Genomic DNA, 144,179 nt, shown 5'->3' on the forward strand with positions numbered 1-144,179 from the left:
ACCCTGCTGCTATATAGCATAACCCTCAACTGACTTTCTGCCTCATTTACAAACAATAGCAGGGTCTCAATTCCTTCTCTTTCTTTGGCGACACTGCACACATTACTACTGGTCTCTATAGTCTCTTCCGATTCATACATCAGCTGCGTAACATACAAACTCACCGCGCTAGTGGAGTGCCACAGAAAAATTTGGAAGGGGTAATTTATAGGCTGTATGTTGTTTAATACAGTGTCTGTGTATATGATACGTGTGTGTACTGATAGTATTAAGGGAGAACTCAAGGTACCTATATGGGGGAGGGGGGAAGGCCCAATTGATACGTACAATAGTGAGTAAGTGTGACCCTGTCTGAAGGTTACAGTATTACCCTCTGTGTACCATTAGTAAACATAGCTACAGTACCTCAGGTATCAGATGAAAATATATGAGAACAATGATCTGGGTAAAGGATAAATGTATCAGACATATGTGAAGTGTTGGGGTTGACCCATAAAATGTACTCTTAGGAAAATATCTTATACACCTCGGTGTGAGCTTAATACACATCGTTGCCCCATGTGATGAATAACCATGAACAGTGCAAAGATTTGAGAATCTTATGAATGTGTTAAACAATTGCTAAGTGTGGGGGAATGGACCATACATACAGCATAAAGTGAAGTGGATATACCCAATCCAAGAACCAAGACCTTTGTTTGGTCTGGCGCCTAAATTGCCCGTTGCTACAAGTAACTGCAAGTCCTTCCCTCACTCCTACACATCACTGCAAGTCCTTCCCTCACTCCTACACAGCACCAAGTCCTTCCCTCACTCCTACACAACACTGCAAGTCCTTCCCTCACTCCTACACAACACTGCAATCCTTCTCTCACTCCTACACAACACCAAGTCCTTCCCTCACTCCTACACAACACCAAGTCCTTCCCTCACTCCTACACAACACCAAGTCCTTCCCTCACTCCTACACAACACCAAGTCCTTCCCTCACTCCTAAACATGACTGCAAGTCCTTCCCTCGTCTACACAACACTGATCCTTCCCTCACTCCCTACACAACTTACAACAAGGCCTTCCTTCCTCCTACACATCACTGCAAGTCCTTCCCTCCTCCTACACAACACCGGTCCTTCCCTCACTCCTACACACAGCACCAAGTCCTTCCCTCATTCCTACACAACAGTCCTTCCGTCCTCCTACACATCACAGTGAGTCCTTCCATCACTCCTACACATCACAGTGAGTCCTTCCCTCACTCCTACACACATCACAGTGGGTCCTTCTCTCCTCCTACATATCACAGTGAGTTCTCCCTCACTCCTACACATCCAAGTGAGTTCTTCCCTTACTCCTACACATCCCAGTGAGTCCTTCCCTCACTCCTACACATCACAGTGAGTCCTTCCCTCACTCCTACACATCACAGTGAGTCCTTCCCTCACTCCTACACATCACAGTGAGTCCTTCCCTTACTCCTACACATCACAGTGAGTCCTTCCCTCAATCCTACACATCACAGTGAGTCCTTCCCTTACTCCAACACATCACAGTGAGTCCTTCCCTCACACCTACACATCACAGGGAGTCCTTCCCTTACTCCTACACATCACAGTGAGTCCTTCCTTCACTCCTACACATCAAAGTGAGTCCTTCCCTCAGTCCTATACAATATTGCTTGTCCTTCTCTCACCCCTACAATGTCTCTACAGTAGTCAGTAGATAAACTTTCAATACACTGTTGTAAATTGTTATAATACACTTACTTTGACACGATACAACTTGCTGTCATGTCTGGTAGACTGACTTCAGGGCACATTCACCTGTTTCTTTACTCTTGATCATTTCTCTTGTCCATGTTGATGGTGCTTCTTCATCTGGACACCAAGTTATGGTTCTCATCCTCGCTGGAATAGTACTTATGTTTCTACCTGTAAAATTAATATTTTATTAGCCAAAATGTTTTTTTATATTGCTGAGTGGCAAGAATTAAAATAACTCTTTCTTCATACACCCTCAGTCATTATTCACACTACCTGGTGGACTAGTATCACCCACAACAAATAACTCTTTCTTCATACACCCTCAGTCATTATTCACACTACCTGGTGGACTAGTATCACCCACAACAAATAACTCTTTCTTCATACACCCTCACTCATTATTCACACTACCTGGTGGACTAGTATCACCCACAACAAATAACTCTTTCTTCATACACCCTCGTTCATTATTCACACTACCTGGTGGACTAGTATCACCCACAACAAATAACTCTTTCTTCATACACCCTCAGTCATTATTCACACTACCTGGTGGACTAGTATCACCCACAACAAATAACTCTTTCTTCATACACCCTCACTCATTATTCACACTACCTGGTGGACTAGTATCACCCACAACAAGTCATGGTTTACTTCTGTTGCCTCACTTGTCAACATCATTTACCACCAACACGTCTTTACCCAATAAATCACCGCCATGTTATCCACTCCTTCGCATACACCACTGCTTGCTGGATGTTCCTTCACTCTCACTTCTAGTCCAGTCTCCATCCCACCCTTCCTTCTACCACACACTGTCCCATTCTCCCAATTTGTCTATTCCACTGGACCATCTATCCAATACTTCACTGCCAGTTTCATCACTCACTATACTGAGACCTTTACTCCATCACCATCAAACTCCTGCCGTTTCCCATTACTTGTAGGACACTATGAGTGGATGCTGCTATCTAATGCTATTTCCTCACCAAGAAATATTAGTGAGTCAATACAGTATATTGCTTGTGATAGATACACCACATCACACTCCCTCCCTCCCATACACCACAAGACACTGGCTGCACTACACCATAAAACACTCCCAACTGCATAATTTATAAACATTATCCAACTCTAAAACTAGATGCCAATTTTACTGAACAAATATTATTATTATTATTATCATCACACGCATTACATTTAACATGCCACAAATATTGACCTTCGACAATGACCTTGACCTCTTGATAAACTCATTTCCTGTTCTATAATTTGTCTATTGACCCAACATTCACTCCATGCTAGGTCAGTGGCATCACAACAGGGGTCACAAATACAGTATTAAACACAGCTGACCTTAAACTTGTGGCCAATTTGTACTCTACATAGACAGAGATGACAAAAAGACTCCTGTATTATCTGAAGTTTTATAACAATTAATGACCAATAGAGAGACTGACCCTGTCATTTTGTGTTTCAGACAACCAGACAGAAACTAGGAGCAGTTTAATAAAGGAACCATCATGTCTAAGAGTCGGCAACTACAGCCCTGCCAGCAGGTGATGCATCTCTCTGGGGACCACAACTATAGCACCTGGTGTTCATCCATCTCAGTCTCTTGCCTTACTCTGCACACACTCATCTCCCTCACTTTACCCATTAATACCAATAATAAGCTTCCGAACTATAAATATCTTGTATCAATCTACCTTAAGGAAAAATTTTGTAATTATTTGTATCTAATCCCACCTTATGTAATCTCTCTCTCACCCGTACCAACACCCAGGTGCACCCTCTCACTCAACACCCAGGTAATCTCTCTCACCAGTACCCAACACCCAGGTAATCTCTCTCACTCCAGCCAACAACACCCAGGTGGTAATCTCTCTCACCTGTACCAACACCCAGGTAATCTCTCCTCACTCAGACCAACACCCAGGTAATCTCTCTCACCGTACCAACACCCAGGTAATCTCTCTCACTCTGTAGCCAACACCCAGGTAATTCTCTCACCTGTACCAATCCAGGTAATCACCCACACACCAGTAATCTCTCTCACTCCCCAGCCAACACCAGGTATCACCCTGTAACAATAGAGGGAATATTTAAGGTAAACATGTAAATATCACTTACGTAACCATTTAAAATACGGCCTCTGACTCGGCCCAGTTCAACACGTCAGTCGGCTTATGTGCCTCCGCTTTGATCCACAAAGGTCACCTTGCCAGTGTGAGCCATACCACACCACTGTGTTGAATAGTATACAACTAGTGTCAGTCATAAGGACATATGTCCTTAAAGTAACAATTTTTAATTTGTAAAGTCTGGAAAAGTTGTTCCTATATAGAGTTAACCAAACTCAGCATATATCTTTCTACTATATCAGTAAAAGATGCACTAATATGCAGCTCTTTAATCAATATTATATAGTGTATCAAGCAGAGTGACTGATGGGGTGTAAAAGTATCCAGCATTGCAGCCTATGGCTATTTAATGCCATAATTTTAAACTTATGATAAATGCAGTAAAATAAAACCCTATTAAGTTATAAATATCAAAATTAAAAATACAAAATCCCCATATTTATTGCTAAAAAATCATAAGGATTAAGCACAGTAAATTTATTACAACTAAAATTTAATAAGTCCACCATCAGGTGCTGAACTTTCTCAGAGCACCTTTCAGATGGTGAGCCATCCACCCAAGTGATTCAGGAGACAGAAAACAACTCCCAAAGCTACTCAGCAAGTGTCTCACAGTCAGTGGCACTATAGGGCAAATACAGAATGCTGTGGGTCCTCCGCCATAATGGTAAACTGTGGGTGAGGTGAGGGAGTTAGCGGTCAATGTATTTTGGCGCCTCTGTAACAAAGCTGCAGGTTCGGCATCCGGGCCATTCACAAGTTGAGCGGCAAAATTGGATTAGTGATTATATATATCATCAAGATCGTCTTAGTGATGTGAAAGCGTAAATCGATGATATTTAATGCCAGACGATTGTATTTGAAAAACTCACCCACTGAGTTGGAGAGATACAGCCCAGGTCAAGACGTTTCACAACCACAAAATCATTGCCATGACAAGCTTTATTTAATTTTTGACGGAGTTGCGTCACGGCTGTGATAAAGGCCAACAGGAGAGCAGTACTGTGCCATTAGTTAATTCAGTTCATAGTGTCATCAGTGACTGCAGAAGAGGTTGTAAATAGCCAAAGTGAATACAACCAAGCAAAGCTATGGAAAGGCACCAAGTCAAGTATATAGGTGCCACAGAGACTTAAATTTTATTTTGTTTGTAAGTCATGACTGAAACTGTGCCTACAATACACTTATATTCACAGGGAGCTGTAGTGCATACAGTGTGATAGCTATATCCTAAAAAGGCCCAAAGAAAGTTTTATTTATTTTTCTGTGTTTAAAGGAATGAGCGAGTATATAAAACTGTTAATCTATAGCAAAATGTGAACATATAGAGATAGCACACAACACCGACAAATGCCTGAAGTGATCCTGAAGAAAAAAAGAGAAGAAAACAAGACTCACCAAAGGCAACAGGGGAGGCAGCAGAGGGCAGCTTAGCACAGTACTGTTTTGTTTCTTTATTTTTAAATAGGTGTGAGATCTATACAAAGTTCAGAACCCCCACCACAAACAACAACAACAACAACCATGAAGAAAATGATGACAGATTACTGCGGGGATGACGGATATGGAGGATAAGCAGGCCTGACCACGCACCGTTTAGAAGATGTTAACTGCCGCAAAGCAGGAAGGCTGTTGTTGGTATTGGGTTCTGACTGCGCTGGAACAAGGTGAAAGAGGCGATTGCGCTTCATAAAAATGAGTTCCCTAGGGACGAAAATACATTAGATGAAGCCGGAGCCTTGCTGGCTGCCAAACTAGGAACAACAAATTGGGACAGAGGTCCTTATGCAGACTGAGGAAGAGCCTATGAATGGAGGTGGTTGCTAAGAGGAGTTATGCTGAGGTATATGCAGGGCTACAGAGGTGGAGGAGAGAGTACTGCAGACTAAAATGAGGTTCTACAGCAGCTTAGGGACTCTGAAGAAGTGTGTCGAAGCTGAAATGAAAATTAATGAACCTTACTGCAGGGGAGAGGAGGAACAACGGGGACGTTTCCCAGCACAGGAACAATGTAGTAGGGTTTTGGAGTCCTGAGAGCTGCTTGAGGGAACAGAGTAAGATACATGATAAGATGCAGTTTAAGAATATTTGTACAGAGATGCCATCAACCCCTCAGGATGTGAGAGGCTGGGACAAAGCAGGGGATAAGCCTTGCCCCTCAGGATCACACTATTGAGTGAGGAGAAGCAAAATGGAGGTTATTTTGGCAGGCAAAAATCTCAGCAAGGCATCTGGAGTGTATTCATTCCACCCAGATCGCACTAATGCAGGAGGGAACAGCACAGGAAGCTCCTGCAGAGGACTTGAAGCAGAGAAGGGAAGGGTCGAGGAGGAACAGGACGGGTGTATATGGGTTATGGATTCAGGGGTTAGATAGCCTGTAAAACAATGGATATTTCTACTCCACACCCTGCAAAATACAGTGTACTTTGTAAATGCTGCAGCTTGTGATCGGGGGGTGTTACTACTAAGAGCAGAGATGTTACAGAGAAATAATTCTTGGCTTGAATGTCATACCGTACACCAATACTAACACGTCCCTTTGGATAAGAGAGAGAGGAGTTTGAAACACTACGGAAGGTATTACCCAACCAGATACTGTCGAGTTGTAGAACTGTTGTACAACAACAGGAATTTAGGACCTAAGAGAACAAGTTCAGTATGCTGGATAATTGGCCATGAACCTTTCTTAAGAAACTTGCAAGAGGGATGTGGTTATTCAAGAAAAGACCTTAGACAGCTAGGCGGAGGGTACAGGGAGAGGATGTTTTGAATATCCAAGTGAAGCAAATTAAACTAAAGGGAGGGGACTTACTTATTGTCGGTCAATGTCGGGTGCATTCCACAGATCCCCAAACTGTGACCTTACTAAAATCGTGCTGAACTTAAGAGCCTTATTATATAAGTCATATGATGCTCAACCCTAGCCACCTACTTATCATGGGGGACTTTAACTATGGCGACATCAACTGGAGAAACGAGTTCACTCCCCAATGACTTGAATAACCCTGCTACTCTTTTTTGTAGAAACTGGAGATAATTTTCTGTTCAAAATGTTAAGAGACCAGACACATACAGAAGTGGAGCAAATTCCAGTCAGGGGCCAGGTAGAATCTTATGCAAAGTCGAAATTTAAAACGCGAGTGTAGAAGGCCTATCTGATGCTTGAAGATGCAGAAGCCACGCGAGATTCTGACCCACAGGATAAAGCAGGTGGCCAATGAAGCTTTTCTCTCTAGTGGCTCAAGGCAAGAGAGGATGCGATTAATCCCCTCTCCCGGTGTTTGAGACAGACGGTTCAACACAGCACTAACCCACATGATTGTGTCCATACAGAAGAGGGTATTAGAAATAAACTGTCAAAGCTAAAGGTCCATAAGAGTCCCGGTTCCGACATGGTGCATCCCAGAGTGCTAAGCAAGAGAGTTGTACAACGAGAGCTTGCCGACAGACATGGGGTCAATTATGAATTGAATTGAATTGATTGAAAAAATCCGTCAATTGGAATTCGAAAATACAAAAAATTAAAATTAGTTAATTGAATTGAATTGATATCAAAAGAATTGATATGAATTGATGAATTGGATATGAACGATGTAATGAATTGATATCAATGAATTGATGTGAATTCGACAGGAATTGATGTAATGAATTTATGTATTTTGATATGGAATTGATGTGAACTGATAAAATAATATATTATACTGTATTATGTGTTTCATTAATTTATAATAATTGAATCTTTATATTCAAATAAAAACTAAAATATACTCAGCTAAAGGTATAACACACAAAACATTATTTAAAAAATATCAAGTGATGGCATGATCTCATGAAAAGATGGCATGTAACCAAGACAGTACATTAGTTAACACTGTACAGTACTGTATCAGATAACCATGGCATGAGTCAAACCTTAAAATTCCCCAAGACTATAAAGCTTGGCCCTTTATTCATATTTCTTCGCGCTTTAGTAGATGTACCCCTCGGTTTAGTATGTTATTTCTCGGTGTTCAGCTGGCGAAGGATTCATAACTCTTAGTGATTCTTAAGAATTTTACAAGTTAGGAAATGTTAGGTCAGGTTTTCAAAGGTTTGTTTGGTATTTTAGTATTTTTACCAACATTTTCCTCGACGTGCCATTCACTTTTCATAACAAGTAAATATTGTTGTAATTTTATCTATTAAAATACCGAAAAATATAAATTTCCGATGTAAGTGCCATAGAAAAGTATTAAAATAACCTGTTCCGTCGGTGTGAAAAACGTATTTTGTTAAACTCAAACCTGACTATGTACTACATCATAAATTGACCTTCAATGTTTATCCCAAAAGGTATTTCTGTGATTATTTACTATTATCACAAGGCTTTTTATTAAGGTTGGTGGAAAAAAACCGATAGGTATAGCAGCAAATAGTAGGTTATTATTCGCAAGAAACAAAATATCTCATATACCAACTGGGAAAATTGGGATAAAAACAAATTTTACCAATAAAATGGTAATGGTGGAGTATAGAACGTGTTCTTTACGCCATTAGCTCTTTCGTCTACCCAGCAGTAATTGGAGGACTTTTGATGTTAATCGTGTTCCGAGGTAATGGTGGGTTTAGTCAGTATTGACGAGTAGTTCGGTCTTCTCTCGGACAAAATGTAACCTCGTTAACTCCCTGAGTGTGGTTGTTGTGTTGGCGACAGCATTCATTTAATAATTCTAACAATTCACGCCTAGATGGCCCTTCATCTGTATTCTCAATCACTCATTATTATTCCACTACAATAGTGGCTATGTATTCATGTTCCACATAATTATTGCATAAAATTAGGTAAACTCTTTACAAGATGAGATGGATCTCCTTTTATAATTCAACCAGGAGTAATAATTATAATAATAGTTCAAGGATCATTACAAGTGACTGCAATTAAATGAGAAAATAAAAATCAGTTTAAGTAAATTGAAAATAATGGCGACGGCTCATTGCCTGGACACAAAAGACCTCTTGGTAATAATTCCCCCATATATACCTCCAATTTGGATATGCCTCGTCTTATATTACACTATAAACTATACACACATATATTTTCAACTTCCTGCAGTTGACTTATTATCCAACTTACCTTTCACGAATTTCAAAAGCGTCCATAAAAGGCGCAGACAACTCACACAGTCAGCGCTCTTCGTTAATGCCGCCAGGCTTGTCCTCCCGGTCCCCATCCAGCCAATTTGGTAAAGTCATCCACTAAATCTTGAATAAGTTACAGAAAACAAATACATTCGTACGCAAAGAAAACGTAAATTTTTCACTCTTCCAGGTATAACACGTGTAAATTCTCTTCCATAGTGTCGCCTCTGGAAGCTCATGTGTACAACAGCATAACAAACCTAAAATTACATATATTAAACAGAGGGACATAATCAGAATCTATATCTATTATAGTTTATATTAGAGTCTGTATCTTGTCAGGTTAAGCTCGTGGTAGACCAACAGTAGGAAGTAAAAACATTAGTCAAATATGAAAGGAATTTAAGTATATTAACAACGAACTAAAAAAAAGACCAATATGCAAATAAAATACTATAGGGTTTACCATTAATATAGCTCATCAAAAATAAAATAATATTTCTTAAACTGTGTTAAATATTGACCCGCTACTTAGAGAACTGGAACGGCGCATTATCACAGAGCACCGACAAGGTCTTCTAAAATTTAAATGCGATTTGTTTATTATTATTATTATTATTATTATTATTATTATTATGAGAGAGAGAGAAAGAGGCGTCAATTAATGTCTGGTCAAATATAATAAAGAATAAGAGAACAAAAGAAAAAAAACACGTCCATTTAAATATAACCTGACCTCTGACACCGTGACCTGCCCGGATGACCTGAAATGACCCCCGGGTATTACATCAAGGTCGATGATAAAAAAATACAACTTTGAATCTTTTAAAAATCCAAGAAATACAAATACACAAGTCATCCCTTGAAGTATAGGAAAATCCACATCATAGCAAACGTATATAATTGCCATAGAAATTTGTTTATACTCACAACTGAATCATGTTATCGTAATATCGCTGTTATAAGAGATTAATTTGTATATTTAAGTCATTTTTAAAGAACGTGTGTTTATATTAGTTCATTTAAAGTAGTAAAGATTAAGGCTTGGTTTGTGGGAACGTAACGTGGTGTAATGTGATGTTAATATTTAGTTTAAGAATAGTGAGGCTTTAAGATACGGTAGATAAGGGTGGGTAGATAGATAAAAATTTCTAACATAATAACTCTACCACTAACACCATCGACTACCAAAACCTTCGTGACTCCATTCAACAACTCAGTGAGGCTTTGGCCGTGATACGTTGAGGTAGTGTATTTCATCTCTATCTAAATACATCTCTCTATCTCTCACTCCCACAAATGAGAAATATCTCTTTATCAACACTCAGGAATGATGTTTGTCCCCCAGAGAAAGAATAGTGGTGATCAAGAACAGTGTAGTGAAGATATACAATAATTCTCACTCGTCTGCTGTACCGGGGTAAGTCTCTCTCTCTCTCTTTCTCCCCCCACTCTCTCTCTCTCTCTCTCTCTCTAGTATGTTCAAAAGAAAATATAGTTTGCATCTTTCTACGTATGTTTATGTATGTATGTATCTCTATATCAATCTATATTATTATCTATTTATAAATGAGTGGATCAATCAATCAATCTATATATATATATATTTGGCAGTGTATATAATGGGACGTATCTAACAAAAAGAATTATGGGTGGAAATATATTATCAGTCAAGTCAGTAAGGAGGACAATAATCAGCTGTTTCTTTGTTTACCTTGTTGGGATGGGCGGGGCTAAGGTATCCCTCCAGTGACGTCATCAATCAATTAAACAGCTGATACCCCCCCCTCCCCCCCATAAGGCACTCCTCTCGCCAGAAGCCTATCAAGTGATCGATCCGTCCCTCCTCCTTTTCTGTTTTCCCTTCTTCTCCCTCCCTCCCCCAACCTACTCCAGGGGTCTGCATTCTCACCCATTAATTGCTCATGGTGTTAGTTTGGGTCTGTTTGTTTATTATGCATCTTTATTAACAAATTTCATACTTTTTTGTTTTATGTGTGGCGAAAGGTGTTAAATCATCGTATTTAAGGGGTTAAGTCATCGTATTTAAGGGGTTAAGTCATCGTATTTAAGGGGTTAAGTCATCGTATTTAAGGGGTTAAGTCATCGTATTTAAGGGGTTAAGTCATCGTATTTAAGGGGTTAAGTCATCGTATTTAAGGGGTTAAGTCATCGTATTTAAGGGGTTAAGTCATCATATTCAAGGGTTTAAGTCATCATACATAAGGGGTTAATCTACCGTACACAGTATATGGAGTAATTTCTACCTAACTTGCCATATTTATTCTTCCACAGTTGGGAGAGGCAGTAAGAGGTGTGTGAGAGGTAAGGAAGAGGTGAGGAGAGTAAAGGGGACAGGATGCCTAGACGGTGATAACCAAGAAATGCCTGGCTGGCGACGCCGACCAAGAACTGCACACCGACTCCTCGTCTTAGGTGAGTTACCCCTTAAAAATTTTGAAAATCGTCCCCAATGGCCGATAACTCTGGTAAAATTGAAAGGAAAACGGTATATTTTGTAGATTAATTCGCTCTCTCTCTTTCTTTCTTTATCTCTCACATCTGGACAGTATTGGCGTTGGGAGCGGTGGTAATAGTCGTGAATCTAGTAGCTGGTGATAGAAATGCCGCTGGTACTGATCACGGCCACCATGATTTCTTGGAAGGTAACGAAGATTGGCCCCCTGGGTACGTGCAATCCCAAGATCTCCTTCACCCACCCTCCAAGATGACCCGCGATTTGGTAGGTGATGGTGATAATAGTGGTGGTGATGGTGGTAGGAGTGAAGGTAGCCTCTGTCTAATCTTATGTCCCCGTTCCGTGTCCCCGTTCCGCATCCCTGTTCTACTGTATGTTCCTAATCCGTGTTCCAATGTCCACACAGGCGGGCCCTGGTGTGGTAGTGAGAGAGGTGGACGAGGAGAGTTTATTTGACCGTATCCTGCCTGGTGGGGGGTCACCGAGAACACTCATCACCCTGGACATGACCCACCCAGCTTCTCCCTCTCTCTTCTGCATTAAAACCAGGTCAATAACATTTCCAACGATAACACTAGAATCAAATCAACAATAACAACAATAACTACAATACAAAAAGTGAAATTACAACCAATAAATCACAATAAATTAACTTATACATATATATTACAGGAACGAACCGCAGTATTCCATCTGCCCGCACAATACACCTGATGACAGATACATCTCTGAACAACTGCTACGAGAAGGAACTTGGGAGACACAGATTGTCAGTCTCTTTACAACCGCTCTTACTTATTACCCGTGAGTCTGTCTGGAGTAGTTTATTTAGGTGTTGTGATAATGATAGATAAATAGTAATAAAAATAATAGCTACTACTACTAATATAACTACCCGGTACTACAACTAATATAACTACCCGGTACTACTACTACTAATATAACTACCCGGTACTACTACTACTAATATAACTACCCGGTACTACTACTACTACTAATAACCTATCATTGCAGATCCAGTACCGTTATAGACTTAGGTGCTCATGTGGGCGTGTATAGTCTATTGGGGGCGCGAATGGGCGTACGGGCGGTGGCTGTTGAACCCGTGTGGTCATCCGCGGTCAGGTTACACGCCGGGGCCGCAGCTGGGGGCGTGGCAAATAAGGTCACCATCCTGCTTCACGCTATTGCTGACTCCCGCTTCCAGGCTAAGGTCAGTTGGTTAAGATTAGTTCAGGGAGATCAGGTCAGGGAGGTGTTTTAGTAACCTAATCTAACCAAATTTAAACTACCCTTACCTTACCTAAGCAAATTTAACCTGTTTTAACTTAACCTAACCAAATTTAACCTGCCCTAACCTTACCATACCTAACCAACTTTAAACTGTTCTAACTTAACCTAACCAAATTTAACCTGTTTTAACTTAACCTAACCAAATCTAACCTGCCTTATCCTTACCATACCTAACCAATTTTAAACTGTTCTAAACCTAACCAAATTTAACCTGCCCTAACCTAACCAACTTTAACCAAACCAAACATAACCCAACCAAACCAATAGTAAACTAAAGTATATACCCAATTTTCCACACAGCTACGGTACAAAACTGGCAACCTAGGTGGAACAGTGGTAGTCAAGGCGGACTCCGAAGAGGCAGAGGTCATCCACAAGACACGTCCCCATGACCTGGTGACCTCTGTGACCCTTGATCACCTCAAGGTCTTTGTGAATACTTCCGTTGTCCTACTGAAGATTGATGTAGGTGAGTGTGTGTGTGTGTTTATAAACTGTATATTATGTATATGTATACCTGTATTGTCTTTGTATATCTGTCTATGTATACATGCTGAATAAATGTGAACTTATATGAAGATTTTACTGAATATCTATCTACACTTACCATATGTATGTATGTACTGTTGGAGTGTATGTACTGTATGAGTGTGTGTATGTACTGTATGAGTGTGTGTATGCATGTATGTACTGTATGAGTGTATGTATGCATGTATGTACTGTATGAGTGTATGTATGCATGTATGTACTGTATGAGTGTGTGTATGTACTGTATGCATGTATGTACTGTATGAGTGTATGTATGCATGTATGTACTGTATGAGTGTATGTATGCATGTATGTACTGTATGAGTGTGTGTATGCATGTATGTACTGTATGAGTGTATGTATGTACTGTATGAGTGTATGTATGAGTGTATGTATGCATGTATGTACTGTATGTATGCATGTATGTATGTACTGTATGAGTGTATGTATGTACTGTATGAGTGTATGTATGCATGTATGTACTGTATGAGTGTATGTATGTACTGTATGAGTGTATGTATGTACTGTAGGAATGTATGTATATATGTATGTACTGTATGAGTGTATGTATGTATGTATGTACAGTATGTATTGATCCATCCACATCCTTCCAACAGAGGGGTGGGAGTGTGGGGCAGTGATGGGAGGTAGGTCCTTCCTCACCTCACACTTCGCTCCCTACGTCTTCATGGAGTGGTCAGTGGTCGCCAACAACCGCCACAAGTACCACTCTCCGTGCCGCCTACACGCCCTCCAGAGTATGGTACGCTGGCTCGCCTCCCGCGGCTACCACGCCCACATCACCAAGTCCGGAGCTCCTCTCAGTCCGACCAAGGTGGATGCCTGGCACGCTGGCGACATCTACTGGAGACATAACACAGCACCCAGGCTTCATCAAGAGGTGTAATGAGGACTGCCCAGGAAGATCGGACAAATCGCCAACTGCACTGGCTAAGAGGGCAGCTATTGTGTTAATCAGCATTAAACTCCTTAACCCCCTCCCCCAAATCACTTATTTCCCAGGACTGAATACAACACCAGGAAGACACAGTTGGATCATGTGAATAATTATGCAAACCAGCTTATATGACCCTCAAACTAACCTAATGTAATCTAATCCAATATAATGACCTTAATCTAAACTAGTGCTAACCTAATCTTATATAACCTTACTTATTTAAACTAATTGCCAGATAGTATTATATATGTATTTTTAAATAAAGTGAAATAAGCTGGGGTGTCTAATCTTCACATGATCCAAACACTACAGTATTACCAATGCGAACTTCAGTATTTACAAATGTATTTTTGGGCATTCAGCGCCGCCAGTAACTACTTAATTACATTTTCATATATTAAAATATGTAAATAAAAGAGAACGCCTGAAGAATACCCACCATAGTTTCTTTCACCTGAAGATTAATCACCTTAATGGCACACCAGACAAGCCCGTTAGTCTTGCGCGGGGAATTTCAGTCGGGTTGTGTAGTTACATTCGCATAAAGGAAGGAATCAATTATTACGTTACTTTGGTGATCACGGGATTTTAAAATTATGACATAAGAGGAATATTCTATCTTTGTATCCCATAATATACTGTAAGTCTAGATAGGCTGCCATGACGTTCTGTAATACTTCATTGTACCATCTCATTATTAATGTTCAAATTACGTATATATATAATGTTTCGTTATAATTGTATATGGTTTAATATTATATACAATTTCAAATATTCAAAATGTATAATCATAATACACAAATACTTTAAGTTTACTCTATACACCTGACAAAAATATTCACAAGTATGTCCACACTCTATCAGAGATGTTGGTGCGCAGGAAAAGCATTTCGTCCGAATTATTCCAATGCCATAAGAATTCTAGAACGTTTGGCACATTTTTTCGTACAGCTGTTTGTAAATACTGTACAGGCGTGTGGTGAGCATGTCCCGCGGGTGTGTACAGGAGTGTGGTGTGCATGTCCCGCGGGTGAATTTTCTCCCTCGCACAGTTCCGCTGAACTTAGTTAATTTCTAAACCGCCCGCGTTCTCCAGCTCGAGAAAAAAAACCTCTTCACCTCTATACACCGGCAACATCTACACACAAACTGAATCGACGTAAACTATAAAATAATTATCTTGTCGTTATCTTACCTTATGATGGCCGTAAACTTAAATTAGATTGTAGACTAACAGCTAATTAGGATTTACAGGAACTCCAGGTGGGATTTTGTCCAGCAGGGTGATGTCAGGTGGGATATTTTTTCTTCTGGGAATTTGTACACTCCGCATTGTTGTCACTCACCATGCAAAACCTGAGGGAACCTTCATATAACACAGGCACAAGTCAAACTCCATGACATAACAATATTTTTATTATTACAATAATAAGGATAAATAGACTATACATTTCATGTGAACTAATTCATTATGAAAAAATATAAACAGTCAACATATGTCCCACGTTTTAAGATAGGTACTTCACAAAAATGGTTGGGCTAAATTGAGACGGCTAACAATATTATTTACACTATGGTACATGGCGGCGGCCGATTCCATCATCCGACACGCCGTATTTTCAAGAACAATGGGTCTTGAATTATCATTACTAACTTGTAAGTCATTGGCTTCCTCTAGCACGGTAATGCCAACATGATAAAAGTTGAAATTCTTACTAGCGGCCTCGTTATATCCGGGGTCCCTGATAGAGGCTGTGACGTATGACCTCTGCCAACCAATCACATGAACTTTGTTGACCTAAGTATATCACAATTCATTAACAGATACATTTTACACTCGTACTTCACAGTGGGAGTTGCGAGTCTCATTTATATTTTCATAATTTGTTTATAATCGTTGTTACTGCATCCTAGTATTACAGGGGGCATTGTTTTGTTATTTAATATATCTTTGGAACCACACGGGGAAACGGAGGGAGGGAGGAGAGGAGTTCCATAATTTCCGCAGGTACTTCGGAATCTTGGGATTGAATTGGAGAGACCCAAGAGTAATTTACTTCCCATTAGATATATTAAACTATCCACAGAAAAATATGTACCAAATTAAAGATATAAATGCACCAAATGGAGAATATAATTAATATTCAGGAGATTCGTGAGCTGAGATTCGTGAGCTAAGTGTTTTGTTCTAATAATAATGATATAGCTCTCTCAATGGCTGACATGTAAAAGCAGGAATAAACAGATTTCTATAGAATAAATCGTGTTGACCCACAGTCTACGGGCTGAGTATGAAAATATATGAAATACATAATAAATACACTCAATAAATAAAAGGGGAGAAGAATAAATAAGGATAATAATTGAGCGAGAATATAAATATGTTAGATAACGTCATGAATGGTTAAAATATAAACTGGACCAATCAGGGCAAGGCTGACGCTCTGGCTAAAGCCCCATGTCGAGGAAGGCCTAGCTAAAATTATATCATGGGCTATTTTCATGTTCACCGGGACGCCAGAGAGAAGAGTATGATCATATAACAGTGACCTTGAGTATGTATGTATGTATGTATGTATATATGAATACCAATAGATATATGTAAATTCTTCCTGTAATATAAATAAAGTCTGTAAATCATATCTAAAATTGCCATATAAAACCTTTTCTAGTGTAAATTACGTGAAAAAATACGGACAATTATTTATCTTATCCGAGTGTTGACGATCCAGCCACACAGAAACTTTGGTCTTTTCTATATACAGTACAGTGGGGTATGCTATAACGAACGGATTCTACTACGAATATTCCTATAACGAACGGTTTTACCTATAAAATTGAGAATGCTATAAGGAACGCAACTCCTACAACGAACGCGGATGAATACAGGACTATTTCGTCTGGCGCATGAATATTGTTGTACCGCGGCTCACAACAAGAGCGTCAGGCGCCATATTGGTTCATTGTGTAGTCAGTGCACCACTGAACTTGTTGAAATTTCGTCTTTTGATGTGGAAATTCGTGTTATTTTTATAACTATTATGTTATACAAGTGTACAATTGTAACAAGGAATTGTCAAAAGCGAGTGAGAAAGCTAATAACCCTTGAAACTAAGAAAGAAATTATAAATAAACAGACAAAGTGCCTGTGAGACAGTCACCAAAGAGGGCTAGGAAGGATGACTCCTCTCCTTCCACCTCTTCTCCATAATTCTCTCCTCCCCCCTCCCCCTCTGCCTCCTGTCCTGCATGCTAACAACACTAAGGTAAGATAAAGTACCGTATTTTTTACAATTTCCACAGAAATTTTTCAGTGTCAAGTGGTTGTATTTGGGGGCCTGGAACGGATTAATCCTATAACGAACGAGGTTCTAGAACCAATTAGATTCGTTATAGCATACCCCACTGTATTAAAAAACCTTACCATATTGTATTGAAATAATGACATCCTTGACAGAGACATTATCTACAGTTAATTATTATAAATATTGTGAATAAATGAGTGATATTTTAGTGTATTAATTAATTAACTAAAATAAACCAATGTATTATGCTAGTTCAGACATACAGACAGACAGATAAAGAAGATCACATCATATATAAGGTCAGTGAAATAATTGAAGGTGCTATAGTCAGTACTGTACAGTGTTACCAAACCTCACCATACACAATAATGTACATATGACGAGACATTTGGCAACAATGTTAGTGCGGGTTTTGACATCTGATCCACCAATCACAAACCTAGGTGTTGATTACCTTACAGTTCTAATTGGTAGACCAGGATCTAAGCAGTTATGTCATTCTCTCAGCATGTGACCAGACAGTATGAGGAGTGAAGTCACTTATCTGATGCTTGACTCTCCAGTGATGTCATATCACTGAATTGCAAAATTCTTAAATGGGTTTCAAATTGGTATAAGTTATCAAAATGTCTTATAATTCCAAAATGGCATCATGTTTAACCCTCTGAGTCCTTAAACCAGCAACATCAAAGGGTTAAATCAATGTCCTTAAAAGGTTAAGTATATAAACTATACTATGCGGAGACTGTGAGAATAACACAAACTACCAACAACATACCCAACATACTCCACATGACTATAACACCCACATAGAGTATATAAACATAGTATTAGTTAGTTTATCGGGGGACAGATCAGTGCAAGAAGGCAAAATTATATGTCTGGGGGTGACTGGTTTTGGGTATAGGGGGTGGGGGTCGGTCAGGAGGGCCCAAGGTCGTGGTCAGGTCATCTGGCTCGTAATATATGTCACTCGCATCCTGTGTGGGGTCAGAGAAGTAACATATTAGTCCGCCATCTCACACACACACACAGTCCTTCCCTTGGTATCAGAAATTTGTATCAACCCGAATCTGAATTTTCTTAAGTTCGAATGTAAAGTTTTTGATTACATAACATTTAGACGATTAAACGATTTTCTTACATAGACGATTTAACCAAACTCAACCTAATCGTCTATGTGGGATGATAAACTCGCATAAAACAGACGCTCATCCACGTATCAGCCTCTGAGAATCTACCTTAGTGCCACATCATCATTTGGAAAACCTCACATAATCCCTAACTGGTAAACAACTGGTGGAAAACAGATGAATGACAACAACAACAACATACAAGAATAGAAATCCAACAAAAAATACAACAATATTATACAAGAAAATGTCAAAAGCAGCAAATGTAAAGTTTCAAAAATAGCAAATGTAAAGTTTTAAAAGTTTCGCTCTGCCGTTTCATTGCGTTATATTTTGATCAGATCTTCACCATAATCACAGGTGTAGTCGACATATTGAACGAGGTCATTTGTAACTTCAATCTCTATGGATTACCTGAACAATAGCCCCTAAGATAGTTTCAGGGCGGTTAAACTTAAGGCTCGTTAAGCTGGGGGTTAATCTTCAGGTGAGCATTTAGGAGGGGGCTAATCTTCCATTGAGCATATGGGAGGGGGCTAATCTTCCAGTGAGCATATGGGAGGGGGCTAATCTTCAAGTGAGCATATTTTGGTTAATCCAGATGAGAGGGGGTTAATCTTCCATATCTTGGCTAAAGTGAGCATTAGGGGGATAATCTTCAAGTGAGCATAAGAGATAATCTTCAAGTGAGCATATGGGGGCTAATCTTCAGACAATTCATAAAGGCTAAAATTGAAGAGAGACTCATTCACAGTCTTAATTACATCACTGATTTAAATCTACATCATAAAAATCTAACACAAGAGCAAGAAAATAAAGAAACTAGTGTGAAAATTTACGTAGCAGACCAAACAAAACAAAATCTAACCATCCTAAGGTAGTTTGGGTCAGGTTTATTTAGTTCACGTAGTCTATCCAGATCCTAAATGCCTCTCAAACTAAGTTACTCTTCACTCCAACGATTGATTTATACTACCCGGTATATACTGTACATAACACACACAGGGTGCTCCTTGGCTGACGAACTCTGAGATATACAAACAAGTTATCCATATGTACTGTATTGCCTATAAAATTAGCATAAGCTGTTTATACATGAAAATAGTGTTAAAGGCTGGTAAGATGTTCTGTAATGTCCTTATTTGGTTATTTTTTACAATAGTATAGTAAAACCTCTATTTAATGGACTATATGGAGAGGAAAGTTCATTATATCGAGGGTCTATTAGATATGAAATCCCCATCTAACGAGCATTTAGAGATGAAAGTCCTTTATATCGAGGGCTCATTAGACATAAAATCCCCATCTAATTAATGATATAGAGATGAAAGTCCATTATATCAAGGGTCCTTTATATGGAGGCTTCACTGTGTATGTTCAGTACAGTATCTACAGGAGTAAAGTCGGACATACGGACAACCAATTATGACGAGACAATAACTGACCATTGACCAATCACCATCGACTGGAACTAAGTGAAATTTAATGAAACAAATGAATTACTAGAGTGTGGAGATGTAACTAGTGATATATAAATAACTGATGAGAGATATCACAGTGATAATAAACCTTGGAGAATAATGAACAAGAATAATTATATATCATTCTCTCTCTCTCTCTCTCTCTCTCTCTCCATGATTCCTCCTCCCCTCCTCTCTCTCCATGATTCATTCCTTCTCTCTCTCTCTTTGAGGTAGGCTACTAATCCCACAACAATAACAAAAAATTATATACAAAAAAGTAACAACAAAGTTTGAAAGAGTAACAAAAAGTTTAAAATATTATGAATAAAATTACCCAAATTATATAAACACAAACAAGAGGAAAAAACAGATTCTGAAAATGACTTTAAACCTAAAATTTAACCTTTAAGTAATTAAGGAAGGACTTAAAACACCTAAAATAGATTTAAAGGAGACTGAAGGAAGAACTTTAACCCAAAATGAGCCTTTTTAAGTAACCGAAGAAGAATTTTTGAAGCCTAAAGGGATAAAATAATTACCTTAAAACCTAAAATAGCTTTCGAGTTATTGAAGAGGGCCTTTAAAAGCTAAAATAAGACCTTTGGGTTATTGAGGCGAACCCATAAAACCTAAAATCTAGCCTGAGGTTATTGAAGATGTCCCTTAAACCTAAAATCAACCCCTAAATTACTGTACTGAAGATCCTGAAATCAGCCTTTGGGGATCCTTAAAATGTGGACCTTATAGACAGGGTGCAATAAGGTGTTAATTGAGTATCATTAGTCAGACTTCATGATGCAACTCTATTGACTTAAGTGTGTGTGGTGTGGTGTGAGTGTGTCTTTGAGTGCATGAGTGCAGTGCATGTAATGGATGGGGAAAAATATCATCCAGGACGAGGACTGGCCAATGAGAGGTCATTTTGAGCAACCGCATTGACCAATCACATGCCCCCGTGACTCCGAATTCATTACTGAGCCATGACCAACCAGAGGGCATTTGGTGCTTTACTTTGGCCAATCACAAGTGCTCTCTAAGCTATGACATCGTCACTGCACCATGCATGAAACTGCCACGACCAATGAGGGGACATTCAGTACATCACACTGGCCAATCATGTGCTTCCATAGCTCTAACATCATCACTGCATCATACATGGAACATACTAGACTAATCAGGGGTCGCTTAATATACTGACTTGACCAATGACATGTCTCTGTAGTTGTGACATCATCAAAGCTCCACATTAACATGCTGTAACAACCAATGAGCAGCCATATGTCAAAATCAAGAGAGACATGTGATTGGTCCTTGTAATTATCACTGTATACAAGAGGCAGTCACACAACCAATAAACAGCTGATAACAGTGATGACATCAGAACCATGGAGGCGTGTGACTGGCCAATGTCATGTGATGTTTTCCGACACTTCCAAACATTTATTCAAACATATATAATTATAGGAATGTTTATAAGGGTGAAAATATAGGGATGCAAGACTGATGTGCTTTTGGAAATGGTTAAAGATCATTACAAGAGAAATTTTGATCTGTCTGTATGTCGTGTGTGTGTGTGTGTGTGTGTGTGTGTTATACATTTCATACTCACAGACACTAAATCCAATCACCTCTTTCAACAACCACAACAACATCACACAATAGACAGGTGCATCCCAAGAGGACTCACACAAGTTGACGGAGTGATGCCAGTGAGGTAGGCAAGTGGTGAGGGTGATGGACTGAAGCAAAGTGAGGCCAGGGTTAGCATCAGAGTGAGGAGAGTGAGGAGAGTGTGAGGTGAACAAGCTTGGTTAGTGTGAGGGGAAAGTAGAGGAATATAAGCTTGGTTAAAGGAGGGAAAGAGTAAAAGAACACAAGCTTGGATACTTTTATGAGTAGAAAAAGTAAAAAAATATCAGGATTCAAAAGGGAAAGTAACATATTTGAGCTGGTAAACTTTTGTGACAGTAAGGGAGGAAAAAAAATAAGAGAAAGTGAAAGAGAAAGTAAGGGCACTGTTATAGAAAGTTGTGGTGCTTGTGTGTAAGTAAAAAAAAATACAGGAGAAAGAGCTAGAACAATAGATAAAACTGAGATACTTGTGTGTTAGAGTGAAGAGGAGTGGTAAGTAGGAAAGAGAGTAATAGAAAGTAAAAGTATGTATAGAGAATTGGGGAAATTTGTGAGAGGAAAAATAGAGACATGTGGAAAGTACTTAGTGAAAGTAAGGTTGGGACTTCCGAGCGGTAAGAGTAAAGAGAGTAGAGAGCAGAGAAAGAGCATAGTTACTCTTTAGAAAGCATAGGAGAGTAGAGGAAAGAGCATAGTTACTCTTAAGAAAGCATAGGAGAGTAGAGGAAAGAGCATAGTTACTCTTTAGAAAGCATAGGAGAGTAGAGGAAAGAGCATAGTTACTCTTAAGAAAGCATAGGAGAGCAGAGAAAGAGAATAGTTACTCTTTAGAAAGCATAGGAGAGTAGAGGAAAGAGCATAGTTACTCTTTAGAAAGCTACAGCACTACCAGGCAATACATAGAAGTACAGTAATAGGTAATTCTACTTTAAATAATGCCCATGGTTGTAGTGGTAGAATTGTGCCCATGAACTCGAGCCCACCTCCCTTCTCTTAGTGTGGGCTGGGATGCTAACCCACGCTCAGTTAGTTCCACCCAACGAATTCCTACCCATTGGTGCCCATGGCCGTACACCCACGTTGGGGGATTTAGAAAAGGGTCTCTTCCATTTCATGTCCATATTCTTGGCACTAGAATAGTTCCCCACATCTCTCTTGTACAAAAGGCACCACAACACCCACCACCCCTTTATAATGAGGACCTCTTGATGCCCAAGTTTTTCACTATAAGAGAACTCCTATATGCCCATCTACCCCCTCACTGGGTCCTCACATACCCACATCTGGTTGCAACGACTGAACCTGTGCCTTGTGGATTGTGAATAAAGCGTGCTACCGTCTTAATATCCCGGGCACTAAAACAGCAAGGAATTGTAGCTTCGAGCTATACGGGAGTTTGAGGCAGCCAGAGTACCCACCCCTAGAGAGACCCGGGACTTGGGCCGCGGTAAGTGGTACGGCCGGTCCAGTTCATCCTCGGAGCTCTCTAGGCCAGAGGGCGCCACAGTGCCCCCACCCATGGGACCAATGGTGGCTGCACCCATCATATCATGGAGAGGGACGGGCGTGCGAGCTCCCATAGTTGGCGCACGTGACACACCTCCTTGAGCTGTGAAAGAATGAAACAGGTCAGTCCCAGAGTCAATACCTTCTCTCATAAAACAGGAGACAAATGTTCATCTAATACAGCTAAGATAAATGTGTCATCTGCCCACACCAAAATACAGTACCACACAGATATAAAACATTTTCATAAGATTTTCTATAATTCTAAATAAAATGTCAATTAGCAGCTACAGTATATACATATTACAATACATTATTATACCTGTGAATATTCCACTGTGTTTAATGTTATATTATAAAGTCTCTCCTCTCTCTCTCACTCTCTCCAATATACTTCTCTCACTTTCTCTGTATCTCACTCTGTCTCTCTCCTTCCCTGTCTATCTCTCTCTCTCCTCACTCCCCTTCTCTCATAAATAAAGGTTATATCACCAAAACTCCATGACTAATACCTTATAAAGTAGAACACATTAACCCTAACTTATGTAACAGAAGAGGTAAAGCAAGAGAACTGACTTACACATAGTGAAAGACGCCGGGCCATATTGACCGTACGTCGACTGTGCCCCAAAGGCCGACTGTTTGTGAAGCTGCTGCTGCTGTTGTTGTTGTTGCTGCATGCTGGTCAGGTGGCTCATGGGGTTTAGGTGCTGTAAGCCAAACTGCTGCGGCGGGTACTGATGGTGGCCGTACTGTGGTGATGCCGTCGACCCTAGAGTACCCAGCGATGCGTAGCCCGATGACGATGCTGCCATCTGGTGGAGTGGGAAATACTCAGTGTGTATGTACCGTGACGCCTCGAGTAAATACCGTTAGATGTCTACAAGCGCGAGACATATCTACCACCGATGGGATACAAAGTGGGTGCCTTACCTGCCGTTGGTGTTGAAATAAGGGTGTGGGCGTAGCAGCGGCTGTGGGTGGGGACGAGGGACCGCCCACACCTCGTAGCTGCTCCGGTTGCTGTGGATATAAATTAAACATCAATGGGCGTCCTACCTCCGAGACCATTGAGTATTTTTAAGCCTCGGGTTGTGGTCCAAGTTTTGCTAGTTAAGGCTTCTTCTAGTAGTGATGGGTTCTAGTCACCTCTAGTATGTCTAAGTTCTATTAATTTCTAGTCATTTCTAGTAGGTCTAATTCCTAGTAAGTCTAATTTCTAGTCATTTCTAATTGGTCTATATTAATAGTCACTTCTAAATAGTTTAGTAGTCAGCAGGATAGATAAAAGCCATTCCTAGTTTGTCTAGTACCAGTTAGTTTAATAGGTAATAGCCACTGATAGGTAGTGCATTAGCCCCTATATGATAAAAATGAGCTATTTCTAGTTTCTCAGTACAGGTGCTCCTCTACTTATGAACGAGTTACAATCCTGAGGCTTGTTTGTAAGTCCAACTTGTAGATACCAAACATATTGTAAAAAATGAAAAGATTATGGATATTTAGTACAGCTATACCCTTTAATACAGCCTTAAAACCTGGCTCACTCTTCTCCTCTAGGTAATGTTTGTTCTATCTGGAATTTTCTTCAAAATAATCCCGTCTCGTCCACATTAAACTCCTGTTCTGGCAGGTAACCCCCCTCAGAGATGATGTTTGTATCTCTGAAAGTTTGTAATTTGAACGTTCTCAAGTCGAGGAGCACATGTAGTTAGAAGACACTAACGTTAACTAGTAAGAATAGTTAACTAGGAAGGATAGTTAACAAGGAAGGACAGTAAACTAGGAAGGATAGTTAACAAGGAAGGACAGTAAACTAGTAAGGATATAACTAGGAAGGATAGTTAACTTGGAAGGATAGTTAACAAGGAAGGACAGTAAACTAGTAAGGATATAACTAGGAAGGATAGTTAACTAGGAAGGATAGTTAACTAGGAAGGATAGTTAACTAGTAAGGATAGTTAACTAGGAAGGATAGTTAACTAGTAAGGATAGTTAACTAGTAAGGATAGTTAATTAGTAAGGATAGTTAACTAGTAAGGATAGTTAACTAGTAAGGATAGTTAACTAGTAAGGATAGTTAATTAGTAAGGATAGTTAACTAGTAAGGATAGTTAACTAGTAAGGACAGTTAACTAGTAAGGATAGATGACAAGTATTATGTTATTAGTATGAAAAATTAAATATTACGCAGAAAAAATAATATAAAAAATTACTTAAAGTATCATTACTTATTATAAACCAAAGTAAAGTGCAGGAAATAAAGTAATAATTCCAATTATCAATCGTCAATAAAACAAATTAATACAAATATAAATAACAGTTACGTTAGTCATTGATGAATAAAAATTACTTTACATTGGAAATAAAATAATGTTCAATAACGCAGAAAGAAGTATTGTTTAGTGATATAAAGGGAGATAAAATATATACAAGAAGAAAATATAGTAAAGACACAATAAGGATTTGAATAATTTAAAATATAGTTAAGATTAAAATATATTAGTGCTGTTATTATTACTATAGTTCCCCCATGAAGAGTAGGTGAGGGTGTGGGTGGGTGTGTGGAGGTGGGTGAGGGTGTGGGTGGGTGTGTGGAGGTGGGTGTGTGTGTGTGTGTGTGTGTGCGCGGGGGTGTTGTTAAGGAAATGTGACGGCTATGATCGTAATCTAGAGAACTAAGAAGCATCAAGATGTAACAGGCAGATATACAGACAGACATCAAGGTATTAGTTTTAAGATCAGATACAAAACTATGAAGAATGAAGGTGGAACAGACAGACAGACAGACAAGGTATTAGCGTTTAAGTCAACTAACAGATGACAGGTGGGTGTGAAGGGCCATCAACTGCTGCAGGGTCAGTGATGGCTCCTGGCTCATCATGTACGGCGGTCTCCTCTCCTTGCCCTTCCTCGCCCCTCCGCCCCTTCTGCCGCCAAACACATTGCGGATGCGGCTCAGGAGACCGCCGCCACCGTCCCGGGCAGCTGCGGCCATGGTGGAGTTTGAGATGGCCCGGGTGACGCGGTTGTAGATGGAGAAGGGCGTGGAGGGCACGGCGGAGGTGAGGTAGTCCCTACTGGAGGCCGTGTACGCCCCAACACCAGGGCCACCAACATCACCGTGGTGGTACCCCTGCTGCTGTTGCTGCTGCCATGAGGTCAAAGTTCAAGGTCTTTGTGTTGGTCAATGACATTTTAAGTAATAGCTAAAATGTGTTGAGAGCAGAGGTCATCATGCCAGTTTGATCTTCTTGTGACAACAATAATAGTTTTTTGTTTTGTTTTTTGGTAGGGATGGAACCAATGGTCAGACCAAATTAGTTGTCCTTTCTGCATCATATGATAGTCAAGAAGGATTAGTTAAAACAGGGTTGAAATGGGAGGTCAGAGATCAATATAACTGACTGTACTGCTGCACCAACTGACTGTCAAGGCTTAGTTAACTTTGGTTAGTATTATAAACCACAGGTCAAATTAGTCGACCTACATAACACAGTAGTCAGGGATTGGCATTAAAGATCAAACATCAATTTCTGGCCTTAGTAAACAAATAATAGTCAGAGATTGGCTCAAGTAAGACCAACCAACAATAGTAGTCGCTCTTCACATAACTTACACAGCATGAGAGAGTTAATACAAGACAGGAGGTAACGTCGTGCAAATTGGTCACTGTGCAATAAACTGTTCGTCTGGGATATTGAACCAATCAACCAAGATCAACCCAATTATGGCTTTCCTTAGCAACCGTCATGGTATGTAAATGCTGAACGGTTGTCAGTTGTTGAGCCAGTTGTCTAGCCATATTGGTATACTCATGTTGTCTAGCCATATTGGTATACTCATGGCCATTCTGGTATATAAATTTGTGGGTTCACCAGAATATTAGACACCCCATTTTTTTTACTCCTGATGAACAAACAAGCTAATGCAACCTGGGAAGGAGAAGGAAGGGGAGGAGGTTAAGTTGGGTTAGGTTAGGTTATATAGGTTAGGTTCAGTTAGGTTAGATTAGTATTATGAAGATCAATCATCAGGTGAAATAAACTGGGGTGGCTAATCTTCAGGTGATCTCTTATTTGCTAATATGGTTGCTAAGGAAGACAAAGGTAGACAGAACTTAGTGATAGGTTAGGATAGGATGGGATGGGATAGGATGGGATAGGATAGGGTTGTGTTGGGTTGGGTTGGGTTGGGTTAGGTTGCAACAGGGGGTTAGAGATTTGGGGGTAAATATGTAAGTCAAGAACAACATGAAGTAATTTTTCATATGTTATTGAACCAAATCCTAAACCTAACCTAACATAATGTACCTCTACCTAACCTGAGAGAACAATTTCAATTTCTATAATCTTGTGAGTCGTCTCCCACTACCTTATAAGACGGCCAGAATCAATGTGAGTCGTCTCCCACTACCTTACAAGACGGCCAGAATCAATGACAAACACAGATACTTTCTTTATTTGCTACATAAATCAACTACTGCATTGTGTATCTAACTTACTGTAACCTAACCTTATTTAAATTAATGTGAGCTTCTTGTTAATTAACTTTTAACTAACACAAGTCAAATGAGATGTTAATAAGGTAAACTTTTATCACGGGACATTATCCACTTGATTATTCTGGTGGCGGGACTTTATCCAAGGACGGGTGAAAGTCAAAACTAACCAATTACAATCAAGGACTCACCGCGTAAATATTCTGACTGGAGAGTGTGTCAGCGAGCTGTGCCCATCGCATACGGTCTTCAAGAGTTGCCCCGTACTGGTGGGCGGTGGAGGAGGAGCCCTTGTGTTGAACGTTTACGGCAAAGCCCCCAAGAGCAGCCCCACGTGCCAGCACTTCAGTCTTGCGGTCTTGGGCTTTCCATCTTCGACTGCAGGAGGGAAGATGCCAAGGTCAGTTAAGATTACGTTAGATCACATTACATTAGGGTTAAGATTACGTTAGATTACATTACATTAGGGTTGGTTAGATTACACCAGCACACACACAGTCTTCAACAGAGATATGTCAAGTTGGTGTTGCAGTTTTTCATATTTCATCTTTAACTGCAGCCAATAAGATGTCAAGGATGATGGTTAGGTTAGGGTTAGAGTCCCAGAAGAGAGTGACTCACCTCCACATACAGAGGAAGATGAGGGTGAGGACGATGATGACCACAGCAGCTACGGACGCCCCAACAGCCACACCCAACACCTCGCCGTCGATCTCACACCTCGTCCCGTAGTACGACCCTCGACACCTGCAGCAACAACACACGTTTACTGACCCAATTCCTCATTAGGATTTAAATAACAGCTAAGGATTCCCTACTCCAGCTCCATAAGCATAAAAATGGAACTCAAGGAACATGAAACGTCTACTGGTAATGGCCGCCATCCCTACAGGTAATGTCCACAGATGATGACTGCCATTTAAGGGCATATATAATTTTTTTTTAAATACGCTGACATTCATGACTGGCACTGAAGGTTGGCACTTACTGGCACACTTTATGGCCGTCCTGGATGTGGCAGTCGCCCCTCTTGTTGCAGTAATCAGAGGAGCACGACTCGCACTTCCTTCCTACCTGCTCTGGGTCATCTGAGAACCTGTGAATAATTGTGGGTTTTAGATCTATGTATGTACCTCTCTTCTTTCTCTCTCTCTTTCTCTTTCCCATCTTTCAGTCTATCCAATCTTCTCTCTCTCTTTCCCCTCTTCCCTTTCTCTCTTTCTCATCTTCCCTCTCTCTTTCTTTGCCTATCCTATCTTCCCCCTCTCTCTCTTTTGCTTCTTCTCACCTTCCTTCTCTCTCTCTCTTTTACTCAACATGTAAGAGAGACTGGAGACTATACTAGAATATCTCTCTCTCTCTCTCTCCCTCTCACTGTAATATATTTTCATGGCATCATCTACATTACTCACAACTTATATACCTTAACAAAACTTAACCTAACCTTAACTTTACCAATGCTAACTTCCCAGAAAAGTTAACCTAAGCCTACACCATAATTTAACCTCCCCTAGACAAGAGGACTTACCTGTCAGTATAGCCAGGTAAACAGCGACAAGTAAAGGTGCCAAACTCGTTAATGCAGCTGGCGTGGACGTGACAGTCGTGTAGCGTCGCCTCGTTACATTCGTTCACGTCTGCCAAAGGGGTGATACAGGGTGAAGATACATAAGTAAATGGATGAGATACATAGCTCTTGTGTGTATGAAGATATATAGAGAAATACATACAGAGAGAGAGTTAGAGAGAGACAAGAAGAGAGTGAGTGAGTGGATAGGTCAGGGAGTTAATCCATACCTGAAACATCCGGGATAGGGTTGAGGGGACCATCCACCCAGATTGCCGAATCACCCACATTATTAGCGTGACTCTGGATGACCTGGATGATCTGCCGCTGGAGGGTGTGACGGATGTTGCGGCTCCGGGTGGATGGCAGGTCCTCGAGGTTGATGGTAGAGTTGACGATCACTTTACCCCCCAGGGAGTAGAACTTGTGTACGGTGTTGCCCATATACGCTGAGCTCAGGGGCGTCTTGGACATGGCATTCGAGATCTGGGCAAGACCATTGTGTTATACTAGATACTCTTCTATTCACATTTATGTTAATTCTTTGCATTTTTAAGTAATTTTAAATGTTAAGGCATCACATATATAGCATCGTCACCACTTGGGAATGGTCATACAGTATCGGTACTTTCAATTGATGTCTTTGTGCTTAAATCTTGAATCTAGTTCCTCATTAGGGTTTTTGAGTTCTTTGACCAAAGAGTTCTTTAATCTTTTCTAAATGTTCATTATAATAAAAGTGTTTGATTACATGACAAAGTATGACTGAATTCCTCATGTGTATAGGACTTAAGCACCTAGGTGGACTCATTGTACTGAGGCCTCGGACCTAACCTACCCTAACCTAACTTCAGACCCAAAAACCATAAGTGTATATTGCTGGGTAAGTCACAAAATATGGCCACTAATGCTATTGACGGCCCTGGAGGACAGAAAATGACCCTGTATGACCCTGAGGAACACCCTGAAGGAGGTACGTACAGCATGCCTGGCCTCCCACTCCAACAAGCGGTACTCCTGGGACTCTGGGTTGTAGTAGTTACCGCCCCACACTATGCGTTGGTCACCCACCCGGTCCACCTTCAGCGACATGTAGAGCGAGATTATTCCTACGGAGAGAAGGTAAGAGTTAAGGGTAAGTCTTGGGTAAGATGCAAGGAAGATTGGGAGGGGGGGGGGTAGGGAAGGATGGGGGAAGAGGTATTTGGGTAACATATGGGTAAGATTAGGCAAGACTTAAAGACTTCAGCAAGACCTTAGGGGTAAATGAACAAGTAAGGTGTTAAGACAATGTTGGATAAGACCCCACCTCCCCCCCCCACACACACTCTTTTTCTCTAAGACCCACACACACACACACTCTCTCTCTCTCTCTCACATTAAGATACACACTCTCTCTCTCTCTTACTCTTGCAAGGGGTCCTAGGTCTTCGTCGAGCAGTTCCAGGCTTACAGTAACAGCTGGACACCTCCTCCTCAGTCCGACACACCTCCCCAAGTTGCTCCTGGCAGGTCGAGTCATCACCCACAATGCAAGTGTCGATCCTGAAGAAGATGAGACACATTTAGTCAACAGATTCAGTCGTGGGTGTTTGAATATTTTAACTCCAATATGATTAAAAATGTCAGAACTGTATGTTAATAATATTCACCCAGGAATAACTTCATTAAACATTGTAACAAGTTGATAAAGACATAGTAATTATCAGGGTTCAATTCATCTCATCTAATTAACAATAAAGCACCAATTAAGTCTTAAATGGTTCACCTATACACCTCAAAAGACCTTTCAGTCCCAGAGGTTCAAATGATGACCATAATCAAAGGCTTCAAGACCTACCTGATGGAGGGCTGAGTAGGCCTTCGATTGTAGGGCTTCCTGGTGGGTCTGGACGTTGGTGTTGTGGGCTGCTGTGGGTGTGGTGTGGGCTGCTGTGGGTGTGGTGTGGGCGGCGTGGGTGGGGGTATAGCGGGCTGAGGTGCCGAGGGTTGTGGATAGTACCCCCCTTGGTTGTTTGGGGGTCCGCTGCTGTCTAAGGGAATATCCACTTCTGGGATGACGACTCCGACCCCCGTCCCTACCATGGACTGTTGTGAAGGTGGCTGTGGGGGGTGATGGTGTTAGTTAGTCTCTCTCTCTCACTGTCTCTCTTTCTATCTCTCTCTCTCTCCCTGTTTTTATTACTGATGATAGCAGTTTAATCTCTCTCTCTCTCTCTCTCTTTGCACCTCTCTCTACAAATGTCTGCAGTTATTGATGATGATAAGTACTCTCTCTCTCTCTCTCTCTCTCTCTCTCTCTCTCTCACCTGCAGATACTCCTGGTCGTGGGTGGCGGTGGTGGGGAACAGATCGAAGTAAGTCTTGCGGCCATCAATAGACACAAACCCGTTATTCCCTTCTACAGGAGTCGTCACCAGGGGCCCTTGAGCAATGCCTGTGGAGGAGGTGGTACAGTGTTACAGTGGTACATTGAAACAGGGGGTAGAGAAATACATTGGTACAGTGTTATAAAGGTGGAGATAGAGTGGTACAGTGTTACAGAGGTACAAATACAGTGTTACAGAGGTAGAAATACATTGGTACAGAGGTAGAAATACATTGGTACAGAGGTAGAAATACATTGGTACAGTGTTACAGAGGTAGAGATACATTGGTACAGTGTTACAGAGGTAGAAATACATTGATACAGTGATATAAAGTCAATATAGAATGAAGTCAATAATAAACATGACAGATGCTTTGTGACTCTATTATACAGACAGACAGACATACAGACAGACATACCAATTGAGTGAGAGAGAGAGAGAGAAAGAGAGAGAGAAAGAGAGAGAGAAAGAGAGAGAGAGTAATAATAGAATAATATAACGAGAATAATTTATGAGAATAATTTATGAGAGAGACGGAGAGAAAGTGAATTGGTATTACACTGAGGAAGTTGATTATTTACCAGGTCGTCACTCCCTAAGTCTCTCTCTCCCGCTAATTCTCTACCAGCTTTACATAATATATAGTTACGATAAAAAACTACCTTAAATAACTTAATGTAATTGTATATTATCATGAAGTACCCCCTACCTTCACTGGAGATCTGTGACGTCACTAAGAGCAATTCGGTGACGTCATAGACAGCCAGCCAATGCGTGAAGGTATCAGTCAGCCGTAAATAATGACTAGGTTACCTTTACACTTTCTCCAGGTGATAGTTATCTGGCTCCCTTCCCTTCCCTTCCCATCTCTCTCTCTCTCTCATATCTGTCTATTTTTATCTATCTCTACCATTACCCCCCCCCCCTTCCCTCCGCAGTAGCCCGAACTTACTGTTCCATCGTACCCGGAAGGAACGTTCGCGTACAATCATCATGGCTACGATACTAACAGACCGTAAAATTACTCGCTTAACTTTATCCCCACTGTCGTTTACAATAATTTATCATAATTTTATCCCCATTATGTCTATTCAACGCCTAGGTCCTTGTCCGTAATGGTAATTGAGGCGGCTGGATGATAGAAAGTCGTCGGTCACGGAACCGAACACCGTGACTTGAATTCAGTGACCGCGGGCTCACAGCGTTCTCCGTGCCTTATTTTCTTCCTGTTGATTTTGACAATTCTATTTTGATATACATATTGAACTACAATCACCAAATTATTGAACATTTCGTAGGTTAGTGCTCTTATTAGAGTAGAAATAACAATACTTATCTACTTTCAAAAATATTTTAACTTGATTTTTGTAAACAAAGAGAAAACAACCACGCATCGCACTGGCTGAGGTGGAGCTGTTCCGCGCCATATGCTGCGGGTGGAAAGTAGAGCAGTGCTGCCTCTGCCGTTGCTGTTAATGTTGGTGGTCACACACACACACTCGCTGTTACAATTACAGGGCTCAGGAATGGCTCGCTTGCGGTCACACTGGACACTTGGCAACGCTGACCATGACACGGCCTGGCACAAATCATGAATATATATTTTTTTAAATATCCAATTCTGCGTTAAGAATTCCTCGTGGGTGAAGATGTACGACCTCATCTAACTGGTTCACTTGAGTGGCGCCAAAAGTGTACCGAGACCTTAATTACCTAGATACGTGGTGTGAATTGTATGGTGCTCGGAAAAATGTCACTGGACAGTCTCTCTCTACCACACACACACACACACACACCAAGTTTGAAGTACATCGGGTGTGGTGTCAGAAATAAACATAAGCGGAGAGAAGAGCAAAACAAATCGAAAAGAAACACAAACATAAACTACTGCGTTATACCCTGGAGATATCCGGGACAAATAATTACACACACAGACACTCTCTCTTTTGCAGTGACACAAACCTGTACACAAGCCTACAAACAAATACACATACATTTTTTTACACAATGCGACAAACACACAACACTGACGAATACATACATACATACATACATACATACATACATACATACATGTTAATCAAGACACTACAGGTACAGTACTTGCCACTAACACTCACTCACCTTGACTAAGATAAGGCTGGCCCGAGTTTGGAGGACGAGGTCTGAAAGGTGGTCCTCTGATGGGTGGACCGAACCCCTGGTGAGCTGAGACCGTGACGTCAAAGATGTCACCGGGTCCTCCCACGTCATAAGGTACCACTGTCCCTGTTATGATCTGTCCTGGACGGTATTGTGAGTCATCCAGTACGACGCCTGGACGGGGATGTGACAGGGAGGGTGGTGGAGGGCCAGTTGGACGGTAGGAGGGCGTGGGAAGGCGTGGGATGGATAGCAATGGCGTGGGAGTGGTGATGGAGGGTGTGGCGGATGATTGACTTAGTGTGGTGGATGAGGTACTGGTGGTGATAGTGGAGGTTGGTTGAGGTTCTTGGTCTAGAACTGAGGTTGAGGTCACGGTGGAGGTTGGGTCTAGCATGGAGGGAAGGAGGTATGTCTCTGAGGTGGTCTGAGACGGCGGGGTGGTTGTGGTGGTGGTTGTTGTTGTGGCGGCGGCCGTGTCCTGGGAGATAGGGACACTTGTAGTCGACACCTCTGGAACACTTGTGGTGCTGGGTATCACATCTGTGGCAACATTTGTCTCACTATTTGTCGTCGAGGTCTCCGGTTCGATGCTGGAGACGCTCGTGGATGTCTCAAGCACATCCGACAAAATCTGGGCGACGAGTTGTGTGGTAGATGTTATTGTGGCGAATGTGGTGATGTTGTCAATTTCTTCCGTGTCAACTTGTGGCGGTGGTGGTGGTATGAGAGAGGTGGGTGCCATGTGTAGTAGTGTGGGGGTCGTCTGGGAACTTTCAGTGGTGTGTGGACTCTCTCCTGCTGTTGGTCTGCTCGCTAGGGTCTTATCGCCGTAGTCTGGGAAGCCCGGGATGACAGGATTGACCGTGATCTCCGGCTGAGTGTCGTAAACCTCGTCAGAGTTGGGGAGGAGGTCGATGGGGAGAGGGATACCTGTGGCGTAGGGTCGCTGGAGGGGCGGCAAGGGACGGCTAGCCAGGGAGGGCGGCAGGGGAACCAAAAAGGGCGGCCGAGTGTTGGCTACAAACTGTGGTCGGCCAGGTAGAGGTCGAAGATTGGGTAAGTTGGCCGGGGAAGAGACTGGTCGCCGGATTGGTGGTCGAGTTTGGACTGGGGAATTGAGGATCCCATATGGTATATGAGTGAGTCTGGGAGGACCTCTGTTGTTGATGCGGGTGCTGGTCACGTCTAAGTTACCGAAGGTCGTGAGGCGAGTTTGGGGGACTTCTGCAGCTGTCACCTTCACGTTGCCTCCCAGCAGCTGCACGATCCCCTTGATTATGTCGTCGATGTCTGGCTGAGGGTCAGACTTGCGGTTGGTTTTCCTGAGGTTTGAGTGGTCGACGATGGTGGTGTAGGTGGTGAGGGAGGAGGGCGGGTAGTGACGTGAGAGGAAGCCGCGGTATTGTTCCGTCATCTCCACGTCGTTGAGCTGTGCGGGCGTCGCTCTCAGATCAGCGGACACCGTGCGAGGAAAACGACGGCTGGTGCCAAGATGCTGTAACGAGTCGTCATCAAAATAAATCGTCGCTGTACTGATTACCGTCTCCACTATCAGGTCGTAATCGCTGCCGTTCGAATCGTCGCTTTCCATCGTTGCCGAGTCATCATCATCGTTATCATCAGGAAGATTCTTCGTCGTCTTCCCGGCCTCGTCATCTAGGGCCGCTTCCGTCAGTGGGGGATCGGACACAGGGTCTTGGTGGTCATCCTCGGGTGTCAGGTCGGTCTCCAAGGTGACAGAGACTGGGGTGATGGTCTCCTCCTCCTCCAAATCTCCTGATGGGGTGGAAGACGAAGGATCCCTCGCTACCACAGCCTCGGGGATTTCAAGGTCCTGCTCCAAGGTGTCGTGACTGACCGCCGTCGTCGAGTCTGTGGCTTCTGTTTCACCCCCGTCTATGACAGCTGCCGTCCCCTCGTCACCTGTTACTGCAGCTGTCACGTCATCCCCGTCTGTGACACCTACCGTCAACAAACCACCTGTTACTGTAGTTGTCATGACACCCTCACCCGTGACACCACCTTGCGCTGTCACTTCCTCTTCATCCGTGACAGTATTTACACCAGTGACGGCACTGTCTTGTACTGTAGACAGTATTTCATCCTCGTCCGTAACACTGTCTACAGCCGTCAATACAGTAGACTCGGCGTCATCACCGGGCACTGTCGACGTGACTGTATACTCACCGTTCGTAGCACTGTCTAAATAAAACACATCTTGCACCGTGGCTACTGTCCCACTACTGTCCATGGCACTGTCCTCACCGGGTATCGTGTAACCACCGTCCGTGACACTGATCGTCGTTACACCCACATCATCTGTCACGTCTCCGTCCATTACACTGTCTAAAACACTAACACCGTCATCGTGTACTGTCGAAATCGCATCTCTCCCGTCCGTGACAGTATCTACACCGGGCTCACTCTGTACTGTCGTAAGTACCACGACACTGTCTAAAACACTCACATCATCACCGGGTGGCAGTGTAAGTACCACATCACCGTCAGTAGTAAGTAGGTCCTGAATTTCCAGGACAGTAGCACCATCCGGCTCTTCGACAATGTCACTAACGGGCAGTGTCGTGAGGCGGGTAGTGACAGTGCCAGGAGGGTCATCTGTACTTGGCACTTCCGTCTGGCTCTCCGATGCGTCCAATCCGTCCACCGTTGTTTCCGCCCATCCTACCACCTCCGTCTCCCCTCCTCTAAGGTCATCAGGGAGGGGAGTGGAGGCCGGAGTGGAGGCCGGAGTGGTGGCCGGAGTGTGTGGGAAGGCGGTGGTGAGGTCGATGTCTTCTGTGGGCAGGTCATCTGTTAAGGAGAGAAGATGTTCCCTTAGTTACAACAGGTATACAACAGGTGATCAACAGGTAATTAAGGGGTGATCAATAGGTAATTAAGGGGTGATCAATAGGTAAATAACGGCCGATCAACAGGTAAATAACGGCCGATCAACAGGTAAATAACGGGTGATTAATACGTAATTAACGGGTGATCAACAGGTAAATAACGGGTGATAAATAGGTAATTAACAGGTGATCAACAAGTAAACAAAGGGTGATCAACAGGTAATTAACGGGTGATTAATAAGTAATTAACAGGTAGGTAACAGATGATTAAGACAAGGTGATCTGTGACCTCTAAATTATTAGGGGTGTTCAAGAGACGAGTATTGACCAAGTTCAAAAATAATCCTCTCTCTCTCTCTCTCTCCCTCTCATCTCCCCCTTCTCTCTCTCTCTCTCTCTGCCTTCCTACCCACCTCCCTCGTTCCCCCAGAGGTCAACACCCCCCCCCCGTGACCCCTGTTGACCCCTGTGTGAACCTGAGAGTCGCATCATCTCCAACCAGTGGTATTAATCCTTAAGTCCCGCTAACTCAGCCTACTGTATCCTGAGAAAGAGAGAGAGAGAGAGAGAGAGAGAGAGAAAACAAAACACTTCCAGGTCTCACGATAAGGTTATGTTGTCTCATTATTTAGCTCTAAAATATAATGGAGGTAATTAACACACACACACAAAGTATAATTCGTTCTTGTGTGTACGTATATGTAAGTCTGTATGTAAGTAAGTCTGTGTGTAAATCTGTATGTATGTATCGTCTTTGCAACATTAACACAAGAACAAAGACAACATTGCATGCAATGTTGACAGAAGCTTGCAGGAGACACCCACATTGCAATCTCCATTACCCTTTGACCTCTGTCTGTCTGTCTCTCCTCAGGTCAAGTTCGTGACCTTTTCACATCCGCCGCCCACGGGATGTTGGGAACTTGTTGGGGGGGAGAGGGGGGAGGGGTGAGGGAGAGGGGGAAGAGGGGGAGGGGAGGGAGAGGGAGGGGAGGGCAGAGGTTGCCTCTCATGGGGGTGAGGTTATTGTCTCTGTCTGTCTGTCTTGGTGTCTGTCTGTCTGTCTGTCTTGGTGTGTGTGTGTGCTGCTGCCCTGTATATCTTCTACATCACCATGGAAACGAAAAAGATAAGCAAAAAAAACTCAAAATCCGGATTCAACTCACGAACGAAAACACAACAATCAAATCAAAATCTTCACAAATTCCACAAAAATCAAACGAGTGTTTTTTTTTTACCCTTTGTCATCTAGATATATAAAAAATAGCTCTCATAACATATTAAAAAAAGACCTAAGCTGTTTTGGAGATACTGATGATATATAAAAAAAGGAACTGGATTGTGTTTTGTTTTTATTTACGTCTGTTGGATGTCGAAGCTGGTGGCGTGAGTTGGATGATACCTTGAGGGGGGAGGGTAATGGGTGCCCTTGAGTGTGTGTGTGTCTTCTCTCTCTGTCTGTCTGCATAAAAACCTACAAAACCAAAATACCAATAAATCCTAAACACTACCCAGACGGACATACAAAACCAGACAGACAGACAGACACAGACACACCCAGACAGACAGAAACAGACACACAAACGTCTCCCACCACATCCTAACAGCCCCGGGGGGAGAGGATAGGTGCTGGACAATACAAGTACAATTGGCCGAACAACCTTGGCCACGTACACACCCTGGGGGAAGGTATGTGTACAAACGCGTGTCCTTGGAGGCTGAAGCTTCCAAACACACTCGTTATATCCACACCCCCCCCCCTGTGTTGTCCTTGAGTCGTGACCAACCCCACCTTTTCTTCCCCCTTCCTCCAACCCCCTTTCTGTCCTGCCTCCAACACTCCCTTTTGTTCTCCCTCCCTCCAATACCCCTTTTCGTCACCTGCCTCAAATACCCACTTTTGTCCCCCTCCCACCAACACCCCCTTTTGAACACGATGCGCCTAATAATAATAATAATGGTTGTTCCTTGTGTAACGAGGATGGTCGGCCCAAGGGCCTCCTAGGCGTGAATTTGTTTGAGGTGTAGATGCTGTCATCAACACAACCAACACACCCTGAGTTCAGTGCCGGATTTAGACCTGTGGAGGCCCATGGGCAGCCTCTTTGTGGAGGCCCCCCTCATTATAACTACCCAAGAGGGTGGGGTGGCGAGTGAAGTGAGCCTAAACATCTGGGAGTTCTGGGGGGCGCTGTAAGCCCCCCCCCCCCCGGGAAAATTTTTAAATTTGAACACTTCTTTGGAGAATTTTGAAGCCATATGCAGTTATATTGAGGAAATTAGAACATTGAGAAATTTTTAATTAACTGTATATTCATTGATAAGTGTACAAATTTCCAACACACACACACACAAAAGTGAGACATGACTGGAGTCATTCATGTGGTTTCAAGTCGACCAGCCCTGATATGTGGAGGCCCCTGGGCAGCTGCCCGCTTTGCCCACTCCTGAATCCGGCCTTGCCTGAGTTAACGAGCTGCATGACCCAGTGTCAAGGAATAGGCCGAGAAGACTGGGCAACTCGCCAACTACACTGGCTAACCATTACCCTGGAACACGATCCGCAAATCGATTAACATCCGGGTTCCCAATTACTGCTGGGTAGAGAGGCAAATGGCGTAAAGAAACTTGCCCATAGTTTTACCCTGCTCGGGGATCGAACACGGGTCCGCTTGCTTGCGAGGCGAGCATGCTAACCACTATACACACACACACATTGTATTTGATAGTGAATCCTGTATCATGCCAGCTGGTAGATTTGGCACCGTCGCAGGGGAACTTCGCGCACAACTTGTCAACCAAGACGCATTTGTCCAGAGCAATGCTCCCGAACGTGACCACCTCACCACCGCTCTCCCTCTATACACAGTTCCTGGGCTAAATTCAACCTCATATATCCCTTAAATACACCAATAGTCATACATATCCTGCTATAGTAGATTGTAAAGCGACATAGAGATAAATAAGATAGTTTTATATGGGCGTCGGTGGTGAAGGGGCCGCGTTCATTATCGCCCACAATTAGACTTTCACTCCACTCTGAATCATATTTCACAAGCATCCGTTCATTACATATACAAGTATTCTTAATAATTAAAACGGGTATAATTATTATTCCAGGCTGTAATTGTTTCTAAAGACAATGTTTAAGAGATAAGGAACGTTTTAATAAAGAAATTCTAAATCATTATTAATTTTTGTTTTATTTTATATTTATGAATGAAACCCAGAAGAGGAAAATGGCGAAATTTTAAATACGGGAAATATTATAATTATCTTCATAAAATGTCTGATTTATGCGGTCTAAAAAATTTATTCCAAAATTCGCAAGAATATATTGATTTATATACCTAAATAAACCCAGTAAGTCATATATGTGGATAAATTTACTTACCGATTTATTCCTACCCAAAAATACTCATAATTCTCAAGTTAAAACCAAATACATTAGTGATGCGCACCCAGCACATCATTTCCGTTTACCGAGGTTGTTGATCTGACCGCTAGAGCAACACCTGAGAGCTTCTTTCCCGCGCTTTTGTGTTGCTACTTTTCGCGCGCTTTTATGTTGGTTCTTTATTTTTTATTATTTCACGCGCTTTTGTATCTTAACTCCTACGCTTTTATTTAATATTTTAACTTCCGCGTAATTTATATTCATATTTCCTTGACTTTTGTTTCCCTTAATCGGATTATTTAAGTTGACAAAAAAATGGCAGTCATAAATGGCGCGGGAACGACAAAATAGCGTCCGAAATCCACTGAGACTATACTGTAAATATACTCTTGAAGATTACAGTAAAGATGGCGTCAAAAATCCACTGAGACTGTACCGTGAGGCGAGTGTTTGGTATTCTAATATTGTTTACACACCTGCTATTGTTTACACACCTGCTGTTACTCATGACTGATTATTGATATAACTGGTGTGTTGTGGAGGGGTGGGGAGGTGGGGGGGAGGGGGGCAGTGGGAGAAGGAGGCCAGGAGGGAAGGAGGCAGGTGAGGCCGAGGAGGAAGGAGGGCAGGGTGGGAGGTTGGGAGGAGGAAGGAGGAGACAAAAAATGGATGAGATGAGAAAGAAAAGTGGAAAGGAGAAAGGAAGAGAGAAACAAGGAACTGGAGAGACATGAAGAAACGAGAAACAGCAAGATGAGATGGAAGGATGAATGAAGGGAGAAGGAAATAACGAAGGTAGAGGAAGGGAGAATGAAGAGGACAGGGAGAAATCTTCACACGGATATAAACAAATGAAAAAAAGGAAGTGAGATACGGAAATAATGAAGGGGGAGAAGGAGAGATAGAAGATGGGGGGAGGGAGACTAAAGAGGGAGGGAAGAAGAGGGAGACAAGAGAAAGGAGGAGGAGATATGACAGGTACGGCATCCCTACAAATAAACAAACCTTGAGGTGTGTTGGGGTTGGCGCCGCCGTCTGACCTAAATTCCCGCCAAACACCCCCAGTCACCTGCCGCCTCTCCCGACACCTCCATTCATGACTTCACACCACCACAATCTACCACAATCCACTAGCTATCTACCTTCTATAATTAACCACATGCTAGTATAATATTCTAAACAATATAATTATGAACTTAGAGATATTTAATTTATGATAAATACATGAAATAAAAGAAAATTTATATAAAGCCAAAGCCAAGGTCAGAATGAATCGATCGGGACGCTGTCAGAGAAAACAGGACCTAAGAGGGCGGACTCTTCTTAAAACGCGGGAAATGCCCATTGGTTTATGATTCATCTTCTAACACGGAAATGCTCCCATGAATGTTACTTTCACTAGACACACAGACACCACGACACTATAAGACCTATGGACAACCTATCTATCTATTTATATAACTACACCGCGTTACACATCATTATCTTAAAACAATTAAACAGAATATGGAAATTAACTCCCACTTATTTCACTAGTAGATTAGCCACCCCAAATTATTTCACCTGTAGAATAGTCACCCCAGCTTATTTCACCTGTGGATTAGCCACCCCAGCTTATTTCACCTGAAAATTAGTCACCCCAGCTTATTTCACATGTAGACTAGCCACCCCAGCTTATTTCACCAATAAATTAACCAACCCAGCTTATTTCCCCTGTAGATTAGCCACCCCAGCTTACTTCACCAATAGATTAACCACCCTATAGGCGAACCTAACCTTAACCTAACACACATAAATCACCTGAACTTTAACCACCCAAGCTTCCTGCACAAGACTAACCATCCTAAGAAGTAACCAAACGCTAATTTAACCTCATCTTACGTTAACTAACAATAAATAAACTGTTTCCTTTTATTAAGTTTCTTCAAAATAATGAGTTACTTGAAATATCTCTCGAGGGTCTTATTAAAATTATTGACCCTTTGGGGCCTGATGGGTTAAATTATCGTCCTCAAAGGGTTAAATTACCGTTCTCACAAGGTTAAATTATCGTCTTCAAAGGGTTAAATTACCGTCCTCAAAGAGTTAAATTAACGTCCTCATAAGGTTAAATTAGTCCTCAAAGGGTTAAATTATCGTTCTCATAAGGTGAAATTATCGTCCTCAAAGGGTTAAATTACCGTCCTCATAGGGTTAAATTATCGTCCTCAAAGGGTTAAATTACCGTCCTCAAAGGGTTAAATTACCGTCCTCATAGGGTTAAATTATCGTCCTCAAAGGGTTAAATTACCGTCCTCAAAGGGTTAAATTACCGTCCTCATAGGGTTAAATTATCGTCCTCAAAGGGTTAAATTAACGTCCTCAAAGGGTTAAATTACCGTCCTCATAGGGTTAAATTATCGTCCTCAAAGGGTTAAATTATCGTCCTCAAAGGGTTAAATTATCGTCCTCAAAGGGTTAAATGGGATGAAAGACTTAACCCCCAGATTAATTTTTCGAGATGACACACTTTAAACCCAAGAGAACACAACATATGGGTATATTTCTTCACACAGGGGATGGTAGGCCTATGGAACAGCCTATCAGTACAAACTAGGCTTAAAAATGCCCCTTAATAAGACTATACAAAATACTGGAGGGCTCCTACATAGGCCTCTTGAACTTAGTACTTTAACTACAAAATATTCATCATTGAACACTATTATTATCATCATCATCTACGACAAATAATCACTCATGTATGGGGGGGTGTGTGACTACAGTGACGTCACGGTTGCGTCACGGTGTGGTTCCCAGGCGGATGTTATAAGAGCCTCACTTTCACTCTCAGAGGTCAGGACATACCCGACCATTGGTGAAAGGAGGACGTGCTCTCATCCTCTCACCTTGCTTAATGTTCTCAGGACGGAAGTTAAACATACCTACTAGTGAGTGGAGGAAGTCTCTCTCTCTCTCTCTCTCTCTCTCTCTCTCTCTCTCTCTCTCTCTATACAGTTTTCCATTACGTCATAAATATTTTCACGTGACATCACATATCAGCTGATTAAAATAAACAAATATTTCTAAGTACAAAAATCACTATAAGTACAGCGTCGGCTCATCTATACTCTCCACTTACAAACTTAAGTACAACAATCTACTTACAACTATCCACAAGATACTTATAACGATTCACATTGAACTAGTAACTATAAAGTACTTATAACCCTATGTAGCTACAGCCTCGCTAACACAGACTGCAACATGTACTTAAATCCATTCATTAAGTACTTACAATCACTTATAAAGTAACTTACCATCACCCACAGGTATAATGAATGAACTATAAATTAACGCCCCAACAGATAAGGTCAAATGGCACTTTAGATAATTAATAAAATGTTAAACTAAATTAAAAACGACGGAAAATAAAATCGTAAATAAAAACGACCCCAAAATATCCAAAACCATAAAGAAAAACGACCCCAAAATATCCAAAATCATAAATAAAAACGACCCCAAAATATCCAAAATCATAAAGAAAAACGACCCCAAAATATCCAAAATCATAAAGAAAAACGACACCAAAATATCCAAAATCATAAAGAAAAACGACCCCAAAATATCCAAAATCATAAAGAAAAACGACCCCCAACAATCCAAGGATAAATTAAAAACGACGGAAAATAAAATCGTAAGGAAAAAACGACCCCCAAAAGCTCACACGAATATAAACCCGTATAAAGAACGTGTGTAGCACTGTAACACAACTGGTCTGTGGACTGTAAACAACTCGGGAGGTGAACGAACCGGGTAGTGTGACGTGACTGAAAATGGCGTTGATAAAACAGATCCCTACCTGCCCACCCTCCCTCCCTACCTACCTGCCTGCCCACCTAACACCCTCCCTACACGTTGATTGCCACCTAACACGTTGACTGCCACCCACCCACCCACCACCTAACCTTCGACCTACCTTACCTTTAACGTTGACTGCCACCCACCCACCTACCTAACACGTTGACTGCCCACCCACCACCTAACCTTCGACCTACCTTACCTTTAACGTTGACTGCCACCCACCTGCCTAACACACAGATTCCTAACCTAACCCAACATAAACTAACATAAACCAATATAACCTAACTTAATTTAACATAACCTAACCCCCCAGGTAGAGTTAGGGTATTTAATCAGATGCAATACCCGGGGTGCCTAATCTTCAGGTGATCCTAATTTACAAAAAAGACTCAAAATTTCTACCAATGTACAAGGTGAATGGATCACCTTCAGATTAGGCACCCAGGGGTATTTCACCTGAAGATTAGGCACCCAGGGGTATCTCACCTGAAGATTTGGCACCCAGGGGTATTTCACCTGAAGATTAGGCACCCTAACGCTAGCCTAACCCATTGATATACGGGCGAGCATCACTGGTAAATAAAATACCTGTATATTATATTAGAATTGTCAATTATATGACTAAGAATTATTGAAAGATGAATAAATAGCACTGAAACAGTTATTGGAACAGAAGAATGGTAATTACACCGAACAACACCTTTATTGTAGACGAAATTGAATGTTTAGCAAAAGTCGGTCACACATTCCGAGAGGACATTCAAGTAACTATTGTTTATTTACAGCTTAAGTACGTATCAAAGCTCCTTAATACACCACAGAACAATAACAAAGGAATCACTAAAAAATAAAAAAAATAAAAAATCGTCCTATAGTTGAGGCTGTGTGACACTTAAAGAATATAGTTCAAGTGGGTTTGGTAACTGGTCAGCCAACCAGCCCTGAACGATACATTAATCCACCCATTCCTTCTACCTTGTTACACCACTCTACGGGTTATAAATATCACCCTGTAATTTTAATTTTATATAATCTGATATTAAAGTTTATTTCTATGTTTTTATTACGGTTATGAATTGAAGTTTAAGGCAATACGAGGGTTGGTGATGTATTTAGGAAAGAGACGGTGTGTAGTGGAAGGCGTGACCCCAGCTTGGCGGCACAAACCGTTAGTCTGCCGGGCTGGCTACCTTAATATTTCTTGTTTTTGTTCTAGTCACCTCTTGTTATTATTTGTCGGTGAACGATATACGCTTCTCTTGCTGCTTCTTTTTTTATTTGCTTTCTTTATCCGTCTTCTTTGTGGTGTTGAAATTGATTTTGTTCGGAGAAAGTTAATTTTTTTTAGGCCGGCGGTCGCATAGAGTCCTTGAACACCGGTGAAAGTTTTGGAAAGTTCGGTACAATATATTATATCATCCTATGTCATCTGTAACTCACTAAAGCTAGAAAAAATACCTCAAATCAACGATAAATTACCCGTTGATTATCATTTATCGTTATTGTGTTTAATAAAAAATAATATTGACATCATTTCTATTCAAGTGTTTCGTTACTAGATTAAAATTTTCGATGAATAAAAAATATTCCACAATTATCATAAGGAAATATTGGAAGGTTAGATAAAAGTTTTAGAAGACTGAATAAAAATAATACAAGAATACCGAGCAAAAAAATATTAGACCACTAGATAAAAATAATATTGGAACACTTGAGGACGGCCTCGAAAATGTGTCAGTGGGGTCACCTAACTAGAACTTCATTAGAATGCAAGAGCCGCCTCTCTCTCTCTCCCTCACACTCACTTGACCGTTTCGTAATCCATAACGATAAACAAACATACATATTGACGCACAAAAGAACCCACTGATTCACCATTTAATAACTCCAAAATAACTTGCATAGAGTAATCACAAAAGTCACAAGTCAAAAAAAATACATAATTTCTCCATAATATTGTATACTGTAGCCCCTTATTAAGCTTGGCGCCAAAACTCACTCATCCACGAAAAGGCCTCCACCCCTCACATTCTCCTTAATTAACTATCATTTTCTCTGTCCTAGATAAATAATTACCTCCAAGTGTCTTATGTATATTGTACTACCATGTCACGAGGTTTATGGAACAGAGATAATTACTTTATGAATGACAGGTATTGTAATAAGATGGGTTTGGCCTGGCGGATGTCTCTGTAGGCCATTGGGTTAATACAATTGGTCAAGGGATGATGATGATGATGATGATAATGATAATCTCCTGAATACGATGACTTGATAAACATTCTTCTTATTATTTTCGGCATGAGAGACGTGTGGTGGGGGAGGGAGGGGGGATGGGGGATGGAGAGGGGATGAGGGTAGTGTACCAATCTAATTTTTCGTCCACGATTATATTCACTGTTGTAAGGAGATTTCAGTGATAAGAAATACACCGGAACTGTTATTATCAGAGTTAAGAATATTGTCATTTTTATTTTTCTGTAATTTAATATATTTTCCTTGTTTTAGCGTACAATTTGACTGATGACGTCACTGATCGTATACAATGTCACCAAAACGCATTAAATTAACATCCGAAATACTCACTTGGTTTAGTCCCGTTCCGTTATATAAAATAAACCCATTTTATATCTGAACACTAACTTCCTATACCTACTGCTATAATATAAAGGGCATTGGATTGCTTGAAATTGTTAACGTTATATAATTCACCCGGAAAAACGGAAATTATAGATATTAGTTACCTGTAAATACTATTCTAAACATTGTACCAGTTTTTACATGGAGTGATGTTGCAGATGTAACAGGTCGCCTCAACCAGATTATTATGGCTTAAACATGATTGGTTGAGTCCAGCAGCTCACCAATGACTGGGCACTATTATACTCTACGTCATAAAACAATAAATCCACACAGAGGCTAACAACACGTCATAAACCAAACAACCAACCAAGAAACTGGACATAGACAAATGACTATAAGTGAACTAGATATTCTTCATGACGTCACAACAACTAACCAATCACTGCAAACATTTATAAAACGTCACAAGATCAATGAGCCAATCAGCACTTGGGACGAGGAAAAACAAACCAATGGGAATGCCACCTGAGTATATGTGTGGGGGTTTGTATACCTGTATGCATATGTATGTTTATGTATGCGGGTCAGGTTTATTGAACTCTCTCCCAGGCGTGAACAACTGAACAGGCTGGGTGAAAAAGTGAACAAAAAGCGAGAATTAAATACGTGAACAAGGAATGAACCCCCAACAGCGAGTCGGAACAGCAGGGTGGATGAACGGGCAGAGTAAATAAAATGTTCACAAAGCAGGATTGAACAACGATGATTAACAGGAATGACTCAGACCAGGACGAAGTTTGAACAGAATAACAGGTGAACAAGTTTAAACGGGAAATAGCAGGTGAATATGTAAGTTTAAACGGGAAATAACAGGTGAACAAGCTTAAACAGGAAACAACAGGTGAACAAGTTTAAACAGGAAACAACAGGTGAACAAGCTTAAACAGGAAACAACAGGTGAACAAGCTTAAACAGGAAACAACAGGTGAACAAGCTTAAACAGGAAACAACAGGTGAACAAGCTTAAACAGGAAACAACAGGTGAACAAGCTTAAACAGGAAACAACAGGTGAACAAGCTTAAGCGAGAAATAACAAGCGAACGAGAGAATTGCACGTATAACAGCTTAAAAGAACACGAAAATAACAATACCAAGAATAAACAAATGAACATCAAGACAAAATAACATAGAATAACAAATGAACAACACTACAACTGCACCATAACATAAAAAAAAAGAGTGAACAAGGAAATAATAACAGCTTTGAAGACTGAGCAGCCATGACTATAAGGACAATGCTCTCTACCTCACTGGCTGACGCATAACCAACTCTTCCATTAACGCCTACAACACTGACTTCACACAATGATGGGAAATTACACCCAATTATTATTATTTTTTTATTTATAGCACCTGTAATACTTTTAATATTTTGTCATTTGGTTTTCGTTTACGCTTTGAAAAATGGTATAAAGGAAATATATTGTAACTATATAGGAAAGTGGTATACGCACATGGTCAGTGTATACCGTCTACACTGTCTAGGTATACATAATAAAACTGTATACTCATGGTCCAAGTATATTGTATATCTACACTGTCTAGGTATACATAGGAAAACTGTATACTCCCACTGCATCGTTAATAAACACACTTACCAATTGTAAACCTGTATGACAATTGTACTGATCATTATTATTATAATTATTATTAAATATAAAAACCAAAGCCTTAGGCAATTAGAAAACCTATCCACCCAAACCCTTATAATTACGTTGCAATTAATAAGTAATTCAACATACAGTTTTCTTTGTTCAAATTTCATGAGTTAAATCTAACCGCTTTTAAAATAGAATGACAAATAACTAATTCTCAAATATTATGGAGTTTATTTATGATAAGCATTATACCATACGAGATAATTAATTAGAAAGGACATACTGTAATACACTGATAAATCGTATATATATAAATGAAATATATTATAATTGATATAGGGAACATTACACAGCGCCATTATATAAATTACTTCAACCAGAAAATGTTGGATCAGTACGATAGTTTGGGCTCGGCGGCGGCGGCGTGGTGGGAGGGGGAGGGAGTACGGCGATTGGCGTCTTATATTTCCGTATTTTCCGGAATAAATCCCACTGAATAAATCTTTTGCTGTTTCCCAGTGGACAAAATCCCTCCCCAGGCAGTTTCCTATTGGACAAAATCTCACTGAATAAATCGTTTGCTATTTCCCACTGGAGAAAATCCCACAAGATAATGCCACAATCCCACAACATTTATTACAGGAGAAAATCCCCCAAAATATATAAAGCAAAGAAAATCCCAGAGAGAGAGAGAGAGAGAGAGAGAGAGTTCAACACAAACTATAAAGTGAGCCAGTGTGTGTGTGCGTATCGTAACCCTGTGTATGCACGTATATACTGTATATGTAGGTTTTTGTGTGACTGACCAATAAGGGGTATACATGACTGAACTAGCCTGTGTACAGCTAGTTGCTAGTAAGTGAACAGGGTAACAAAATAATGTAAACTAACAATACTGAACAAAGAAGTGAACACGGTCCTATAGCATGAACTAGACAATAACCCAATGAACACGTAACTTGCAAAAGTTATTAATAGCATTTAAAAACGACATTTGCATTGAGCAAGAAATGAACAAACACCAATTTGAACTAGTAAATAACCTGGTGAACAATGAATTGAACAAAGGAACTAGAAGCTAACCTGAATTATATAGCCAATTGAACTAATAACAAGTCAGGTGTAATAGAAAATAGCAACATTTTCTGGTAAACTAGGACTATTATTAGCTAGCTTCCTTATAAGTAGTAAACTAGAAATGAACTAGCAACCGCCATGATCTAGGAACCATACACTAGGAGAAGTATTAATTCTTACCTTTATCTACTAGTCTCTGGGCCGAGCCAAAACTAAAGATTATTACCAATAGCAAAACTCCCTTTCTCCTCCCCATCTTCTAGTAGCGTCACGTTAACGAAGTTCTAGAGCGCATCTTACGTCCCCAAACTGACGTACTAGGAACTACTAGCCGATCGAGATAAATACATTTCTAGTTATTTGGTAGTAGCACAATCACACACACACGCGCGAACGGATATAGTTCCAGCGTCCTCACCCACCAACGTCTCCAGAGGTACTGACGCGACTTTCTCCTCGTGACCCCCGCGTTTTCTTCACCTGAGTTGCCAAGTGATGTAATAAATTCTGATTAAATATTGAAATAAAACCCAAAAATATCAATAAAATTGATCGTATTTCATGAATTAATTCCAAATTTATTTATTTTATTCTTATGTGAGCTTTATGTGACTTGAGCGATTCTATATTAAAAAAAAATTGCTTAGGTTGCCAGGTGTGGAAATACAAGAAATAGATTGAAATATATATAATAATCTAAAGGAAATTTATTGTCAATCAAATATCAAAATAACACTAGCAATAAGTTATCAAAATGTCCTTATTTTACCCTTATTTTTCCCCCATGTATAAGCTAATGTATAATTTAACCTGTATATGTCCTCAAAATTATTCATTACAGTATTAAAATTACATCCAAATAAGTCATCAGTTTTTTCCATATTTCACCTGATTTAAAACCTTTTTAATTTTAAGCAATTATATAAAAGGTATCAAATAACCAACGACGTCCATTATAACTTCAAAGCACAAAGGAAGCAGACCGTAAAAATTACATCTACTTTCACATTTTTCTAAGGATATATTGTCTTTAATTTCACATACTAATCACACTTTCTTTAATTATGTATTCTAATTATATTTCCTTCAATTATAGACCATAAATATAATCTATATATCACTTTTATACTTGGTGAAAGGCGGATATGAGTGATTATACCATTTCACACTACATTTCTTAAGTATATAAATTTTATATATTACTTTATATATGTATTCCATGTGTAATGAAGACTGTGCATATATGTAGACTACCTTCCTTAGCTTATGTGTTTAAAGACCTTAGTAAACGAGGTATAGTCATAATTTCAAGCCTGTATTTGATATTACTGTTTGATAAGCCTCTCCTTCCCAACCTGAGCTGAATAAAAGCATCTAGCATCACGTGGCGTCCCTGTAGTGAAGGTGTTAAAGGAGATGGCTAACTTACCCTTTATGTTTGGGTTCCCTCCAAGCTGAATAAAATCGTCCAGCTTGAACAAAATTAACTTCAGCGTTTCGTTTTCTGTAAATCTCGCTCTGGTTATGGTCCAGCTAATTCAGTAGTATTTTCCCCCAAGTACCATCAGATGATTAGCTCTCTCAAGCCTATTTCACTTGATGAGAAACAACCTAGTGCTACCAGGGAGGGGTTAGGTTAGCAGTATGGTTAGGTTAGGAGTATGGTTAGGTTAATGGTGGTTAGGTTAGCAGTATGGTTAGGTTAGGAGTATGGTGGTTAGGTTAGGAGTATGGTTAGGTTAATGGTGGTTAGGTTAGCAGTATGGTTAGGTTAGGAGTATGGTGGTTAGGTTAGGAGTATGGTTAGGTTAATGGTGGTTAGGTTAGCAGTATGGTTAGGTTAGGAGTATGGTGGTTAGGTTAGGAGTATGGTTAGGTTAGGAGTATGGTGGTTAGGTTAGCAGGTTAGGCTGGTTAGGTTAGGAGTATGGTTAGGTTTATAGCAGTGGTTGGTTAGCGGTATGGTTAGGTTAGGAGTATGGTGGTTAGGTTAGCGGTATGGTTAGGTTATATGGTGGTTAGGTTAGCAGTGTGGTTAGGTTAGGGTATGGTGGTTAGGTTAGCAGTAGGGTTAGGGTATGGTTAGGTTAATGGTGGTTAGGTTAGCAGTATGGTTAGGTTAGTTAGGAGTATGGTGGTTAGGTTAGCAGTATGGTGGTTAGGGTTAGCTTATATGGTTAGGTTAGAGTATGGTGGTTAGGTTAGCAGTATGGTTAGGTTAAGAGTATGGTGGTTAGGTTAGCAGTATGGTTAGGTTAGGAGTATGGTGGTTAGGTTAGCAGTATGGTTAGGTTAATGGTGGTTAGGTTAAGAGTATGGTGGTTAGGTTAGCAGTATGGTTAGGTTAGGAGTATGGTGGTTAGGTTAGGATTATGGTCGTTATTCTTAAGGTGAAATAAACTATGGGACTAATCATCTGGTGATCTCTTATCTTCACCTGGATAAAAAAAAAGAAAAAAATACAAATTATTTTATTAGATATATGATAACTTTAATACAATAAACCAAATACTAAATCAACACAATAGAAATTAGAATATTCATCTACTGAAATAAAAGTAATAAAAGTAAAAATATAAGCAAGAAGAATGTAAAGTACTGAACTACAATATATATGTCCTATAAAAGTTTAAGTAATTTTCCTTTAATGTTTGTGACAACTACACCAAGATTACCAAGTTGAACACCCAAAATAAAATGACTTTCTATTACAAATATAAATATGCTGTTTAACTGTAATGATTCATCGTCTATATTCTTCATAACTATACTGTACTGTACCAGAAATCATGTGGACTGCCTGAAGATTTGTTACCCCGAGCTTATTTCATCTGATTGAATAGGTAGTGTTAGGGTGTTTAATTAATTATCAGGTGAAATAAGCTGGAGTGGCTAATCTTCAGGTGATCCCTCAACTATATACGTACTGTATTCTTCATAATCTAGTCTTGACACAAGGAATATATTACCCCGAATTAAACATTTCGTCGATAATTTCTTCTGGTGGGTAGATCCTACCCTTTGCAAACTGTGTTGGCATAATTACGTTCCACTCCTCAACAGGTAAGTATTCTTCCACCAGGGCATAGAGACTCACATCTGTGGTGATCAGGCCCTGACGAGACAACAGTTTCCTCATGTCTTTAGTCTTAATTTCGGCTGAGCCTTTTCTGGCCGTCTTTATGTGGTCAAGATCAGAAAACAGATTTTTCCAGTACTTTTCACACGTTTTCATGACCTCGTCCATGCCACGGGTTGAAAGTTTGCATAGTGCATAATGGGTGAAGATTTCTTTGGTCAAGCCCTTTGGTAAGGAGACTGGCAATGGTTTCTGTTTAATTTTTTTGGTCTTCTTGACTACAGTTCTTGGTGCTCTGGCAGCAGGAGGTCTAGTTTTGAGGAGGTCACGTAACTGGGGTCTTGCCTTTGCCTCAGCCACTACTCCAGGTGGTGGCTGCACTGGTTTCTGAGCCAGCTTGTCGATGAACTCCCTCATAGTCAACTGTTTCGTTCTGGCCAATGCTGCGCTGGTACTTGGCTCACCTACTGCAGACAACCTCCTTACTGACTTCTTCTGAGGCTGTGTGACGTGACCTGCCTCTTCACCGCTCGGTTCGCCATTCTCTGTTTGCTCTTCAATATCAACGTGGTAGACTGCTGCTTCTGTCTCGGCCAGAGACGTCCCAACACTGGGTGAATGATAATGTTTTCTCTCAGGAACTGCCAACAAGTTCAGCGTGTAATGATCACTTTCAGAATCACCCTGCATGGCCTCTTCCCTCTCCGACAGTTTCAAATCCTCAACCGACTCTTCAAAATCATCGAGGGAGACTGCTGCTTCTGTCTCGGCTGGGAGAGTTCTATCATCACTTGGGGCTAAGTTCAGCTGGTGATGGCCAGTGTCAGAATCCTTCTGCATTATAGCCTTTTCCTTAGGTGCACTTTCAGCTGATTTCACTTGGTTCCCATCTCTCACATTCTCAGTCAGTATCTCTGCCTGCTGGTCTAAAGTTGGCTCAGAAGCAGCGACTGACATCCCCTCTAATTCCAAGGTTCTCGAAGCTCTCTGCATCGCCTTGATGGCCTCCTCCGGGTGGACCTCAACCTGTTCCCGAGTCAACACTATACTCCTCAAGTTAGAGGTATTCTCCGTGGTCCGTGACGAGGAGGACATTTTATCCCTAGACCATGACGACAATACTGATGTGGTTGAACTCCTTCTTGATGGGGATGGTAAAGCCTTAACTCCTAGGCTCCTCCTTGGACTTTTCTTTAAGGGTGACAGGGACGTCTCCTTTCCTGAACTCTTTCTTGGACTTTTCCTCGAGGGTGATAACGAAACCTCCAAACCAACACTCTTCCTTGAACTTTTCTTCGAGGGTGAAAATGAAGCCTCTCTTACTGAAGTCTTCTTCGAGGGTGACAATAAAGCCTTCATACCAATACTCTTCCTTGGACTTTTCTTAAAAAGTGCCCTTAAAGGCTCTTTACCTGAAGACTTCCTTGGACTTTTCCTCAGGGGTAACAATGAAGCCTGCATACCCACTCTCTTCCTTGCAGGTGAAGAGGAAGCTTCATCATTAGATGACAATGACCCACCACTTCCAGTACTTTCCCCCGGGTCAACAAGTTCCTGAGAGTCTGTGTTTGGTGCAGCAGACTGTGAAGAACGTGTGCTATGACTACCTCCAGTAGTATCAAGAGAGGCCAACTGCAACTTAATCTCGGGACTCTCCTTGCTTTTCTTTTCCGAATCGGTATCGAGAGCAGAGAGGGCAGCCGATATGCTACTCTCAAGATCAACATCTGCCCCATCACTGGAATGGCTCGTCGACACATACAGTTGACTTTCATGGTCGTCTATCTCGATGTCTCTAAAGCTGATTGGGGGAAGTAAAGGAAAGTCAGTTGCCAACGCTGCCGTGTATTTTCCCAAACCGTCGTGAGTGTTTCCGGGTGGTAAAGGTGGTTCTTCCTCAATTATAGACTTTCCTTGAAGCACAAATGATACAGGTAGACTTCCTGAAGGAGATTCAGTCCTACGAATGATCTCTTCTGTCAGTGATGGGCCTTGGTCCTTCAAAACACCTTTGTCTTCAGTCCAACCTTGTCCTTTAACAGTCAGTGTTTGTGTTCCTGTGTTACTTTCTACCTGTGTTCCTGTGTCACTTTCTACCCGTGTTTTTAGTTCGGTTCCTTTCTGTGTTCCTGGGACACTTTCTTCCCAAGGTTCTGTGTCACTGTCTTCCTGTGTTTCTGGGACACTTTCTTCTTGTGTTCCTGGGTCAGTTCCTTTCTGTATTCCTGGGACACTGTCTTCCCACGCTTCTGTGTCACTGTCTTCCGGTGTTTCTGGGACACTTTCTTCCTGTGTTCCTGGGTCAGTTCCTTTCTGTATTCCTGGGTCACTTACTTCCTTTGTTCCTGGGTCACTTACTTCCTTTGTTCCTGGGTCACTTACTTCCTTTGTTCCTGACAAAGACAGGGATATATCAGTAACCATAACTGAACAAGGCTTTAGTCCTCCTATCAATTTGGATAAGTTAAAATTCATTGGTGATACCTTGCGGGCAAATCTCTGTTTGGCGATGTCTTTAATGTTCTCAAAACTCTCCTCAGTTTTGTCGAAATCATATGCTGAGTTTGATTCAGAAGCCGAGTTATTTGCTTCTACATAACTCGCAACATTGGGCAAATTATCTTCTTGTAGTGATGAAGATTTTTGTGGTGACTTTGAGGGAGACATGTCACTATCTTTATGTAGTGATGAAGATTTTCGTGGTGACTTTGAGGGAGACATGTCACTATCTTCTTGTAGTGATGAAGATTTTCGTGGTGACTTTGAGGGAGACATGTCACTATCTTTATGTAGTGATGAAGATTTTCGTGGTGACTTTGAGGGAGACATGTCACTATCTTCTTGTAGTGATGAAGATTTTCGTGGTGACTTTGAGGGAGACATGTCACTATCTTCTTGTAGTGATGAAGATTTTTGTGGTGACTTTGAGGGAGACATGTCACTATCTTTATGTAGTGATGAAGATTTTCGTGGTGACTTTGAGGGAGACATGTCACTATCTTCTTGTAGTGATGAAGATTTTCGTGGTGACTTTGAGGGAGACATGTCACTATCTTTATGTAGTGATGAAGATTTTCGTGGTGACTTTGAGGGAGACATGTCACTATCTTCTTGTAGTGATGAAGATTTTCGTGGTGACTTTGAGGGAGACATGTCACTATCTTTTTGTAGTGATGAAGATTTTCGTGGTGACTTTGAGGGAGACATGTCACTATCTTCTTGTAGTGATGAAGATTTTCGTGGTGACTTTGAGGGAGACATGTCACTATCTTCTTGTAGTGATGAAGATTTTCGTGGTGACTTTGAGGGAGACATGTCACTATCTTTTTGTAGTGATGAAGATTTTCGTGGTGACTTTGAGGGAGACATCTGTAATGACTTGTCACTCCCTCTTGTCTGCATCTGACTCGTATCCTTAGATGGTTTATGGGCAAAAGCTGCTGGATCTACATCTGGAATGGCCATGACTTGAAGCCTCGTTCTTTTACGCATATTTCTGGCTGCCCCTAAATCAATAGAACTGTCTGAGGACAACTCCAGCCAGTTAATGCTGAGATCGGCGTATGTCTTCTCCACCAACTCGCTATCACTTCCTTTTGTCGATGTCTTGGATGCCATTGAAGGTTTCACAAGTTTCTGTTGAAACTCAATGGCTTCCTTCTTGGTTCGATGGCGCAAGTTCCTCGCTTTTCCATAATCAATGCTATCTGATGACGAGTCTATCAAACTTGTGTCTATGGCTGCGTATGTCGTCTCACTCGGTAAAGTGACCTCGGTTTTAGCTCTGCTGGCCGAGTCACCGGCAGCCCGAGAAGACTTCTTTGCCTGTGGATGCTTCTTTCTCGACCTAGTACCTATGGGCGGTTTAATCACCAACTTTGACACTTCAGACTGGGCATCGTATTCCTGAGGACGTTGTTTCCTTTTGCGAAATCTGGTGGCCGCAGTCAGATCAATGCTCTCATTGATGGACGATTCGCTGCTGTTGAATGCGGTAATATTCATGTACGTCAGGTCTGTCCCTTTGATGGTGCTGGCGTTGAGAGATTCATTGCGAGAAGTGGAGAACTGCTGAGACTGTCTCGACTGTGGCTGGAGAGCAACTTTCAGGAGAGAAGCATCTTCACCGCCTGGAAAAAGCATAAAATAAATATGGCTTATGATGTACTGACAATGTTGACACAATTAAACTAAGATAACTGGAAAGTGACACTTAAACTAAAATAACTGGACAGCGACATTTAAACTAAGATAACTGGATAATGACACAAATTTGTTTATCATGTTACTAAAAACGGGCTAATACAAAAAGTGGAAGCTCATGTCATTGGAGGAGATATTCTAAAATGGCTTAGTGCGTGGTTACCGGTCAGGAAACAGTGAGTGAGAATTAATGGCACTAAATCTGATTGGGGTAAGGTGGAGTACCCCAAGGCTCAATACTTAGACCATTACTCTTTATTGTATGCATAAACGACATAGATATACTGTAGGCCTAGACAGCAACATAAGTAAATTTGCTGATGACACTAAAATAGGGTGTGTAATTAAATCTGACGAGGACTCCGTAAAACTACAGGAAGATCTAAACATATTTTTTGAATGGTCTGAAAATTGGCAGATGAAATTTAATGTGGACAAATGTAAAGTACTTAGTCTAGGAGATGTAAACAGAGAAACCAGATATCAAATGAACAAAGGATGATATAGGAGTAATGATAAGTTGAAATCTTAAACCAAGTCAACAATGTGTATTTGCTCAAAACAAGGCTAACAAAGTACTTGAGTTCATACAAAGGAGTGTTAGTTACAAGATTAGCGAAGTTATCCTAAAACTATATCTTGCACTTGTGAGACCTCACTAGGATTACGCAGTTCAGTTCTGGTCACCGTACTACAGAATGGATATAGAATCCTGAGAAAGAATTCAGAGGAGAATGACAAGACTAATCCCAGGCATTAGGAACCTTGAGTATAGAGACAGGTTAAAGCATCTTAATTTGCACTCCCTCGTGAGACGTAGAGTGAGGGGCGATATAATCGAAGTGTATAAATGGAATAGCCCACCCGGGCACAGGTCACCAACTCACATCGGGGTCTAGGGGCAAAAAAAATAAGAATAAAAATAAATTAAAAATAGAAAAGGAAAAGGTTATATTAATCTACACCACGAAGATGCCGGAAAACCAGCTTTTTAAAGTGAGACATTGTATGATTATAGAAACACAGAAGAAGGCAGAGCATTCCACAGTTAAGCTGTGTGAGGAAAGAAGGATGTATTATAATGGGTTATTCTAGTGTGACCGACATCCACAGAGAAATGGTGCGCATTGCGGGCAAGACGAGTGTTACGAGTCCACGGCCTTGCCGGCGGTACACAGGATGCCAAATCAATCGAACATTGCCCATTAAAGTACCTGTAAAAGAGAGAGAGTGAAGCAACATTGCAGCGAAGAGAAAGGGAAGAAAGATTATCAACTAAGGGAGGAGAGTTAATAAGACAAAATGCCTTTGATTCCAATGTATCTAACAGTTGGACAGAAGAAGAGCCACCCCAGATATGAGAGCAGTACTTCAAGTTAGGGCGAATGAATCCCTTATATACTTGGAGCAACTGCTAAGGAGTGAAGTAGCTACGGCATCTGTACAGTATTCCCAACTTTAGGGAGGCTAGGAACGGACTTGTAACAATGGTTTTAAATTAAACAAATTTAGATTTAGGCACGAGATAGGTAAACATTGGTTTGGAAATACAGTAGTGGATGAGTGGAACAAGTTACCAAACATCATCATTAACTCAAATACAATAGGTTGGAAGGATGGATAAATGAGCAATACGGGTTGGGTGTAAACGGGACTGCCCAGTATGGGTCAATAGGCCCGCTGCAGTTTCCTCCATTCTTATGTTAAGATAACTGGATAGTGACACAAATTTAAACATGTTGTATAAATAAGATATATATTCAGCTCCCCGATAATCGATATTTCTAAAAAATGATGACGATAAATTTAACAAACAAGATAAGTGTCAAGTATTAACACGAATGATAACTAAAGGGTAATTAACATAAGACAACACATATACAGTACAGTATTTAACATCAAGATAATTTATATGTTATTATATGGACGCAACACAGGGTTATTTTAACCTTCTGTCCAGTCTTTAACACCGGTGAAAACCTACCAAGGATCACCTGCAGATTAGCCACCCCCAAATCATCTCACCTGATGATTAAACACTGCAACAATTTAACCTAAACCAATCTAAGCTAGCATCACTTAAATCTAACCTAACTTAATCTAGCCTAACCTAATTTAATCTAAGCTAACATCACTTAAATCTAACCTAACATCACTTAATCTGGCTTAACTTAATTTAATCTAACCACTTAAATCTAACCTGAATTAATTACATCTACCCTAACTTAATTACATCTACCCTAACTTTATTACATTTCACCTCACTTAATTACATCTACCCTAACTTAATTACATCTACCCTAACTTAATTACATTTAACCTCACTTAATTACATCTACCCTAACTAGACTCCATAAGCAGCTTTAGGGTGTCTAATCTTCAGGTGCTCCATCGCCAATATAAGACTAAACACAACTGGGAATGACACCAAACGACAATCAATTTTCGAGCCGTGAGATCACCGTGTAAACAAACCTGCACGACGTAACAAGTGCGTACTGTGATTGGTTTCCCCTCCAGGGTGTACAAAAGGTATTACAATACAAGGTGTTACAGTACTAAAATTAAAACATATACTTTAAATTAATATAACTCCTTTTTTGCAATAAACCATTTCAATGCAATTTAAATCAAGTGGGTTTTTTTCTAAAGTATCCATTTATGATTACAATTACTGTATGGGATTATGTGATTTATCCATACTGAGGAAGTAATGTATGTTATCAAACTCTATGTCTGCTCTACTCACGAGACTGCTAGCACGACACACACAAACCTTTAGATCTCTTTGATGAACTCCCTCCTGCTCCTCCTCTCTTCCTTTTAGCAGAGGAGGCAGCTTGTCGACGGAGACGGTGTGGATGTAAGGCTTCTGGGGTCTCCTCTGGTCCTAAATTCGCCATCAACAGACGTAAGAGCATCCGTGGCGTCTTATCGTCCGAGAGCAGAGAATCCTCCATTTTCTGTAATTGTGTGAAATTGTTATTGTGGAACTGCAAAACAAATCTGAAAATTGGCATAAATTAATAAAATAATGCAATGTTTAGTCATCAAATCATCATGTTCCATACCAAAATGTTCTAAAATTAACGATTCTTTGTGTAAATGAAGCCGTTACAGTACTGGGCAGTGTTCCACGTGTAAATAGTGCGTCGTAATGCATCAACATAGATTACTTCAAGACGACACCAGTGGTCCATGTTAGCCGGCCACTTAACAAAGAGACTTTATAGAAGAAAACTTATTATTTTTTAATCTCATGAATAAACCAAGTCGGGTGTGTGTGGGGGGGAAGGGGGGGTGATGAACTGCACCTTTTGTACAATACAGTATCTTGTTTCTTCCCCATATTGTACATACAGGTTTTTACAATATGAACAGGAACATCACACTACCACACTCACTAAGAAACAACCTAACACAAGTTCTGTATACACGATGATTAATTCTTTCATTCAATAATAATATCCCAATAAATAACAAGGATACACAATTTGGGTAATATATTAGTTATGGGATACTGAACTCACAAACAGTTAGTAGTGTTTGTGTTAATACTTCAGTTCGTGTAGAAATGTCATAGGGTAGCGCTGGTCAGTGCGGTCCGACTAATTACCCAAATGTAGCCAAATATAGCCGGAATGAAGTCAAATAATGGTCCTACATGAATAAATCGGACTGCTAATCACTTCTCGACTAGTATTTGGTGTCAGAAAGTCACAAAAAATTGGAAAACTTACTTTAATCTGAGTTAATAGATCGCGTGCATGTACCGACGGAACGAGGAATTACCCAAATGTAGCCGCAATGAAGTCAAATGATGGTCGTACAAGCGTAATTCGGGCTGTGAATCACTTCTCGATTATTATTTGGTATCATAAAGTAAAAAAAAATTGGTAAACTTAATTTAATCTGAGTTGTGTTAGGTTAGGTTAGATTAGGTTAGGTATATGCACTTGATCTATTAACTCAGATTAAATTAAGTTTACCAATTTTTTTTTACTTTATGACACCAAATACGAGTCGAGGTTAGATTAGATTAGGTTAGGTACATGCACTTGATCTATTAACTCAGATTAAATTAAGTTTACCAATTTTTCGTGACTTTGTGACACCAAATACTAGTCGAGAAGTGATTGGCAGTCCGATTTATTCATCTAGGACCATTATTTGACTTCATTCCGGCTATATTTGGGTAATTAGTCGGACCCGGTCAGTGAGTTCAAACACAAACATGAAATCATTAGGTGGACAGGCAGTCTTTATTTACACCTACAGCAAAATCTATGAAAACCAGAGTAGACAAAGATGTAATTAGTAAAATCAAGGAAAAACCCAAAGTAGAAACACAGAAAAACCAAAGTAGAAACAAAGAAAATCCCAAAGTAGAAAAACAGAAAATCCCAAAGTAGAAACAAAGAAAATCCCAAAGTAGAAAAACAGAAAATCCCAAAGTAGAAAAACAGAAAATCCCAAAGTAGAAACACAGAAAATCCCAAAGTAGAAACAAAGAAAATCCCAAAGTAGAAACAAAGAAAATCCCAAAGTAGAAACACAGAAAAACCAAAGTAGAAACAAAGAAAATCCCAAAGTAGAAACAAAGAAAATCCCAAAGAAACACAGAAAAACCAAAGTAGAAACACAGAAAATCCCAAAGTAGAAAAACAGAAAATCCCAAAGTAGAAACACAGAAAAACCAAAGTAGAAACACAGAAAATCCCAAAGTAGAAAAACAGAAAATCCCAAAGTAGAAACAAAGAAAATCCCAAAGTAGAAACACAGAAAATCCCAAAGTAGAAACACAGAAAATCCCAAAGTAGAAACACAGAAAAACCAAAGTAGAAACAAAGAAAATCCCAAAGTAGAAACAAAGAAAATCCCAAAGTAAAAACAAAGAAAATCCCAAAGTAGAAAAACAGAAAATCCCAAAGTAGAAACAAAGAAAATCCCAAAGTAGAAAAACAGAAAAACCAAAGTAGAAAAGATAAAATTCCTCCAACTAAAGTGTTACAGAACCTACCACCATAAGTCTTCTATAGTAGAGATTTTAATTTTTTTTTTCATTTAACGGCATAAAATCACAAGCGCCTTTGTTGACATTCGGCGAGACTGTGAACTTTCCTCAGTACCGGTTATTACCACATTTATGTACATAGTTTACCTTTCATTAAATAAACTTAAAGATCCAACCTAAACTTAAGCCTCACCTGACCATTATATTATTTAGGTTAGGTTAGTTAAATTATGTTAGGTTTGGTAGCTAATGTTAGGTACAGTATCTTAATCTTGGTTAGGTTAGATTAGGTTAAGTAAGTTAAGGTTAGGTTAGGTAGCTTATGTTAGGTATCTTAGTCTAGGTTAGGTTAGATAAGGTTATGTTGGGTTAAGTTAGATAGGTTAATATGACTCTCAAAAGATCAATTATATGCAGTGGATGTTTTGCCCTGACCAGCTAAGTTCCTACTACCGCTATTTTACCGTGAGTGCGCTCTGATTGGCTAATCGTCCATTTCCGGCCAATAACACGAGAACTATATTTGACCGTGACTCTGGCGGCATTTGGCATTTATTTCACCATGAGTCAATCATTGTGTAGCTGTAAACATATTTAACCACATTGCTATTATGCATGGAAACATATCATTATAAAAGAGGAGATATTTACTAGACCCTAACCAAACCAACCAAAAAAAACCTTCCTAACCTTACCTAACCAACCAGAAAAACAGAGAGTACTTAGCCCATCAAAGCCCACTCACGGTAAAATAGCACTGGTTGGAATTAGCCAGTCAAAGCAAATTATCCACTATGTAAATTATATATAAAAAAAAATGTGGCAGTATTTGTTTCTTCGGTGAATGTTCCCTGATTGTCAACAAGGGCGCTCGTTACATTACTTCATTAAACACAATGTTAACGATACCTCTATGAAAATTATTAATCCTCATCATTTAAAAACATTTAGGGTGGTTAGGTTAGCACTAGAGTGGTTAATCTTTAGGTGAAATGAACAAGGGTGGATCCATTTCAGGTGATAAATGATTTGTTACCTAACGCTAACCTAATCAACCAAATGCTAACCTAACCAACCAAATGCTAACCTAACCAACCAAATGCTAACCTAACCAACCAAATGCTAACCTAACCAACCAAATGCTAACCTAACCAACCAAATGCTAACCTAACCTAACCAATCAAATGCTAACCTAACCAACCAAATGCTAACCTAACCAACCAAATGCTAACCTAACCAACCAAATGCTAACCTAACCAACCAAATGCTAACCTAACCAACCAAATGCTAACCTAACCAACCAAATGCTAACCTAACCAACCAAATGCTAACCTAACCACATCCTCCCAAATAGCATTAGGTTGGTTAAATATTAGAGGCGATATATAAATATAGACAAATGAATGAACGGAATGCGACAAGTAAATTGAGACAGACAGACAGATAATAATGGACGGGTGGACAAGAGAGGAAGGAGATTCACCATATTAAACATACCGTCGTCATGATTATGTATTAAATAAATTCAACATACCATTTAACGACCATTAACACTAACTACCAAAGCATTATAAAATACTAATAATAAACTATCTACCATTAATGGGACTATTAATTCCAAAATCCTCGAGAAATTAAGTAAAAAATGGTTCATAATTTGAGCTGTTGAATCACATCAGCTGATCCACCACTTGACGTTATTTAGCTATATTTTAACATGTCTTCATATGATATTTAATTCAATATAATAATTAACATATCTATTATCATTATCTATCAACTGTGGGTCTTACCTCGGCTCAGAACATCAGCTAATGGGCAAAAAAGTCAATTTAATGGAGACGATAAAGGGTAACTGTTAAACCTACGCGCGTCAAGATGGCGACTGACAACTACAACAACAACCTATAAGAGATTTAGTGTATAAATAATTACAAGTTTATGTCTTTAGTTAAGTCTAAGAAAAGTTAAATAAGTTAAAATAATAAATAGATTAAAATAATATTGAAAAGCTAGCTGACGGGATGTTAGAGGGAGAGTTTTGTCTTTAAATGCCATCTCTTTAGTTTCCATTTATTACTTTAAATAATCGTTAATAAGCTATTATCTTTTTCAATAAGTTTTAGATATTTTACTACTTTTATTACATATTTATATCACCAAATAAGTAACTTCAGATCACCTAAGGATTAGTTTATTTCACCTGATGAGAATAAAAACATTAATTAACCCATATAGTAAAATTAATTCAATTATTATATTTTTAGTATTACTATAGTATATATTATAATATTATATATTAATTGACTTTTATTAATACTTTTTAGAAAACGTTTATACAGTATATACCAGATACCTTCAATTTTGATCACAGGAAATATTTTAAACAAATAATAATCATCAGAAAATTTAATAAAAAAATAAATATATTTTTTTTCATATAAATCAGTAGAAACGAATAGATGATAATTAATATATTTTTAAACTAGCTATAAAGTTATCAGTTGTTTGTTTACCTCTGCTGGGTCAGGTGAGGTTCATGTTGTTACACTATTTTCCACTTTTCACAAATATTTATAACTTATTTCAAAATGTTAACAACCTTACCATCATTTACAGACTCAATCATATCGTTAACTATTAAAATATATCCTAAATTCCTTTGATAACTATATACGACGCCCTAAATAGGTTGTTCTGTTCTGCTTGAGGCTAACGAGGTGTTTGAAATGTTAGTAAATAGTTATGTTATTATGATATATTATTCCTTTAAATTAACAATGACTATAGCACCTAATGACATAGTTACCTTGTTCAAATTAAGAAAGTAGTTTAAATATCAGTAAATAAATATAAAAACAAAAAATAGTGCAATACTTGGCTTGTCTTGTACTGTCAGAAGGTGTTATTGTATTTAATATTGTTTAATTTACTTAGACTCTAGTAAAGAAGATTATTTATTACGTCAAGATTAAAACAAATATGACAGAGAGAAAGAGAGAGAGAGAGGGAGAGGTATTTAGTTAACAGGTGAAATAAAATAGGGTAGTTAATGTTCAGGTAATAGTTGTTCTTCACATCAAAATACACATACCTGTACTACCATTGTGTATACCTACCATACTACCATTGTGTATACCTACCATACTACCATTGTGTATACCTACCATACTACCATTGTGTATACCTACCATACTACCATTGTGTATACCTACCATACTACCATTGTGTATACCTACCTTACTACCATTGTGTATACCTACCATACTACCATTGTGTATACCTACCTTACTACCATTGTGTATACCTACCATACTACCATTGTGTACTACCATTGTGTACTACCATTGTGTACTACCTACCTTACTACCATTGTGTATACCTACCATACTACCATTGTGTATACCTTACTACCATTGTGTATACCTACCATACTACCATTGTGTATACCTACCATACTACCATTGTGTATACCTACCATACTACCATTGTGTATACCTACCATACTACCATTGTGTATACCTACCATACTACCATTGTGTATACCTACCATACTACCATTGTGTATACCTACCATACTACCATTGTTCCAGCAGGTCGCCTCACCGCCACCATGGACCACATGCTACCATCCCCAGGGTTCAGCATCCCCAGCATAGGGACGCCGCTGGCTCACACAGGGGAGGAAGAGATGATCCTGCCGTCAGCCCAACAGCAGCAGCAACAGCAGTCAGCACAGCAACAGCAGGCACAGCAGCAGGGACAACAGCAGATAACCACCCAGCAGCAGACGTACAGCAGCGGGTTCACGCCACACAGTCTAATGCAGCCTCACACACCGGTTAGTAAGATGCGTTTACGCTTCATCTACGAACTGTCTAGAATTTATCAAACTACTTAACCCTTTGAGAATGATGTTTTAAACCCTTTGAGAATGATGTTTTAAACCCTTTGAGAATGATGTTTTAAACCCTTTGAGAATGATGTTTTAACCCTTTGAGGATGATGTTTTAACCCTACGAGGACATTGATTTAACCCTTTTCAGATGATGTTTTAACCTAACCTAACCTTTGACACTTTCCATCTTAATTTATCCATCTCATGTACTTTTCAGAGCATGTTGTCGCCGGCGGTGGGTGGAGGCTCCCAGGTCGGTGCTGCCATGTTCGGCTCGGCCACGGGACCTTCCACCCCAGCAGGAGGACCCATGACCCCCATGACTCCCCACTCCAATGACCCGGGCATCGTACCTCAACTGCAGTACGTGTGGCATCTTAAGCTTCCTCGTTGATTAGTTTATCGGGTCATCTGATGGTTTAACCCCTCCTCCCTCTGCCGGCAGGATATTTAACCCAACCTAACTTATCTACCTAAGTTTATTTCACCTGGTAATTCAATGCTCTAATACCGATCTGACCTGAGCTAATCTAACAAAACTTAACCCAACCTAATCTAACCAAACTTAACTTAACCGAATCTAACCAAACTTAACCTAACCTAGCTCCCACTTTTCTGTTGCAGGAATATCGTCTCAACAGTGAACCTAAATTGCAAACTAGACCTGAAAAAAATAGCGCTCCACGCACGTAACGCAGAATATAACCCCAAGCGATTTGCCGCCGTCATCATGAGAATCCGTGAACCCCGAACTACAGCGCTCATCTTCTCCTCGGGGAAAATGGTTTGTACCGGAGCGAAGAGTGAAGACGACTCCAGATTAGCGGCAAGAAAATACGCGCGGATTGTACAGAAGTTGGGCTTCCCTGTGAGTGTAACTTCGTGTGTGAGGTTGGATTTTGTTTTTGTGTGTAATGTTAGACAAACTTCATTGAATTTACACTATGTAGGAAGTTCTATATTGAGTTGTTGTGTTTATATAATGTCTGGCAAACTTCATTGAATCATAGTAAATATAACTTGTGAATTTGTTAACTTTACCACAACTTTTGAGACACCCTGTACTGTATTAAGTGACATACCAATGAATTTTCCTCATGATGTATAACTTTTGACGTTACAGGCGAAATTCCTCGAGTTCAAGATTCAGAACATGGTCGGGAGCTGTGACGTGAAGTTCCCCATCAGATTAGAAGGCCTCGTCCTTACCCACAGTCAATTCAGCAGGTGAAATGAGTCGGGCGGAGATGTGGCGTTAATTTTACATGTTGGGAGGCTTGAGTGTTAAGCCCAGCCCACTTACCTTATTTCACCTAATGCTATCTGGTGGAGCTGGGTTAGGTCAGGTCAGGTTAAGATAGTGTTAGTTTTGGTTAAGTTAGTATTAGATCAGGTTAAGTTAAGTTAGTGTTAGGTCAGATTAAGTTAAGTTAGTGTTAGGTTAAGTTAAGTTAGTGTTAGGTTAAGTTAAGTTAGTGTTAGGTCAGATTAAGTTAGTATTAGGTCAGGTTAAGTTAAGTTAGTGTTAGGTCAGGTTAAGTTAGTGTTTAAGGTGAATTAAGTAAAGTTGCTAAATCTTCATGTGATCCAATAATTAATACATTAACTAAAAAAGAAACTAATGTATAATAAACACTCAGCAACATGAGGTAGGAAACTCGCACAAAATAATTTACGTCTCTTTCTGGTCAACAGTTACGAGCCCGAGTTGTTTCCTGGTCTCATCTATCGTATGGTGAAGCCACGTATTGTCCTCCTCATATTTGTTTCTGGCAAAGTCGTATTAACGGGTAAGTGTCACGCTGCTCTTCTCTCTATCTCTCGTGTGTAAGAACTGATCGCTTACTCTAAGGTCTCAAGTCTAGTGCTTGAAGTTGGTGTAATATTGTTTTGTGTTGTGTGGTGTGTCTGTCTGTCGTGTGTGTGTGTCTGTCTGTCGTGTGTGTGTGTGTGTGTGTCTGTCTGTCGTGTGTGTTTCAAGGTGTGTGTGTGTGTGTGTGTGTGTCATCCCTTTCTCACCTGTCACACACTAACCAAATCTACTGTTACAGGCGCGAAAGTCAGAAGTCAAATCTACGAAGCGTTCGACAACATCTACCCCATACTGAAGAGTTTCAAGAAGCAATGAGTGGTGGTAGATGAAGTGGTGAACAGACTCTTGAATAATAATCAATGACCGTGCCGTTGATTTGTGTTTATTCGCAAGGCAGTGAATGGTGGTCGATGAGCTGCCGTACTCACGACTAATCAATGACTGAGCCATTGACTGGTTTAAATAAGTTGGTACAAAGTGTGAGTTCTACACAAGTCAATCTCTACCGTAAGTGTATTATAAAACAAGTATGTCGCAAAGATTCCAATAATTTTTTCATACACTTTTGCCATTGAGCATAAGTTACGTGGTCCTCTAACCTTTAATAGGGTTCCATCACAGTGTCAGGATATCATAGTTGATGTAATATTCTCTGTGGAACCTTTGTGTGTGTCAAGACATTTATAGTGTGTCATGAGCCTGAAAAATAAGTGTTGTGCCAATTTTGAATCTCTGAATATAAATGTGTAAAAAAAACAAACATCCGCTGTGCTGGAAGATATACTGTACGTGTCTTTGGTACTCCTAAATCTTTGTACACGTTGAAGTTAGTATGGGGTGTGGCAGCTAAGTGAATACAGTACTGTGCTTTTTTTCCTGTCCTGATGGTTGTAAAAGTACCTCTAGTTCACTCAGATGTAAATTCATACCTAACTTTACAGATGGGAGAGTGAAGGTGGTATAGTACAGTGCCTGACAAACGACTCTGTGTACCTAAGCCTGAGAACTGGCTGTTTGGTATACTGTATCAACAGTTAATGGACTGTCAGGATTTTTCAGATTGGTACGACTGAGTTTTATGCCCATAGAAATACCTTACGCCTTTACACACACACATAATGGTTTTCATATTTATACCTAGAGACAAATTTTTCACTCGCTCCAAAAGAATATCAGTACGATTTTGTGTGAAGACAATATGACACAAAGGACGAAGGATTTTGACAACCTTAGAGACAACAGGAAACACGGTGTTCGTTTTGAAATTCGTCGGATCCGTTGGTGAAGAGAATTCCCGGAGCGAATATTACACCAGCGTGGACACCCCTGATAAGAACCAAATAGCAAGCTCTCTCTCTCTCACACACACACATCATCCATGGAAGAGTTAATTATTTTTATCCTAAGAGTAGATTAGTCAACCAATATGAAGAGGAAATGAGATAGTCTTTGTCCAGAGTTGATAAACGCCGTGGAACTCCAGCTGACCGTATCAGTTTGACCCCCATGCTTACTGTGGGTTAGGTTTGGGGAGGTGGTTCGCTCGAGGGTGTGGCCTGTCGTTGAGGTGTATGTAGACAGTGCGTACAGAGTGGGTGAGGAATAACTGGCTCATTTATGACATGTAAAATCCTACCATTCTCATCATACATATTACATGACCTAGATCACGCGCACCTACAGTGATTTACTTGCATAATACACATCATACGCGGGTACTTCTCGCCGACCCTGTACGTATAAGCATGATAGCTCTTCTGTCTCGTATGCCAACACGGTAAGAATCTTCCGGCAGGTATACTCCCCAGGGACGACCACACGAGATCACATTTGTGTCGGGCGAAATTAGAGGTATTCTTGGAAACACCGCTTTGGTATTTATATTTAGTATCTCACACGTTGTTTTTACAGTTACCGATTGGTTGTGTATTGGCCGAGATGAACGACGGGGATGATATTAGTGTACCGTGATGTACCAGTGTGATGTGTTTAAGATGCATTTGACTCTCTCGGGGGGGAAGAGCATGTATGTGATGAATGACGGCACCGATGTATGGATAAATGACAGCCGGATTATTACATTGTCGTTGATTCATACATCTGTGCGGTTATGCATGGTACAAATATGCATATCTCTCAAGTTTCCTCCTATGATGAGAGCTCAAGTCTTGAATGTCACAGGTTAATCCTAATTAAATTTTCTCTTAAAAGATTATGGTGAATTTCATATATGTAACATTAATTATAATCTGTTGTGGTGATGAATCTGTCTGTCACAATTGTAGATTAATTTAATGTGGGTAAGTTTATTTCCTTTTATATACCAACTACTGCAATTTTTATGTTCTCTTTTAAATAATATACTTTTATCATTGACACTATTTACAAAACAATAAAAAATCCCTAATTCTGCTTTTTGTTTATCATTTTAATCCGTGTGTGTGTGGAAAGTCTGTCTGGTTTACATTGTAGTAGATACTGTGTGAGGTTAAGAGGCCATTAAATTCACTACAACCTACTACTGAAACGTATAACTCGAGTATCTCTTCTTTTTAATACCTGCACGTAAATACGAGATCCGCCAAAATGTACCGTAGGTGAAGAGAACGTTAACCCTAGTACTGTAGTGATAGTCTGGGGGGGGGGTTCAGGCATTCCAGCGATGACTCGGGTTATGTATTACTGAAAGGTCTCCACAGGTATCTACATCTGGGACAGTAAAAATGCCAACGTAACAAATCTGAAATGGATCACAGTTTATTATTCATAGCAGAAATATACAGTCTATATCGACGTCTTTATTATCACAAAGCCCTGACACACCGTCTTAATTATAAATATAAAACAAAAGGTCTTTCACTAACACACATACTCCATTTTGGTTTTGTAAGTCTACCCCCAAAAAACTAAAAACTATTTACACGGTTCATCTACAATGTTTCTTACACGTCAAATGCCATCATACACACTTACCATTATATAGAGTTAGAGTGTGTGGCAAGTCTGTACCTAAAGAGAGAGATTTATTCTGAACCATAAGTGAAACTGTTTATTGCCAGGAGAAACTGTTTATTCCCAAGACTAATAAACTTCAGGTGGATGTTGTCATGGTGATGTTCCTCTGCATTCATTAATGATATCCACACAATGAAGTTTGACAGTCAACATTATAACTGAACTTCATATATAATTAAACAGGAATTATAAAGTAATCCACACCAGGTACAAGACTTATCACACTCTCTGTACATTAGTTACAACAAAGTACAATTTATGTCATTCCTACATTTACGGCTTTTGACTCCATGTTCAAAATTCCTGTAATGTAAAATAAAATATTCAATTATGAAAAAAATCCACAATTTCCCCTCCCTGTAAAGGTAATTTAATTCACCTTCAACGTGAAAAAAATATAACCACCAAATATGTAAATAAAACTCACAGTACAAAAATTTAATCCCCCAAAAATATAATTCCCTTCACCTTTACTACTGTACACACACACACACACACACACCCAAAAAAGAGAGGAATAAAGAACCCTGGTAAATTTGTAAATAAAAATCGAGCACGATCCAAAAAATCAAGAAAGAAACGTCAATACAGCAGCTCCCCTAAATTACCCCGCACTTACGAGGTTTATCGGACATATTCACGGCCGTAAATCAGAGGCACACATCCAGTATTCATGACCATACTCAAACATCACACCTGTATACAGTCAATAAAAATGTATGTTATTCTCGTAGTTAATAAAGCTCCTCCCCAACTTACGACCACCCGCACTTGTGACCTGCCTCAGTCGTACCAAAATTTTGTCAAATTACGTACTTTTGAGTCCCAACTTCAGTACACGGACAAAATTTTCGTTTGTAATTCACTTTAAAATGGCTGGCAAACTTAAAGGTGAGAGTTTTGTGGGGCTGAGAAGAAAATGAGACACCCATTTTAGATTTTCTATGTATTATTTTCGCATTTTCGACTTACGACCTGGATTTGGGTCCCTAACCCCGTCGTAAGTCGGGGAGGAGCTGTACTTACAGCCCATGACTGACCTTTCAATATTTCTTAGTATTAACTCATTGTACAGGAACAAATATTCTCAGTTCTAACTTTCATTGAACAGGAAAAAGGGAAGATATGTCAAAATCACCTTCATAATAATTTGAGCCATTGGAGACACAAACCCCAAATGAACATGTGGGAAATTGACCCAGTAATTAGTTTTAAAGCCTGAGGGGAAAGAGGGACATTCTACCGAAGGTGAGGGTGGGTGAGGTCTTCCTCCAGCAGGTGAGAGACACACACACACACACAAGGGCATGATTTACAAGACTGGGAATGACCATCTTTTGAATACATAAAACTGATCACCTGAAGATTAGCACCCCCAGTATATCTCAACTGATGATTCAACACCCATAATCCAACCTGAGGGGGGAGGGGGGGGGTGTTAGATTAGGTTAGATACGGTAAATCTAGGTTAGGTTAGCATTATATTAGGGTGTTTCATTATCAGGTAGAATAGCCGAGGTGCCTAATCTTCATGATAACCGACAAAAAATTAAGTGTATTTTTTTAGTGACAAGACTTTGCTAACCCTACAATCGACAGCACAGCCTCAAGAGAAAAATATTAATATAGCCATCAGTCACTTAATGATAAAACTAATCCTAATGCGGTAAAATACGTTGTACTAAACCATGACTTAAAATAGTGAAGAATTATACGAGGAACACCAAATAATTAAGAGTAATATAAGGCTTTGGTTCCATCTCTTTTTCTTATGGCTAATTATGAATGTATTCCCTAACACACTCACTCTCTTACCACAACACAAATATGTAAATAAATAGAAAAAAATCATTACACGTTAAAATTAGACACTCCTGATTATTTCACCTGATTATTAAACGCCCCAATGCTAATATAACCTAATTTAACCTTCCAATAGTATTACAGTGTTTAATCATCAGGTGAAATAAAAGTAGGAGGGGGATAATCATCATGTGACCCAAACATTCATACACACTGGACTATATTCTCATTTTACAACAGGGTACAGTAGAGTGTTCTAAGATCTTTACCCCATTACCCAACCAATAGATCCTGTACATAAGGGGTTAATACAGTCATCCCTCTTCTTACAATACAGTACCTTGATAATTTATTACAATAGGGGTCTAAGGGAAACAACCAAATTGTAAATTCAGTCTTTACCTGTATAATAAAACCATTGTGTAAACTTTTTAAGCTTTGATAAAACCGCTTAATATCAGTTGTTAGTCAAGTGGTGAGAATTAGTCACAGGGAAAAAAATTTTGAACTTAGACTTTAGCAGACAAGGACAACTGGTGGGAGTCACAGAAGTTTACATAAGAAAGTGATAAATACAGTACAAGTATAATCTCAAATTCCATCTGAGGTGTGGGAAATACCAGGGCAGATTTGTGCAAGTTATACAAGTTGACGTCTGGTGCTGTGCCCTATTTCTCGACCAATGAGCAAAGTGGTTATCAGGAAGTATGGAAGCCATATTATGCAGTTCATAGTACAGTACAATACCCCATTTCTCAACCAGCGAGTGAGAATTATATCCGAAATAACGGGAGCCACAACCTGACAGTGAGTTCCACGAGCGTTGTGTAATGAGAAACACCCCACCTCAAGATTTTCACTCAGTATCCTAACTCACTCGGTCAAAGTGTTTTCCCTCCAACAAGGTGAACACGAAGGCCTCTTTCACATGAGCATTTTCTTTGTGCGACTCAGAAATTAATGAAATTCAATGAACATCCATGTGAAGGTCCCATTGAACTCCAGTGAATCCTAAGTTGCATGACAAAAAAAAAAAAATAAATAAATAAAAAATCATGTGACAGAGACCAAACACCTGGAGTGATACCATCAGCATCATGACCACCTTAAGCTGCATTTACTACATTTCTTAGCTGCATCATTTGGCTTGATGAATACCAGTCCTGGTCGACCGTCAGAGAGAAATTTTATACTGGCCTGTCGTCAAACCAATCCACACTGACACACTTTATGAGTAACTTCAGTGTAGTCTTTGTTACATCTGGGTACATGTACAGGAAGTTCTTTTGTATTATATTACTGTACCACTTAATCTGAGGCTAAGGATTCCCTACTCTGCCCTATTATGCACAAAATTTGAACACAAGGGACATGAATCACTCACTGATAATGGCCACCGTCCATACAGATGACTTCCACTGATGATGGCCGCTGTTTATGGGTTCATTAATTACTACAATCTCTCCAAAAATTAATAAAAATATGACGGGACAAAAATATAAAAATGTCCTGTTTTTGCAAGGCTGAATGGCTCTACAAAATACAAAGATTTTTAACCTAACAGAACAACAAACAAACACCAAAGTATGTAAATAATTAAAAGGTTTTACTTCGTTACACCACAATACAGACTCAACCAAGTTTACACATACATACAAACATAAAAATATTAACCATAAAAGTCACCTGCTCACGGAAATTCTAACAGTCGGGTTCACCAAATGATGCGTCACTCCTTCAGACAACTCTTCTCTGACTGGGTGGCCACAATAGAGGAACAGACAAGTTGCTCTATCACTACACTTCTTTGTTCTCTCTCTTCCCCTTTTTATTCTCTCCCTCTGTTCTCTTCTTAATGTGTGCTTCCTCTTTCCTCTCCCATGATGTGGCTGATCTCTCTCTACCCAACACACCTGCAACACACCTGTAACATACCTGCAACACATCTACATTACCTTGGTCAAAACACATCCTCCCAACCTATTGATAAGTGTCCACAAAGTTTGACCACAACCACGCCTTTAGTTTTTGAGCTGATTGCATGACAGACAGACACACAGACAAGTAAACACACACACACGTTGAGAGTTAAAAATGCTCATGCAAAGGACTCAGAGAACAGACAGACAGGTGATTTCAACGGTGCAATTCTCATAAATGCTCATCACACCTGGAAATGTCAATAATCACAGGTATCATAACTCATACACCAATACCAAGGCTGTAAAAAAAAATGTTAGCTTATACACAATTCATAAATAACTACAGGGTGTCTCAGAAAAACACACACACTGTCATATGGAATTTTCTGGTGATTGTGTGAATGTTTGTACAGTATACAGTACTATATTTCAAAAACAAAATTGTCCTCGCTTTTTTTACTCCCGAGGTGACGACAATAATGCCGTCGTAATGTGAGTATTCCTGTAATCGACACAAAAATCCATATGGTAGTGTAAATTTTTTCTGAGACATGCTGTACAGTATATGTAAACAAGAGTGTACACAGTAGGTAGCACACCAGCTGACCCTCAACACCCATGGAAGCACAACCAAGAATTTAACTACAGCAGTGTTAATAAGGATGCTGCCCACTGCTGTTTATTGCCATAGACCAGCAGGTAAATCCTTGGATAGCTTATAAAGGAAACCCACATAAAAAGATGAAAACCTCTACTAATTCAACAACTGACCCATTAACTAAACCCTGTTAGTTTTAGCAACTCTTAAATGGCAGCTAAGGATTACCAACACTGCCACTCTCCCATAGCAACCAGCAGCCAATCACCTTCTATGACTTATGATGGTTGCTAAGGTTGACAAAAGCCAATTAAAAGTATAAAAATGAACCTCACTCTGAAATACAGATTAAGTAACCGTACTGGAAATAAGCATCTGATGGCCTTATTGCCTGCCTGTTTACCATTGTTTGTATACCTGCACTGTCTATATATTATACATGCTGAACTGTATACATGCCTTGTCTATACAGGTACTGTACTATATATGCTGAACTGTAAACCTGCAGTCTTATATACATGCTGAACTGTATGCCTGCATTATCTAGATCTATGCTCAATTGTATTCCTGCATTGTCTTACATGCTGAAATGTATTCCTGCAGTTTATATACAAACTGAACTGTAATATAATGTATCTGCATTGTCTATACATATACATGCTGAACTGTAAACCTGCATTGTCTATATACAAACTGAACCAACTGCAAGCTTGTATGATAATTTTACTGATAATCTACTTAGCTATCTCTCTTGTGATATAAATTTCCATCTTTTAATGTAAGTTTTCTTTACAAACTTGATGTTAACATAGAATTAAAATCCCTCTAAGTATCTTAAGGTCGAGTCAGTAGGTAGTATTAAACAGCTTTACTGAGAACAAATGTTACTTTTCCTCTGAGGCACATAGAGCTCACCTGAAGAGTCACCACCCCTAGCTTAACCAGCCTCAGATTTAACCATCCTGAAAGTGTCTGGAGACGAGGCAGGAGAGATAGTCCTCAGGTGACCCATAAAGATTAAAATTATTTACCTTTAACTTATTTACCCAAGGGCCACCCACTAGAGGCCGCTATGCCAAGGAAATATGGTCAGTGGCCTGTGTAGGATCCTTCCATTGTTCTTGATAGTCTCGTCTAATGTATTTTGTAGTCCAATACTGTTTTTGATTCCACAGCTTGTGTTGGCAGACTGTGTGAAGAAGTATTTCCTTATATTTGTTCTATGTGTTAACTTGGCCAGCTTGTAGTTATGTCGTGTTGGTGGTGCAGGACATCTCAATGACATGTCCCGGGTTCATGTTTTCATCACTTCCAGGATTATGAATGTTTCAGTGAGATCTGCCCCATTGTGTCTTGTCTGAAGGGTTGTTAGTCCTAAGGCCTTCAGTCTACTTGGATGATCAGTAATATAGTTCAGGAATCATCTTAGTCGCTCTGTGTTGAACCTTTACCAGGGATGTTAAGTCTTTCTGGAGGTAAGGTTTCCATGCCTGTATACAGTAATCCAGACTGATAGGCACTTGAGATTTGTGCAGTTGAAGGAGCATTTTCTTATCTCTCTATTCAAAGGTATGCTTTACAATTGCCATATTTAATTTTCTTTTCTCACTTGTTGTACCGCCTTCAGTCAATGATCTATCACTCTGTCAAGGTCTTTTTCCTTAGGGACAGGTCTTCGTCTCATTTAAATTACTGTCATCATTGCCTCGTGACTCAATTATTGTATCTCTAGATCAGGGCTCAAACCTTAAGACTGACAGAGCACCATTTACAGGGTAACCGCTCCACCACCACATACTGTACTCATAATTCATCACCAATATGTGGAATCTTATACTACAGTTCAGCCCAACAACATCTACAGTCCCACGTGGGCTAGACGGTGTGAGCCCCAATGAGGGAATACAGTACAGTACTTCATTTACATACATCAACAGAGGCAGACAATGTGTATCTGTATAGATCAGTTTGTGTTGAACAAACTTGGGTTAAACAATATTTAATTGGTCTAAAAATAAATAATTAAGATTCTTATTCACTTGGTAATAAATATAATGATCCTCTGTGGCTTTCACAATGGAAGAATTTACTTAATGTTCTTATCCAGAGAAAATATGATTCATCATTTTTCAGGGTGTCTCCCCCAAAAAATTAAAAGAACAAAATATACTGTACATACTGCCTAACACATTTTTATAACAATCACATAGATGCTTGTCCACTACACTACAGTATTATAATAGCAACATTGTCCTCACTTGTCGATGTGTGGCTCTTGCTGTAATACGAGCATTTACATGATAGCCACAAAAACCTGTTAGGTAGTGTGTAAAGTATACCTATTAGTAAAACCTTTAGTCTATTCATTGTTATTATTATATTCTTCAAGCCTAATGCATGCGAGATACTCCGGGCAAGATCAAGACAGTAGACAAACCAGCGTAAGTTGTGTTTATTATACCATTAAACATCCTCAAACTTTAACTGCATTTCGCTCACTTGTCTACTTCTCTCCCGGAGCTCCTCATATATTTACTCAATGATAATTTGCAAAGTGTCCACAGAAATGCTTTATAACAACACGTGAAAATGAAGATAAACTTCTTTAATCCTGTAGCCCCTACCTGTAACGTAGGTTCTTTCCTCTACGTCAAGTTGCACTACATCCACAAAAAGGCATCAGAGACAACGTTCCACTGCCAGGGATAACACTCAAGTAGGTTTATAAGTGTGACCCCTTTGGAATTTTATACTGTACGCACACCAGCATTCACACGTCACCCGGGACAAGCGTTACAATACGTCCGCCCACAGGGACACACACTAGACAACGTATGATCGGTGGTCTCAATCAAGTTTTATCATATAACAATGTAACCCCAAACACCTTCAACACCACAGCCAGAAACATTACTAAACACGACGCTTCATCGGACTGTAGTTTTCGTGGCCTTGGATACTGTAAGAAACCTTATGACTTATACCAATCACCACTTAACATTGTACTTGAGTCTCAGCACTTGAAAAAATAGGTCTACTGTACAGGAGACCCTCATGGTAACGTTAAGCTTCCATTCCATCTAGGTATTTCCCTAACTCAATTCCATTAAAAATAAAAAAGGCTAACAAGAATTTTCCTTCAGAATCAGTTCAACTCATGACACCTGAACTTTGGATATACTTTTGACAATAACTGCATCTGTTTGAGCACTAACAAAATAACTTTCATATTCACTTAAATATACAAGATTCTGACAAAATGTAAAGTATTTGTATAATAATTTCCATCAGTGATTAGTCAACTCAGCACCAATATAACTGGTGCTGGAGTTTGTTCTTTAACCAATATAATCAGCAACTAAGGACTTCCCCCTACTCCCTCCCTATGAGTATAAAATATAATAAAACTCCCACTGTTGATGGCTGCCGTCCCTACAGCTAACTCCCACTGTTGATGGCTGCCGTCCCTACAGCTAACTCCCACTGTTGATGGCCAAGGTTTAAGAGTTAAACGGCCAGCAAAGGAAAACACAAAAAAACAGCCTGAAGCAAAAAAACTAATGACAATTTGGTTTTGATGCCATCACCAAAAAATACCCCAAGAAAAACAAATCCTGTAACTAATGAACCTCCTTTGGCCATCATACCGCGACCACCTGGTAATTATCCTCGGCCAATAGAACAGAGTTAATTATTGTAACCGTAAAATCAACTCTCACATTTAACGGAGAAAAAGAGAGAAGTATAGCCTATTAACTATAAGACTCCCAAACAAATGTACATCAGCATTTTCATAAGAGTGATTTTTATTCCTCCTACATTAATTATGTCCTTGATTGACCCAACACCTGTTTGTGCCTCATCATTATCAACATCATCCCTCCCCACTCTATCCATCCATTCTCCTCACCGGCCCTAAAATATCCTATGAAGTCCTTACATAACGCCCCAAATATCATGAATCAACACATAACTTGCTTACATTCCTTTACAAACTCCAAGATGTGTCCATTATGTGTTGAACAAAACCATTAATGTTTCTTCCAATGTGAACTAATTGCCTGAAGTCACCGGCATAAAGCTTAACCACCAGTAACTACCACTAGAACTACCTACAACAGCAGTGACCCCGGTGGTAATAAACTTCAATTGTCTTTCAGGAGTTGTAGTTGGTTAAAATGACTTATTAATGACCATTGTTTGTGCACCTATTGGCTAAATAATTCTGGAACCAAAGCTTAAAGTTACCAGGAAGGTTAATCTTTTCACCTTATCTTACCTAACCTAAGGCATCACATGGAGAACAATGGGCTAAATTTTTTTGGAAGTGAAGCTTAAATATACCAAGAAGGTCACCCATTTCACTACTACAGTTTACTGGTCCCAACTATCCAGTATTTGTAACCTGGAACAGCTCATCCCACGTAAGGTTTAACCACCAAAGATGTGAACCTCCGACACACCCGACTACATCCGCCCCCAATGGTCACCCAGACCTGGAGGTGTAGCTTCTATTTTGTCACCGACGCTCGATTTTGGACGACCTCAATCCTACACAAGTCACACCATATCTTATGCATTAATATAACTCTGTTCTTCACTATCTTCATCATCGCGTACATCACCATCAACATATTCCTCATCGTAATCTTCCTCGTCTACTTTATCAATCACTCCTTTATGTGTCTCCCGCTGCTGGTAGTCAGTAGTTGTGCTTACAACCTCGGAATCTGCTGTTACCTGCAACACACAGCAGAAATAATAATGACAATATTTATTCAGTAAAATTGTCATACAGGTTTACTATTGGATGAGGATGTATATAAACTATGCAGGGTATTGTAAACAGTTTAGCATGAATATAGACAATGTAGGTATGTGTTGTATGTAGGCTGTGGTGTAGACAATGTAGGTATACAACAATAGTAAACAGTAAAGCAACAATTTGACCAAGGAAAGTCCACAAAATTGCCAGGAGAGAGAGAGAGAGAGAGAGAGCATCAAGTACCAATAAATCACAGTACCAGTGATGGGAGGTAATCATGGTACCAGTAATATGAATATAGTCTTTTTAACCTGATTTCTTCTAGCCTAAGGAGACAACTGTGCCACTGATCATAAAATTTTACCATAGTGATCAAATTGGTGTAACGTATTTAAATAATGATCAAATTGGTGTAACGTATTTAAATAATGATCAAATTGGTGTAACGTATTTAAATAATGATCAAATTGGTGTTATTTAACAGTGATCAAATTGATGTAACGTATTTAAATAGTGATCAAATTGGCATAACATATTTAAACAGTGATCAAATTGGTGTTATTTAATAGTGATACAATTAATGTTTTTATTACAATGATAAAATTAACATCGCTTTAAAGATCACATGACAGTTATAAATGAGTCTACATCATATAAGAATCTCAGGACTTGCCTCATCAACACCAGTCGACAGGGTAAAGAGTCCCAGCTCGTCAGCGTGTTGGAGGAGAGGACACACGATGGACGTCTCAACACCCAGCGTATACTCACATGTTTGAGGCTCCAGGAGGTATAGGGTGACGGAACTTGGACTGAAAAAAAAACAAATGTCAGCTTGTAATACGTTGATGTCAGCTGGAACTTGGAGTGAATATGTCAGCTGTTTGAGGATAATGGTTTAACCCTTTGAGGATAATGGTTTAACCCTTTGAGGATAATGGTTTAGCCCTTTGAGGATAATGGTTTAACCCTTTGAGGATAATGGCTTAACCCCTCAAGGATACTGGTTTAATCCTCTCAACCTCAGAGCATTAAGCCACACTCGATAAAAAAAGAAAAACATTCCTAACACACGATAAACAGCATCAGTCAAGTCAGGAGAGGAAGACAGTGTATCGTCTACCCCTCTAGTCTTACACACATCACACACCTGTTTGATTCCTTACACCTCAGTTTGACCTCAACTTGCCGAGGATTGCCCGTCAGGTCGCACATGCTACCTCCAGAGTACAGGTGTGACACGTGCCTCTTGCCCAGCTTGTACCCCTTATCTGGATTCTGAACGACGAGAAAAATAATACACAGATAATTAGAGATGTTTCACTTCTACTGTACTCAGCCGCCATAATAATATATACGATTATTTTAAATTACTGTCTGTCTGTCTGCTGTTAAAGTTTAAGTATTAGATATGAACAAAAAAAAGCTTGCCTGAAGATTAGACACCTCAGCTTATTTTACCTGAGGAATAAACACCCTAGTGCTAAGGTAACCTAAACTAAGCTAATCTAAACTAACCTAACCTTAACTAATCTAACCTAACTTAACCTAACCTTAACTAATCTAACCTAACCTAACCTACCCTATCCCAACCTCCCCAGATAGCATTAAGGTTTGGTTACATTAAGTGTGGTTAGGTTAGGTTAAAGTACGTGCCGTGAAAATAAATATACAGCACATATCTTCGTAGGCGGTGAAATATTATGAAAAAGAGATCTTACATAATCATCATCATCATCGTCCAACCCTTTATTAGCAGCTAAGGACTACCTACTCTGCTCTTCACACAAAATTGGAACACAGGGAACATAATACATCCACTGATAATGGCCACAATTTAAGGGTTAAGTGCTGGCCATCATCAGCTGAAAATGGTTGCAGGGACAGCAGCCATTATCTATGAAAGTTTCAAATCACCTGTGTTTCATTTTACCACATATGGGGGGAATGGGGGAGAATGGGGGGAAGGGGAGAATGGGGGGAAGGGGAGAATGGGGTAAAGTGGGAATCAGGAATCCCTAGTTACCACCCACCAATTAAGGGATAAACACACCCAAAAGAAAGAAATTATTCACAAGTCTCTCCTGACCTTTGCCAACCACTTCCTGTGTTCCTCCACATTAAACTCTCCCAGGAGGACGATGGTCTTGGATCCATCCCGGTCCTCATGGTACTGCTCCACCTTCCGGCCGTAACAGAACTCGTACTTCCACCATCCCGATCCCTAGTGGGTGATGAGACACGACAGAATATTAACTCCTGGTGTCATATTTTATCCAAATTTCTTTCCAACCTGATCATAACAAACCGGGTGTCTCAGAAGAATGTATACACAATATTATGTAAATTTTTGTAGAGATTGTGTGAATGTTTATATTACAGAAGCTAAATTGTCCTCACTTGTAGGAGACTTCACACATCAGGAAGTAAGGTTGCTGTTATAGTACATACACTGACATGATCTCAAAGAAAAAATATAAAAGCTGTGTATAAAATTGTAATAAATAAAGATTATATAGACAAAACACCACAGCAACATACTGTACCAGGGAGTGAATCACCCCACACTAAACTTACACCGTGTAAACAATATGCTCCGCTAAGGAAGTCCTCCACAAGTTTCTGGTCGATGGCCGGTTGAGGGGGAAAGAGCGACAACTTAGGCTGAGGTTCTGGGGTGAAAGAGGTTAAGGTCGGACTCTCTTCGTCCTCCACGACTGCAAGTTTGACGGAGCCACTTGATGTATCTCCGGTGAGCTGGAAAGGAAGACTACAGTTGACTCTGAGTTTTTGTTGTTCCCTCAGTCCTTCTGTGTGAACATTTCCCTCATTCTACACAAATATTCCCACCAACTTGTTCTCTATTATATTCCCACCAACTTGTTCTCCATCATATTCCCACCAACTTGTTCTCTATTATATTCCCACCAACTTGTTCTCTATTATATTCCCACCAACTTGTTCTCCATCATATTCCCACCAACTTGTTCTCTATTATATTCCCACCAACTTGTTCTCCATCATATTCCCACCAACTTGTTCTCCATCATATTCCCACCAACTTGTTCTCTATTATATTCCCACCAACTTGTTCTCCATCATATTCCCACCAACTTGTTCTCTATTATATTCCCACCAACTTGTTCTCTATTATATTCCCACCAACTTGTTCTCCATCATATTCCCACCAACTTGTTCTCTATTATATTCCCACCAACTTGTTCTCCATCATATTCCCACCAACTTGTTCTCCATCATATTCCAATCTATTTCCTTCCATTTAATCAAGATGGAAGGACAGATGAGAGTGACAAACTGGTAAAGAAAAAGACTCATACAAACTCTAGCCACACTATATCACTCTCACACACACTACCACATAACACACCACACTACCACACAACACACCACACTAACACGCCACACTAACACACCACTCTACCACACAACACACCACACTAACACGCCACACTAACACACCACTCTACCACATAACACACCACACTAACAGACTCACAGATTTGGGGGATATTTCATATTTTATCTCTTCCTCTCCCTTCTTTTCCCCATTGACAGATTAAGGTAAACAGGAACCTACAGAAAGCAAGGAAATGGCAAGGGAGAGTAAACAAGAAACGGGAAAAAACCGAAACAATTAGAAATATTACTTATACACACGTCCTTATATCGGCAACTTAACATACGAGGTAAATAGAGTTAATTTTTACCATAACCCACATAGTAATTACCATTCACTTTCTACGACACTTACCACTGCCCCATTGGACCGCAGTTTAAGGCTCTCGGCTTCGATCTGGAGAAGGCTACGAGGTCTCTTCGGGCTGCCGTTCATAGGGACACAGTGAAGGCTCGTCTGTGGCAGGTCGTGAGGTCTGGGGGTAATGAAAGGTGTAATTTTTAAATAATAACTTGGATAATATTACAATTTTATACGATTTACCAGGGAGGATCTTAAGGCAGTTATATCACAGGTTGAAAATTGGCATAGTGCTCGATTTACAACACACACACACACGCACACACACACACACAAACATACAACATACACACACATACAGACACATACGAAGATCTGAACGACAGTCTTGTGCCAACTCAAGACCTGATATGACCACTTAAAAAAACATCGTTCCATACATAAGATCATCACACTCCACCAGCCGTGACAAATTCCACCCTACTGTGCAAGACCCACCTCCTACAATAACCTCTACCTCACCCTAACCTCCTCTACCTCACCCTAGACCTTATGATAAAACAAATGCAATTATCAACACATTAATCCCTTGTGTACGGGGTTACCTCCGAGCTGAATAAAATCATCCGACGTTAACGAAATAAAATATTCAAAGCATCGTCCCTGTAGTGAAGGAGTTAGTGGAAACAACCTACTACTAATCCCTTGTGTACCAATTTGCCTCTGGGCTGAAAAAAAATCATCTGATGTCGGCCAAATAAAATATCTAAAGAGTCGTTCCCATAAACTCAATCCACCCGTCAATTGAACCAAGAGAACCACCGACCTGTACGACGGATGCTGACACAGGATCGGCGACAGGACTATTATCTCGTACTCGCAGGTGTACGTTTCCTTGATGCTGTAGATGTCGTGTCGTCCCTCCTCGTAGCACACAAACAGGATGTGGCTGACGCGAGGCCTTCCGGTGAGGTCGCACACCGTCCCCCCCGTGTAGTTCAGCTTGAAATAAGGCATGTTGACTCCTTCTATCTTAGTGGTGGGAATAATAGCATGGGGGTGTTCCTTTAACTGTTGTTCTAACTTCCTGACTGTCAAAAACAAAAATACAAATTAAATAAATAGAGCAATAGACTTTGGTATTTTATTTACCAGGTGAAAAATGAACAATGTTTCACTGCTGAGGAAAAATGAACAATGTTTTACTGCTGGGGAAAAATGAACAATTATTTATTGCTGGGGAAAAATGAACAAAGTTATATTCACCAAGTCAAAATGAACAACAAAAACAATATACCCAACCTACTCAAATCTGGCAGATAGTCTAAGGAGAACAGGCCTAAGGTGTACTCTTGTACCCGTGCTGTCTTGCCCTCCCGCTCCTCTCTGTACTGTTTGATGTGGGCGCCGTGACACAGCTCGTATGTCCAGTACGACTCAAGCTGTGAGTATGAGGAGAAACATTATTCCAACAGCTTAAGTCTATCATGTAGAGAGAGAGAGAGACTCCATTAAGCAATCACTCAACTGTTTATTTGGAGACAGAGTAAATAATTTTTTTCTACCATATCTCCTGGTCCTCCTACCCTCTACCATTATCTCCCCATCCCTAACTACACAAACTATCTCATTCTCCCTAATCAACGAGTCCTCAGTCGTACATTGAAGGTGATTTAATACAAGGGAACACCCGACTTACCCTCAAAACACATGACTCCTTCCTCAACAGCGGCAGCAGGAGTGTCAAGGCATTGGGTCCCCTGTACATTTCTCCGTCGTCCTGAAGTGGGAAAAATACTCGCGTAAGATAATTACCTCGTGATTATATCCACTGTATAACCTCCGAAGGAAACTCAGCCTAGGGTCTTGACTTTACACCGTCCACCATGCTCTAGCCTAAGAAGGAAACTCAGCCTAGGGTCTTGACTTTACACCATCCACTACGCTCTAGCCTCCGAAAAATAAACTCAGCCTAGGGTCTTGACGTGACAGTGGAGCTCAAAATTAACAACCCCAATATGAGATGCATCGGTTTGACTATTATTTATACGGTGAGAGCGATCGTATTTACCGACAACCCAGAGACAGTGTTAGTGCAGTTGTGGGCTTTCATGTGATATGGTGATTGGCCCTTAGGTCAGGTTAGGTTAGGTTAGGTTAGGTTAGGGTAGGTTAGATTAACAAATAATAGCAATACTCACATTCTTATCACCATAATTGATAGGCACAAGACACTGGTACTGTTCATTATTGGAGCTCGTCATCACCAGCTTCTCATAGTCCGGTGACTCCTGAAATGAACACAAAACATCACTGTGTAATCCTTCCCAGCCATAACACAGGATAATACGGGTCATAACAAATTAAAAATGGAACAAACGCCCTTATGGCTAATAACCTAATAAATGGCGAAATGAGAAATAAAATAAAATAATAATAAATAAAATAATGGCTAGAAAACAGTGCAGGAATTTTAAGTTCGGTTAAGTTAAGTTAGGTTAGACAAGGACCTCTGTAGGTTAGGTTAGGTTAGGTTAGACAAGGACCTCTGTAAGTTAGGTTAGGTTAGGTTAGACAAGGACCTCTGTAGGTTAGGGTAGGTTAGGTTAGACAAGGACCTCTTAAATATACTACAGTATTACATGTTAATCAAGAACTTAAGGTCATTTTTCGTATCTCTTCAAGAATCTCCACCCATGCTTATTTCACCTAAAAATTAAACACCCTAATGCTAACCTAACCTAATCTATCCTAAACTATCCTTACCTAACCTAAACTATCCTTAAACACCATAACAGCATTGGGGTGGTCAATCTTCAGGTGAAATAAGCTGGGGTGGATATTCTTCAGGTTAAGTTAAAAGGAATTGTAACTTTCAATCCTCCCATGTTTAAGGTTATTAGTTGACGTACTCACCAATGAAAAAGTAATCCTTAGTAACACCTAAACTAACCTACTCAACCTAACCTAACCAAACCTATTCAACCTAACCTAACCTAACCTACTCAACCTAACCTAACCTACTCAAACTAATCTAAACTAACATAAACTAGCCTAGGAGAGGTATGTTATGGTTGGTTTATCTTATATCTGGAAAGTGTTTGAAAGTGCTCCCGAGGATAAAATTAAATAAACCTGAATTCAAAGTTAATATATCGTCATAGAGCATTAGTGTGTGTTAGGGGTGGAAAAATAGCAAAACTAATATTAAGCAAATTGTAAATCCTCGTCACATAAAGGGATTACCACGAAGTATGACAACATTTACCTTGCCTTTTTATAATATAGTCGAGGATATATTACAAAAAAAAAACCCTAACAGCTACAATACCCTGAGAAGTTACTAATACCCAATAAAATCAGCCTCCCCCACCCCCCCTCCCCCAAGTAGTCACTCACCAATAAACCGTCACTCTCTGCTCCTGGCCAGTTCACTCGGAATAATATAGCATCATCTAGACCTTTTATCTGGTTAGCTGTTAATATTAGAGGTGAATATAGCAGGAGGAGGAAAGAATAGAGGAGTAAGAGGTGTGTGGTGGTGTCCATGGCGAGGGGCAGCAGCTGATGTTTGTTTACCTTCTCACTTGTTGACACGACAGCGTGACGTCACCAGGGGGCGGGGCTTCGTCACACCCGCCAAATTTAAACTTAAGATTAACGAGATTAATTTAGAGGATTAATTCACAAATATTAATCCAATAACAGATTTGAAGGATTAATTTAGTCGCTTAAATACTCGAACACAAAGCCTACCTAAATGATGATACAGGAGATAAAAGAGAGATGAAATAATAGACCAATCGTAGTAGGTAGTAGGCAGCTACCAAGAGAGGTACCACCACCTGGGAAGATGTTGGAGGCATAATGGTAGACTCTGCTGCCATATGACACTACAAGAATTGTGACCAAGCCCCAGGTTGCTGATCTATCTTTCTGCCTCATTTACACAAAATTGCAGGGTCTTAATTGTCTCTCTTACTATTGACAACACAACAAATATAACCGTACTCATTTATTCTCCTATGTCAGTTGATATTAATATTGAAGCGGTGCCTTCTGGGATGGGTCCCACTGGTAGGGAAGGTTGTGGACCCCAGGGCAGGTTGCAGCATCTCTGAATGGGTATATACAAACTTGGTTAAATTCAATAGTAATAAAACTCAGTATTTACCAATTACACTTTCTAAATTAGATGATCTCCCACCAATTACATTTCAGGACTCCACCATTCTGCCAAATTCTGAAATAAATATGTTAGGCCTCACCATTTTCTCCAAAATGCTCTGGAAATCACACATCCTTAATATAGCTAAAGCTGCCTCCCGAAGGTTGGGAATGCTGTACAGATCCCGTAGCTACTTCACTCCTGAGAAGTTGCTCCAAGTTTTTAAGGGATACATTCGTCTTAACTTGGATCACTGCTCTCATATCTTGGGTGGCTCTTCTGTCCAACTGTTAGAATACGAGAATAACCCGTTATAGTACCTTCTTTCCTCACACAGCCAAACTGTGGAATGCTCTGCCTTCTTCTGTGTTTCCATACTCATACAATCTGTCTCACTTTAAAAGATGGTTCTCCGGCCTCTTCGTGGTGTAGATTAACACAGTACGGTATAATCTTTTCTTCTCTATTCTTAATTTATTTCTGTTCGTATTTTTTGGCCCACTAGGCCCCGTTGTGGGTCGTTTGGCCGGTGGGCTAATTCCCGTAAAAAAAGAAAAAAAAGAATGAGAAATAAGAAGAAATAATACGATATTACACATTACACACGAGGTTGTTAACTAGTTACTAACAAAACATGCAATTTAGCTCCACCAGACAGACAGATAGATAAAAATCTCAAAACTCGAAGTTAATAGATATACAGTAGACATATAGATATAGATAGACAGACATATACTGTAGACAGATAGATAGATAACTGGATTCAGTAAAAAAAAATCTGAATTTTTTTGCTTAAAGTAATTAGTTATTAGAACGTTGGAGGGCGCAATTAACTAAAAAAAATATAATCAATAACACACATCTTAAAATAAACAGTTACGTTAGTATAGTAATTAATTTATTTTTTTCGTTTATAATAAAAAATAATATCCATTTATGTTGCGTAGATCTACAAACAAACTCCTTACTGTTTTTTACTTCAATGCGAGATACGTATCTTAACATACTTCAAATATATATAATACCCTGGATTTTTTTAACATTAAAATCAATTCATATATTAAAATAAATTATTTATTTATGTCTACAGTGGCTATTTTGAGTTAGATAATAATTAAATTTAAATAAGATGAATGTGTCAAAGGTTACTCCATCTTGGGAACTGTAGTGGTTATGGCGTCCCCTGTAAACTGGAATTCGCGGGAAAATCTCACCTAGGCACCAGTTCCCGACCAAGGTAACCCTCTCTACCACTTATATCAATGTGGTGTATTGATTTACTGGTGTGATGATAATTTGTGGTTGTTAAAAAGTGTAAGGAAAGGTAGTTAGAGTGGTATTTGTCTGATTAATAACCATTATAGAGGAGAGGGTCTTTGGCGCTTGGGAGACTCTGGTTTGCTCTACTTTCAATTTATCATTACAGTCATTAATTATCAGCTTAGTGTTCTCTTAGCCACTGTCTTGTCGGTCGATCACGTCTCTGGTACACACAGTTATCAAGTAATGGTCATTTACTGGCTTCAGAATGTGACCAAGACCTCACCCATAACTTAAGACCATAATGAGGAAACTGGACCATACTGGGCTCTTTGTTGGTAGATGAATCCAGTTGAGGGCCAATTGACACACATCACTCAAGTTAAGAAGAAAAGTGCTATTGTTACAGGTCAATCATTTTCCCTAAAACTAGCCAAGCCATCGAGGTCATTTATTTTAAGCCATCGAGGTCATTTATTTTAAGCCATAATGTCTTGATGCAAGTAATACCTTTGAGAAAGAATTACTGTACAGGTATACATGTAAATCCTGTAGTTACTTTCTGTGTATTTACCGGAGATGTGAATACAGTACAGTACAGTCAGTCCCTGCATTAAAAACGGGATCCCAATACTCTCGATTTAACGGAATCCGCTGTAACAAACTCGATTTAGCGGACGGTGTTATTTCTGTTATTTTTAGTTTGAGTTGGTGAAATAGTTCGCTATATCGAGATTAATAACGTTAATACGCTCACACCTACAGAGACGCCTCAGACACACAATATGTACGTAGAAACATTATTCATGGCTTACGTAGGTTCGGTGTTTGTTTTAAATTTGTTTCTATTATTTCCAAACTTTTTTTCCCCATTGATAGCTGCACTCTTCACTTTTTCCCCCACAGCACTTCCTTTCTGAGACTTCCGAGAGACTCTTGGCACTTCACGTGCAATTTGGTGAAGTAGTTCGCTAAATTGAGCGAAAATAACGAAAAGTTCGATTAATCGGAAAGGGTGTCTCGAATTAGTTAATTAAATCGAGAAAATATTGTAAATTCATCCCCCAAATGAGAAACAAATTCCATTTTTTACAGTACTTTATATTGTTTAACATCACTTTATTTACAGTATGTACATTATTGGTTGTATATGGTATATTATTGTACTTTACGGGCAGGGTTGTGCTCTAACCTAACCTAACCCAACCCTAACTTATGGAATTAATGCTTCTGACTTACAAACAGGGTCCAGGAAAAACCCATTCATAACTGAGGGACTGCCTGTACAGTACAGTACAGTTCCTCCCCGACTTACGACCACCTACACTTACGACCTGCCTCAGTTGTACCAAAATTTTGTCAAATTACGTGTTTTCGAGTCCCAACTTCAGTACAGACAAACTTTTCGTTTGTAATTCACTTTAAAATGGCTGGCCAACTTAAAGGTGAGAGTTTTGTGGTGCTGAGAAGAATAAGAGACACCCATAATAGATTTTTTTACGTATTATTTAAGCACTTACGACCATTTTGACTTACGACCTGGATTTGGGTCCCTAACCCTGTCGTAAGTCGGGGAGGAGCTGTACATGTAATCCTCTCCTGAGTACTGTAATACTGTATAGTGTAATTATTGGTTTTAGATTAGCCATCCCAGCTTCATGATAATTAAAGTTTTTAGTACCAGAGTTCAGTCAACTATTTACATGTTATGATCTTATGTGTTGTCTGGTGATTATAATTCAAAACAGACCAAAATAGTGATGGAATTTACCTATGAAAACTGTTCGGGAAAGAAGTGTAAAATGGTGAAATGCAAGAATTTGATTTGACTTTTTTTTTTAATTCATTTACAGAGACAAGTTAAATAAATGCAAGAAAACTATACAGTAATCCCTTAACGTTATCATTTGGTAGCATTTGTTATTTTTGCTTTATTTAGACACCAGTGTAGAAGTTGAATAAATTAAGGGTCGATAAAAATGTACCATTCGAACGTTATCATCGAGAATGTTATTTATTTTGCTTTATTTTCAGATACTTGTGAAGAAGGTAAATAAACCCAAGAGGACGACTATAATAGCTTTCGCTTCGGTGGAGAATGTGAACAAGATCAACACAGACTGGAAGAAGAATAATTACACTGAGATTAGTCAAGTTACTGAAGACTGTGTAGATATGAAAGCTAAATTATCGGCCAAGAAGGAGCAGGACTCTCCGGCGGTAAGCAGTGATGGGGAGATGACACTGCAGGAAGAGACCAAGGGTGGGAAAAGGGCGAGGAAGGGCCCGGGTAATGTACCTAAGAAGCGGGTCACTGCTAGCACAAAAGACATTGAAAATATCCTCAACAATGAACCAGACGAAGAAAATAGTGAAGAAGAGGAAGCCGGGGATGAAGCACTTATAGAGACTTCCGATTCCAAAAAGAAAAACGGTGATTGTGAAGACTTGGAAGAAAATAAGGAAGAAGAGCCCCAGGGGAAGAAAAAACGAGGTAAGCAGGAAGACGGTAGTGAGTCTGACCTCGCAACCCCAGTCAAGAAAGGAAGGATTAGAGTAACCACTGAGATGGCAACGCAGGAGCAAGACGAAGACAACGAACCGCCCACGAGAGGAAGACAACGTGGGAAAGGCAGCAAGAAGGCCATTAGTGTGGATGACTCTAAGGAGAAGAAGAGACCGAGAGATGCACACAGTCCCGACGAGTCCGACAGTAAGCCAGCAACGAAAAAGAAAACAATTCTCCGTGGAAATAAGAAGGACGACGACTCATTATCAGGAGAGGGCGACACTGAAGTCTTATCCGATGAGGAGGAAGATGATGAAGTAGTAGAGGTAATAGACATTGATAATGATGGTAATAATGATGATGAGCTGGACAAAGGGAAAGTAACGCCACAAGGAACCCCAAAGAAAGAAGAGGATGTAGACATAAAGGATAAGAACGATGAGGAAGAGGAAGAAAAATCACAAGAAAACCCAGAGACTGAAGAGATGAAGAACGATGGTGGTGAAGAGGAAGAAGAGAATAAAATATCACAAGAAAGTTCAAAGAAGGAAGAGGGAGATATTATAGTAAAAAGTGATGACGACAAAGAGGATGATAAAGAAGGGAGCGACTCGGACAGCTCGTTGAAAGCCAAACCTTCGCCGGCTGTAAAGAAACGTGGAAGGCCAAAGAACATAACAGAGGTGAAGAAAGAAGACTCTGATGATGAAGGGAATGACTCTGGCAGTTCTGGAAAAGACAAACCTGTGTCGAATATTAAAAAAAGGGGAAGACCGAAGAAAGTTGTCGAGGTTAACGAAGACAGTGATGATGAAGAGGACACAAAATCACGTAGTAGTCCAAGGAAGAAGAAAGGGGGAAAGAAAGATAGTGATGATGATGATGAAGAGGACACAAAATCACGTGGTAGTCCAAGGAAGAAGAAAGGGGGAAAGAAAGATAGTGATGATGATGATGATGAAGAGGACACAAAATCCGTAGTAGTCCAAGGAAGAAGAAAGGGGGAAAGAAAGATAGTGATGATGATGATGAAGAGGACACAAAATCACGTAGTAGTCCAAGGAAGAAGAAAGGGGAAAGAAAGATAGTGATGATGATGATGAAGAGGACACAAAATCACGTAGTAGTCCAAGGAAGAAGAAAGGGGGAAAGAAAGATAGTGATGATGATGATGAAGAGGACACAAAATCAAGAAGACAAGGGGGAAAGAAAGATAGTGATGATGATGATGAAGAGGACACAAAATCACGTAGTAGTACAAGGAAGAAGAAAGGGGGAAAGAAAGATAGTGATGATGATGAAGAGGACACAAAATCACGTAGTAGTACAAGGAAGAAGAAAGGGGGAAAGAAAGATAGTGATGATGATGAGGAGGAAGACAATGAACCGCTCACGAGAGGAAGACAACGTGGGAAAGGCAGCAAGAAGGCCATTAGTGTGGATGACTCTAAGGAGAAGAAGAGACCGAGAGATGCACACAGTCCCGACGAGTCCGACAGTAAGCCAGCAACGAAAAAGAAAACAATTCTCCGTGGAAGTAAGAAGGACGACGACTCATTATCAGGAGAGGGCGACACTGAAGTCTTATCCGATGAGGAGGAGGATGATGAAGCAGTAGAGGTAATAGACTTTGATAATGATGGTAATAATGATGATGAAGAAGGGAAAGTAAAGCCACAAGGAACCCCAAAGAAGGAAGAGGATGATAAAGAAGGGAGTGACTCGGACAGCTCGTTGAAAGCCAAACCTTCGCCGGCTGTAAAAACACGTGGAAGGCCAAAGAAGACAACAGAGGTGAAGAAAGGAGACAGTGATGAGGAAGAAGAAGAGGAAGGGAAAATAAAAAAAAGTGGAAGGCCAAAGAAGATAACAGATAACTCTGGCAGTTCTGGAGAAGACAAACCTGTGTCGAATATTAAAAAAAGGGGAAGACCGAAGAAAGTTGTAGAGGTTAAGGAAGACAGTGATGATGAAGAGGACACAAAATCACGTAGTAGTCCAAGGAAGAAGAAAGGGGGAAAGAAAGATAGTGATGATGATGATGAAGAGGACACAAAATCACGTAGTAGTCCAAGGAAGAAGAAAGGGGGAAAGAAAGATAGTGATGATGATGATGAAGAGGACACAAAATCACGTGGTAGTCCAAGGAAGAAGAAAGGGGGAAAGAAAGATAGTGATGATGATGATGAAGAGGACACAAAATCACGTAGTAGTCCAAGGAAGAAGAAAGGGGCCAAGGAAGACAATGATGATGAATCTGGGAACTCGAGTGACTCAGACGCTAAACCTCTAATGCCTAAAAAGTCACCAGGAAGTCCGAAGAAGGTGACTGACTCAAGTGACTCAGACGCTAAACCTCTAATGCCTAAAAAGTCACCAGGAAGACCGAAGAAGGTGAAGAAAGACAGCTCTGGTGACTCCAGTGACTCAGACGCTAAACCTCTAATGCCTAAAAAGTCACGAGGAAGACCGAAGAAGGTGAAGAAAGACAGCTCTGGTGACTCAAGTGACTCACACGCTAAACCTCTAATGCCTAAAAAGTCACGAGGAAGACCGAAGAAGGTGAAGAAAGACAGCTCTGGTGACTCAAGTGACTCACACGCTAAACCTCTAATGCCTAAAAAGTCACGAGGAAGACCAAAGAAGGTGAAGAAAGACAGCTCTGGTGACTTAAGTGACTCAGACGCTAAACCTCTAATGCCTAAAAAGTCACCAGGAAGACCGAAGAAGGTGAAGAAAGACAGCTCTGGTGACTTAAGTGACTCAGACGCTAAACCTCTACCTAAGAGGTCACCAGGAAGACCGAAGAAAAAGAAAGATGTTAAAGAAGACAGTGAAGAGGACACAAAATCACAAAGAAGTCAAAGGAAAAAGAAAGGAGCCAAGGAAGATAGTGATGAGGAGGAGGAGGAGGAGGAGGAGGAGGAGGAGGAGGAGGAAGATGAAGATGAAGATGAATCTGGCAACTCAAGTGATTCGAACGCTAAACCTCAGCCTAAAAAGTCACAAGGAAGACCGAAGAAAAAGGTGACCAAAGACAGTGACTCAGACAGTTCTGGCAACTCAAGTGACTCGGGTGCTAAACCTCTGCCTAAAAAGTCACGAGGAAGACCGAAGGAAGAGGTGACCAAAGACAGTGACTCAGACAGTTCTGGCAACTCAAGTGACTCGGGTGCTAAACCTCTGCCTAAAAAGTCACGAGGAAGACCGAAGGAAGAGGTGACCAAAGACAGTGACTCAGACAGTTCTGGCAACTCAAGTGACTCGGATGCTAAACCTCTGCCTAAAAAGTCAAAAGGAAGATCGAAGAAAAAGGTGAGATTTTCCTTACCAAGCACAGGGGTGGGTGGGGTGTGTCTTATGTTATTTTATATTTTGTCTTTCTGTTAACAAATTTTTTCAAATACAACTTATTCACTTTCTTTCAAGGATGAACTGGCAAGCTACAAGAAGTACATCAACCTGATAGGCGTCAGGATCAATAGCTACAATGCCTTACTGAGTGGCTGTAAGAGTGTTCGTAGTAAGAAGTTGAAATTACTCCAGTTTATGGAGGAACATGGCTTAAAAGGTGAGTGTACGAGGAGGTGGGTACAGTATGTGGTATAATAATTCTGTGTTGTAGTTTGAGTGTACATTGTGGGTGGGTGAGGGTGCCTCTGGTTTAGGTTAGGTAGCAATAAGGAGTTTTTTAAGAGGGGTGAGAGAGAGGAAAGGGGAACAGGGAGGATCAAGAAACAGGTGAAAACAACATAGAATACGATCTATTAAGTTGTAGAAAATGTGTCTATTTGTTTATATTTTTTAATACAACATCCTTGAATTTATTGTTTATATTTTAATACATCGCCATCCAAATTATTTCAGGTCGCCCAACTGTGGAGAAATGCAAGAGATTGAAGGCAAGAATTGACAGGAAGAAAGAATTGGATGAACTTGACATGGATAACATCATACAGACAACCAGTAAGTTTCACCTTCAAAACACTTGATTTGTGTGTGTGTTACCAATGAGTTACAGTATTGAATTATTGACTGATGCTTTGTATATATATATATATATATATATATATATATATATATATATATATATATATTTTCCTAATTCAGTAGGTGGGAAATATTTCATTGTTCATCGTCACCAGAAATTAAGTACCATTTATTTACACGTCATGACATAACTTTTGATTCTTTCCTTTTTAGCCCATGGGCGACGCTCTGCCTCTTCTCGCTTTCGCTTGTCTCCAGTAAAGACACAGAGATTCCAGTCCCCGATTAAGCCCTCAAAAGCAAAACCCATCTCGGAATCAGAGCTGGACTCAGATTCAGACTCCAATGAAAAATCTGATAACAGTTCCAAGTCCGATTCAGAGTGAACAGAATACAGTACCTTGGATGTTTGGCACCTGACAACTGTATTAACTAGGTGATTTAGTGCCACTGTGGACAGGTAAGAAGTGCCACTCCAGTGTGACTATGAAACTAAACTAATACTTACGTACTTTAATGTAAGGTCGGTGGTTTGTGACCTTCACAACAGAGTTCATGTGTGGAGTGCTAGCCACTGCTTGCTCTTCAAGACCTGTACAAAAATGATCAGGACATTTATTTTATTTACTTTATGAAAAAAAAATCACAAGTATTTTGTTACATATAGGTATCGTTGTTAGAGTAATTATCTTCACGTATTAACATACTGTACTTTATTTTGGTTTTACTAATTTTGATGTTTAAACATATTGGTTTATTTAGTTTTATGTCAAGTGTTCCCAGTTAATGTAAGGTCAGATACAATTATAGATGCAATACAAATTTCCTGTCATATACTGTAGTCACTCATTCATTCTTGCTACTGTGCAAGATGTGTTCTACAGTGATCTTCTCCCTCCAAGGTCCCAGAAACGGTGTACTGTACTGTTATCCCCCTTCATTTTACATCTGTCGCTCATCAGCTGCTTCATTCTCAAAATGACTTTATTCATAAAATGTATAACAGTGGCTTTTGAAACTCATCTGCTTCTAAATTGAGAAAATCACTGGCCATCTGCTAATGATGAAATCTGACAGCAACCAGCCTAGATCTGGCCGGCCACCGCAGGCCAGCCCAGACTTGGCCGGCCACCGTAAGCCATTGTAATCAACCCGGCCATCCCAAACCAGCCCAGACCTGGCCAAAGAAGTACAATTTATAACGATGTAATTGTTATGGACATGATAGAATTAATAAGGAAACACAACCTTTTTTTCACATCTTATCAATTCCCTTTTTATCAGAACCTATATATATATGTATTAAAAGGATATTGAGAATAAAGAGTAATATCAAATATATTTATTGATTACAAACCTCCTTAAGTGTAAAAAAAAAATCCTAACACACAGCTAGACGACGTACAACCCTGAAGTCACCGATTAAAGATTTGTAAAGAAAGGAAAGTGACAATTTAAAGTGGTAATGAAGAGAGAATTACTGCAATATGAAGTGATGTGAATATTATGATTGACTGAGAGAGTGGAGTGTGAGCCGAGTGTATATATACAGCTAATCCCCGACTTATGACGGGGTTAGGGACCCAAATCCAGGTCGTAAGTCGAAAATGCTTAAATAATACAAAAAAATCTAAAATGGGTGTCTCTTCTCAGCACCACAAAACTCTCACTTTTAAGCTTGCCAGCCATTTTAAAGTGAAATACAAACGAAAATTTTGTCAGTACACAGTGCAATCACTAACACTGGGACTAAAAAATACGTAATTTGACAAAATTTTGGTACGGACGTAGGTCGATTATGTCGTGGAGAAGTTGTGTGCATATATAAGTTAATGTGTGTGTGTGACAACAAGGTTAGGGTGTAAAATAAGTTCCAATAATCAGACTTGAGAATTCACAGGACACAAATGCAGTTAAAAATCACAAATCTGGGTTCTTAATCAACTTTAAAAAATTTTAGGAAAAGTTAAATGAAATTATTTACACAAGGACTTTTGGCAGCTGTGAGAGGCCGAGCGTGATTGTAAAAATACACCATGATGCTGACGAAGACTAACAGCATAGACGGGTATGAAAATAGATCTGGGTATTGAAGAAGATGTACAATAAAGCAATGCTGATATAAGGGACATCTTGAGTGTGTAAAGTAAAAAAAAAAAAAAAGCGACGGAAACTTAAGTAAAGACGAGGGAATGTAGATAATGAGAACTGATCAAAACAGCTCTACCCATATACACACTTTGTGATAAAAGGACCAATCAAAAATGTCAGCAATTCCATATTAAAAAAAAGAGTAAACTCACTTTAAAACACATAAGGTAATTCTTTCAATCCACTAAAACATCTACAGTTTCTATGGGTAGTTGTGGCCAACCTTTTGTAGCAACTGAGAAAAAACATAAGCTAAAAAAAAGTACGGTATCCATTTCCTGCTAGCAACATCCTCCGCCGATGCTCAAACCTTATTTTGAATTCCTTGCTAAAACATGAGAAAATAAATCCTGTCTAGATATAAAGCACATTTACAGTATATCCTGCTCATTGACTAGAGTGAAACCACAAATACAGGGTGTGATCCAATAGTTCCCATACTGGCTTTATAAAACCTTTCTCCTAGCAGATATCGAATTCAAATCATCAGCAGTTACTCACCTTGGGTATAAATTGTTTACTGGAATCTGTTTCACCAACCGGCCATACTGCAGCTTTGTGCGAGTGTGTGTACTGGCCCATCTGCTAATTTGAGTAAGTCGCCACCCAATCCTCAACATGGAGGGAAGTATCGAGCAATGCTGTGCCATCAGTTTTTGCTTCAGACTCAGAAGAATTGGCGCAGAAACCCATAAAATGATCAAGGAAGCCTACAAAGATGAAGCAATGTCCAGGGCTCAAGTTTTCAAGGGGCACAAGCACTTCAAAGAAGGGTTCACCTCCTTTGAAAATGAGCTTTGTTTTGGGCAGCCTTCCACTGAGAGAAGTGATGAAAATGTCCAGAAAATTACCAACTTGTCCATGAAGAGCGTAAGGGGACCACCCGTGAGATCGCCGAGCGGTTGGACCTTTCATATGGAAATGTTAACCAGATTTTGACTGACGACCGGCAATTGGCTCCTTCACCGGGACAATGCACCTGCGCACACTGTGAATGATTTTCTGGTGAAGCACGGCATCCCAGTAGTCCCCCACCCTCCATACTCTCCAGATCGGGCCCCCTGTGACTTCTGGCTGTTTCCCAAGTTCAAGTTGAACCTCAAGGACAAGAAGATCATGGACAGAATGGAGATCCAGGACACATCACAGAAGGTGTTCTCCAGCCTCACCAACAAGGACTTCCAGAAGTGGGAGGAGGGGATTCAGTGCTGCATCGAGGCCTCTGAAGAATATTTTAAGGGTGACTAAAGTTTCACTCTAATATCTTGAAAAATAAAGATTTTATGAAGCCAGTCTGGGAACTCTTGGATCACACCCAGTACAGTATAAATCCATCTGGCTGAGTTGCAATAAACCACAATGTTCCAAATTACTGTGCACAAAATCTACCTTATGTAGTATCAGTTTGGGATAATATTGTACTGAGGCAGAAAACCTTTGAGAAATTGGATCATGGACTTCAATATGTGAGACCCAAACGACGAACGCTCAGCCAGTACATTACCATCAAGGTCCCACGTCCCACCTCCTCTACAAAGTCCCATCTACAACACAAGCTGGGACATATACCTCTCTCCTCTCCCTCTTTTCCTCCACAGTCATCTACAACAAAGCTGGGATGACTACTCCTCCCTCCCTCTCTCTCCTCTACTCGTCCCACCTACAACACGAGCTGAGATGATTACACCTCTACAAAGTCCAAACCTACAATAAAAGCTGGGATGACTAACTCTCTCTCTCTCTCTCCTTTGAAGTCCCACCTCCAACCCATTCCTTCTCTCCTTCCTTCTTCTACGATCAATCAATACTCATCTTTACCCTCAAACATTTCCCTCCTTAATTTTCTGCCATTCTCTCCAAGTTGTGGTAACTGCTGCCACGGGTATTAATCGACCACTACCGTCACCCAACATCAGATAGCAGTGAATATTATGCAGTTCAGGGTCATGCCTTTAGTATTCCTGGGCTTAAGCACCTATTGGTACTGGAAGATGTTGACTACACAGACTCATATTCTGACAATGCTGGACTATTTTTATAAGTGACAATGATATGAGTGTGATAAAGAATAATATAATTTATATCTTATATATAAAAAAAAGAGATACATCGACTACGTATTCCTGTTATTACAAAAGTAAATCTTATATCTTCACTGACTTTTGTTTAAGCTTTACTTATTCCTATATTCAAATAAATACTTCACATTCCTTTGGTGTCAAGAGAACTCACCAGAAATTAAAGCCAAATTTTTGTCTCAAGAGTAAGAGAGTAAACTAAACTAAACTTATTAAACATAAGACGTATTTTAAGATAAAAAAATCATCTCTATTTCCTTTCTTGAAATGTTTATCTCCACTGATCCAGCCAACAGCAGAAAACGAGGAGAGTAAATGTATCAGAGAGAACTTTAATGAATTTTAGAAAAGCAAATTGGCACAAGAGTTGAAATAAAATCTGACCAAGAAATAAAAGGATCACCTGATGATTAGCACCTCTAGCATATTTCACCTGATGATTAAAAACCTTAATCATAAATGGGGGTTAAATTGGATTAGATTAGATTGGGTTAGGTTTAAGGTAGGATAGATTAGGTTTAGGTTTGGTTTGGTTAGGATAGCATTATGGCGGTATTTAATCACCAGGTAAAATAAACTGGGGTGCCTAAACTTCAGGTGATCTAAATAAGGTAAAGGCAGAGAGGTTAATACCTAAGTAGCACCAAATATTTAGGCTAAATGCTGCGTCAACCCTACAGTGTTATTCTCTGCCGGCGTGACTCTGTATCCCCGCTGGACTGGGCGGTGTGGGGGCGGACGTTGCTTCAGCCGGCACCACGAGCTTGTGGTTGGTGGTGATGAGGAAGTTGGCACTCAGCAGCAGGGGATATTTCACCTCTGGGTCGAGCAGCATCACACGAATCTGGCGACCAAGAGACTCATTAACCTGGGCTCATGGTAACCATTTTTTGACGACTATTCTAAAGGGAGATCTTATGAAGCTTAGATAACCTAGCTAATTACATCTGGTGATTAAACACTCTTATACTACCTGGGGGTTAGGTTAAAGAGGCCATATGAGGTTAGGTTAGCAATAGGGTGTTTAATCATGAGTGAAATAAGCTGGGTTTCCTATTCTTCATGAAATCTGGATTTACAAATAGTAAAAATATTCACCAATAAACTGAGAACATTTATAACTGAAAAGATAATGTAGTCAAAACTAAGACCATTTGTAAATTTAGTCTTTCAGGATCACTCAAAGTTGCCCCCCTCCCCCCCCTCAGCTTGACCAGCCTGAAGTTTAACCACACTTAAATTATCTGGAGGGGCTAATCTTCTGGTGGTCCACAAAGAATAGAATCATTAAAGGTCTTTGTCATCTCAGTCTCTATTACATCACTGAACATTATTAGAACTACTGTACTGTATCTTCATGACCTTATTTACCTCTTCGTTTTTCGCCAAGGACGCTGACTGTAGTCCCGTTGTTTTGGTGTAAACGATCTGTCTCTGCTTGTCGTCCAGGGAGGCCACCGTTATTCTGTAGTGAAAGACAAAGATGATCAACTGTGATTGATCTCATTTCTTATCATTATTGAATCTTTAAATTTAACTGAGCCATCAGGGGAAATTTAGATAGATAGATACTGATAATTATCCAGTGAAATTGACATATAAGTTTATGGTACACTGATTCAGCATGTATACTGACAATGCAGGTATACCGTACAGCATATACGGTATAGACACAATGCAGGTATGCAAACAATGTACCTAGACAGTGCAGGTATATAAAACAATGGTAAACAATAAGACAATTCAACCAAGACTAGGTTGGGGGAGGGTACATTAGGTCGGGTTTAAGTTAGGTTTCGTTTAGTTAGGGATTAATCTTCAGGTGATCCGACTTGATTTCCCTCACCTGTACATGATGTTGCGTGTGGCAGGTTGAGCGATGCTGGCGATGTTTTCCGATCTGTGATTACGCTTCAGCCTGAGTGACGCTCCGTCGTGGGTCATCACCAGGTCCAGGCCGAAGTTGTAGCCGGTCCACCTCCAGATATGCTGCCCGGAGTGAGACAGGACCCTTCCACATCGCGTACATGACTTGTCGAATTCTCCATCAGATATTTCGGCCGGTCTGTTGTGGATATATTAACCTTTGAACCTCTTTTATCATAGGAAATAAATGTCAATAAGCCACATACTGTACTATATGTCTCTCACACACAAACTGTCATTGGACTGGCAGACCCCAAGTGAATGAAAGCAAAGGTGGATGGCATAGAGGCCAATTAATTTTATGACTGTCCACCTGTGTGTGTTTAATAATAATAATAATAACTAACGGTTTATTGAAAGAGCATGGCAACCGGAAGGCTGAAAATATACAGTTACATAATTGGTGAATGGGTCTCTTGATTTACAAATAATATACAAGTAACATAAGTGATACAAATATGATATATAATAACTAGGTGGGGAGAAGCTCAAACTACAGGCCATTTCAACATAGTGACAGTGCAAAAAGAGAGTGTGTGTGTTTGTGTTTGTCAGTAGTATATTGAGGAATAATAGACAACATACACACACACAAATGCTCCCATATTCTAAAAACAAACACACACATGCTCCCACACCTGCACAAAACAAACACAGGACCAAGAGACTCACCCTCTGTCTTTGCTTTGATCTATCCGGAGCATATTATACCACTGGTGCATGCTGGCCGGTGTGAGCCAGGAGGGCGGCAAGATGCGGTCTGAATACAGCATTTCTACATCAAGGTGGTGGTAGATGAGGTATATGAGACGCAACGCAGAGAATACCAGGGAATATTCTCTCCCTTCCTCCTCCTCCAGGAACCACCCAGTTTCTGCAGATCAATACATATACATAGTGATATCTGATCCATTTTAATACATATCTTGAAAAATATTAGAGAATACATTGGTTTTATTATATTATGCTTGAGGAAAAATAATGTTCATGAAGTATGTGACCCATTTCAAACTTAAATCAAGATTACTGTTGAAAGAAGTACATTGTTTTTATCATTACTTGTTAAACTGAGGAATAAAATACCTTCAGGGTTGTTAGTCAAGTATAGTAAGACCAGAGAGTTCTGGCTGTAACACTATTAACAGAAGAAAGAATAAGTCTATACTAATGTGTGTGTAAGTCTGGGCTGGATAATTAGGTATAAACAAGTATCAAAAGATTCAGTCCTGTTGTGTGAATGAATAATTTTTACTTAATCCGGCCAAAAACTTACAGGAAATTCTCATTTTAGCAATGGCTACTCCTCGACTTATGACATACTCGACCTACGACCGCCTCAGTCGTACCAAAATTTTGTCAAATTACGTATTTTCGAGTCCCAACGTTAGTGATTGTGCTGTGTACTGAAAAAATCTTCGTTAGTAATTCACTTTAAAATGGGTAGCAAGCGTAAAAGTGAGAGTTTTGTGGTGCTGAGAAGAAAAAGACACACCCACTTTAGATTTTCTATGTATTATTTAAGCATTTTCGACTTACGACCTGGATTTGGGTCCCTAACCCCGTCGTAAGTCGAGGAGCAGCTGTATTGATAAAATAATGATGGCCACTGTCCCTACAGCTAACATCCACTGATAATGGCCACCGTCCCTACAGTGTTGATGAACAGCATTTAAAGGTTAACCAATTCTCACGTGTTCTGTTCCTGAAGTATTTGTGGGCTTCCAAAAACGCTGCTTCGTGTGACCCATCCCACGTTGGGTGCAGCCGGAGGAAGACCCACGCCTACGAGGAAAATCCATTAAGACAGACAAAAAGACATGATCCTATCAAGACAACACAACAGACAGTATCATGTTTATGTCTCACTTGGTCGTACCTTCAGCATGACGTAGACGCTGAACTCAGTCTGCATGACGTACAGGTGTGGCGAGGACAGCAACTCGTATAACAAGTCAGCGGGGATGTGACGCAGTGTGGATGGATGTTCTGTAACCTGTGACATCGCGTGAATAGGGTAAAAAAAAAAAATTGAGAGTTGGCGATGGTTTTGAACAGTTGAAAGCCATAGTTTTGAAAAGAATGTAATATATATGTGTATTGAGATCGTTAAGCTACATATGACTGGCAAACACAAGTAAGCATCAAGACAGTGAATATCGTCAACACAAGACACATCTTAACTCCCCACCTGTGTGAGAAGGTTGTGAAGTAGCCACTGTTTACATGCCTTGTCGACCTCTACCACCCCGTACCTTCTTGAGGCCTCGTGGTACTGCAACACCGTCTGGAAGGATAAACAAAACAACGTGATTTTTCTACTCTGGGGTCGTGAAGTGTTAGAAAGGTTCAAGAGTCATATAGTAAGAAGAATCCTATTAAAGGTTTTGAAATATGAACTGAAGATAAGCACAGTAACTCAAGTACACAACACACACAGTCATTTATGGTATGTGTACAGTACTTTAATTATATATGTATTTGTAGTTCTTTAGTGCACTATGTTGAGATATTTATATTCATGATCAATACAACACTACTACTACAACTATAACTACTACTACTACTACAACTACTACTAATACACTAATAATAATAATATGTATACTGTATATTCAGTTAAATTGTCCTACAAGTTTACAATTGGTTTGGCATGTATATAATAATCATGCTATCATACCTGTGGATTGATGAGCGTTGTTACCATACCTGTAGATTAATGAGCATTGTTACCATACCTGTAGACAAATGAGCATTGTTACCATACCTGTAGACAAATGAGCATTGTTACCATACCTGTAGACTAATGAGCGCCCTACAATACCTACAATTTGATGACGGTGGCTAACGTACGTGTAGATTGATGGTCTCCAGCATGATACAGGTGCACTGGTCGATGAGAGGATCCATCTGTAAGAGGAGAGCTGTGGCCAGGAGAGGGATCACCTGAGCCGCCTCCATTTCGATGTCATCTTTGTAGAACTGTCCCAATGCCAGGTGTAAGGCTGTAACAGAGACCAAGGTCAAGATGGGGCCCTCCCCCTAACTTAGACTAACATACATTAACTAGTCTAAAGTCAGATGTGAGGCCCCTAACGTAGATTAACTTACAATAACTAATCTAAAGTCAGATGTGAGGCCCCTAACATAGATTAACTTACAATAACTAATCCAAAGTCAGATGTGAGGCCCCTAACATAGATTAACTTACAATAACTAATCTAAAGTCAGATGTGAGGCCCCTAACATAGATTAACTTACAATAACTAATCCAAAGTCAGATGTGAGGCCCCTAACATAGATTAACTTACAATAACTAATCTAAAGTCAGATGTGAGGCCCCTAACATAGATTAACATAAACTAACTAATCCAAAGTTAGATGTGAGGCCTTTAAAGAAGCACACATATATATATATTCTTGAGTGGTAGTGAGGATCCCCCCCCCCTTCCCCAAAGAAAAAGTTTAAAATCAACCAATTTAAATTTGTGAAACTATTTTTGGGTCTACACAAACATATGACTGGTAATGATAACACCCTCTGGCTAAAACTGGTCGAGAGGTCAAAACAATAACACAAGCTCCCACAAATATTAATACTTTCTGATAACACTGGACAGAACCGTGTATCGGCTACCAAGTGGTGTAAACATAATCTCTTCGCCGTACCACTGATGTTGATGTTGTCGTCGAGAATCTCAATGGTAATCTGGGATTGGTTCGTCTCTGTCCAGTTGCCAGAAAACATGCTCCTGAAGTATGGGCTCTGTGGATGGGATAAAAATCAGAATGAATCGCTTGCTATAAGTCATATGCTATTTTTTTCTGTTGTGGGCATTTAGACTCATATACAGTGAACTATACCCATATACAGTGAACCATACCCATATACAGTGAACCATACCCATTTACAGTGAACTATACCCATATACAGTGAACTATACCCATACAGCACCCCATACCCTAAACTAACCTGACAGAGGTAAACTTTATGCAGGTGCCATTCATTACCCATAGCTACAACACTGACGTCGGACGCTCGCCCTTCCTCAAACAGCGTCTTGTATATGTACTTGGACGTGGAGTTTAATTTACGCCTACGGAACATAAACGTCACAGTGGAAGTAAACAGAGAGAGATGTGGTAAATTAATAATAAATAGTTAATATACCATGAAGTTATAGGGGATAAGGATTAGATAGTGAAGATAATTTACGATGGTATATACTTTTTGCGTGTGTGGAGAAGAGATTCCAAGTCCATTGTTTCCCCATCGTCATTCTGTACCTCCTCCACCTTTCGCTTGCTGCCTCCACTGCCTATGACGTGAGACCCCATCCAGGTGGTGATTATGTTTCCCATCACGACCTCAAACTGTGACACCAGGGAGAGGAAACAAGGTGAATATTTAGTATACAGTGAATCCTCTATGTACCAGCCTACTTGGAGAGGAAAGTCCATTATATTGAGGGTTCGTTAGATGTGAAACCTCCATCTAATGAACTAAATAGAGATGAAAGTCCATTATATCGAGGGCTCGTCAGATGTAAGACCTCCATATAACGGATTATATGAAGAGAGGAGTCCGTTATAGGGAGGTTTCACCGTACATCTGATGCCCTATTTCTTTATATATTATGATTTTTACTTCTATGTTTATCTGGATCATTGAAGATTAGTCCTTGAGATTTAAGAATTATAAACTGTACCTTCGAATACCAAGATAGGAAAATGCTTCATCAACTGTACTAATCTCAAGTACTTACCAGTCTGGATTACTGTATACAGGCATGAAAACCTTACCTCCGGAAAGATCTAATATCCCTAGATAATGTTGGGTGCTGGACAACTCGTACCCATCAGAACATGTCAAGTCGTACCCAATTACAAGATAAATCGTACCCAATTTACTGTTCTCTTTGACTACGTCGATTCAATTTGGTTGAAATCTACAGTGTGGAATATAAAGAACCAGTCTGGCTACAAATGTACAGTACGCACAAACAATGATTGCGAAGGGTGGCATCAACGTCTTAACTCTGAACAGGAGGAGTGGACGTGAAAATATTCAATTGTGTGTTCTGCTGCCACACTTATTTATAGAGGCCAAACTGGTTAATATTCAGTTACAATTACTCTCTATCCTCCACTCAACACAAATGAATTATGGAAAAAAATATGAAGAGAAATCTATAACCACAGCTCAGTTCATGTATTCCTGGAGTATCTTTGTAAATATGTTTTATTTTAGATATTATAATTTCATTGTACCAGGTTGATTTTAATATATGAAGAGCAATGTGTGTTTTAAAAGTGTTTATTTGACCTTAAGAAATTAAGAGTAAACACGTCTGCTCTCTCTCTCTCTCTCTCTAATTAGGAAGAACGTGAATATTGGGTGACACAATCAAGTGGTTACATTACTCATACTGGTCTTGTTTCCGTGTGGTCATGACTTTTTAAACAAATCTATCCAGAGTATCATTAACATATAATAACATAACTAATTGTATATGCGTTGGCCAATATTCTCACTCTTCGTTCTTTTATTTCCTTATTACTACTGTATTTCATTCTTGACGTCGACATGTCAGAAGAAGAAATTCCTGACAATGTCAACCACTCTGTAGAACAAGTTCGTTATACCGGAAGAAGTACCAGAGGAGCCCCGAATTATATACTGTACTGTATACTAACTGATTTGTTAGCAAAAAGCTGAGGCTGGAAAATCAATCTGTTTTTATGCATGTCTATATTTTGTTGACTTATGACTATTTTAAATGTTTACATCGCCCAGTTTATAAATTGAAACTGCCAAATGTATTAGCCTGAAATCAGTAAATTGCAATAAAGTTATTCTAAACCACATAGTGTGAAGTATTTAATTGTAGTGCAATGTTTGTGTGACGGAATACCATACTTATGTAATGAGATGCAACCATTTTAAAGCCTCCATTACAGTTCCCTATTTCACTGCATATTCCTACGAGATTTACATAATCTTTTTTTGTAATCACAGATGAAGCTAAAATTTTATATATATCCTCCAAATTTTCTTAAATTGAATTCTATTTTTATTTCATTCAGGGGGCCCCTTGTCTGAGGGGGCCTGGGGCCTCTCCTTAAACCAGCCCTGAATAGCTCGTAATAAGCTATAATAACGCTATGACAGCAGCTACCTATGCATGGTATATATACTAATAGTTATGGATTATCTTTTGAACTGGGTGCAAGTAATCTTGGGTACGACTTATCTCGCGAGTTGGGTACGAGTTAGCGTGGGTAAGAGTAAACATTATATTAGTATTATTTTATCTTGGGTACGAGATCACCATAACCAGATAAAGTGCAACACAAAGATGATTTCTCAACTATGTCATCTCGATTATCCAAATAGACTGAGAGCCTTACAACTAACAACCCTTCAGACATGACACAACAGGGTGAATATAATTTAAATATTCAAAATATTTAAAAATATGGAAAATATGAACCCAGGTCACCTTCCCTAACCATGACCACCTCTAGTTCAGTGGTGGTCATTAGGTATACTGTATAGGCTAAGAGTAACGATCTCTGGCCTGGACCCTCACACCTCCTCCTAGTTATTGTCTCTCTCCCATTACCTTCATTAACTTACTTAAGATGAAGACTGTGCTAAAAGACGAGGAAACTGTGAACGAGGGAGGTATTATGTGACCAGACGAGGCCAGACTACATCAACCATCACACTCTTGATCAAATCTTTTGTTTACTAACACACAAGACTGAACTGAGCTGATGGTTCTTGTTCCAAATGATATCAACCCACAATCACAAACATCTATTTATATTTTTATCACCGTATTAATTGATTTACTTATTTATATTTACACTAATGATGTATGGAATAGCTTATTTGTGTGAGTTATTATATTTCCAATTTGATGACCTTTGAGATACGACTGATCATGCGTTGGGCAGTTCCAGATGTCTTTTACCTATAGGAAACTTGTAACTTAATTTGTCTCCTGACTGGAGTTAAATGGACGATCTAGTTAACGTTGAGTCTCAGTATATCTACCTAATTCTATCCTTAGGTAAAATGCTAAACTGCATCACTGTAATTATAAATAAAATGCTAATTACTATAATTATATTGCATTAATTACTGTAATATAGATACAACTAATAAAAAACTGTATTTAATTGTAATTTATGGTGACAATAATACATCACTACTGTAATTATGAACTGAACTGTATTTACCGATTACTGTACTGTCGTATAATACACTAAACACTATATAAAATGTATTACTGTATTATACCCAACAATCCGAATACAGCCTACTGTATTTCTTGAGTAATTTCTGCATTTTTATAAAACTCCACTGTGCTAATGTATATGAATTCAGTTGTAATTAATAATCCGTACTGTATTAATCACTGTAGATGAAACTGTATTACCGTATCACGTTCCAAGACCAGAATACAACTGACTGTAATTCTCACCTCGCCCTGTGTACTCACTAAAACGACTGTATCAATGCAATTACAGTATTATTCAGCTGTATTTACTCACCCTACTGTATTAGCCCCCTGTAGAAACTGTATTACTGTATCACGTCCCAAGACCAGAATACAACTGACTGTAATTCTCACCTCGCCTGTACCCAAATACCCAGAGTGAAATAAAACACAATTACCATAAACAGATAAATTACAACAACTTCCCATATATAAAAAAATAAAAAATAAAATAATTATATTTTTTCCGTGAGGTTGTAATTTCTAGTTGTTGTATTTTTTGTAATATATGTAGTGGAATAAAAATGGAAAATGTTGTATTTGGTGTGTGGTGGTTAATGGCATGTACCGACTTTCTCAGCCGCCAGGGAAAATGGAAGCGCTTTTATTGTCTCCTATGTCTCTTTTTCACCCTTCATGTTTTCTTCAGTGTTTGTTTGTTGTATGTTTGTGTATGTGTGTTTGGAGAGGATTTCACGAGAGGAAAAAACACTACAGGTATTTAAAACTACTTCACTCCTACGGGCGAATTATTACTACTACACGTACTATTACTTCTACTATTATGACTACAACAATTGCTACTACTACTATTAATACTACAACACCTACTATCACTTATACTATTACTACTACTTCTACTAGATGACTACGAGTATTATTAGTGCCACTGTTACAAACAATAATAACAACAACAACAACAACAACAACAACAACAACAACAACAACAACAACAATAATAAATAACAATAATAATAATAATAATAAATAATAATAATAATAATAATAAATAATAACAATAATAATAATAATAATAATAATAATAATAATAATATAACCCCAAGTCACCACACTTATAAGGTTTCTCGGCTCCCAGACATACACTTATAACCCGTGTAAGTGACTGGTGCTTTTACTTAATGATTCTAATACTTATAATGGTTATTTATGTGTATGGATGAATATGATTGATGATGATAATAACGACAATAATAATAATAATATTTGATGATGTATAATTTTGGGAATAATTGGGGTGATTGTATTACCCGCGTCCAGCCTCTCCGGATAACTCCTTCACTTAGCGTTGACATCCCTGGGGTTACCTCCTGTACCTTGGCGATATTTCAGTTTACCTCCTTATCTAAACACTGATGATGGCTCTATAAACACTATAACAATATGTGAATATATAACTCAGCCGTTACTATCGTTATTTACGGTAATTTAATGCGATAAACGTAGAGAATTGTAATGTAAGGGGGATCTTGTTCACAGCTGGTATCACTGTTGACTGTATGATATGGATGGAGTTATTGTTGTAATCTTTCTTATTTTTTCTTATCTTTACATTTTAATTGCATAGAGGGATTTAATACAAACGATAAAGGTGTAAATAGGGTTTATTATTAAAGGTTTAGTTGGTGTAGTTGCCTCAAGATGGCGCGCGTGCAGGTGTGACGTCACGTGGCGATCGGAAGTCACTGACACCGCGAGTGTTGTGAGAGGTAAGTGGTGAGAGGGTAGCCAGAAAACCCTTATGTGTGCCTTATTAACCAATATTCCGCCTCCAGGAGACATGCATTAGCCCTGGGATTAATATACCACCGGCCAGGGCCCTCTAACATCAACAACACGAGAGGTGAGTTCTGATTCCCTTGGGTGGGGCTGAACGGAACGGAATGGGACGGAAAGGCGGGTCGGAGAGGAAAGGAATTGGCCTACTAGGTTGTGTGGGGGGTGGGCTAGCGAACCGCTGTCTGTCGGCTGCACCAACACCTGTCAATGGGCTAGATTAGGGGAGATTATTTTACACGCGTTCACCTGAGGTTCACAAAATCAGGACCTAAAATTATGCGCTTCAGGTAAATTAAGAATCCCCGCAAAACATCTCATATTGGTGGAAATATTAAGTCAATCTGTGTTAGTTTTTATATGCGTATACATAAATACACATATACATATCAACGTCCTTCACACATATACATACACATCCCGGTTCTACCATATATACATGAGGTCTCTGGAAAGCATATATACATATATTCTAACATAGGATTTTTACACATTCATACACGGGGTTTTTTTAATACATACACATATTGGATTCATACACACATATGGTTCTTTCATACATACACAAATATACAGGAATTTTACACAAACAGACACATACAGGGTTCTTACATACACACACAGAGTTTTTACACATACGCACATATGGTTCTTTACACATACACACATGGTTCTTTACACATACACACATATGGTTCTTTACACATACACATGGTTCTTTACACATACACATGGTTCTTTACACATACACATATGGTTCTTCACACATACACACATATGTTTCTCACACACATACACACACTCACAGCATAAGAAATGCACATACAGTATGTGTATATTAAAATTTTGGGTGTGTAGGTTTTGTATTTTGTGTGTATCTAAGTTTGCGTGTGTTTGTATCTAAGTTGTGTGTATTTGTATCTAAGTTTGTGTGTATGTGTATCTAAGTTTTGTGTATTTGTGTGTATGTATCTAAGTTTGTGTGTATTTGTATCAAGTTTGTGTGTATGTGTATCTAAGTTGTGTGTATTTGTATCTAAGTTTGTGTGTATGTGTATCTAAGTTTGTGTGTATGTGTATCTAAGTTTGTGTGTATCTAAGTTTGTGTGTATTTGTATCTAAGTTTGTGTGTATGTGTATCTAAGTTTGTGTGTGTGTATTGTATCTAAGTTTGTGTGTATTTGTCCTAAGTTTGTGTATGTGTATTTGTGTGTATGTGTATCTAAGTTTGTGTGTATGTGTATCTAAGTTTGTGTGTATGTGTATCTAAGTTTGTGTGTATTTGTGTGTATGTGTATCTAAGTTTGTGTGTATGTTATTTAGTTTGTGTGTATGTGTATCTAAGTTTGTGTGTATTTGTGTATTTGTACCTAAGTTTGTGTGTATGTGTATTTAGTTTGTGTGTATGTGTATCTAAGTTTGTGTGTATGTGTATCTATTTGTGTGTATGTGTATCTAAGTTTGTGTGTATTGTATCAAGTTTGTGTGTATTTGTATCTAAGTTTGTGTATATGTGTATTTAAGTTTGTGTTTTTTGTGTGTGTATCTAGTTGTGTATGTGTATCTAAGTTTGTGTGTATTTGTATCTAATTTGTGTGTATGTGTATCTAAGTTTGTGTGTGTGTGTATCTAAGTTTGTGTGTATATGTGTATCTAAGTTTGTGTGTATTTGTATCTAAGTTTGTGTGTATGTGTATTTAGTTTGTGTGTATTTTGTGTATGTGTATCTAAGTTTGTGTGTATTTGTATCTAAGTTTGTGTGTATGTGTATCTAAGTTTGTGTGTATTTGTATCTAAGTTTGTGTGTATGTGTATCTAAGTTTGTGTGTATGTGTATCTAAGTTTGTGTGTATCTAAGTTTGTGTGTGTGTTGTATCTAAGTTTGTGTGTATGTGTATCTAAGTTTGTGTGTATTTGTGTGTATGTGTATCTAAGTTTGTGTGTATTTGTGTGTATGTGTATCTAAGTTTGTGTGTATTGTACCTAAGTTTGTGTGTATGTGTATTTAAGTTTGTGTGTATGTGTATCTAAGTTTGTGTGTATTGTATCTAAGTTTGTGTGTATGTGTATCTAAGTTTGTGTGTATTTGTGTGTATGTGTATCTAAGTTTGTGTTATGTGTATTTAAGTTTGTGTGTATGTGTATCTAAGTTTGTGTATTTGTACCTAAGTTTGTGTGTATGTGTATTTAAGTTTGTGTATGTGTATCTAAGTTTGTGTGTATGTGTATCTAAGTTTGTGTGTATGTGTATCTAAGTTTGTGTGTATGTGTATCTAAGTTTGTGTGTATTTGTATCTAAGTTTGTGTATATGTGTATTTAAGTTTGTGTGTATTTTGTGTGTGTATCTAAGTTTGTGTATGTGTATCTAAGTTTGTGTGTATTTGTATCTAAGTTGTGTATGTGTATCTAAGTTTGTGTGTATGTGTATCTAAGTTTGTGTGTATTTGTATCTAAGTTTGTGTGTATGTGTATTTAAGTTTGTGTGTATTTGTGTGTTTGTGTATCTAAGTTTGTGTATGTGTATCTAAGTTTGTGTGTATGTATATCTAAGTTTGTGTGTATGTGTATCTAAGTTTGTGTGTATTTATGTGTATGTGTATCTAAGTTTGTGTGTATTTATGTGTATGTGTATCTAAGTTTGTGTATGTGTATCTAAGTTTGTGTGTATGTATCTAAGTTTGTGTGTATTTGTGTGTATGTGTATCTAAGTTTGTGGGTATGTGTATCTAAGTTTGTGTGTATTTGTGTGTATGTGTATCTAAGTTTGTGTGTATGTGTATCTAAGTTTGTGTGTATTTATGTATGTGTATCTAAGTTTGTGGGTATGTGTATCTAAGTTTGTGTGTATATCTAAGTTTGTGTGTATGTGTATCTAAGTTTGTGTGTATTTGTGTGTATGTGTATCTAAGTTTGTGGGTATGTGTATCTAAGTTTGTGTGTATTTATGTGTATGTGTATCTAAGTTTGTGGGTATGTATCTAAGTTTGTGGGTATGTGTATCTAAGTTTGTGTGTGTATTTGTGTATATGTATCTAAGTTTGTGGGTATGTGTATCTAAGTTTGTGTGTATTTATGTGTATGTGTATCTAAGTTTGTGGTTTGTATCTAAGTTTGTGTGTATTTATGTGTATGTGTATCTAAGTTTGTGGGTATTGTATCTAAGTTTGTGTATTTATGTGTATGTGTATCTAAGTTTGTGTGTATTTATGTGTATGTGTATCTAAGTTTGTGTATTTTGTGTGTATGTATGGTTGTGTGTGTGTATGTGCTTATGTATGTATATGTATATATATGTGTGTGTGTGTGAGTGTGAAGGGCCGTCTACAGGAAATACCTGACGGGGAGCTGAGAGTCTGCCAAAGGCCGCCCCATCTCCTGAAGAAGTAAGCAAGGAAAGCCAGCCTTATACAGCCTGGGTGGCCCGGGAAATATATTCAAAATCTGATCTATTTAATGGCCATTTTGAGGCCATAAATGGTCTGATCTACCCCTTATTTCATGGCTAGTGGACTGATCTACCCCTTATTTCATGGCTAGTGGTCTGATCTACCTCTTATTTCATGGCTAGTGGAGACCCTATGCCATCTTGTTACTGATGATTGGATAAAAATAATGCCATCAAGGGGTGCACTTCGTAACTAGCAGGACAAACTGGCATGGGTCTCAAACTCCCCCTTGAGGTCTACCTGTGTACGTGCCTGGGGGTGTGTGTGTGTGTGTTTATGTATGTATTTCTGAGTGTGTATGGTTGTGTGTGTATATGTGGTTATGTATGTTTTGTTAATGTATGTATGCCTATGAGTGTGTGTGTGTGTGTGCTTATGTATGTATATCTATGAGTGTGTGTATGTATAGTTGTGTATGTGCTATGTACGTATGTATATGTATGCATGTATATATATATACAGTATGAACGTGTATGTGTGTGTACGAAATAAACTATCATTACATTAAAATCTAAAATACTTTAACACAAATTAATAAATAACTAAAGATAAAAAACATGGCTAAGAATTAAGAAAAATTAATTAAATAAATATATTCTTTTAATTTCAACTAATGAAGGAATTTTTTTAATAATAATACAGTAATAATAACAATGTTAACAATAATAAATAAAAAATATTAATAATAAAAATAACAATTGTAATAATGAAATAATAATAATAATAATAATAATAATAATATCTAGGAGAGTTAAGGAAGATAAATAGAGCGAGAGAGAGAGAGAGAATGGAAGGAAAAGAGACAGAAAGAAAGGCAGAGAGAAAGAATGAATGGAAGATAAATACAGAGATGAGAATAGAAGGAAGAGATGAACATTATAATCACACCAATTACTTCACATAATAATATAATAATCGTTAGTTACATAAAATACTGTAACAACAATCAACAGGCCATTACAGTACACAAATACAGACCTTCCCTTGATTCTGTTACCACCATTTTAGCTTTTACTGGTGGTTAGGTTAGGTTAGTTATCTAATTTAAGTTTCGAATAATAATGATAACGATAACGACAATAATAATAATCACAATAATAACCAATAAAAATAATAATAACACTAAAATTACAATAAGAAAAATAAAAATATAGATATGTACCGGTAGTTTTAAATGGGTTGTGGTAATGGTTTAATATAGATATGTACCGGTAGTTTTAAATGGGTTGTGGTAATGGTTTAATATAGATATGTACCGGTAGTTTTAGTGGGTTGTGGTAATGGTTTAATATAGATATGTACCGGTAGTTTTAAGTGGGTTGTGGTAATGGTTTAATATAGATATGTACCGGTAGTTTTAAATGGGTTGTGGTAATGGTTTAATATAGATATGTACCGGTAGTTTTAAGTGGGTTGTGGTAATGGTTTAATATAGATATGTACCGGTAGTTTTAAGTGGGTTGTGGTAATGGTTTAATATAGATATGTACCGGTAGTTTTAAGTGGGTTGTGGTAATGGTTTAATATAGATATGTACGGTAGTTTTAAGTGGGTTGTGGTAATGGTTTAATATAGATATGTACCGGTAGTTTTAAGTGGGTTGTGGTAATGGTTTAATATAGATATGTACCGGTAGTTTTAAGTGGGTTGTGGTAATGGTTTAATATAGATATGTACCGGTAGTTTTAAGTGGGTTGTGGTAATGGTTTAATATAGATATGTACCGGTAGTTTTAAGTGGGTTGTGGTAATGGTTTAATATAGATATGTACCGGTAGTTTTAAGTGGGTTGTGGTAATGGTTTAATATAGATATGTACCGGTAGTTTTAAGTGGGTTGTGGTAATGGTTTAATATAGATATGTACCGGTAGTTTTAAATGGGTTGTGGTAATGGTTTAATATAGATATGTACCAGTAGTTTAAGTGGGTTGTGGTAATGGTTTAATATATAGATATGTACCAGTAGTTTAAGTGGGTTGTGGTAATGGTTTAATATAGATATGTACCAGTAGTTTTAAGTGGGTTGTGGTAATGGTTTTAATATAGATATGTACCAGTAGTTTTAAGTGAGTTGTGGTAATGGTTTAATATAGATATGTACCAGTAGTTTTAAGTGGGTTGTGGTAATGGTTTAATATAGATATGTACCAGTAGTTTAAGTGGAGTTGTGAAGTAATGGTTTAATATAGATATGTACCGGTAGTTTTAAATGGAGTTGTGGTAATGGTTTAATATAGATATGTACCAGTAGTTTTAAGTGGGTTATTAGTAATGGTTTAATATAGATGTACCGAGTAGTTTTAAGTGGGTTGTGGTAATGGTTTAATATGGAGATATGTACCAGTAGTTTTAAGTGGGTTATTAATTAATGGTTTAATATAGAAGATATGTACCAGTAGTTTTAAGTGGGTTGTGGTAATGGTTTAATATAGATATGTACCAGCGTAGTTTTAAGTGGGTTGTGGTAATGGTTTAATATAGATAATATGCCGGTTGTTTAAATGAGTTGTGGTAATGGTTTAATATAGATATGCCAGTAGTTTTAAATTGGGTTGTGGTAATGGTTTAATATAGATATGTACCGGTAGTTTTAAATTAGATTAATTGGTAATGGTTTAATATAGATATGTACCGGTAGTTTTAAATGGGTTGTGGTAATGGTTTAATATAGATATGTACCGGTAGTTTTAAGTTTTAAGTGGGTTGTGGTAATGGTTTAATATAGATATGTACCGGTAGTTTTAAGTGGGTTGTGGTAATGGTTTAATATAGATATGTACCGGTAGTTTTAAGTGGGTTGTGGTAATGGTTTAATATAGATATGTACCGGTAGTTTTAAGTGGGTTGTGGTAATGGTTTAATATAGATATGTACCGGTAGTTTTAAGTGGGTTGTGGTAATGGTTTAATATAGATATGTACCGGTAGTTTTAAATGGGTTGTGGTAATGGTTTAATATAGATATGTACCGGTAGTTTTAAATGGGTTGTGGTAATGGTTTAATATAGATATGTACCGGTAGTTTTAAGTGGGTTGTGGTAATGGTTTAATATAGATATGTACCGGTAGTTTTAAGTGGGTTGTGGTAATGGTTTAATATAGATATGTACCGGTAGTTTTAAGTGGGTTGTGTGGTTTAATATAGATATGTACCGGTAGTTTTAAGTGGGTTGTGGTAATGGTTTAATATAGATATGTACCGGTAGTTTTAAGTGGGTTGTGGTAATGGTTTAATATAGATATGTACCGGTAGTTTTAAATGGGTTGTGGTAATGGTTTTAATATAGATATGTACCGGTAGTTTAAGTGGGTTGTGGTAATGGTTTAATATAGATATGTACCGGTAGTTTTAAGTGGGTTGTGGTAATGGTTTAATATAGATATGTACCGTAGTTTTAAGTGGGTTGTGGTAATGGTTTAATATAGATAAGTACAGGTAGTTTTAAGTGGGTTGTGGTAATGGTTTAATATAGATATGTACCAGTAGTTTTAAATGGGTTGTGGTAATGGTTTAATATAGATATGTACCGGTAGTTTTAAGTGGGTTGTGGTAATGGTTTAATATAGATATGTACCGGTAGTTTTAAGTGGGTTGTGGTAATGGTTTAATATAGATATGTACCGGTAGTTTTAAGTGGGTTGTGGTAATGGTTTAATATAGATATGTACCAGTAGTTTTAAGTGGGTTGTCATTAAAAACCTGTTCCAATAATTTTAGTTACCTGTTTGTATTCCGTAAAATAGACGTAACTCTTCAAAAGTGGTATTAGTTTTCATTGTTTTTGTTTATTAATTTTTAAATATTGTCGTTGTCATTATTATTTGTTAATGAAGAGTAGGTAATTTTTTTTAGACGTTTATAATGGTAAACGAAAATTTGAACCCGACAGAAAGTTCACGAGGTTCCAGGTGTGTTTTACTTATCGCAATATTTGATAACATTAACTCTTCTCTGATTGTGTGTGTGAACGTGAGGGGTGAATGACGGGAGGGAACGATGGACGAGCGTGACACTTTGGTCTCCCCCACACTGGACGAGACTCCCGCCATTATTAAGGCTACATAACATATGGTTGGCAACATTTCCATGGAAGCCCCGCCGAGCTTTCTACAATAGTGTTGCCTCCACTCACAATCGATTTTTTTTTTTGCTTGAGAGAAACTAATATGTCTGGGAACCGAGCGGCGTTAAATTTCACTTTCTGGTTTTGAAGGAGACATGTAGTTGAAGGCGGGTAAATGATTAATTAATGTTTAGGTATATAAGACAACATGGCACCACAGATATCAGTCAGCTGTGAGTCCATGGCCGTGAATGTGGGCTGCGCTGCCACATCTCCGGCCTTCAACACCAGCTAATTTACACCTGTTATCCCTCCCTGATAACGCTATAATTAACGCATTAATAATACAATCATACACCAATCACCCTTACTGTCACTTAATTAACGGATAAATATGAATAACCAGAGACATTCACACACTCCAGTATCACGCATTAGTCGCCGCCGCTACCACAGAACAAGAACTGTGACGAAATATTATTGCCATTCTTGACATGACTAATAACATAGTACATTATGGACGCTTACATAACTACAGTAGTCATGACAGTGATATAAGACCAGTAAAGGGCGATGTGTCCCGTGTTCTGGCCTTGAACACCCCAGGCTGAGTGTGTGAGTGTGTGCGGCTTCCCCCTCACACACCCACACACACAAATGCATATCCATGACTGCATAGAGGCATTGTTGTGTACATATAAATACGCATGAAAGCATATTAAAAGCGCACTTAAGCTGCTTCTTTACACATAATTCCACCCCAAATTCATTTCCTTCATTATATATATCATAATGTCATACAAATATGGATTGAATCACTGAAAAAAAACCGGGTGTCTCAAACTGTATGTACAGGATCTACACGAGAAGTTATCGGGACTTGAAAGTTATCGGATATTGAAAAACAGATAACGGATCCTGAAGAACAAGTATCGGATCTTCTAGTACAAATATCGAATCGACAAATACACACTAAGAAAATTCAATATCGGATCTTCGAGTATATCGGAAATTCAAGCCGATTTTACTGAATATTTATCTATCTTAGTTTAATTTTCATATAATAAAACAAATTTTCAGATATACAGTAAATTATAACCATTACATTATTATTATAAAGTGATTCTAACATTACAACTAGACCGATATCCGATATTCATGTTTACTGAGCCAGACAAGTTAGCCGTGATTATTGTCTGAACTCGAGCTTTTTTATTTAACTTGACGCAGTAACAAACTCCAGATATGTACATAGTTGACTGAGTTATTGCCCTTTGAGATACTTGTAAACTATTAAAGCAACCCTTGCCTGTATAAATTGACAACTGAAGATGCTCTCGTCTCTTGGTAAAGGAGTTATGTCTCTTTAAAGAATCAATTTGTATTTACTATATTGTACTCGTGATACATTATTCTAAGTATATCTATACAAACTGTGAGCCACGCATACTGACATACATACTTTGGTATTTTTTACAGTGGGGAAAGGGGTAGGAGGAGGGGGGGACGGCACAAGGTACACAATACTTGAGTTAGTGAACACAACGGTAGGTTTTAAATTCTCTTCCCCAGCCGTCAAGTTAACATTGGTGAGTAGCGGTTCTAATACCGTTACTACCACAGGTTAACTAGTGCCAATTTCTCTATCTTGCGGGGGGTTTAAAATGTCTTGTAATACTAGTAAAGCAAGGATTTATTATCTTTGGGGGGGGGTTGGTGAGTGTTTGTATGTCAATGATGTTTTAATAATGAAAGCAAGTTGATGGTTGTGAACTTTGCGCGGGATATAGTGATGTTTCCTCTTGCTGTCGTCAACGCGCGGTGTTGCCAAAAGGTCATTATTTTAACCTCTTTTATTTATTCCACTCTGATTATACACATCTTATTATACGGAATATTATATGAATTTTAGTTTAAATCCACAACTGAAAGGAAAATACAAATATCGATAATAATAACAATAATACAAAGACTTCACCAAAATATGTGGCAACAAATGAATGTCCGCCAAAGCAATGCGGAAATACGATTGATGCCAAACGGTATATTTTTGAACTATTTTTTCTCCGACTTTACAACTCTTAAACATAAACTTGTAAAGCGTTATTTATGTAATATTTATATTTCTTCTCATTTTGACACAATCTTATATATTTTGAAAAGCCGGAAGACGAGAAAATAAGTACATAATGGCAACACAAGTCACCACCATCAAGCATCGTCATGTTGCCGACATTTAATTTTTTTATCGTTTCCTATTTTATTTTAACGATTATCATACACTATCCCTTTCTCTTCCGTATTACACTTTCATTCTAACATGGCGGAAGAACAACGTTAAGCCTCATGGAGGAAATAGACACGTTAATAACAATAATAAGCATAATATATGATAAATTTGGCAACTGCATCTTTACCTGAATCCACTAATTAATTCACCTGCGTTGTAAAGCCAAATCCGTATATATCATTAACGTTTAAATTTAACATCCGACTCTACTACTAAATTATACATCAGGAGGAAACTTTTCAGACGTAATTGATCTATTTCAGCGAGAGAAATCGACACAATAGACCGAAATGGCGGACCTTTGACGTAATGACTCTTTTCCTGCCTTTAATAAGAGTGTCTGTGGAACGAGGTCATTAATTTTTACCTTAATGGGTATAGAAAGAGAGAGAGAGAGAGAGAGAGAGAGAGAGAGAGAGAGAGAGAGAGAGAATGAATTTTAGTTAGCATATAAATTAAATAATACTGCAACAATAACAAATAAACTGTAAATAACAATGAATAAGATGATGATAATAATAATGATAATAATAATAACACCCAAACATTATATAAACGTGTAAGAAAATTATTGTACCAAAGGAGAAAATTTATGACCCCTGGCATATAAATGACCTTCTGGCGGCGGCATCAGGAACTATTTTTGTTTGGTGTTGCTGAGTTTATCTTTTGTTTTTTGTTTTTCCGTGTTTATCAACCATATTAAATCTAGCTTTTGTTTACCTGTATTGTATATCCATTTAGCTTGTTATAATTAATGTGCATAAACGAAATTGTATTCTGAATTAACGTAGCTATATTAACAATTTATGAAGCTATACTAAAATAATATGAAGCGCTAACAATAATTAAGAAGCTAAACTAAAAATTTATAAAGCTATACAAGAAATTAATGAAACAACAGAGATCACAATTAACGAATAATTTACAATATGAATAAAAATTTACAGTTTACATTTTTTTTTCTCCCAGGCGGACCAGTGACGCCCTCAACCCGCCACCATGGTTATAGTCACCAGGGTAAGTTGTTCCTTTGTGACGTCACAATCTATCACGTGGATGGTGTTTATGTATGACGTCACAATCTAATACGTGGATGGTGTTTATGTATGACGTCACAATCTAGTACGTGGATGGTGTTTATGTATGACGTCACAATCTATCACGGATGCAATCAATGTTTGTTTGTTGTTTATAAGTGTTTAAGGTTTCGTTTGTGGATTAATTGAAAGGAAATGAAATGATATTATAGATTATTTCCTTGGGTGTGATTCCTCAGATGATTATGATACTTCGTTAATATTTCCCACCAATATTATCTCCATCTTCCGTTATAAATTCAATATATTTACTGCATTACAACAACGAATTCTTTATTTAATATTTAGAAATTAGATAGAAGGAGAAAATAACGTATAAATTAGTAAGAATCCGCGTAAACTGGACTTTTAATTTATCGATACGCTTGGCACCTCAATAAATACCATCTATTGAACTGATTATGATAATGTTAGTTTAATGTTCTTTTGTTATGAAGGCTTTGTTGGGAGTGTTTTTATATCACTGCATTAAAGAAAAAGAGAGAGAGAGAGAGAGACGACAGGACAGAGATATAATCGAGCGAGAGAGAAAAGAGAGAGGGGAGGGGAGGGTATATCATTAGCAGGGTTTAGAAAGATAAGATATATTATGTATCTTATCGTTATCAGCTGGGCGAACAAGGCATTCCCAGTACTGACGGTAACAGCAGTGCAGTGTGTGACGAGCTACTTTGTCCCCTCTCCGTCCGTCTGCCGTCTTTCTCCCGTCACCTACTGGATAGAAAAGGTGGTGGATAGTGATGGATAGTGCTGGTAGACGGGTTGTGGTGGATGGTGGTGGTGGTGGTAGATGGTGGTAGACGGGTAGTGGTGGTGGTAGACGGGTGAAAAGACAGAAGAGCGAAGACAAGACCTAGAAATTGACAGTGACAAATCGAGGATGCCTCCGTTTAAACCCCTAGACAGTATTGCGACAGATTTAAAGGTCCCCGTCACTCGGTGTGTGGTATAGACAGTGCCTTGACAGTCATTATAGACAGTATATCTAGACAGTAACCGACGGAGAAAAGCAGCTGGAAAGATGTCACCCAGAGCGAAAAATCGATGGGTGATGTCATGATGCGAGGAACTAGTAGTGTTTGATGTCGAGTCTAGATTAAGAGTTAGTGACACACAGAAGCAAATAGGAGAAAAGAAACATAGAAAACAGTGTGTTTGTTTCTGTATGTGTATGTGTGTATGTGTGTGTGTATGTATGTATGTATGTATGTATGTATGTATGTATGTATGTATGTATGTATGTATGTATGTAGTGCTTATATATCCCCTGTAGAATGTAATGTACACACGCCTGAGAATCAACACAAGTTAAAATATAGACAGACACAGACAGAAGACAGACAGACAGACAAGCAGACAGACACAGCAGACAAGCAGACAGACAGACAGACAGAACGTGACGGTTAAAATTTGGTTTATATAGAACAAATTTACTCCATAAAATGTAAATAAAATAAAAATTACATGGAGTTGAATTCAGTGCAAAAAAAAAGTGTAATTGAAAAATGTAACGAATTGACGGGAAAAATTAATCTATATTCAGAAAGAACAATACAGGTATACACTATAAATCTGTCAAAGTGAGATAGTACATAATCAAAGTATTGTACGCGGGGGGGCCAAGGACCTTCCCCTTATCTCTTGCGATATGGCAAAGGATAAGAAGGAGAAGGAGAATGATAACGATGAGAAGGACAAAGGAAAGAAGAAGAAGGATGCAGGACAACATTTTTTCCCGGTAAGTTTAATTTTCCTCATAACTGGTGATGTGAGAACGTATCTAACTGACTCATTAAGCTACCACACAAAGATGGATTCTCAAAGGTTCCAAGTTCAATTTCTCCTAATTGGTGATGAGAACGTATAACTGACTCATAGCTACCACACAAAGATGGATTCTCAAAGGTTCCTAAGTTTAATTTTCCCTAACTGGTGATGGAGAACGTATCTAACTGACTTAAGCCCCACAAGATGGATTTCAAGGTTCCTAAGTTTAATTTTCCTCATAACTGGTGATGTGAGAACGTATCTAACTGACTGAGAGTGACTTGTCCTGGTGAATTTAAGAACCTGGTGATCTATTCCAGTGATATTTTGATGGGTGGTGATCTTAAGACATAATTGTGATCTACCCTAGTGAAATTATACTCTTGGTGACGTGTCCTGGTGAAATTCTAATAGCTAGTGACTAATCCTGGTGAGTTTAAACTTGGGTGATCAAATCTAGTGATATTTTATGGGGTGCACTAAAATTGATGATCACTTGTGTTGATATACTCTTGGGTGACATATCTTGGTGAATTTAAACCCTGGTGATCCACTCCAGTGAAAATTATACAGGTGGGTAAGGTACTACGCGAGGTGAACAGCAGGTAAGGTGTCCAGTTTTTTTAGTGTGTTACGAGAGACAAGAATATACTGTTGTTTTTAAAAGGGCAGACGATAACGTGTGAAGAGAGAGAGAGAGAGAGAGAGAGAGAGAGAGAGAGAGAGAGAGAGAGAGAGAGAGAGAGAGAGAAATGTTAATATTTGTCGCTCTAAAGGTACAGTAATACATTGTTTTAACTCCCCTCTTTCGCTTCCTTCTTCCTCTCTCTCTCTCTTCACACAGTCACACTCACACACACCACACACACACACACACACACACACACACACACACACACACACACACACACACACACACACACACACACGTTTCCCCCTGAAGCTCTTCTATTCTCATTTCTCTCTCTGATTGCTATGACATTTTCACCTGGCTATATCCTCCCCCCCTTTCCCTCTCCCTCCCCCTCCCTCCCTTCCCCAGCCTCTCTCCCTTCCTTCCCCACCCTCTCCTCTTGCATCCCCATCCTCCCTCCCTCCCTTCCCCCCTCCCATTTCCTCCCTCTCACCCAAGATACTATATTCTGGGCTGCATCTCTCTCTCTCTCTCTCTCTCTCTCTTCTCTCTCTCATATCTGCATTGATAATCTATTTGTCTCGTTTCAACTATCTCGTTATCGCTTCCGCCCAAATAGTTTTTCTCTCTCTCTCTCTCTCTCAACCACGAGTTCAACACCTGTCCTCAGCATCTGTCGCACGCATGATATACCACCCTTTATATCCCCAATCCCACCCCTCACCTCTCCTCTGTCCCAATTTCTCATTATACCCACCACTTCCTCCACCCCGCCCATGCAGCACTCACGCCCACCAAAACCCACCCACGCCCACCCTATCATAATGTTTCCACCACTCAATAATATTAACTTCAAAAACATCATCAAAAAGGCAATTTCTTTCCTAATATCTAAGTTTATTATTATGAAATGATTATAGAAGGTAGTATAATAAGTTAAATTATCTAGGAAAGGGATATAATTCCAGAAATAATCGCTCACAGTATAACTTGTTGCCTTATATTCTAGATCACATCCGTGGAGAAAACAATAAGGTTTTTAGAAAGGATAGTCCAAGGGTTCAGGTGTTATCGTTCAGCGAGGAGGGATGAAATTCTCTCCCAGCATCAAGAAATATATTTTGTCCTTATCTGGATATAATGAGGATTTTTTATATCTTATATTTACGTTAAAACATCCAGAATATAATACTATAATCACATCAAAAACTAAACTTAAATATAATCTAACTAAACAATAATTTACACGAACGATATGTTTTTTTCTGATGGATTTCACCAGTTAATCCCCCTCATGATTCCGGATTACCTAGGAACGAACACAAATGAGGATTCCTGAGCGATGGTTATGGATGTTTTCGGAAGTGAGCAAAGGCCATGTTGTGGAATATTGAACCGGAATTAGTGATGAGGGGAGGGGAGGTCCTACTGACTGACTCCTGGTAGTCTATGTTGAGCACCTAGTCAGTCTCCATTGTTTGTCTATAGAGAGAAGTAACTGGTTGTAGTCATTCCCTTCAGATACCAGTCCGTGTGTGTGTGTCTGTCGGGCATGTGTTAGTGTTCCGTCGGGGGTGCGTTAAGTGTATCCGTTCGGTGTGCGTTAAGTGTATCCGTCGGGTATGTGTTAAGTGTTTGCCGGGGCATGTTAAGTGTTCCGTCAAAAGTTAAGTATCTGTCGGGGTGCGCGTTAGTGTATCCGTCGGTGTGAGCGTCAAGTGCACCGTCCACACGTCCGTCGAAAAAAATTAACCTAACCCCATGGATATAAGGGTCCCAGTTTTACATTAATAGGACAAGCACAGATTAGTGTGTGTGTGTGTGTGTGTGTGTGTGTGTGTGTGTGTGTGTGTGTGTGTGTGTGTGTGTGTGTGTGTGTGTGTGTGTGTGTGTGTGTGTGTGTGTGTGTGTGTGTGTACAAAAAAGGGAGGGAGAGGAAGATGAGTCACTAGTCCATTGGGTTTGGGAGGACCACCAGAGCGTTGAGTACTGTGTGTGTGTGTGTGTGTGTGTGTGTGTGTGTGTGTTTGTGTGTGTGTGTGTGTGGTGTGTGTGTGTGTGTGTTGGTGAGGGTGTGTGTGTGTGTGTGTGTGTGTGTTGGTGTGTGTGTGTGTGTGTGGTGAGGGTGTGTGTGTGTGTGTGTGTGTTAGTATTACGTAACAGACCAGTTGTTTTCACCGTAAAAATGACGAAATTATTTACACCAAGAAAACACAGATTTATTTACATTAATTAAACTCTATAAAAATCCCAGTGTCTCGTGGGTAGTCCTGTGACGGCCGTAACACGACGTCACGTGAAAGCTAGCGAAGATTGTGACGGTAATGTGACGATTCTTACAACAGGTGGTGATAATTATTGGGAATTCTGTGGATTTTGCCTCACAAGAGTTTACGCTGGGATACTACTTTTGTGGCGGAGTGTGACGCTAAAGTGTTACGGTGATGTGACGGCAATGATTTAGCGCTCTGATGTTTGTGGAGTTTCGCCTCCCTGAAGCTACGTGTGGCAAGCAAAGGACCTTGTGACGGAAAGTGACGCTCGTCTTAAGACTCCTGCTGCCCTGTGTGACGCCCAGGATGTGACGGTGATGAACGGTGAGAGAGACCACGAGGTGACGTGTGTCGAGGAGCGCCACTACCTGCACCGTCTGCTGAGTCGAGGTGGTGGTAGTGGTGTTAGAGACGCCTGCACCACTTCCCCGGCGACCTTTAAGGCATCGCTCCCCTTCCACTGACCTTATCCGCTTCGAGGCAGATGGCTTTGTGGTGGACGAGCGAAAGACGTGCATGAACGGCGGGGCGCTGAAACCATCGTCAGTAGAATCCACAGCCAACGGACGTATCATCTCTGCCACACTTGATCCTCGAACTCGTGATCTGGGGTCATCCAAGGGCATCAGCACCACTCAGCACCAAACTAGTGACCTGACCCACCTTGACACCATGGTTCAGGGCCAGACGGACACCCATGAAGGCCAGGAAGGTGAAAGTAGAATCACAGAAGCAGGTGACAGCGATGGAGAGTCTCACATCAGGCGTCTGGCAGAAGCTCAGTCAAAACAATTTCGTCAGGAGATGGACTGAGTTCTCCCACGATTCCTGTGACAGCACCAACGGGATATAAACGGCCTGAGAGATATTCCCCGATAGGAGGAAACCAGTCAACCAGTGTCCCATCTACAACAGCACCGTCAGGAGAAAGAATAAGTTCTCACAAGACCCCTACAACCAAAACCCCACCAGTAGCATCAACAAGAGACAAACACGCACCCAGAACAACACACCCGTCAAGACAACGACCCTCATCACCAAACGACCAGGCGACTACCACCTACTGTACCACCCAGAGACGACAGGTGGAGATGTAGTGTCGTCCAGGAGAAAGTCAACATCTACGAGACTCCAGAGCTGAGGGAAAACGCTGCCTTCAGACACTACACAGCTGGGGGCGTGAGCGTGGTGGTGGACCCGGAGAGGCAGGACGGCACCTGGAAGCCCCCAGCACTAGACGAGTCTGCTAGTGTAGACTTCTTGACAGCTAGAGGGGTGGGTGTTCCTTCTGCTGCTACAACTGCATGGTGTTTGGGTAGGGTGTAGATAGGGTGTGTAGGCAGAAGGTGTAGGGTGTATGTAGGGTGGTTCACAGGGTGTTGCTTTATGGCGTAGGAAGGTTGTACAGGAGCGACGAAAATTACCCCAGAGAGAGAAAAAAAAAAAAAAAGAGAGAGAGAGAGAGAAGAGAGGACCTGACGGCAGTTCGTAATAACCCACAAACACTAACCTTCAACAAACTCCGTATTTCAACCTCTTTAATAACACGTAATAAAAACTAGAAGAATTACTTTATTTTTTTCTTCTTTATTATTTTTCATTTATTAATAGCAGTTAGGTGAACGAGTGTTAGGATCATGTGAAGATTAGACACCCCAGTTATAGTATTGGGATCATGTGAAGATTAGACACCCCGGTTAGTGTTAGGATCAAGTGAAGATTAGACACCCCAGTTATAGTGTTGGGATCATGTGAAGATTAGACACCCCGGTTAGTGTTGGATAAGGAAGATTAGACACCCAGTAAGTGTTGGGATCAAGTGAAGATTAGACACCCCGGTTAGTGCTGATCATGAAGATTAGACACCCCTTGATGTTAGATCATGAAGATTAGACACCCCAGTTATAGTGTTGGGATCATGTGAAGATTAGACACCCCTGATTATTTCATCTGATGATTAAACACCGACTCGCTAATCTAACCTGGACTAACTTAATCTACCATGACATTAATCTAACATAACTCAACCTAATCTAATCCAAACACACACAGAGGGACACAAGGTAGAGAGAGAGAGAGAGAGAGGGAGAGAGAGAGAGAGGAGGGGGGACTAAGCTATGTTGTTTATATTGGGGTGACGGGGAACAGGTGTGTGTGTGTGTGTGTGTGTGTGTGTGTGTGTGTGTGTCCTGGACTTAGTGGACGACGTATTGGAGGAGAGATAATCGTATTTTCAGCCATTATGCACAATATGGCCCTTGGACATAGTGGCACCGTGGGGGAGGGAGGGGGTGCACCTTTAAACCCAACCTTGTTCTGCTTCAGGTAGGATCAGGTGTCGTGAGGTATAATTAGTGAGAGTATTTGAATGCTGGTCACCTTGAGGAGGAGGAGAGAGAGAGAGAGAGAGAGAGGTGTGTGTGTGTGTGTGTGTGTGTGTGAGTATGTGTGTGTGTGTGTGTGTGAGTATTAGTGTGTGTGTGTGTGTGAGTAGTTGGTGTGTGTGTGTGTGTGAGATTAGTGTGTGTGTGAGTATTATGTGTGTGTGTGTGTGAGTATTATTGTGTGTGTGTGTGAGTATTAGTGTGTGTGTGTGTGAGTATTAGTGTAAGTAGTAAACCTAAATAAGAGGTCAAAACAGGTCAAGTAATGTTTAATAAGGTCATGCTAAAGGTCACGCTCCATTGGTCTTAACGTCGTGTATATCTCATTATTTTTTTTAATTATTCAATACTTGGGGATTTTTTTTTTGTAAAGGCAATTCCTGATGTTGGAGTCTGAGTAATAAAATATCCTAATGACTCGAAAATAATTAATTACTTTTGTAGTTTTAATTAATTGTCATCTTTGATTTTTAGGCCAATTACGTGGACTGGGTAATTAAGTATGCTAATGACACGGAAATAATTCACATTTTGTAGTTTTAATTAATTGTCATCTTTGATTTTTAGGCCAATTACGTGGACTGGGTAATTAAGTATGCTAATGACACGGAAATAATTCATTACTTTTGTAGTTTTAATTAATTGTCATCTTTGATTTTTAGGCCAATTACGTGGACTGAGTAATAAATATGCTAATGACTCGAAAATAATTAATTACTTTTGTAGTTTTAATTAATTGTCATCTTTGATTTTTAGGCCAATTACGGACTGGGTAATTATACCACGGGAAATAATATTTTTTGTAGTTTTAATTGTCACCATGAATTACTAGGACTTTGAGTAATTAATTATTCTAATGACTTAGAAATATTTAATTACTTTATAATTAATCAACATCTGGATTTTTATAGCAATTTCTGGTGTTTTGGTTAAATTCTGGTTGTACTGAAGGAAGTGGCGCAGTAAGAAAGTGGCAGGAAAGTAGCAAGAAAGTGGCAGGAAAGTAGTAAGAAAGTGGCAGGAAAGTTTAGAAAGTGACAGCAAAGTTAGGAAAGTGGCAGTGAAGTGTAGAAAGTGTCAAGAAAGTAAAGAGAACAAATTCTATTAATTGTTGTCTGCTTGCCCACCTCCCCCCCCCCAACACGAGAGAGAGAGAGAGAGAGAGTTGGAATATCCACATTTATTTGTTCATATATTCTCTCTATCTGTCTGTCAGTGAGTTTATCTGTCAGTGTATTTTACTTTCTGTCTGTTAGTGAGTCTGTCTGTCTATCTCTCTATCTATTTCTCTATCCATCTATCCATCTATCAATCTATCCATCTATCTCCGTTAATACACAAGCCAACCTAACAGTACCCACTTCTCTCACCAGGTGGACTACATATGGTTAGAGCTAATTTATCCTTCCATCTATCCCTCTAACCATCTATCCATCCATCCATCCATCCCTCTAACCATCTATCCATCCATCTATCTCCATCACTACACAAGCCAACCTAACAGCACCGACTTCTCTTACCAGGGGGACTACACATGGATCGAGCTAATTTATCCATCCATCTATCCCTCTAACCATCTATCCCTCTAACCATCTATCCATCCATCTATCTCCAACCTAACAGCACCCACCTCTCTCACCAGGGGGACTACATATGGATCGAGCCAGTATCACGCAGGGAGTTCGACGTGGCCATTGGAGCTCGGGTGGTGAGCGCTGAGGGGCGACGAATTCAGGTACAAGACGACGACGGCCAGGTGAGTCTTAATGAGGTCTTCTTGATTAGTTCTTCAGGTAATACAGGTGTGTTTGTTGATGTTGATTTGATCTGTTTGTTTTTATTGTACCTATACATACATACATACATACATACATACATACATATATACATACATATCTATATACATACAGTACATCTATTCTTAATTTGATATCCATACATACTTACATATACAATGCTTACTGTATATACTTGTATAATACACACAATGCTCACACATACATATAATATACATACATACATACACACACAGAACACACACAGAACACACACACAGCACACAAAGAGAGACACACACACATATAATATACATACATACACACACAGAACACACATACACACACACACATCAACCAACAGGTGTTTGTGTGTACCTAACCATTAATCCCCGCCCAGTAGAGGTTGTGAGGTTCATTGTAATCATGTTTGTTTGTTTGTCTGTCTGTAACCTAACTTAACCTAACCTAACCTAACCTAACCTAACTTAACTTAACTTAATCTAATCTAATGTATTACCTTAATATAAACGTATTTTAACATAACCTAACCTAAATCACTGTAATTTAACCTATCCTAACCAAAACTAAACCCAACCAAACCTAACACAACTAAACCCAACCAAACCAAAACTAAACCCAACCAAAACCTAACCTCACCAAAACCAAACACAACCAAACCTCAACCAAACACAACCAAAACCTAACCAACTTCCACCTTGACCAGGAACAATGGCTGACCCCAGAGAGACGTATCAAGGCGATGCACCCCACATCAGTTCAGGGGGTGGAGGACATGATATCTCTGGGGGACCTCCACGAAGCTGGGATCCTCCGTAACCTCCTTATAAGATACAACGAGAACCTCATATACGTGAGTAATTATCTGGGGGAAGGGGTGTTTAGGGGAAGGAGGGTGTTTGAGAAAGGGGTGGGGAAAGGGGAGAAGTGTTTGGGGGAAGGGAGGGGGTGTTTGGGGGAAGGGGAGGGGTGTTGGGGAAGGGGAGGGAGGGTGTTTGGGGAAGGGAGGGGGTGTTTGGGAAGGGGAGGGGTGTTTGGGGGAAGGGGAGGGGGTGTTTGGGGAAGGGGAGGGTGTTTGGGGGAAGGGGAGGGGGGTGTTTGGGGAAGGGTAGGGTGTTTGGGGAAGGGTGTTTGGGGAAGGGGAGGGGTGGTGTTTGGGGAAAGGGAGGGGTGTTTGGGGAAAGGGGAGGGGTGTTTGGGGGAAGGGGGTGTTTTGGGGGAAGGGAGGGTGTTTGGGGAAAAGGGGAGGGAGGGTGTTTAGAGGAAGGGAGGGGGTGTTTGGGGGAAGGGGAGGGTGGTGTTTGGGGGAAGGGAGGGGGTGTTTGGGGGAAGGAGGGTGTTTGGGGAAGGGGAGGGGTGTTTAGGGGAAGAGGAGGGGTGTTGGGGGAAGGGGAGGGGTGTTTGGGGAAGGAGGGGGGTGTTTGGGGGAAAGGGGAGGGGGTGTTTGGGGAAGGAGGGTGTTTGGGGAAGGGGAGAGTGTGCAGAAGGGGAGGGGTGTTTTGCAGGGAAAGGGGAGGGGTGTTTGGGGGAAAGGGAGGGGGTGTTTGGGGGAAGGGGAGAGTGTTTGGGGAAGGGGAGGGGTGTTTGGGAAGGAGGTGTTTGGGGGAAGGGGAGAGTGTTTGGGGTGTTCAAGTATGTCTGGGGTATTGGGGTATGAATGGGGGGTACTTTGGGGTATCTCAGGGGTGTTTGGGGGCAGATATGGGATAATTTTAGGGGGAGAGAGAGAGAGAGAGAGAGAGAGGGTCCAAGAATGCTTTATCATTTTATCTTGGCTTCTACTCTAATCAGCTGCCTATAATTGTGCCACTGATTGTATATTTAGACCCCAGACTTAACAGACCCTAGTTCAAATAGACCCCAGGACAGGGCCCATTTAACCTGCAGCTGGTATATTTCTCTCTCTCCCTCTCTCTTTTGTCTCTCATTTATCAGTTTTTTTTATTTCATGTAAACTAAATTAATCTACAAATGTTTACCTACCAGTGCTCTCTCTCTCTCTCTCTCTCTATCAATATATATCGATCTATCTATCAATATCTATCTCTATATATCTATTGATCTACCCATCCATTTATCCATCTATCTATCAATCTATCTATATATCTATTGATCTATCCATCTATCCACCTCATAACAAAGCCTATACCCGTAAAACAGACATACACCGGATCCATCTTGGTGGCAGTGAATCCGTACCAGATCCTACCCATCTACACCGTGGACCAGATCAAGCTGTACAGGGGGAAGAAGATCGGAGAGTTACCGCCCCATATCTTTGCCATCGGTGACTCTTGCTACAATAACATGAGACGTTTTAAGCAAGACCAGTGCATCGTTATCAGGTATGGTTAAAAATTTTCCCCCTTCCTTCCCTCCCTCTCCTTCTCTCCTTCCCTCCTCTCCTCCTTCCTCCAACTCCCTCCAATGCGTAATTCACTCCATAAAGGATCTTCACGGAGGGGATCAATGAATCTCAAAATGAACACCTCGACTCCTGTTGTCTCAGTAGGGTTGTCAAAATCCTCGTAACGCAAATCATATGCGTAATTAAAGAGTGTGTACGTTATGGATTGGGTAATTGTTGTGGTTTTGCCATTCGCTTAATAATAAATTGATATATTAGCGATACCCTGGAACTGAGCGATACCCTGGGACTAATCAGCGAGTGAATCAACGACTATAAATACCTCCCACTGATACTCAAGACGTGTACTGTAATGGCCTCACGTGATGCTATGCGAGGTTGTTTTTTTCCTATAAGGTTCATAATTGTATATTTACGATAATCTGGGGTTACGAGCGTGTGAGTTACCTCGTCTAAGTACATCTGGCAACTTGTATAACCTTCACTTCTTGTTGATTAATGACTTTGAGCTTTATTTCATTCGATTCATAAATAAATAATATAATTACTAATACTCTGAGCTTATGAGGTTAATATTGCATTCATCACCTTGTATAAATACCCCGTCTCCTACCTTATAGTCAATCTCCATCTCTATCTCCTATCTTATAGTCAATCTCCATCTCTATCTCCTACCATATAGTCAATCTCCATCTCTATCTCCGTCTCCCACACAGCGGAGAATCAGGCGCAGGGAAGACGGAGAGCACCAAGCTAATTCTCCAGTATTTAGCAGCGATCTCCGGGAAACACTCCTGGATAGAGCAGCAGATCCTGGAGGCCAATCCCATTCTGGAAGGTCAGTAATATGGTAGTTTAATATTCTGGAAGGTCAATCATGGTAGCTAAGCTTTCTGGAAGGTCAATCATGGTAGTTTAGTATTCTGGAAGGTCAATTATGGTAGTTTAGTATTCTGGAAGGTCAATTATGGTAGTTAAGCTTTCTGGAAGGTCAATCTGGAAGGTGGTAGTAAGCTTTCTGGAAGGTCAATCATGGTAGTTTAGTATTCTGGAAGGTCAATTATGGTAGTTTAGTATTCTGGAAGGTCAATTATGGTAGTTAAGCTTTCTGGAAGGTCAATCATGGTAGTTTAACGTTCTGGAAGGTCAGTGGTATGGTAGTTAAGCATTGTGTGAATTCAGTGATATGACAGACAGACGGACAGATAAGTACAGTAACCCCCCCCTCCCCCCTATAACAAGTGATATGACAGTACAGTACCCCCCCATGACAGCTCCCTACACGTACAACCTACAAACTGGTCATGACGTCAAGACTTTAGTCGCATTCAATTACGTCAATATCTAGACAAATTGATGACTCGAGATCATGTTGTGATGACGTCAATGCCTCACGTCGATTAAGTTTGTCAATAGAAACGTTGGAATAGTCGTAAGTCTGTTATTATTATGTATATCTGTTGTGTGATACTATGGGCGTGGATGCATAGATTTGAGCAATAATTCAGTTAATGAGGCATAGATTTAGACCATTATCCAGTAATAGGGTCCATTATTAACCATTAAATCACCCTCACCCCCTTAACTACTAAATCACCCTCACCCCCTTAATCACTAAACCACCCTCACCCCTAACCACTCTCAACCCCCCTTCCCCACAGCCTTCGGTAACGCCAAGACGATCCGTAACGACAACTCATCGCGTTTTGGCAAATACATCGACATCCACTTCACCAAAGACGGGGTCATCGAGGGAGCCTCCATAGAGCAGTACCTCCTGGAGAAGTCACGCCTCGTCTCTCAGGGCACGGACGAAAGGAACTACCACATCTTCTACTGTATGTTGGCGGGCATGACTCGGGAGGAGAGGCAGAAGCTGGAACTGACGGACGCATCTCAGTATAAATATCTGACAGGGGTAGGTGAAGACAGTATACATATCTGAGTTAAGTATACATATCTGACTGGGGTAAGTGTCGACAGTATCAATATCTGACTGGGGTAAGTGTCGACTGTATACCGGTAAATATCTGTCTGGGGTAAGTGACGATAATATCAATATCTGTCTGGGGTAAATAACAAAGTTTATTATACCCCTGAGAGAAAGCTTAGGGAGGGGGAGGTGGGCATATAGCAATTGTTTCTTTGAGTCCTTCGTTTATCTGTCTGTAGATACTTGGAATCTTCAGACTAATTAAATTTCAATTGGGTGCATTACAACTAACCTTCTAACATAATTTCTTTGCCAATGGTGAATGAATTCTTTTTTATTTAGTAAGAAATGGCAGCCATCCATTCTACCCTTATGTGTATAGAGTTAGTAGGAGCATATAATTAATTTTTACTACATAATTAAGAAGTGAATTGTCATTTGTAAACCATTTTCACTACAAGAGAACAGGCAGTTGTAAATCATTTTCACTACAAAATTGAGAAGCAAATACAGTATATTCATTTGTAAATCATTTTCACTACAAGAGAACACGCAATTGTAAATCATTTTCACTACACAATTAAAAGGCAAGTATATTCATTTGTAAATCATTTTCACTACACAACTCATAAGTATTGTACAGTATATTCAATTGTAAATAATTTTCACAACACAAAAGAAAAGCAAGCATAGTCATTTGTAGACCAATTCCACTAAACAATTGAAAAGCGACCCATCATTTGTAAATCATTAACCTTCACGCGACCGAGGAAGGAAACGACCACAGCAGAGCAGAAACAAATTAAACGATCCCTCGACACCGTGACGCAACAAATTACACATAGTATGACTGATACACTGATAAGGTATCCTCGGACAACAATGTAACCTGATAAGATGATAAAGTATATAATCAGAAGGTCTTAGCTGGAGGTTGTCATTTATTAGGTTGGGTTGGGTTGGGTTGGGTTGGGTTAAGCTTACTTCTGTTCTCCATAAGCTTCAACACAGAACAATGCCCCATCTCAATTATTAGCTTGGAGACTTAAAACTTTTAGTGATGTTATCCCTTGAGTTTTATGGCACCTGTACTGTCTTGCACCTGTCTCTCTCTCTCACCCCCACTCTCTCTCTCTCACACCCCCCTCTCTCTCTCCCCTCCTTTCTCTCAAGGGGTTGTTATCATACACAAGGGGTTAAGTCATTGTACTCAAAGGGGTAAATCATCATACTCAAGGGGTTAAATCTTTTAACATTTTAATCATTATAAATATTAACGAAAGCCTTTAAATAGAATGGCTCGGCTGACACCCTACACCAAGACCAAAGACAAAAGACCTCATTAACTATCAATAACGACTATTACAAGCATACCCTAACATAGCCCAATATACCCAGACCAATAACAACAGTGTCCATTAAGTCGATAAAAACAAACTAATACGGTAATTATACCTAATATACCCCAATACCTGTATACCGAGAATAAAAACAACAGCTTACGTTTACTCTATAAAAACGAAGTCATACAAACCCAACCCTAATACACCGAAACCCCAAACAAACCGTTCATTAAGTGTCCATAAACAAACCCTAATACAGTATACCTGTACCGTACCCCAGACTAGATAAACACCATGATGTTTTTTTTCCCCCAGGGCGGCAGCATAACTTGCGAGGGGCGGGACGACGCTCGGGAATTCGCCGACATTCGCTCCGCCATGAAAGTTCTGATGTTTAGCGACTCGGAGGTGTGGGAGATTCTGAAGATCCTGGCAGCTACCCTCCATATGGGCAACGTCAAGTTCAAGGGCAAGATTATAGGTAAGGTGGTGGTGATAGGGTAAGATTATAGGCTGAAATTCCCACAAACTCTCAATAAATTCTCACAAAAAACAAATTCTCACAAAAACAATAAATTGCCACAAAAAAACAATAAATTCCCACAAAAAATAATAAATTCTCACACAAAAATCCCAACAGATAATCTTGATGCCTCGGAGATCCCTGACACGACCTCGATGGTGAGGGTGGCGAGGTTCCTGGGTGTTGAGCCGCGGGCCATGAAGGAAGCACTGACCACTCGCACCATCTTTGCCCAGGGGGAGACAGTGGTGAGTACAATGATGGGGGAGAGGGGGACCTGGGGGAGAGGGGGACCTGGGAGAGAGGGGACCTGGAGGGAGAGCAGAGAGGGGACCTTGTCAATACTGTGTCCTGCTGTTTTGTGACCTGGGGAGGGAAGGGAAGGGAAGTGAGAGGAAATGAGGAGAGGCTAGGGATGGGAAGGGGACAGGAAAGAGATTGGAAGAGGAGGAGAGAAGAGAGGAAAGGGGAGGGAAGGAGAGGAAAGAGAGAGAGAGAGAGAGAGAGAGAGAGAGAGAGAGAGAGAGAGAGAGAGAGAGAGAGAGAGAGTAAATGTCTTGCTTGATGCTATATACTAAACACTCTATCTAACCCACAAATTAATATCATTGTAAACAACCTCCACTACAATCCACAGCCGTTGATAAACCGTGAAATAATCCGCCCCGTAATCTCGTAAATCGGCGTGTAAATTAGTCCATGGTCGTTTTTTCCTCGTCAGGTATCTCATCTTAGCCATAGTCAAGCCACGGACGTAAGGGACGCGTTCGTGAAGGGCATCTATGGGCGTCTCTTCATCTGGATCGTCAGCAAAGTCAACGCAGCTATTTATAAGCCCGAGACGTCTCACAGGACATCGATTGGCGTCCTCGACATCTTTGGTTTCGAGAATTTTAAAACCAACAGGTAGGTGTGTGTGTGTGTGTGTGTGTGTGTGTGTGATGTATCATTGCATATTGTAAATTTTTGGGGCTTTGAGAACTATGCTGTAGTAACAAAAGATTATGTTATGGAAAATTTCTTAAGTCCTACTGTAATTCTAAATCTCTTCACCACAGTTTTAAAAGTTAGGATAATTAGAAATAACTTTATCATGAAAAAATCTTACAAATACCATATAAGTTTTCTTGCACCCACAAAACCCTAAACCAAGTGAGTTCATTCTGGTTCTGCCGCCAACAGCTTCGAGCAGTTCTGCATCAACTACGCCAACGAGAACCTGCAACAGTTCTTCGTGCAGCACATCTTTAAGTTAGAACAAGAGGAATATAACTCGGAGAACATCAACTGGCAGCACATCGAGTTTGTGGACAATCAGGACACTCTAGACCTGATCGCCATTAAGCAGCTCAATATTATGGCGCTGGTGGACGAGGAGTCAAAGTTCCCCAAGGTGAGGAAACTTGTTCTCTCTCTCTCTCTGTGTTGCTACTAAACAGACAGACAGACAAGAAGACAGACAGACAGACACCTTTCTCTCTATGTGTGTCCCCTACTAGATAGACAGACAGACAGGAAGACTCACCTCTCTCTCTCTCTCTCTCCCCCACTAGACAGACAGGAAGACACACTTTCTCTCCCTGTCTCCAAAAGCATCCCTCCCCCCCCCCTCATAATAAGAGTTCCCACCAGTGAGAAAACTAATCATCTTCCCTTGAGAAACTTTTCCCTCTCTTCACAAAATTTCTCCTCCTCCTCACCTCAAACTACACCAATCTAGTTTAAGGGCCAAGAGTGGTGTTGGTGGTATAGTATATAGAAATAATGTCCATATCTCTCATCACTATGTCCTGGGTTCATTCCTTACATATCTCTCATCACTGTGTCCTGGGTTCATTCCTTACATATCTCTCATCACTATGTCCTGGGTTCATTCCTTTCATATCTCTCATCACTATGTCCTGGGTTCATTCCTTACCCAGGATAATGTGACCCTACTAACAAGACAGATTTTCTCTAGGTACGGTCAACTAATAAAAACTGTTTGCCTCTCTCAGTGAACCACAAACCTTGAGATTCAGACGCACGAATCCGAAGCATTTATGGACAGAATAACGTATCAATCTACTGCTTCGGGTTCACGAATCTGAATCCCGGGGTTCGTGGTTAAGCGAGAGAGATGAATGGACTTTAGTAGTTGACTTTATTAGTTCCTCCCGTAATAACACTGGAGAATAAAGATCATAACAAAGTAACAACGAACAAACCAAACCTCCGAAATGACTAGTAAATTGATAAACGGTGAAATAATAATAAACAATAACAAGAAACAGTAATTGCACCCCCCCTCTCATGCTTCTCTCAACAGGGCACAGACCAGACCATGTTGCAGAAGCTCCACAAGCAACACTCCAGGCACAAGCAGTATCTCAAGCCCAAGTCGGACCTCAATGCATCGTTTGGTATCAACCACTTCGCTGGCGTTGTGTTCTACGACACCAGAGGTAATGATAGATAGATACCCGGTACACAGATAGATAGACAGATAGATAGATAGGTGAATAGACATACAGTATAAGACAGATAGATAGATAGAGAAATAAATAAGCACAGAGATAAAATAAATACCTGTAAATAAATAGGTGAACAGATAAATAGAGAAGATAGATAAATGAAAGAATAGATAAGACAGAAAAATAGACAGAAAAGATGTCATTAAATCTGCTAAAAGATGTCATTAAATCAGCTAAAAGAAGATGTCATTAAATCTGCTAAAAGAAGATGTCATTAAATCTGCTAAAAGATCTCATTAAATCTGCTAAAAAAAGATGTCATTAAATCTGCTAAAAGATGTCATTAAATCAGCTAAAAGAAGATGTCATTAAATCTGCTAAAAGAAGATGTCATTAAATCTGCTAAAAGATCTCATTAAATCTGCTAAAAGAAGATGTCATTAAATCTGCTAAAAGATCTCATTAAATCTGCTAAAAGATGTCATTAAATCAGCTAAAAGAAGATGTCATTAAATCTGCTAAAAGAAGATGTCATTAAATCTGCTAAAAGATCTCATTAAATCTGCTAAGATGTCATTAAATCTGCTAAAAGAAGATGTCATTAAATCTGCTAAAAGAAGATGTCATTAAATCTGCTAAAAGAAGATAACTTTAAATGTCATTTTTTTTAGAGTCAGAATAGTTCCCTGAGTGATCTCTTCTCCATCACAGGATTCCTGGAGAAGAACCGAGACACCTTCAGTGCTGACCTCCTGCAGCTTATCCACAACACCTCCAATAAGTTCCTCCAACATCTCTTTATTGAGGATATAGGTAAGACTGTGTGTGGGAGGACCTCAAGTAACAAGGTCTTGGTTGGAGGTACGATTGTGTGGGAGGACCTCAAATAACAAGGTCTTGGTTGGAGGTAAGACTGTGTGTGGGAGGACCTCAAATAACAAGGTCTTGGTTGGAGGTACGATTGTGTGGGAGGACCTCAAATAACAAGGTCTTGGTTGGAGGTACGATTGTGTGGGAGGACCTCAAATAACAAGGTCTTGGTTGGAGGTAAGACTGTGTGTGGGAGGACCTCAAATAACAAGGTCTTGAACACCTCTTTGTCCATCCAGGAGGTAAGACTGCTATTCACCCATAGATACTTGTTAATTCAGTTCATCTACAGTTAAACACCAGTTATCCAGTTACTGACATCCTTCCCTGGAACATTAACTCAATTTCTCTTTCCTATCTGACAGGGATGGGATCAGAGACGAGAAAGAGAGCACCGACCCTGTCTGCCCAGTTCAAGAAGTCCCTTGACATGTTGATGAAGACTCTGCTCTCCTGTCAGCCCTTCTTCATACGATGCATCAAGCCAAATGAATTCAAGAAACCGATGGTGCGTAAAAAATTCAAATCACTCGGATAAAAAAATAAACTCCGCATATTTATTCAGTTATGATATATGTGTATTTTACGTCGATTCCTTTATTCTTATCCCGGATTGAGAAATTTCCAGGGTAATTGCGGCGTTATTGTTCCGTTTTCTTTCCTCTACAGCTATTTGACCGTGAGTTGTGCTGCCGTCAACTCCGTTACTCTGGCATGATGGAGACGATCAGGATCCGTCGGGCGGGTTACCCCATCCGCCACACCTTCAGGGAGTTTGTGGAGAGATACAGGTTCCTCATTAATGGGTGTCCTCCTGCACACAAGGTGAGTTATGAGGCCAGAGTAATGAGTAGGTGAGGGAGGTTAATGAGTGAGGGAGGGTGGGTAATGAGGGAAGGAAGGAAGGTAATGAGGGAGGGAAGGAGGGTAATGAGGGATGGAGGATAATGAATAAGGGAGATAATGAATGAGAGAGGATAATAAGTAGGTGAGGGAGGTTAATGAAGGAAGGAGGGAGGATAATGAAGGAAGGAGGATAATGAGGGTATTAATGAAGGAAGGAGGGAGGATAATGAAGGAAGGAGGATAATGAATAAGGGAAATAATGAATGAGAGAGGATAATAAGTAGGTGAGGGAGGAGGTACAATAGATGAGTTGAGTGGATAATAGCCCAGACAAGAATTATCCTCATGGCAGCAGTAGTCACCATAAACGACACAGAACACAACACATTGTTCCAGTGAGCAATAACATGTCACTCAAGGGGTCAAGGGGTCTACTACACCAGTCAATGGCATGGTTAGAGAGGCATTTATCAGTGGTTATATCCTCCCCATAGGTCGACTGCCATGCTGCCACTAGCAAAATCTGCCAGCAAGTGTTAGGTCGGGCGGACTACCAGCTCGGGCACACCAAGGTCTTCCTCAAGGATGCCCACGACCTCTTCCTCGAGCAAGAACGAGACAGAGTTCTGACCAAGAAAATCACGATCCTTCAGCGATGCGTCCGAGGATGGTACTACAGGAGAAGGTGAGTGGCTTAAGGTTGTGTTGTATACTGAGTGTGGCATGAGGAGAATCACTTAGAGAGGGGAGCAGTTGGGATTAGCGGACCTCATCAAGATTGACATTGAAAGAGGAGGGATTACAGATGATCAGTAGGGATTAGCAGACCCCATCTCAAGATTGACGTAAAAAAGTAGGGATTAGCGGATCTCATCAAAATTAACATCGAAAAAGCAGGAATTAGCGGACCTCAACAAGATTATCATCAAAAGAGGACGAACTATATTAAACAACAATTGTAATTCTGGCCACCAGGTTCCAGAAGATGCGAGAGAGTGCCATCATCATTCAGAAGTACTACCGAGCCCACGCCCAGAAGAGACGCTACCAGAACATGAGGGTCGGTTACATGAGACTCCAGGCCCTTATACGTTCGAGGGTCGTGTCTCATCGCTTCAGGCATCTACGAGGACACATTGTCTCTTTGCAGGCGAGTTGTGGGTTGTGTGGGTTGTGGGTTGTGTGGGTTGTGTGGGTTGTGGGTTGTGTGGGTTGTGTTCAATTCTGTGTGAACCTTTGTGTTTTTTCTCTTTTTCTCTCTTTTTTCTGTCTCTTTTTTTTTGCACCTTTGACTGTATGTCTGTCTCTCTTTCCCTCTTTCTCTTTTTATCTGTTTTTGTATGTCTGTCTCTTTTTATGGCTCTATCTCTCTCTCTTTTTGTCTGTCTATCTGTCTTTGTCTTTATCTGTCATTCTCAGTAAGTGTCTCTGTTTATCTCTTCTTATCTATCTGTCTTTGTCTGTCTATTCGTCTGTCTCTATCTCTCATTCTCAGTAAGTCTCTCTAATTATCTCTTTATCTATCTATTTGTTTGTCTCTATCTCTCATCCTCAGTAAATCACTTAAATAAAAGTTAACAGTCAGTCAACAAACCACAATTACTGTACTACTGAGTCTTAATATTCCCCCCCTCCCCACCCCCAGGCACGGTGTCGAGGATATCTGGTACGAAGAGAATTCCTCCGCAAGATGTGGGCGGTGACCAAAATCCAGGCGCAGGTTCGGGGGCTGATAGCGCGTCGCCAGTACCGCAAGTTGAAGATGAGGGTAGAAGCTGCCAGGCTAAAGGAGGAAGAGGAGAAAGTGTTGAGGAAGCAGATGGATAAGCGTAAGGCCAGGGAGATCGCAGAGATGAAGTATAGGGTGAGTATCTACTATAGCCCCCACTCCCTCACCCCCAGTGCATGATGGGTAATGTTCTGGAGGTGATATAGCCCAAGTACAGGGTGTCTCAAAAATGTAAAGGCCTTATATATTTTTTATGGCGATCGTGAGAATGATTCCAATACAACAGCAACATTGTCCTTCCTCACTTGTTAATGTGTGAGGAATAGGCAAAGATCTTTCTCTATCTCCTGTCCATTAGTGGCCAAAACAGCGACAAAACCTTCGCCTATCATTGAGGTTCTGGTCGCCTGTAGACAAATGGTGTCCTCATGATACATAAACAAAATTTTGAGAATATTTTACAGTCAAACTTCTGTATAATATTTTTGTATGTTGTTGATGAACTTCATTAATTTTAGTCTTGGTTGGGATGATCAATTCAGTCGCTCGATTGTAGTTTTATGGATAACGATGGATTTTGATGACAATTGATGTTTTGTACTCGATAAATAACATTGGGTGATACTCGCAGGAACGCATGATGGAAATGGAGCTGGCGGACGAACAGCGGGCAGTCGAGGAACGGGAGATGATGGACCGCAAGAGAGCCCTGGTATTGGAGGCCGAGAGACAGAGAGACGAGCCAGTTGACGACTCTAAACTTGTGGAACAGATGTTTGATTTCCTCCCAGACTCCGCCTCCGAAGCCCAGGCGCCTCCGTCGGCCTTTAAGGTACGTGTTGTGATGAATCTGTCAGTGGTGTGTATGGTGGGTAGTTGGGAGGAGCTCACGAATGACACCTCACTTATTTTACTTAATGATTACATACACTAATGCTACCATAACCTAACCTGACCCAACATAGAATGATACAACCTAACCTAATCTCATATGACATAACCCTAACTAACATAACCTAACCTCACTTAACCTTACCTCAGCTAACCTAACCCCCTCATTTAGTATTAGTTTATTTAATCAAGATGAGGCAAGTTCCTGGACAAGAAATAATTACCCAAAATTATGTTTAGAAAATGGAATATGGTCTATAATGGACTACATAGAGGAGAGTATTTCCAATATAATCTACCTGGTATATAATAACAAATATAATTCCCCTACACAGGATCTACCAACAGCCGGGAAGGGAACAGTGTCTGGGGACGACATCATCTCGGCAATACCTCGCCCGGCTGGTGATCAAGACGAAGACCTCTCGGAGTACAAGTTCCAGAAGTACGCCACAACGTACTTCCAGGGCAACGTGAACCACCAGTACTCCAGGAAGCAGCTCAAACAGCCTCTGATGCAGCTCCAGACACAAGGAGATCAGTTGGTAGGGTTCCTCATCTTGGGTGTGTCAGCTAATGCTCTTTAACAGCTGCCATCATCAGTGGAAGTTAGCTGTAAGGATGGTGGCCATTGTCAGTGGACGTTTCATATTCCCTGTGTTCCATTTTTGTACATATGGGGTAAATTAGGGAATCCTTAGCCACTGTTTAAGGGTTAATATCCTCTTCAATTTCTCCAATCAATAAAAATCTAACATGGCCCACATCTCCCTCTCACAGGCGGCCATGGCACTGTGGATCACAATACTCCGCTTCATGGGCGACATGGCCGAGCCCAAGTACCACATGATGGACCGGGACAACACCTCCGTAATGTCCAAAGTCTCCGCCACCCTCGGTAGGAACTTCATCAAGAGCAAGGAGTTCCAGGAGGCTCAGCTGATGGGCATGGATCCTGTAAGTCATGTTGTAAGGGAGCAAGAGGTAAATATTTAATCAGCCGGGCAAATGAGTTGGGGTGTGGTGATGCGTGTGCTTGACGTCGCTTTCCCTCAACCCTCCTTGTGTGCGAGACGTCCGGGCTAAGAGAATCATTGCGTGTGCTTGATGTTGCTTTCCTTAAATCCACTTCTGTGTGAGTTTTACCTTTTACTGGGGTCTGAGTAT

At 39.8% G+C, this 144,179-nt stretch overlaps 8 protein-coding genes across 24 annotated transcripts in view; 4 read left to right on the top strand and 4 right to left on the bottom strand.

The window, feature by feature from the left end:
- Positions 1–10,231: 10,231 nt before the first annotated feature.
- On the top strand, positions 10,232–14,720 carry LOC121879745. Its single transcript, XM_042386512.1, has 8 exons — positions 10,232–10,448; positions 11,324–11,464; positions 11,599–11,771; positions 11,914–12,056; positions 12,180–12,311; positions 12,522–12,720; positions 13,101–13,269; positions 13,946–14,720. The coding sequence occupies exons 2-8, from the start codon at positions 11,413–11,415 to the stop codon at positions 14,233–14,235; spliced, it is 1,158 nt and encodes a 385-aa protein (XP_042242446.1). The 5' UTR covers positions 10,232–10,448; positions 11,324–11,412; the 3' UTR covers positions 14,236–14,720.
- A 2,904-nt stretch (positions 14,721–17,624) lies between these two features.
- LOC121879718 lies at positions 17,625–49,737 on the bottom strand. 3 transcript variants are annotated; one of them, XM_042386485.1, is made up of 16 exons: positions 49,493–49,737; positions 33,887–36,718; positions 31,703–31,830; positions 31,234–31,496; positions 30,802–30,938; positions 30,375–30,502; positions 29,624–29,879; positions 29,355–29,463; positions 28,815–28,922; positions 28,448–28,573; positions 28,018–28,204; positions 26,144–26,473; positions 24,259–24,348; positions 23,906–24,140; positions 23,238–23,428; positions 17,625–18,571 (listed from the first exon to the last, which is right to left on the bottom strand). In XM_042386485.1, exons 1-16 carry the CDS (start codon positions 49,566–49,568, stop codon positions 18,446–18,448), a joined length of 5,322 nt encoding a protein of 1,773 aa, XP_042242419.1. In that variant the 5' UTR covers positions 49,569–49,737; the 3' UTR covers positions 17,625–18,445. The 3 variants fall into 3 exon arrangements, with proteins under 3 accessions (XP_042242419.1, XP_042242418.1, XP_042242420.1); XM_042386484.1 differs by having other exon boundaries at positions 26,144–26,476; XM_042386486.1 differs by lacking the exon at positions 26,144–26,473.
- Positions 49,738–51,768: 2,031 nt separating this feature from the next.
- Positions 51,769–63,491, bottom strand: LOC121879690 (nascent polypeptide-associated complex subunit alpha, muscle-specific form-like). The gene is made up of 3 exons (XM_042386418.1): positions 63,402–63,491; positions 59,371–59,557; positions 51,769–56,521 (listed from the first exon to the last, which is right to left on the bottom strand). Exons 2-3 carry the CDS (start codon positions 59,552–59,554, stop codon positions 52,278–52,280), a joined length of 4,428 nt encoding a protein of 1,475 aa, XP_042242352.1. The 5' UTR covers positions 59,555–59,557; positions 63,402–63,491; the 3' UTR covers positions 51,769–52,277.
- Positions 63,492–64,119: 628 nt separating this feature from the next.
- LOC121879768 (TATA-box-binding protein-like) lies at positions 64,120–69,731 on the top strand. The gene is made up of 7 exons (XM_042386538.1): positions 64,120–64,138; positions 65,205–65,449; positions 65,724–65,869; positions 66,131–66,374; positions 66,630–66,733; positions 67,202–67,296; positions 67,558–69,731. The coding sequence occupies exons 2-7, from the start codon at positions 65,222–65,224 to the stop codon at positions 67,632–67,634; spliced, it is 894 nt and encodes a 297-aa protein (XP_042242472.1). The 5' UTR covers positions 64,120–64,138; positions 65,205–65,221; the 3' UTR covers positions 67,635–69,731.
- Positions 69,732–70,051: 320 nt separating this feature from the next.
- LOC121879766 (endoplasmic reticulum lectin 1-like) lies at positions 70,052–86,732 on the bottom strand. Its single transcript, XM_042386537.1, has 11 exons — positions 86,540–86,732; positions 85,342–85,431; positions 84,840–84,920; positions 84,447–84,582; positions 83,967–84,231; positions 83,195–83,315; positions 82,000–82,179; positions 81,512–81,646; positions 80,573–80,700; positions 80,096–80,234; positions 70,052–79,397 (listed from the first exon to the last, which is right to left on the bottom strand). The coding sequence occupies exons 1-11, from the start codon at positions 86,687–86,689 to the stop codon at positions 79,230–79,232; spliced, it is 1,593 nt and encodes a 530-aa protein (XP_042242471.1). The 5' UTR covers positions 86,690–86,732; the 3' UTR covers positions 70,052–79,229.
- A 1,697-nt stretch (positions 86,733–88,429) lies between these two features.
- LOC121879669 (nucleolar protein dao-5-like) lies at positions 88,430–96,404 on the top strand. Of its 8 annotated transcripts, none has more exons than XM_042386373.1 (7): positions 88,430–88,545; positions 90,603–92,016; positions 92,291–93,402; positions 93,472–94,392; positions 94,507–94,648; positions 94,945–95,043; positions 95,281–96,404. In XM_042386373.1, the coding sequence occupies exons 2-7, from the start codon at positions 90,744–90,746 to the stop codon at positions 95,451–95,453; spliced, it is 3,720 nt and encodes a 1,239-aa protein (XP_042242307.1). In that variant the 5' UTR covers positions 88,430–88,545; positions 90,603–90,743; the 3' UTR covers positions 95,454–96,404. The 8 variants fall into 8 exon arrangements, with proteins under 8 accessions (XP_042242307.1, XP_042242309.1, XP_042242310.1 ...); XM_042386375.1 differs by having other exon boundaries at positions 92,291–93,103; positions 93,176–94,392; XM_042386376.1 differs by having other exon boundaries at positions 92,291–92,431; positions 93,104–94,392.
- Positions 96,395–121,897, bottom strand: LOC121879672 (protein germ cell-less-like). 2 transcript variants are annotated; one of them, XM_042386383.1, is made up of 12 exons: positions 121,842–121,897; positions 105,448–105,593; positions 105,193–105,316; positions 104,889–104,985; positions 104,073–104,224; positions 103,411–103,506; positions 103,099–103,215; positions 102,914–103,004; positions 101,895–102,096; positions 101,143–101,361; positions 100,668–100,761; positions 96,395–100,140 (listed from the first exon to the last, which is right to left on the bottom strand). In XM_042386383.1, the coding sequence occupies exons 2-12, from the start codon at positions 105,579–105,581 to the stop codon at positions 99,979–99,981; spliced, it is 1,488 nt and encodes a 495-aa protein (XP_042242317.1). In that variant the 5' UTR covers positions 105,582–105,593; positions 121,842–121,897; the 3' UTR covers positions 96,395–99,978. The 2 variants fall into 2 exon arrangements, with proteins under 2 accessions (XP_042242317.1, XP_042242316.1); XM_042386382.1 differs by lacking the exon at positions 121,842–121,897 and adding an exon at positions 107,860–107,992.
- The window catches only part of LOC121879667 (myosin-VIIa-like), a 50,199-nt gene continuing 16,249 nt past the window's right edge, over positions 110,230–144,179 (top strand). For 2 of the 7 annotated variants that reach the window (XM_042386364.1, XM_042386366.1), the window contains exons 1-21: positions 121,842–121,929; positions 122,746–122,940; positions 129,903–130,016; positions 130,763–130,909; positions 132,217–132,401; positions 133,141–133,262; positions 134,086–134,342; positions 136,016–136,181; positions 136,341–136,471; positions 136,945–137,129; positions 137,406–137,616; positions 138,532–138,667; positions 139,388–139,489; positions 139,912–140,054; positions 140,216–140,371; positions 140,887–141,077; positions 141,368–141,546; positions 142,042–142,256; positions 142,753–142,953; positions 143,348–143,557; positions 143,793–143,996. In XM_042386364.1, coding sequence (XP_042242298.1) covers positions 122,851–122,940; positions 129,903–130,016; positions 130,763–130,909; positions 132,217–132,401; positions 133,141–133,262; positions 134,086–134,342; positions 136,016–136,181; positions 136,341–136,471; positions 136,945–137,129; positions 137,406–137,616; positions 138,532–138,667; positions 139,388–139,489; positions 139,912–140,054; positions 140,216–140,371; positions 140,887–141,077; positions 141,368–141,546; positions 142,042–142,256; positions 142,753–142,953; positions 143,348–143,557; positions 143,793–143,996 — 3,345 coding nt within the window. In that variant the 5' untranslated portion in view covers positions 121,842–121,929; positions 122,746–122,850. Of the gene's footprint in view, positions 110,370–121,074; positions 121,123–121,841; positions 121,930–122,745; positions 122,941–129,902; positions 130,017–130,762; positions 130,910–132,216; positions 132,402–133,140; positions 133,263–134,085; positions 134,343–136,015; positions 136,182–136,340; positions 136,472–136,944; positions 137,130–137,405; positions 137,617–138,531; positions 138,668–139,387; positions 139,490–139,911; positions 140,055–140,215; positions 140,372–140,886; positions 141,078–141,367; positions 141,547–142,037; positions 142,257–142,752; positions 142,954–143,347; positions 143,558–143,792; positions 143,997–144,179 lie in introns of those variants that run through there. The other 5 variants (XM_042386367.1, XM_042386368.1, XM_042386369.1 and 2 more) reach the window with 4 other exon arrangements.

Source organism: Homarus americanus, unplaced genomic scaffold, assembly GCF_018991925.1.
Source record: "Homarus americanus isolate GMGI-L3 unplaced genomic scaffold, GMGI_Hamer_2.0 scaffold42643, whole genome shotgun sequence".
Classification (NCBI taxonomy): Eukaryota; Metazoa; Arthropoda; class Malacostraca; order Decapoda; family Nephropidae; genus Homarus; species Homarus americanus.

Excerpts from the sequence above, each read along its gene's own strand:
- LOC121879718 (XM_042386484.1), bottom strand. The coding sequence starts at position 49,568 with ATGGGGAGGAGAAAGGGAGTTTTGCTATTGGTAATAATCTTTAGTTTT. Across the intron at positions 24,349-26,143 it reads TTCACACCCACCTGTCATCT|CAACCGGAGCAGCTACGAGG; the intron begins GTTAGTTGACTT and ends TTATATCCACAG. Across the intron at positions 23,429-23,905 it reads CCCGGCGTCTTTCACTATGT|CTCAAGGAGGTGTGTCACGT; the intron begins GTAAGTCAGTTC and ends ATTCTTTCACAG.
- LOC121879768 (XM_042386538.1), top strand. The coding sequence starts at position 65,222 with ATGGACCACATGCTACCATCCCCAGGGTTCAGCATCCCCAGCATAGGG. Across the intron at positions 66,375-66,629 it reads TACAGAAGTTGGGCTTCCCT|GCGAAATTCCTCGAGTTCAA; the intron begins GTGAGTGTAACT and ends TTGACGTTACAG. Across the intron at positions 67,297-67,557 it reads TGGCAAAGTCGTATTAACGG|GCGCGAAAGTCAGAAGTCAA; the intron begins GTAAGTGTCACG and ends CTACTGTTACAG.
- LOC121879672 (XM_042386383.1), bottom strand. The coding sequence starts at position 105,581 with ATGGGAAACATAATCACCACCTGGATGGGGTCTCACGTCATAGGCAGT. Across the intron at positions 105,317-105,447 it reads CTTCTCCACACACGCAAAAA|GCGTAAATTAAACTCCACGT; the intron begins GTATATACCATC and ends TATGTTCCGTAG. Across the intron at positions 103,507-104,072 it reads TGGAGACCATCAATCTACAC|ACGGTGTTGCAGTACCACGA; the intron begins GTACGTTAGCCA and ends TTATCCTTCCAG.
- LOC121879690 (XM_042386418.1), bottom strand. The coding sequence starts at position 59,554 with ATGGAGGATTCTCTGCTCTCGGACGATAAGACGCCACGGATGCTCTTA. Across the intron at positions 56,522-59,370 it reads TTCATCAAAGAGATCTAAAG|GCGGTGAAGATGCTTCTCTC; the intron begins GTTTGTGTGTGT and ends TGCTTTTTCCAG.
- LOC121879766 (XM_042386537.1), bottom strand. The coding sequence starts at position 86,689 with ATGGACACCACCACACACCTCTTACTCCTCTATTCTTTCCTCCTCCTG. Across the intron at positions 84,583-84,839 it reads AGGAGTCATGTGTTTTGAGG|CTTGAGTCGTACTGGACATA; the intron begins GTAAGTCGGGTG and ends TCATACTCACAG. Across the intron at positions 79,398-80,095 it reads TGTCGACTGGTGTTGATGAG|GTAACAGCAGATTCCGAGGT; the intron begins GCAAGTCCTGAG and ends TGTGTGTTGCAG.
- LOC121879745 (XM_042386512.1), top strand. The coding sequence starts at position 11,413 with ATGCCTGGCTGGCGACGCCGACCAAGAACTGCACACCGACTCCTCGTC. Across the intron at positions 12,721-13,100 it reads ACTCCCGCTTCCAGGCTAAG|CTACGGTACAAAACTGGCAA; the intron begins GTCAGTTGGTTA and ends TTTTCCACACAG. Across the intron at positions 13,270-13,945 it reads CCTACTGAAGATTGATGTAG|AGGGGTGGGAGTGTGGGGCA; the intron begins GTGAGTGTGTGT and ends TCCTTCCAACAG.
- LOC121879669 (XM_042386371.1), top strand. The coding sequence starts at position 90,744 with ATGAAAGCTAAATTATCGGCCAAGAAGGAGCAGGACTCTCCGGCGGTA. Across the intron at positions 94,393-94,506 it reads AAGGAAGATCGAAGAAAAAG|GATGAACTGGCAAGCTACAA; the intron begins GTGAGATTTTCC and ends CTTTCTTTCAAG. Across the intron at positions 95,044-95,280 it reads TAACATCATACAGACAACCA|CCCATGGGCGACGCTCTGCC; the intron begins GTAAGTTTCACC and ends TTTCCTTTTTAG.